Source organism: Sciurus vulgaris (genome assembly GCF_902686455.1).
Source record: "Sciurus vulgaris genome assembly, chromosome: 4".
Lineage (NCBI taxonomy): Eukaryota > Metazoa > Chordata > Mammalia > Rodentia > Sciuridae > Sciurus > Sciurus vulgaris.
The window spans coordinates 94,866,687-95,010,865 of NC_136464.1; the positions used below are offsets into that span (position 1 = coordinate 94,866,687).

The 144,179-nt window shown below is 36.8% G+C and overlaps 2 protein-coding genes and 1 pseudogene across 7 annotated transcripts; 1 reads left to right on the forward strand and 2 right to left on the reverse strand.

The window, feature by feature from the left end:
• Positions 1-16,292: 16,292 nt before the first annotated feature.
• LOC306659405 (jupiter microtubule associated homolog 2-like) lies at positions 16,293-17,844 on the forward strand (annotated as a pseudogene). The gene has a single exon. The product of its transcript is annotated as a jupiter microtubule associated homolog 2-like (transcript).
• An 8,118-nt stretch (positions 17,845-25,962) lies between these two features.
• Positions 25,963-66,326, reverse strand: ZNF248 (zinc finger protein 248). 5 transcript variants are annotated; one of them, XM_079136828.1, is made up of 6 exons: positions 65,500-66,321; positions 63,730-63,829; positions 63,592-63,633; positions 38,070-38,196; positions 37,682-37,777; positions 25,963-33,261 (listed from the first exon to the last, which is right to left on the reverse strand). In XM_079136828.1, exons 3-6 carry the CDS (start codon positions 63,604-63,606, stop codon positions 31,769-31,771), a joined length of 1,731 nt encoding a protein of 576 aa, XP_078992954.1. In that variant the 5' UTR covers positions 63,607-63,633; positions 63,730-63,829; positions 65,500-66,321; the 3' UTR covers positions 25,963-31,768. The 5 variants fall into 5 exon arrangements, with proteins under 5 accessions (XP_078992954.1, XP_078992955.1, XP_078992953.1 ...); XM_079136829.1 differs by lacking the exon at positions 63,730-63,829 and having other exon boundaries at positions 65,608-66,321; XM_079136827.1 differs by lacking the exon at positions 63,730-63,829 and having other exon boundaries at positions 65,334-66,321.
• A 37,486-nt stretch (positions 66,327-103,812) lies between these two features.
• Positions 103,813-106,096, reverse strand: LOC306658691 (BTB/POZ domain-containing protein 10-like). Its single transcript, XM_079135876.1, has one exon. It carries the CDS (start codon positions 105,913-105,915, stop codon positions 104,821-104,823), a length of 1,095 nt encoding a protein of 364 aa, XP_078992002.1. The 5' UTR covers positions 105,916-106,096; the 3' UTR covers positions 103,813-104,820.
• Between the last annotated feature and the right edge of the window lie 38,083 nt (positions 106,097-144,179).

The window sequence follows — 144,179 nt, forward strand, 5'->3', positions numbered from 1 at the left end:
GTAAGAAGATGAAGGTAGATTTGGAAATGGCCAACTCAGTCTGCAGAGGAGGCAACAAGCAGCCTTGAAACCCCAAATGAAACTCTCCATCTTCTGTCCTCCCTGGAGAAACTGTACATACTATGTATATAGTTTACTGTAGACTGTATACACTCCAGGGAATGTCCAGCTCCTTTTCCCAGTCTCCTCAAAGTCCCTACCTGACTGGGTCCTCAGTGCTTATAATCTCAAAGATGGGTGCAAGGAGACCATGTAAACTTCAGGACCTCCATAGGATTTACTCCTGAAAAGGAGTTTGTTTACTAAAGAAAATTTTAAAGTGGAGACTAGGCCTGAAAATTCCCTCAGAAAAGTCAGTTAATCCTTGAAAATAACCTTGCTTCAGTTGCAAACATAAGGGAAACTTAACTTGGCCCTCTTCTTTCAAATGTTTATATTAGATAAAAATAAAACTAAAACTCAATCAGAAGCAACCATCTAACTAATGTAACTAAGGACTTTCCACTGAGGTGGACAAAATAGTGCAGTTTTGTAACAGTAACCAATCAATTATTTTCTTTGTTTTACTTCTGCATTCATTCTATAAGAGCCAGTCCCTTGCCAGGCACAGAGGTGTATACCTGTAACACCAGCACTTGTTAGGCTGAGGCAAGAGGATTGAATTCATGGCCAGCCTTGGCAATTTAGCAGGACCAGGTCTCAAACAAACAAATAACACCCTCCCCCCCATCACACAATTCTCAGTAACACACACAAACACATAGCCAGTCCCTTATGCTTCTTTGATGGAGCCCCAAACCTCTTTCCATTGGGTGCTTCCCAATTCCTTAATAATTGCTCAAGCTCTAAAATTTTTAATTGAGTCTGGTTTTCCTTGTACTAGAAGTATATAAGGAGTAGTTGGGTCAATGTGCATGATGAAACCATTCTCTAGAATAGAATTATTGTAATGTTCTACATATGTGTTGTTTATATTTGTATTGTGTCATTATGAAAAAAAAAGTAGGTGATCAACTACACAATGTTAAGAATACTAATAGCACATATACATATGTTTCAGAAAGACCCAGAAAATGCTATTTCAGTCAAAGAAAATTTTCACTGAAGAAAAATCACACAACATTCAGACATTTGTATTCACATAATGAATTTGAATACACTCAGTACAAGCATGGACATAAAAACATTTGTGTACAAATATTTGAGTGTTTGCTTTCATTTCTCTTGTATATATTCCTACAAGCAGAATTGTTGAGTAACACAGTAACACTATGTTTAATATTTTGGGGCTGAATAACATTTTATTGTAAGTATATACCATATTTCTTTAACCATTCATCCATTATGGACACTTCGGTTTCTTCCACCTTTTGACTTTTTGAGAATAATGCCGCTATGAACATGGGCTTCCCTCATTTAATTTCTTTTAAGTATATACTCAGAAGTGGAATTAATGGGTAATATGGTAATTCTATTTTAAATTTTTTGAGTAACCACTATAACAGATGCAACATTTCACATAACTGCAGCAGCATTTTACATTCCCATATCAATGGTGCCCAAATGTTTCAGCTTCTCCACATACTCTGTAACACTTGGTATTTTCTTTTGCAAATGTGATTTGCAGGTACTGTCTCACATTTTGTGAGTTGCCTTATTACTTTGTTGATAGAGTCTTTTGATGCGCCAAGTTTTAAATTTTTATCAAACCAAATTTGTCTATATTTTCTTTTGTTGCCTATATCAAGAAATCATTCCTAAATTCAATGTTATCAAACTTTTCCCTTAGTTTTATTCTAGGAGTTTTAAAGTATCAACTCTTTCATTTAGGTCTTTTATCCATTTTTTTTAGTTAATTGGAGAATACTAATTAACTGAAGTGTAGGGTAAATGTACAGCTTGTTCTTTTGCATGTTGATATAGTTATGAAAACATCCTTTAAGACTGTCCTTTGTCATTAAATGGCCTTGGTACTGTATTAGTCAGCATTTTGTTACTACAATAAGACACCTGAGATTATCTACTAAAGAAATGAGGCTTATTTAGCTCAGAGTTTTGGAGTTTCAAAGGCATGGAAATGTCACTGGCTCAGTTACAATGAAGGCCTTCTTGATTGTACCACATTGCGGCAAGTGGCAATAGTGGGATGTGTGCAGGGTCAAGGAATCACATCTTAAACCAGGAAATAGAGGGAGAGGGAGCAGGTTGCTCTCTTTTATAACCACCCTCTTAGGAGAACTATCATGGGTTACATAAGAACTACATTAATCCTTTTCAAGAGTACAATCCCAATGACCCAAGGGTCTCCCATTATGTACCACCACTTAAAAATATTTCCACTACCTCCCAATAGTACCATAGTAGACCAATATTTTAATACATGTGCCTCTGGGTGAGGGGGGGGATACTCAAAACATACCCAAAGTATAGCAGTACCCTCATCTAAAATCATTTACCCATATGTGTGAGGAATTATTTCTTGTTTCCCTATTTCATTCCATTGTTCTATATGTCTGTCTTTTTGGCAACATCACATTGTTTTGATAATCAGGAAGTATAAGACTTCCAATGTTGCTCTTTTTAAAACATTGTTTTTACTAATGAACTGTTGCTTTTTTTTTTTTTTTTCTTTTTTGTGGTTCTGGGAATAATGTTAGCTAGTATGATGCTAACTATAGATGCTTCATATATGGCTTCAATTATATTGAGATAGTTTTCTTCTACTTCTGTTGATTTTTCATTTGTGATTTATCATTTTTTGTTATGAAAGAATATTAAAGTTTTGGCAAATGCTTTCTCTTCATCCATTAAATGATTTGTGTTTTTAACCTTTAATCTACTAATGTGGTGTATTATATATTAATTGATTATCATAAGTTGAGGCATCCTTGTATTCCAGAATAAATACTGCTTGGCCATGGCATATATATCCTTTTGATATGCTGTTGAATTCAGTTTGGGAGTATTTTGTTGAAGATATTTGCATTAATGTTCATAAGGGATGTTGGCATATAGTTTTCTTGTAGAAACTTTGTCCTTGATAATAAGGTAATGCTAACATACAGAATGACTTTGGAATTGTTCCTGTGTTCAATTTTTTGGACTACTGTTACATTTAGCATTCTAAGTCATGGCATTCTAATTTTAAATTATTCTAGTTTAATTTCAATAATAATAACCCTGTCCCTATCCCCTTTATAGTTATGTCACAAATTACTTTTCTACTCACTGTGTCCAAAAACGTAGACTAAAATTGTTTTTATGCATTCATCTCTTAAATCAACAACAAAAAAGTGAGATGATAAACCAATGTTAAGATATTTGTTTTTATAGTTGTTTCATGCATTTACCCTTACCAGAAATCTTTATTTCTTTCATAGCAACAAGTTTCTCTCCATTGTCCTTTCATTCAACCTAAAGGACCCTCTTAAGCATTTCTTGTAGAGTAGCTCCAGTGGTAACACTAGCCCAGTTTTTGTTTATCCATGAATGTTTTAATTTCTTCATTTTTATAGATATCAATTCTTATTTTTTTCCCCCTTAGCATTTGAATATATCGACCTACTGCCTCCAGCCTCCAAGTTCTCTGAGTAGACACTGACTGATAATCTGATTGAAGGTCCCTTCTATGTGATTAGTTGCCCCTCTCTTGCTGTTTTGTTTGAGGTGCTTGGGATCAAATCCAGGGCCTTAAAGCATAGTAAGCAAGCACTCTACCACTGAGTTATACCACCAGCCCTATTGCAGCATTTAAGATTCTCTTTCTGGTTTTGGTCTTTGACAGTTTGATTATGATGTATCTCAATGGGATTGCCTTTGATTTTATCATAATTGAAGTTTATTGAGCTTCTTTCATGTTTAGATTCATATATTTTATCAAACTTAGAAAATTTTCAGCCATTCTTTGTTTTCTGGATCCTTTCTCAGGCATTGTTTGTTCACTTAAAGGTGTCCAATGGGTCTCTTAGGTCTTGTTCACTTTTCCTTGATTTTTTTTTCTTTCTCTTCCTCAGATTTGATGACAATGATCCTATCTTCAAGTTCACTGATTTTTCTGCCTGCTCAAATATGCTTCTGAATTCCTCTATCAAATATATTTATTACTGTACTTTTCTGCCTCAGAACTTTTTCTACATCCTTGATATTTTGTATCAATACATTGTTTTCTTGACTTTGTCCAAATCAACTTTCAGTTCTTTGAGCATCTTTAAGACAGCATTTTGGAGTCTTAGTCTAATAAGTCCACCTCTGGTTTTTTTCAGATACATTTCTTCTGATTTATGCATTTTTCTCTTTGGGCCAAACTTCCCTGTTTTTTTTTTTTTATTTTTGTGTTTTGTTTTTTGTTTTTGTATACCTTGTGATTTTTGTTGTTGCTAAAAACTGGACTTTGAAATTTTTACTGTGGTATCTCCAGATATCAGATTCTTCTTCCATGGGGGCTTACTTAGTTTGTGTTCTTTTCTTTCATTATATTTATAAAATTATGTTAGTGGAATAAGTTGAACACAAATACCATAAGTTTTCACTCATATATGGAAGCTAAATATGTTGATCACAAAGAGGAATGCTGATTATTAGAGAGTAGGAAGGGAAGGAGAATCGAGGGAGTTTAGACAATGCATACCCCAAAACAGTTAGATAGGAGGAGTAAGTTCTGATGTTCTGCAGCTCATCTGGGTGACTAAAGTTAAGAACAACAAATTATGTATTCTATGAAGAACTAGAAGAGATGGGTTTTAGAAATGAGAGGGAAATGCTAATTATCCTGATTTGATAATCATATACTATATATGTGTATTATCACATTGTACCCCCAAAATATGTACAATTATTATATGTCAATAAAAAGAAAAAAGTGTCATATCTATAGCAGGATTTTCCAGGTTATAAAATATTAACTTGGAAAAGTTATATAAGTATTAAACTAAAACAGAAAAAAAATATCAAAACACTGTCCACTGTGCGCTCGGTAGGCTGAGGCAGAAGTATTACAAATTCAAAGCCATCCTCAGCAACTTTCTGAAGCCCTAAGTAACTCAGTGAGACCATGCCTTAAAACAAAAAATAAAAAGGGCTGGGGATGTAGCTCAGTGGTTAAGTGCCCCTGTTTAAAAACAAAATAAAACAAAAGAGCACTATCCAAAAGTAAAGAAATATATCAAACCCATTCTCTCAATGAATTTTAAGTACAACCTCTTACATTTTATAATTATCAAATTCCACAGAACTCTTATAACAAAACCAAGCCCAAAGTGCAAACACTCCAAATTCTTGGCATAGAACCAGGTCTCCAAAGGAGATAGTTTGATTATGATGTGTCTAGAGTTCTTTAACAATCTTCACTGAATAGCACAGAGTGAAGATCTTATTTGGAAAATATATTTTAATACAAATGCCTCTATTATATTTATAATATAGTCAAGACACATACAAGCTCAAAGAAAAAATATCCAGAAATAAATGGGCAGAGTCTATGTGAAAGAAACTATAAGACAAACATCATAACCTTATGTACATGTATGACTACAGAAATGCTATAAATTTACTTCGTGTACAACCAAAGAAACAACAGTTGTACTCCATTTGTGTAAAATGAATCAAAATAAATAAATAAATAAATAAATAAATAAATAAATAAATAAAATGTGTGAGGTAAACATCCTCACTATGTAGAAAGACAACCAGTTAACCCAACACCATTTATTTCTTTTCACTTCTTTAAAATGCCACTACGATGGTTAACCATGCATTAACTTGGCTGGGTTTTTGCATGTACAGATATTTGTTTAAACATTCTAGTTGTTTCTATGAGGAAGTTTGGTTATGAAACTAACATTTAGGTGCATAGACTAAGTGAAGCAAGTGAAGGTGGGGGGACCTCATCCAATTTGTTGAAGTTCTGAATAAGACAAAAAGGCCAACTCTCTGAAAAACAAATTCTTACTAATGACTTTCAAACTGGAACATCAACTTTTTCCTGCCTTTGAACTCAAAATGAAACATTGGCTCTTCCTGTATCTTCAGCCTGCTGCACAAAGTGGAACAACACCTGGGTTCCTGGGACTGTAGTTTGACAACTTGACCTGTAGATATCAGAATGTGTCAATCTCCATAATCATGTAAGCCTTCTCCTTATAATGAATTTATAAATATATAAAAATGTATAACATTTTTATAATATACAAATATATAAATGTATAAACATTGTGTGTATTGATATATAAACATTTAAATATAAATATGAACATAAATTTTATATTATAAATATATATTACAAATACATATTTATACAAATATATTATGAACATTTGCATATGTGACTATAATACATACTTGTGTATAATATATAAATATATAATTTATATAAATGTATAATCTAATTTATATGCATAAATTTATTATGTATAAATTATATATGCACATATATACATACATATACATATATACACATATACTGTTATACACCACAGATACATATATGCATGCATTGCTTTTTATTCTTCAGAGAACCTTGACTAACATAGTCACTATTATTACATACTAAATTCTTGGTCTTTGACTTACATGTTTTTCAGATTCAGAACTAAAATATTCTCTTAGTATTGCCAAATAACACATCTTTAGATAAACTTTAGTCTAAATTTGCACAAAATGCTTGGATTTTCTCATTATTGAACATGAAATTTATACCTGCTCTAGCAACAGAACCAAATCTTTGAAAATATAAAACTGTGTTGAGAATTTGGTTGTTGTGCCATAATATGCTTCATCTTTTTCATGATACATGATATGTATCTCTTAACATTTACATCTTATAAACTACCATTCTGTAAATTTTTATAGTTTCTTTCACATAGACTCTGCCCATTTATTTCTGGATATTTTTTCTTTGAGCTTGTATGTGTCTTGACTATATTATAAATATAATAGAGGCATTTGTATTAAAATATATTTTCCAAATAAGATCTTCACTCTGTGCTATTCAGTGAAGATTGTTAAAGAACTCTAGACACATCATTTCTGTCTACACAATTCATCCTTCTTCCAGTCTTCCCTTACCCACTCCCATAATGTATTATCAACCACTTAATCAGAGAAATCATTCAGCCTTTGTTTTTTTATTTGGATTGACTTATTTCACTTAGCCTGATATTCTCCAACTCCGTCCATTTACCTGCAAATGCCATAATTTTATTCTTTATGGCTGAGTAATATCCCATTGTGTATATATACCACAGTTTCTTTATCCATTCATCTACTGAAGGGCATCTAGGTTGGTTCCACAATCTAGCTATTGTGAATTGAGCTGCTATAACTATTGATGTGGCTGTGTCACTGTAGTATGCTGATTTTAAGTTCTTTGGGTATAGGCCAAGGAATGAGATAGCTGGGTTAAATGGTGGTTCCATTCCAAGTTCTCTAGGAATTCCCACACTGCTTTCCAGAGTGGCTGCACCAATTTGCAACCCCACCAACAATGCATGAGTGTACATTTTCCCTCACATCCTTGCAAATACCTCTTGTTGATTGTATTCTTGATAACAGGCTATCTAATTGGGGTGAGGTGAAATCTTAGGGCAGTTTTGATTTGCATTACTCTTATTATGAGAGATGTTGAACATTTTTTCATATAGCTGTTGATTGCTTGTAGATCCTCTTCTGTGAAGTGTCCACACAGTTCCTTAGCCCATTTATTGATTGGGTTATTTGTATTCTTGGTGTAAAGATTTTTGAGTTCTTTATCGATTCTGGAGATTAGTGCTCTATCTGAAGTGTGTGTGGCAAAGGTTTTCTTCCACTCTGTAGGCTCTTTTTTCACATTGCTGATTGTTTCCTTTGCTGAGAAAAAGCTTTTTAGTTTGACTCTATCCCAATTATTGATTCCTGCTTTTATTTCTCCTGCCTTGGGAGTCATGTTAAGGAAGTCTGGTCCTAAGCCAATATGATGAAGATTTGGACCTACGTTTTCTTCTATTAGGTGCAGGATCTCTGGTCTAATTCCTAAGTCCTTGATCCATTTTGAGTTGAGTTTTGTGCAGGGTGAGAGATAGGGTTAATTTCATTGTGCTGCATATGGATTTCCAGTTTTCCCAGCACCATTTGTTGAAGAGGCTATCTTTTCTACATTGTATGTTTTTGGCACCTTTGTCTAGTATGAGAAAATTGTATTTATGTGGGTTTGTCTCTGTGTCCTCTATTCTGTACCATTGGTTTACCTGCCTATTTTGATGCTAATAACATGCTACTATTGGTCTGTAGTATAGTTGAAGTTCTAGTATTGTGATGCCACCAGCTTCACTCTTTCTGCTAAGAATTGCCTTAGCTATTCTAGGTTTCTTATTCTTCCAAATGAATTTTATGATTGTTTTCTCTATTTCTATGAGGAATGTCATTGGGGTTTTAATTGGAATTGCACTGACTCTGAATAGTGCTTTTGGTAGTATGGCCATTTTGACAATATTAATTCTGCCTATCCAAGAACATGGGAGATCTTTCCACCTTCTAAAGTTTTCTCTAATTTCTTTCTCTTTAGTGTTCTGTAGTTCTCATTTTAGAGGTCTATTACCTCTTTTTTTTTTTTTTTTTTAGATTGATTCCCAAGTGTTTTATTTTTTTATTGAATTTATTGTGAATGGGGTAGTTTTCCTAATTTCTCTTTCAGAGGGTTCATCGCTTAAAAATAAAAATGCATTAGATTTATGAGTGTTGATTTTATATCCTGCTACTTTACTGAATTCATTTATGAGTTCTAGAAGTTTTCTGGTGGAATTTTTCAGCTCCTCTAAATGTAGAATCATGTCATTGGCATATAGTGGTAGTTTGAGTTCTTCTTTTCCTATTCGTAACACTTTAATTTCTTTGGTCTGTCTAATTGTGCTGGCTAGAGCTTCAAGGACGATGTTGAATAGAAGTGATGAAAGAGGGCATCCCTACCTTGTTCCAGTTTTTAGGGGGAATGCTTTTAGTTTTTCTCCAGTTAGAATGATGTTGGCCATGGGCTTAGCATAGATAGCCTTTACAATGTCGAGGTATGTTCCTACTATCCCTAGTTTTTTTAGTGTGTTGAGCATGAAGTGGTGCTGTATTTTATCAAATGTTTTTTCTGCATCTATTGAAATAATCATGTAATTTTTAATTTTAAGCCTGCTGATGTGGTGAATTAAATTTACAGATTTCCAGATATTGAACCAACCTTGTATCCCTGGGATGAAAACCACTTGATCATGGTGCACTATCTTTTTAATATGTTTTTGTATGCAATTTGCTAAAACTTTGTTAAGAATTTTTGCATCTATGTTCATTAGGGATATTGGTCTGAAGTTTTCTTTCCTTGATGTGTCTTTGTCTAGTTTTGGTATCAGGGTGATATAGCTGCATGGAATGAATTTGGAAGGGTTCCCTCCTCTTCTATTTCATGGTATACTTTGAGGAGTATTGGAATAAGTTCTTCTTTGAAGGTCTTGTAGAACTTGGCTGAGAATTCTTCTGGGCCTAGGCTTTTCTTGGTTGGTAGGCTTTTGATGGTTTCTTCTATTTCATTGCTTGAAATTGATCTATTTAAATGGTCCTCCAGATTCAGTTTGGGTGGACTGTATGTCTCTGGAAACCTGTCAATGTCTTTGAGATTTTCTATTTTGTTGGAATATAGATTTTCAAAGTAGCTTCTAATTATGTTTCATATTTCAATATTGTCTGTCATGATATTTCCTTTTTCATCACAAATTTTAGTAATTTGAGTTTCTCTCTTTGTTAATGTGACTAAGGGTTTATCAATTTTATTTTTTCAAAGAACCAACTTCTTGTGTTGTCAAGTTTTTGTATTGTTTCTTTTGTTTCAATTTCATTGATTTTAATTATTTCCTGACTTCTACTTTTGGTGTTGATCTGTTCTTCTTTTTCTAGGGCTTTGAGCTGTAATGTTGGGTCCTTTATTTGTTGACTTTTTCCTTGTTTTATTGAATGTGCTCCATGCAATGAATTTTCCTCTTAGTACTGCTTTCATAGCATCCCAGAGATTTTGATATGTTGTATCACTGTTCTTGTTTACCTCTAAGAATTTTTTTTATATCCCCCACTGATATCTTCTGTTATCCTTGCATCATTCAATAGTTATCATTTAGTATCCAGGTATTGGAATAGTTTGTTTTTTATTTTATCACTGATTTCTTATTTTATTCTATTATGATCTGATAGAATACAAGGTAGTATCTCTATTTTTTTTGTATTTGCTAAGAGTAGCTTTGTGGCATAACATATGGTTTGTTTTAGAGAAGGATCCATATGCTGCTGAGAAGAAAGTGTATTTGCTTGTTGATGAGTGGAATATTCAATATATGTCTGTTAAGTCTAAATTACTGATTGTGTATTTGAGTTTTATGGTTTCTGTGTTCAATTTTTGTTTGGAATATCTGTCCAATGGCGAGAGAGATGTGTTAAAGTCACCTAGTATTATTGTGGTCTGGTCTATTTGGTTCCTGGAATTGAGAAGGATTTGTTTAACATACATGGATGCACTATTGTTTGGGGAATAAATATTTATGATGATTTATGCTTCTCTTAAGCAGTATGAAATGCCCTTCTTTATTCCTTCTGACTAACTTTGGTTTGAAGTTAACTTTATCTGAAATGAGGATGAAAACCCCCACATTTTTTTTTACTGAGTCTGTGTGTGTCGTATTTTTTTTCCATTCTTTTGGGTTTTGTCTGTTGGTATCTTTTTCCGAGTGTCTTGAAGGCAGCATATTGCTGGGTATATTTTTAATCCAATCTGCCAGTCTGTGTCTTTTGATTGATGCATGTAGGCCATTAACATTCAGGCTTATTATTTTGATATGACTTGTATTTTCAGTCATTTTGGCTTATTTTTGGCTTAACTTGACTAGGTTTCTCCTTTAATTGGCTAGTCCCTTAGGGTAGTTCCTCCCTTTGCTGATTTACATTGTTGTTTTTCATTTCTTCCTCATAGAATATTTGCTGAGAATGTTCTGTAGTGCTGGCTTTCTGTTTGTAAATTATTTTAGCTTTTGTTTATCATGGAAGGATTTTATTTTGTCATCAAATCTAAAGGTAAGTTTTACTGGGTATAAGGTTCTTGGTTGGGATCCTTTTCTTTCAGAGCTTAAAATATGTTGTTCCAGGTCCTTCTTGCTTTTAGGATCTGGGCTGAAAAATCTGCTGATATCTGCCTTGGTTTCCCCCTGAATGTAATCTGATGCTTTTCTCTTGCAACCTTTAAAATTCTATCTTTATTTTTTGTGTTAGTCATTCTCATTACAATGTGCCTTGGTGTGGATCAGTTGTAGTTTTGTACATTTGATGTCCTGTAAGCCTCTTGTATTTGATTTTCCATTTCATTCATGAGATTTGGAAAATTTTCTGATATTATTTCATTGAATAGATTATTCATTCCTTTGGTTTATATCTCTATGCCTTCCTCAGTCCCCAAAATTCTTAAATTTGGTCTTTTCATGATAACCCATAATTCTTTGAGTTTCCATTCATGATTTCTTACTATCTTCTCTGGTCAACTTTGTTTTCAAGATTATATATTTTGTCTTCATTTTCTGAGGTTGTCTTCTAAGTAATCTATCCTGTTGGTTATACTTTCTATTGAGTTTTTAATTTGGTTTATTATTTCCTTCATTTCAAGGATTTTTGTCTTTTTTTTTTTCAGAATCTCTGTGTCATTATTGAAATGATCTTTTGCTTCCTGCATTTGCTCTTTTAACTGTTTATTGGTGCAATCATTCGTTGCCTGCATTTGCTTGCATCTCATTGTTTGCTTCTCAGATCATTTTAATTAAGCACATTCTGAACTCCTTTTCTCACATTTCTTCTGCCATGCTCTCATTGGGTTCTATTGATATAGCATCTATGTTTGTTTGGGACACTTTCTTCCCTTGTTTTCTCATGTTGTTTGTGTATCTTCCCCTCTAAAAGTGCAAATCCAAGGTATTGCAGTTTCCCCCATAGACTTATAACAACCCTGCAGATTTCTAATACCTCACCTTGTAGTGAGAGATCAATATTAGCAGCACACCATACCAACAATATGCATCCTTAAGCCAAATAGTCCCTATTAAGATATTAACCGTGTTGTCTTAATAAACAGAGATGATAAGTTCAATTATTATCTACAGCATAACCAATAGATTTGCAATAAGGACCACAATTTCTAATGGTTGAAAAAGAGGACGGGGAGGGGTGTAGGACATAACGTTAATAAGATAAGTAGTGAGTCTATACAGGTACTATGTTGTAGGAATAGTGAAAGCAGAATTAAAAGACATAAGGTGTTAGCATGAGAAAAGGGAGAGTCTCTAAGGAAACTGGTAGATAAGGGCAAAATAGAGTGAGAAAAATATTAATAAAAGAAAAAAGTAGGAATAATAGTAGGTAAAATAGGAATAATCATAATACAACTACTAATAAAAATAATTCTACAATAAAGCTATACAGTACTATTCAAATCTCCTAATCTTCAGTAGCCTGATGCCTGAAAGGAACTTGACAATGCAGTGTCCCAAGACGGGTGCTGTCCCACTATGGATGGTGGCCTCCAGGTCAGGAATAATCAATGCTAGTGGGCAAAGGCAACCCCATGTGTTGATAGACGGTCAGCTGCAGTGCGGGCGCTAGACCATGTGGTGCGTGAGCCCCGGAGACTGCGATGGGCTGGGGCACAGGCCTCTGTTCAGCAGGGGAGATTCGCTCTGTTGGCAGAACTGGTATCTGGGCCTCTGCTTGGTTCCTACCAGTCACATATTTTAATGAAGATACTTTATGTAATTCTTGATATACAAGATTTAAACTGTCAAAGTATTTAAAAATATAAAAAGCATTTTATATTTTTAATGTTGAGAATGCATAACAATTGAGGAGACACCACGAGGGCACAGTGACACATTCCTGTAACCTCAGCTACTCAGGGCAGAAGGATTACAAGTTTAAGACCACCCTTTAGTCAAAATGAAAAATTAAAAGGGTATGAGGTATAGCTCAGTTATAGAGCAACCCCCAATAGAGAGACAGAGAGAGAGAGAGAGAGAGAGAGAGAGAGAGAGAGGAAGAGAAAAAGAAGACACCACATCAAAAATCAAAGAATGAACATCACATATTGTTATGGAATAAAATAAAGTGAAAAAATAATTATGTACTGTCCCCACTGCTATTTTATAAAGGTAAAATATGTTCTTAGATCCTTATTAAAAAGAATACATAAACAATGAAAATATCTTAATGGTCTTTATGACTATTATAAAATGATTATATATCATTAAAATAGGTCAGTCACAGCAGTCAACATTAAGAAAATGGAGACAGTTTCCAAGATGGTGGGCTAGAGGATCCACATTCCTGGATGCTCTGCAAGCGAAACCATGAAAGAAGACAGGTGACTTCTCAGCAAGGTGGGTGAACAACAACAAAAAAGCAGGGGACTTTACTGGAATTTAAAACTGGATCTTCAAAGAAGATTGGGGACACAGGATGTTGGATATAAAATTAGGAAGAAATCTCTAGCAGCACAGCCCCTACCATGACCAGGCCACAGGCTCGGCCAGAAGCTCTAGCCAGAGCAGTCTGTCCACGAGCATAGTGTAGGGATAAAGGAATTAAAGGAAAACCCAGTTTTAGGAGGCCCGAGACATGTCTGGGAAAAGAGCATTTAGAGATTAAGAACATTGCCTGGCAAACCTGAAGATGTGCTGCACAATATCTTGGCAGTGGGAAAGAAGCTGCTATTTCTCTAGGCAGCAGAGGACAAAGGAAGGAACCATTTTGCAGCCACTGCGTGGGGGCCAGAAGCTGAGGGTGCCGATTCCTGGCAAATCCAGGTTTGCCCAAAATACAGGCCCAGTAAACAAACACTGTACAACATAGTGTGCTTAAATGTCAAGGAGTAAATCAAATGTGGAGAGAGGTTTATACAGGGCACAACTGATCATAGAAAACCACCCAGCTCTACCCCTACCCCTCCAATCTGATTGCTTCCAGGACCAGCTCAGAAAGACACCTTTGGCCAGGAACTCAGAAGTGTTGGGGAGGGAGAAATTGTTTGGAGACTTAAACTGAGACCAGGAAGCATGAGGCCTGAAGGTGACATAGGGGACTAAAAATTGGGTCCGCACCACATAAATGGAACCCAGGGGATATTCCTGGGATACTGTCTTCCAGCATGCACCAGCAAGTACTGGACCCATAAGTAGGTGCATGAAATTACCTGTCTCACTCCAGCAATCCAGAGGGTGGAGAATCATGCTAGATGAGCCCACCTAAAACTGCTGAGAAACAGAATCTTTTGAACTCCAGTGGAATGAATTTTTTAACTTTTCATCAAGACCTTTTATTAAAATTCTTTTTCTCTGTTTGTGACCTTGATGATACATGGACATTTATACATATTCACATTTTTTTTCTCACTTCTAGCATTTTTTTTGGGGGGGGGGGTACTAGGGATTGAACTGAGGGGCACTCAACCGCTAAGCCACATTCCCAGACCTACTTTGTATTTTATTTAGGGACAGGGTCTCACTGAGTTGCTTAGTACCTTGTCATTGCTGAGGCTGGCTTTGAACCCTTAATCTTCCTGCCTCAGCCTCCTGAGCTGCTAGGATTACTGGCATGCACCACTGCACCTGACTCATTTATAGTATTTTTGAAGCCAGTTATTTTTCATGCATTAGTTTTTTGTGAACTAGGATGTTTGATTAGTATATTTAAGTTTTGTTTTGTGTTCTTTTTATTTTTAATGTTTTTAAAATTTTTATATATAAATTTTTCTATTTCCTTTCCTTTTTCTGCTAATAGCCAATCTCTATTGCTCTCTTTCACTCTTCATTTGATTTTTTACTTGTTTTCTCATAATCATCACATCATTTCTGTTCTCTCCCTGTCCACATTTGAAATTACAAACCCTTTTGCAAACTTGCTGTTTTTATTGTAGGCAATAATTGATATCATTTCTGTTTATTGTGATAATAACACTGCAGATATCATTGTAGGAACTATTTGGTTTAATGATGTATATTGTTAGCATTGGTTGTTATTATTTGTCTCTCCCTAAAGAGCGAGGTACCGGCAAGAACACGATAAATCCACAGGGTAGAAACTCTGCTGCCTCAGATACATACTGTTAGATAGGTATACACACAAACAACATGAAAAACAAGTGAACAAAACACCCCAAACAAAGATACTCCAATAATGGAATCCATTGACACCACAGTGGAAGAAATGTCAAAGAAGGCATTTAGGATGTACATACTTAAACTGATCTATGAAGTAAAGGACAGGATAAGAAATGAAATCAGAAAATACAGGAAGTGAAAGATCACTTTAATAAAGAGGCAGAAATTCCAACAGGGTTGGGGTGGAGGTCGGAAACCAGCAGAAATCCTAAAAATGAACAAAACAATAAATCAAATTAAAAAGTCAATAGAAAGTATCACCAACAGACTAGACCACTTGGAAGAAAGAACCTCAGGCAATGAAGACAAAAAATATATAATGTTCAAAATAGAGGGAACATGAAAATAAGATGTTAAGAAACCATGAACAGAACTTCCAAGAATTATGGGATAACATGAAAAGATAAATATAAATATTTATGTATCAAACAATGTTTGATGCATTTACATACATCATACAAACCCTTCTTAAATTCAAGAATCAAATAGACCACAATCCAATAATACTGGGTAACTTTAACATGCCTCTGTCACTACTGAATAGATCCTCCAAACAAAAACTAAAAAAAAAATCTACAGAAATAAAAAATACAATTGATATTTTAGACTTAATAGACAAGTAGAATATTTCATCCATTAATTACTGAATACACTTTCTTCTCAGCAGCACACAGATCCTTCTCTAATATAGACCATGTTATGTAAGCTATTACATATGTTGGCATACAATTATATTACCTTAATATATTTTTAGCATCTGTAGGTTTATTTTCATACTTCCTTTCCATTGATATTAATTTTTGAAATTTTTATTAGACTTTCTTGATTTTTATTAAATTTCAGCTATATTATTTCTTATCTATTTCATATATTTCTGACTCTACTTATATTTTCCTTCCTACTACTTAATTTGAAAATAGTTATTCTAGTTTCTTTCTGATACAAGTACTTAAAGTTATAAATGTTCATCTGAGTACTGTTTTATCCCAGAGATCCTGATATTTTAGCTTTTATTATTATTAAGTTCAAAGCACTTTTTGTTTACTTGTGCTTTCTTCCTTGACCTCAGAGATATTTTTAAATGTGCTGTTTAATTTTTAAATAGTTGACATGTGGGGGCACAGTTCTATATATCTTAAGGTGATGGATTTCTAATGTAATAAATCATATAGGAAAATGTGCTGAGGAGGGGTAGAATGGCAGCAAACATGTTCCAGGGCCCAGACGTGGAAGCCTGTGGGCCTGCCTCTAGAGCCACAAAGCCCCCAGGAGTAGAATCCATCAATCTTTTTGTAAGACTGGAAGAAACTGCTCCTTCAAGCAGGACTAATAGGATGGCACTGAGTATTTTTGACCAACTTAAGAACCTCAGAATGTACCCAAGAGGACAAATCCCCCAGGGGTGAAAGGAAGTGGTAGCTTTGATGAATTGACTCCTGTGTAGACCCAACAACGTCTGAACCCACCTGGTGGGAAGACCAGTAACATTTTTGGGTTCCCAGTCACTGCCACTTCACCCCTGGCACACCCGAACAAACCCAAGGATCATGTGTTTTTGTGTGAAGACCCAAAGCTGAATCTTAAAGCTTCAGTGAGCACCTCAATCCAAGAAGAGTCGGGAGAGAAGTGCAGCTCGAGAGGAGCAGACCAGTCCAAGGCTCCTGAGCCCGCACTCATGGCTGACAGCTACAAGCCCTGGCAGGGGCTGAGACCTTACTCTCACAAGGTCCTGAACCCACCAGGAGGCAAATCCAGCATCTCCTTCTACTAAGAGACTACTGCTCTGCTGGTAACCAGACCAGAAACTCAAAATACAGAGTACTGAAAGTTTATCATTTTCTTTAGCCCAAATGAAAGGGGGTGGGAGAGGTTTGCCCTGTGTGTAAAGCTGACTGCTCAGAAGACCGGGGTCTGCTTTTCTCTCAAGGACTGGCCTTGGTCCTTGACATGCTGGATTTGCTTGTAGACTGTTCCTTCTTTTCCCCTCATCCCTTGAGTCTGGGCCTTTGTTCTTCACTGATGGTGTGAAGCTCACTTCCACGGCCACACTTCTCCTGCAGGTGAGGCTCATTGGCCTCTGCAGGTCTTAAAACCTGTTCACACATATCCCTGAACCTGAGTACAGAGCTTATTCAGATCCTTCCTGTGTCTTTGTTCCTGTAGTTGGTGGGAATGCTTGAGAATCCTGGGTCCTTAGATTGGTTTCTTTACTAATATTTAAAAAGCTGTTTTCAAGTTCCAGCTTCACATAAATGCCTATGGATTTGGTTTCTGAGATCTTCCAGAAAGATGTCCACTACTGCAGCCACCTTTGGAAACTTAGCAGAACCTCTGGCCCATACTATAAATAATAAATAGGTCAGGGTGACAAGTAGTCTGTCAGCCAAGTCACAACTCTCAACCACCAGCAGCTGCTGGGCTGGCTTGCGTTGTGTTGCTTCATCTGTCAGGCAGAGATCCCTCCTCATCCGCTACTTCCCTCGTGGTGGGCACATTAACAGGAAAGGACCTGATTGGCATGGCCATTGCTTTAAGTGCCTATGGGGCTAATGCCAGGTGCTAGGAACATCCTTCATGTCCTTCAGCTTTGGGTAAATGGCAGGTCTTGTGTGGTCTCACTGACTTAGCTGCTTGAATGCCTGCAGGAAATGTCCCCCCAGGTGACTTGTCAACCAAAGAATCTTAAACTCTTCAGCTGCCCTGTAAACCATGGAGCCAAAAAACATATGTTTTGTGTAACTCCCAAGAACTTGGACAGGTTTTTGTTCAAAATTTATTTATTTGTTTATTTATTTATTTATTTATTTATTGGTGCTGGGGATCGAACCCAGAGCCTTAGTGCTTACAAGGTAAGCACTCTACCGACTGAGCTATCTCCCCAGCCCCTCAAAATCATTTATGAGAACATGTTTGGAATTTGGGAGTGGGGAAAGTTCCCATGAAAAGAATATAAATGTAGCTTGGCTTTTTAAGCCAAAACCCACTAACTTGTTTAAGTTACATGGAAATAGTGTTAATGATAGAGATGAACTACCATCTGTAATGATGTTTTCTTATAGAAAATAAATTGTGAATTCTAAATCAGATTGCCAAGAGAAAATCTGACATTACTGTGCTGGTCCCTGCTATTGTCCCAGTGAGAAGGAAGGTCCTTGTTCTACCCACTGGCAGGGATTTCTGTGTAAGACTGGGGAAATTCAATCTACTGCAGTATTCCTGGGCAACAGTGCCCTGCCTTACTCCTGTCCTGGCCTCCCCTTTCTTGTCCTCTGAGTCTGTGCTGGGCAGTGTGCTCACTGTAAGAACAGAGGAGACACTGCCCAGGTGAGCCCAGCAGTGTGGGTGTGGTGGGCACCTGCATTAGGAAGATGCTGTCTGTATGTGGATACACCCTATTCTCAACCTTCAACCTGCATTGAGAAATTACTAGTCTATATTATTAGTAAGACTTAACTTTTTTTTTTTTTTTAAATAGCATCTGGTGCCAACAGGTTTCTAGAATTGTATCAAAACAAAACTGTCTTCACATCACAATGCAATTTTGATAGGAACATTTTGTTATTTTTACAAGGCAGAATTAGGAATAATGGTTGAATTAAACTTAGTAACCATGTTAAAAAAAATCATGCAGTAAACACAGTCTGCAGGATTTCAATCTAAGAAAAAGTAATGGATATGATTTTTATATATTTTTTTCTTTTTTTGAAAGCTCAGAGCCAAGCATGGCCCCTTCCTCCTTTATTTTTTTTAATTTTTTTTTTTTTTTTTTTTTTGGTTATAAAAATCGTATATTCTCATGTGGAACATTTGAGGACAGAATTTAAAAAAACAATAAGAAAAATATCCCCACCATACAGGGTAGTTTATATATTTTCAGTCCTTTTCTGCATTAAAAATTAAAAAATGTAAATGATTGGAAATATACTACATATACTGTTAGGGGGTCAGGGTTTTTTTTTGTGTAATCATAAATTTACATAGACTAATGTTGTTTGATTCATTCTGTTATTTTTTCCCTTCCCCCCACCCTTCCCACCTCTCTTTTCCCTCTATACAGTACTTCCTTCCTCCATATTTGCCCCCCTCCCTAAAACTAACTCTAACCCTAAAACTAACCCTTCCCTCCCCCCCATTAGGAGTCATCATCCACTTATTAGCGATATCATTCGTCCTTTGGCTTTTTGAGATTGGCTTATCTCACTTAGTATGATATTCTCCAATTTCATCCATTTGCCTGCAAATGCCATAATTTTATCACTCTTTATGGCTGAGTAATATTCCATTGTATATATATACCACAGTTTCTTTATCCACTCATCAATTGAAGGACATCTAGGTTGGCTCCACAGTCTGGCTATTGTGAACTTAGCAGCTATGAACATTGATGTGGCTGTATCTCTGTAGTATGCTGATTTTAAGTCCTTTGGGTATAGGCCAAGGAGTGGGATAGCTGGGTTAAATGATGATTCCATTCCAAATTTTCTAAGGAATCTCCACACAGCTTTCCAGAGTGGCTGCACTAATTTGCAGCCCCACCAGCAATGTATGAGTGTACCTTTCTCCCCACATCCTTGCCAACACCTGTTGTTGCTTGTGTTCTTGATAATCGCCATTCTAATTGGGGTGAGATGGAATCTTAGGGTACTTTTGATTTGCATTTCTCTTATTACTAGAGATGTTGAACATTTTTCCATATGTTTGTTGATTGCTTGTAGATTTCTTCTGTGAAGTGTCTATTCATTTCCTTAGCCCATTTGTCGACTGGATAATTTGTATTCTTGGAGTAGAGTTTTTTGAGTTTTTCATAGATTCTGGAAATTAGTGCTCTATCTGAAGTATGATTGGCAAAGATATTCTCCCACTCTGTAGGCTCTTCCTTCACACTGCTGATAGTTTCGTTTGCTGAGAGAAAGCTTTTTAATTTGAATCTATCCCAGTTATTGATTCTTGCTTTTATTTCTTGTGCTATAGGAGTCCTGTTAAGGAAGTCTGGTCCTAAGCCGACATGTTGAAGATCAGGACCTACTTTTTCTTCTATAATCTGCAGGGTCTCTGGTCTGATTCCGAGGTCCTTAATCCATTTTGAGTTTAGTTTCGTGTATGGTGAGAGATATGGGTTTAGTTTCATTCTGTTGCATATGGATTTCTAATTCTCCCAGCACCATTTGTTGAAGAGGCTATCTTTTCTCCATTGCATATTTTTGGCACCTTTGTCTAGTATGAGAAAATTGTATTTATTTGGGTTTGTGTCCATGTCCTCTATTCTGTACCATTAATCTACATTTCTATTTTGGTACCAATACCATGCCATTTTGTTACTATTGCTTTGTAGTAGAGTAGAAGATCTGGTATTGCAATACCCCGTTTCACTCTTCCTGCTAAGGATTGCTCTAGCTATTCTGGGTTTCTTATTCTTCCCGATGAATTTCATAATTGCTTGCTCTATTTCTGTAAGGTACGTCATTGGAATTTTAATTGGAATTGCATTGAATTTGTATAGCACTTTAGGTAGTATGGCCATTTTGACAATATTAATTCTTCCTATCCAAGAACATGGAAGATCTTTCCATCTTCTAAGGTGTTCTTTAATTTCTTTCTTTAGTGTTCTGTAGTTCTCATTGTAGAGGTCTTTCACCTCTTTTGTGAGATTGATTCCCAAGTATTTTATTTTTTTCGAGGATATTGTGAATGGGGTAGTTTTCCTAATTTCTCTTTCTGAAGATTCATCACTTATGTATAAAAATGCATTGGATTTATGAACATTGATCTTGTAACCTGCTACTTTACTGAATTCACTTATGAGTTCTAAGAGTTTTCTGGTGGAATTTCCAGGTTCCTCTAAATATACAATCATGTCATCAGCGAACAGGGATAGTTTGAGTTCTTCTTTTCCAATTCGTATCCCTTTAATTTCTTTGATTTGTCTAATTGCTCTGGCTAGAGTCTCAAGAACGATGTTGAATAGAAGTGGTGAAAGGGGGCATCCCTGCCTTGTTCCAGTTTTTAGGGGGAATGCTTTGTTTTTCACCATTTAGAATATTAGCCATGGGCTTAGCATAAATGGCCTTTACAATGTTAAGGAATGTTCCCACTATCCCTATTTTTTCTACTGTTTTGAGCATGAGGGAGTGCTGTATTTTATCAAATGCTTTTTCTGCATCTATTGAAATAATCATGTGATTCTTGACTTTAAGTCTATTGATATGGTGAATTACATTTATTGATCTCCTGATGTTGAACCAACCTTGCATCCCTGGGATGAAACCAACTTGATCATGGTGCATTATCTTTTTAATATGTTTTTGTATGCGATTTGCTAAAATTTTGTTGAGAATTTTTGTGTCGATGATCATTAAAGATATTGGTCTGAAATTTTCTTTCCTTGATGAGTCTCTGTCTGGTTTAGGTATCAGTGTGATACTGGCTTCATAGAATGAGTTTGGGAGGGTTCCCTCCTCTTCTATTTTATGGAATACTTTGAGAAGTATTGGAATGAGCTCTTCTTTAAAGGTTTTGTAGAACTCGGCTGAGAACCCATCTGGTCCCGGACTTTTCTTTGTTGGTAGGCTTTTGATGACTTCTTCTATTTCATTACTTGAAATTGGTCTATTTAAATTGTGTATGTCCTCCTCGTTCAGTTTAGGCAATTCATATGTCTCTAGAAACCTGTTGATGTCTTTGAAATTTTCTATTTTGTTATAGATTTTCAAAATAGCTTCTAATTATGTTTTGTATTTCCATCCTGTCTGTTGTGATATTTCCTTGTTCATTCCGAATTTTAGTGATTTGGGTTTTCTCTCGTCTTCTCTTTGTTAGTGTGGCTAAAGGTTTATCAATTTTGTTTATTTTTTCAAAGAACCAACTATTTATTTTGTCAATTTTTTGTATTGTTTCTTTTGTTTCAATTTCATTGATTTCAGCTCTGAGTTTAACTATTTCCTGTCTTCTACTACTTTTGGTGCTGGTCTGTTCGTCTTTTTCTAGGGCTTTGAGCTGTAGTGTTAGGTCGTTTATTTGTTGAGTTTTACTTCTTTTATTAAATGCGCTACATGAAATAAATTTCCCTCTAAGTACTGCTTTCATAGTGTCCCAGAGATTTTGATATGATGTTTCTTTGTTCTCATTTACCTCTAAGAATTTTTTAATTTCCTTCCTAATATCTTCTGTTATCCATTCATCATATAATAGCATATTGTTTAAGCTCCAGATGTTGGAATAGTTTCTGTGTTTTACTTTTTCATTTATTTCTAACTTCAATCCATTATGATCTGATAGAATACAAGGTAGTGTCTCTATCTTCTTGTATTTGCTAACATTAGCTTTGTGGCATAATATATGGTCTATTTTAGAGAAGGATCCATGTGCTGCTGAGAACAAAGTGTATTCGCTTTTGGTTGGATGGTATATTCTATAAATGTCCGTTAAGTCTAAATTATTGATTGTGTTATTGAGATCTATGGTTTCTTTGTTCAATTTTTGTCTGGAAGATCTGTCCAGTGGTGAGAGGGGCATGTTAAAATCAACTAGTATTATTGTGTTATGGTCTATTTGGTTTCTGAAATTGAGAAGGATTTGACACACATGGATGAGCCATTGTTTGGGGCATAGATGTTTGATTGTTATATCTTGCTGATTTATGCTTCCCTTAAGCAGTATGAAATGACCTTCTTTATCTCTTCTGACTAACTTTGGCTTGAAGTCCACATTATCGGAAATGAGGATGGATACTCCAGCTTTTTTTGCTGAGTCCATGTGCATGGTATGTTTTTCCCCATCCTTTCACTTTTAGTCTATGGGTATCTTTTTCTATGAGGTGAGTCTCTTGTAGGCAACATATTGTTGGATCTTTCTTTTTATTCCAATCTGCCAGTGTATGTGTTTTGATTGACTAATTCAGGCCATTAACATTCAGGGTTATTATTGAGATATGATTTGGTTTCCCAGTCATTTGGTTCATTTTTAAAATTTTATTTATTTATTTATTTGACACAGCTTGGTTCCTCCTTTATTTGACAATTCCTTTAGGATAATTCCTCCCTTTGCTGATTTGCTTCTTTGTTTTTCATCTCTTCCTCATGGAATATTTTGCTGAGAATGTTCTGTAATGCTGGCTTTCTTTTTGTAAATTCTTTTAGCTTTTGTTTATCATGGAAGGATTTTATTTCATCGTCAAATTTGAAGGTAAGTATTGCTGGGTATAAGATTCTTGGTTGGTATCCATTTTCTTTCAGGGCTAGAAAAATATTGTTCCAGGCCCTTCTAGCTTTTAGGGTCTGGATTGAAAAATCTGCTGATATCCGTATTGGTTTCCCCCTGAATGTAATTTGGTTCTTTTCTCTCACAGCCTTTAAAATTCTGTCTTTATTTTGTATGTTAGGTATTTTCATTATAATGTGCCTTGGTGTCGGTCTGTTGTAATTTTGTGTATTTGGAGTCCTATAAGCTTCTTGAACTTGATTTTCCATTTCATTCTTCAGATTTGGGAAATTTTCTGATATTATTTCATTGAATAGATTGTTCATTCCTTTGGTTTGTTTCTCTAAGCCTTCCTCAATCCCAATAATTCTTAAATTTGGCCTTTTCCTGATATCCTATAGTTCTTGTTGATTCTGTTCATGATTTCTTACCATCTTCTCTGTTTGTTCAACTTTGTTTTCAAGGTTAAATATTTTGTCTTCAATGTCTGAGGTTCTGTCTTCCAGATGTTCTATCCTACTGGATATGCTTTCTATGGAGTTCTTAATTTGGTTTATTGTTTCCTTCATATCAAGGATTTCTGTTTGGTTTTATTTCAATATCTCTAACTCTTTATTGAAATGATCTTTTGCTTCCTGTATTTGCTCTTTTAACTGTCGACTGGTGCGATCATTCAATGCCTGCATTTGCTCTTTCATCTCATCATTCAGTGCGTGCATTTGCTCTTTCATCTCATCATTTGCTTCCCTGATCATTTTAATTATGTACATTCTGAACTCCTTTTCTGTCATTTCTTCTGCCATGCTGTCATTGGGTTTTATTGATGTAACATCTAGATTTGTTTGCGGCATTTTCTTTCCTTGTTTTCTCATATTGTTCAGGTATCAGTGGACTGCATAGATATTGCAGATTTCCTCTATTGAGTTACAATGTCCCTGAAGATTTCTATATATATCCCCTCCTAGCCTTCAGTAGGCTGAAGTCTTGGAGGAAGTTGATAATGCGGTGCTCCACAATGAAGCTGCCTCTCTAGGAGTGGTGGCTTTCAGGTGGGGTATATTCCCTGCTAGTGGGCAGAGGTGCCTCCACTTGTTGACCAGTGGTCATCCAAAGGGGAACTAGGCTGCGGGCTGAGGCAAGGCCTGTTTGGGCCTGTGTCTCTGGTTTTACTGTCCTTGTGGGAGACCTCACCCGGCAGGGAATACTCACCCGGTGGGGAGGTCTCGCTGGTCAGTTCCCCTCCTAGAGTTTCCCCTCAATTTACAGCTACCGCCTGGGCTGGGCTGCCTTCCTCTGCAAAGTTCCCAGGGGCCCGGCCCTACCTCATGGGCCTTGGAGCCTCACCCTTCGCAGATGAATCTCCTTAGGTTGCCCCTCCTCAGATAATCTGCCCGCAGGCCCGGAACCTTCGCTCCTCCCTAAGCCTGTCTCTGAGCGGCTCTTCCACCAAGAAGCCTCCTAGATCCTGGGACCCTGCTCTACACCTAATCACCTGGCTATGCGGCTCCTCCTCTGAGCAGCTACCTGGGGCCCCGTGCAATCGCTCTGAGTCCCAGAGACCTGCCGCACACCTCTTCCTCCAGACAGCCGCCCCGTGTTCCGGTGCGGTCACTAGGAGTCCAAGCAACTCACTGCGTGCCTCCTCTTCCCACCAACTGCCCGTAGCCCTGGCCAATCACTCCAAGTCGAAGTGACCCGCCCCGTTCCTCCTCCTCCTCCAGGTAACCCCCAGGGTGTTCAGGAGCAGTCGCTCTGAGTGGCTCTGAATCCACGTGACCCGCTGCACGCGTCCTCTGGGCAACCGCCTGGAGCTCTGGTGCGGCCACTCAAGACCAAATGACCCACCACGCTTCTCCTCCAGGCAGCCCCCCGGTGTTGCGGAGCAGTCGCTTTAAGTCCAAACAACTCACCAATCGCCTCCTCCTCTGAGCAGCCACCTGGAGCTCTAATGCAGTCACTGCGAGTCCAAACCACCCGCCGCGCTCCTCCTCCTCCTCCTCCTCCTCATGGCAGGCCCCGGTGTTCAGAAGTGGTCTGAGTCCAAACAGCTCGCCACACAGCTCCTCTCTGGCTACCGCCTGTAGCTCTGGTGTAGTCACTCCGAATCCAAGCGGCCGTGCTCCTCCTCCTCCTCCTCAGGGCAGGCCCCGGTGTTCTGAGTCCACACAGCTCTCCTCGCCGCTCCTCCCCTGGGCAGCCACTGGAGCCCCAGTGGTTGCTCCGAGTCCCAGCGGTGTGCTGAGCGGCCTCCTCTACGACGCTCCCAGTTGTCCAAGTTCACTGCTCCAGCAGGGGGAGGGGCGTCTCGCCGGGCAGCTCTACTTCACAAAGTTCCCTGCGTTCCGGGACGACCGCCCCATCCGGGACGCCTCCCCAACGGGAGAGACTCACCCGGCTGCTTTGAGTTGGTTCCAAGTCTCTCAATATCTCCTCTTTTGAATCCTGAGTCCTGGAGCAACATGAAATGCAGCCACCCTCTAGTCCGCCATCTTGAAACCTCTGATTTTTATATTGATTGTATTGGTTACATACATGTCAAAACTGATCAAATTGCGTATTTCAAATCTGTGCCTTTTACTGTACTTCAATTTTATCTCACTAGATCTATGTGAAAAAAGAAAACAGATAATCAAATATTTTTAAATTTTTGAATATTTCTAGAAAATTAGGAAATTAAAAGGTTTAAGAGATATTATGTCACATGAATGTTGGAAAACAATTTTTTTAAAATCAAACAGCATCCATTATAGCAATGAGTTTCAAGATCCCACATTTCCAACCTTTGGATTGGAATGAAATTTCATACAGGATTCCTGGAATCAATTTCATCAGAACTAAAAATAAACTAGGCTTATAATCCAAAGATTACATTTTTAGAAATAAACTTTAAAAAGAAAATTTGGCTTAGCACAGAAAGATGCAAGTTCAAAGGTATTTTACAAATAGTAAAAATATGGGAAGGCAGCTAAACAAGCATTGACAGAATACAGGTAAATGAATGGTACAGATCCAGAAGATGGAATCCTAAGCAATCATGGAAAGCCTTCAGGTTAGGGCAGAGAAACTGACATGGGAAAACATTAGTCACATACTTCAAAATGAACAAAGGAGTTCACAAAATAAACCTTATCTTACCATTGTGTACATTTGTGTGTGCATCCTAAAAAAATATTGAAATAAAAGGTGACAAACCAACACAAAATCTCCAGACAAATCTACCACAACTCACTACAAATAACAAAAAGATTTTTTCCTACTAATTTTCTCACATAAATAGTATCAAACTAATGCTGCACAGTATTTCAAAGTTCTCAGAGCCTTCCATATAATCTCACTGCTCTTCTAAAGTTATCTGATGTTCAGATAAAAGTATTTTTATCACTACCACTAACACTGCCAGTTTGAATACTCTTGGATAACATTTTTATAGGAATCTTGAAATGTCTTCAGTAGTAATATAGAATATCTGCATAAATCACCAAATCACCTGAAAAAAACTTCTAAGAATCATAAATAATAGTAATAGCAATTATAAATACAGGTCAAAAATCCCAAGTCATATCTGCATTAAATGATCTAATTCTAGGCAAAAAAAGAAAAAAAATTGGGAAATGGCATCATCCATGATTTTGCATGTTCTACACGACTTTATCAAATGCCCATAAAAGACTTCAGTAGATTATAAATTCCCATAGGTAACATGTCTGTGGGTTACCATGCATGAAAAAAAAGGCCCAGGTTGAACTAAAAATAAGTTGTTAGGTGAGTAAACCAATTGGTGGGCTGGTTGAATGCTTGATTGTCAAGTTTCAAAGAATATTTATTCTCCCAGTATGGTCAGTTGATATGGTCATTGGCACTGGAACACCAACTCCTGCAAGGACAGGGAAGTACCATGACATCACTGGCACCTTGTCTGGAATGAAGTGATTTGTTTAGAGATCCACAAGAGTTGAGTGTACCTTCATTAGGGGTTTGTGTACAGGGAACTCTGAATTTACTCTCTAAGGACTTGGGCTTCCTTAGATGGGTGGGTAAAAAGCATTTTTAGCCTGGAAGCAAGCTTAGGTGATAAAGTCCTCTCCTGCAGACAGGATAACTACTTCTTCCTCATTATGTAGTTGAGGAAACCAAGCCCTGAGGGAACTGATCATCTGAAACACTGGGTTCCAAACATGGGAGAAAGATTAAACTTCAGTTCTCATCTCTTTAATTACTTTAAAAAGTGGTGTCTGATGGCTGGGGATATAGGTCAGTGGTGGATCACTTGCCTAGCATGAGCAAGACTTTAGGGATACAAGGTCTCAGGGTAGAGCAGGCTGGAAGAAGGAGGTGGAGGTGGGATTCACAGATAAGGAATGAGGCTGGGATATACAGTACCCAGGTACTGAGTGGTAGATGAAGAGTCAGAGGAAACACAAGAATTAGAGGTGCAGGGCAGTCATACCTGTAGTCTTCAGTTGGGAGCAGCAAGTAGGGGTAGTAGCTGAGGGTACCAAGGACACCCATGGGCTGAACCCTCCTAGAGGTGATGGCTCTAACTGTCAAGGCCAAGTTGGGTGTGAAGTGCTGCAGAACACCACACAAGGGGAGGACAAGTCAAGACAGAAAATAGGCCCACTTCAAAAAATAGACTCTTGTGAGTTTCCAAGCACAGAGAGTGATTTACTTAATCATCCCAGGAAACACAAATCAATGACCCAGCAATTCACATCTTGGTTTCACACACTAGTGCACTGGGTTATGAAATCAGTGCACTAGTGTGGTTGTTGGTTGTGAAATCAGTTTAGTGTATGGACACAAATATTTCTTTTAACAAAATGTATTACAACCCTAAAGAAAGTATCAAAAGTACATTATAGGTAATTAGGGCATGTGTTTCATGAAATAGAAAATTATATAAAATTGTTGACAACACATGCTTCTTTCTCTCACACACACATGCATACACACACACACACACACACACACACACACCTACAAATAACACATCCTTCCTCCAATGTAGACTTCTCAGTGAGGTCTTTTAATTTCCTATCTAAAATCACATCATCCCTCTGACAACTTTTCTTCTTCTAATTTTTCTTAATAGCATTTAACACCACCATCTCCTTTACAAATATATTTTCTTTGTGTGTTAAGGCTGACTTTGAATAGACTGCAGTACAAATGCATTTTCTTGATATGATTGCTAGCAGCAACAAGTATACAAATTGCCTGACCAATGGTGACCTCCCAATAATAGTACTCTAGGATGGGCTCTCACTGGCTTATTTTGGAACAAATGATCATTTGGGGATCAATACAAATGCAGGTCAGGAAGACAGAGTACCATCTAGAGTAAATACTTACTGTGTGACCACAATGACAGGTTCTACTACTAAAAAAAATGTTTAAAAGTTACATTGAGCAGACAAAAGTAATAGAGATAAAACATCATATATCTAAGTAAACAGTAATAATACCCTATCACATCCATAAAAGAGGTGAACAGTACAGTGATACCTGGTTGTTTATTTGGAAGACTATGGAACTATTTCCCTCACACCACATTTAACACCACAGAGAGATATATGAACAATGCAATTTAATGTAACATCTGCTTCATACATGTCAAAAGGCAGATGTGCATGCTACAGGACTCAGTTCCAAAGGAAATTTACTCATGCTGATATGAAAGCACAACAACTTACCTTTCAACTAATAACTTTATTTCTAATACTGAGCCTATTACATAGGAATTTACAGAAATTAAAAACAAACAACCACTGTGCTGCTTATTCCACATTTCCTCCACCCAAGCTCTCTATCCATCATTCTCTGTACACACCCGGGCTCACCAGCAAATGCATCTGAGTGAGTTCTTCAAAGGAAGGTACTAACAATTTGGTGCCACAATTCTGGTAGTGAAAATATATCCTCCATGATAGCAGCTCTCACTGGGCTCCAACCTTGTCCCCTGAAGACTCAAAATAGGAATGATTTCATGCAGATGATGGTCTCTAGGTGATTGTTTTTAAACATCACTTTTTTCATATTGTAATAAATCTGCCACTAAAATGTTTTTAGTTGAAAAATTCTATATTCCATCAGAAAAAATCATGGCTTATACAAACATCCATCCTAATATCAGAAATAATTCTTCCCCCAAATCAAGGTACAGAACTTGTAACACTTAGAAAAGTGTTCCTTTGTATTAGCTAAAATGCCTTTACCTCTAAATATCACAGTCCTAAGAATAACAAGAAAATGTATTACTTCATGTAATATGAAGTTCCAGAAGAGAGCAGTTGCAGAGAGAATTAAGTAGCTCAGTGATGTCAATTCTGGGCCAGACATTTCCCACACATGCACTGTTATCTTCAGGCTACTGCCCTTCAGGGCCACAAACTATAAGCCAGTATCATGTACAGACATGAAAAAGTCCAGCAGAAGAGGGGCAATCTCTTCTCATGTCCCTCATATCTTCTCAATCACGTCAATACCTTTATCACTAAGAACTTTTCCAGAAATTCTACAGACTGTTCCCCATACATCTCCTTGCTCACCTGTTCATCCAACAAAATTACCTGAATGGAATTTCCATGATTAGTTTAAACTAATTTGGATTTACCCCCTAAGCCACCTAGGTGATAAAAGCTCAGCTCAACAAGGAAGAAATCAGTAGTCACAGAATTGTTAATCAATGTGGTCCTAAGAAGCATAGCGAACAAAGAAACAAAGAAGGCAGAGATACTATATGACATTAACACTAAATACAAGTATATAGTTTTTGGGTTACATAGAACTAGGGTTACATATATCATGCCTAAAGAGATCCACAATAAAATACCAAGAGTATGGAAAGGGCATTTCATTACATACCACCATTTTTTATTTGTAGAGTACATTGAGTATTACCATTTACAACTGATGTTAACCTTTAATTTGTGTAAATATTATTCTTATTAACATAATTTACATGACTGAGAGGTAGCTCAAAAACCTCAGAAAAATATTGTTTTAATTTCTTCCTTGAAGGTATATCTTGATAATAATGACCACACTCATTTATATATGCCAGGACTCAGTCAAAAGTAGGTAGAATGCTTCTTTGTGAAAAAATATTTCACTTAAAACATACACTGGCCAAGCTATAGAGTGTCTCTAGTAGTATTTAGAATCAGATTGGTTCAGAGGCAGTTTAAAACCTCATAAAACATCTTTTGGCTTTTTTACTGAAGGGGTAGTTCAGTAATAATGGCCATGGCCATTTATTTGTTTCAGGAAATAGGAAAAGGGGTATGTGGTTTGTACTTTAAATCTGCCAAATATGTTTCCATATATACACAGAGGTGTGCTGGTAAACATTTGACAACAGGTTCTCTGAGAAAATAAATACCCTGCTATGTAGTTTGCCAGTTTCCGTGGTGTAAATATTTTGACTAAGGTCAAGTTGCCAATATGATGGCACTGAATGTGGAATTGAGAAGAGATGTATAACAGTGAAACATTACATAGTATTCTCACCATATGGATTCAATAATGTAAGTAACCTAAACAACAAAGAGAACAGTGAAATGCAGCAAAATTATTAGGATGTTATGAGTGATGAATATTTGTGTTACCTTTGCTTTTAATATAATTTAATTGTAAGTTTACAATAATTCTAAGTAATGACTTTTTAACAACTGGCTCACAAAATTCCTGAAAATTTAATCAGCAGTACTTTTAAATCAGTACATGGTGATGCTAACACATCACTGTATATGTGGAGTAGGTGTGTATGTACAAATGTATTTACATATGTATACATATATATATATACATATAGACATACAAACACATGTTCACATCTAAGTACATACACACATAAAATCACATTAACCTATAAAGCCACTGTGGCATTTAGTATGGAAAATATTTATGCCTTAAAAGTTACTAACCTAGGGGTTCATATTTTATCCTCACAATCATGTTGGGCTCCAATATACAAATTAAGCATACTCTAAGTTTGTTAATTACCATACTCATGTGAAGTCTACAAATAGGAGGAACTCTTAACACATGTTTAATGTTACTGCCATTTGATTGTTTTAAGCTTCAAATTCTACTGTGAATATGAGTAAAATGAATATTACTCATTCTATTTACAAATTTGGTATCGCATCTGGAAGACAATATTAAACAAAAATTCTAAAGAGTTTTATCACATTGATTAAATGAATAGATTTTCCCTCATGACCAATTTTTCAGTGAAAAGTTTCAATTTTTCTTGGAAGTGTTCACATATTTAAACGAGATGCCATTTTTGAGTACTCTGCGGCATTCTTTGGCTTTATCTAATTTCATTTTGAAAAATTTACAACAAATCTGATAGGTGTCTGAAAGCTCCTGAAAATTCAAGATGTTGAAAGAGCTTTCACCCTTGTGTGAATCCTCTGATGTTTAGTGAGTACTGATCTTTGACTAAAGGTCTTCCCACATGCAGTACATTCATAGGGCTTCTCCCCTGTGTGAGTTCTCTGATGTTTAGTGAGAGCTGATTTTTCACAGAAGGTTTTCCCACATTCGTTACATTTATAGGGTTTCTCCCCAGTGTGAGTTCTTTGATGTACAATGAGGTTTGACTTCACACAGAAGGACTTTCCACATTCATTACATATAAAAGGTTTCTCCCCTGTATGTGTTCTCTGATGGACAGTTAGGGCTGACCTGTGGCAGAAGGATTTTCCACATGCACTACATTCATAGGGCTTTTCCCCCGTGTGTGTTCTCTGATGTTCAGTAAGGTTTGACTTCACACAGAATGTTTTCCCACATTGCTTACATTCATAGGGTTTTTCTCCAGTATGTGTTCGCTGATGGTTGGTAAGATGTGGTTTCTGGCAAAAAGCTTTTCCACACTCAGTACATTCATAGGGCTTCTCTCCTGTGTGTGTTCTCTGATGCTGAGTGAGGTTTGACTTCTCCCAGAAAGTTTTGCCACATTCACCACATTCAAAGGTTTTTTCTCCAGAATGAGCTCTCCGAGACTGGGTGATATGTGACTTCTTGCTGAAATTATTCCCATTTTCATGGTACTCAAAGGATTTTTCCCCCATGTGTACTATCTGATGTTTAAAGAGGGTTGACTTTTCCCAAGTTTTGTTACTGACTTTGTATTCTTGGGGAATCTTTCGTGTGTATCCCTGATGGATAATGAATGCTGAATTGTCACAGAAGACTTCCCCATATTCATTATATTCATATGGAATGTTCCCTGTAAGAACTCTCTGATGTCCAAATCGTAAATCCATATAAAAGGACTTCCCACAGATACTGCATTCATGTGGCTCCATCTCCAAGTGAGTTCTCTGAGATACATTGAGCTTTAAACCATCAATAAAGGTTCTACATTCAGTGTATTTACAGAGTGTCTCCCCTATCTGAGACCTCTGATTTGTAAAAAAGGTTGCTTCCTCATTAAAGCCTTGTTCATTTTCATTGTACTCAAAAGGCTGATCAAAAATTGGCTGAGTAAGATCCTGGCGATGACTGAGAACATTCCTTTTTTGATCACATTTATAAGATTTCTCTCCAACAGGAATTTTCTCATGCCTATCAAGGAGTAATTTTTCACATACATTAAACTCATCAGGCTTCTTTCTAGAATAGCTTTTTTTACTAGTAATTAAACCTGAAATATTTTTCAAACTCATTTCACATGAGTCACATATTTTGAAATGAAAATTTCTTGAAGAAATGGGGTCTGTATCCACATTGAAAGTTTTTCTAACTTTACTGCCACTTTCTGCACTTTGTGTTTTGTTGTTGGTGAACACAAACTGCCAAAAATGTTCATCTTGATTTTCCTGGCTGTTCTCTAACAGTTCATCAACTTTCCATTTTCTTTCTAGAAGTGAAAAAAAAAAAAAAAAAAAAAAAGTCTTACAAATCTTAATATATTTCTGTTGGACTCAGACATTTACACAAATACTCTATCCTATAATCAATTCTTTAGTTTTAGACTCATATTCCTGGTTCGAACTAAATAAGATATTTCCTTTGCTCTCTTTGAGTAGAAAATACAAATGTGTTGCCAGGGAGTCAAAGAGAGAAACTGGCAAACACACTTAACACTTAATAAACACAAACTTCAAAACTGGACATAGATAGACAGGGGATGTGGCTCAGTGGTGGAGTGCTTGCCTGGTATACCTGAGGCCCTGTCTTCAATTCCCAGCACCACAATCAAAAAATGAAAAACAAGGAATAAGCAAACAACCTGGATATAAAAAGGAGAAAATTCATAGGACAGGGAATTAGAGTGGCTAATTGAGAAACAAGGAAATTTGAAAACAATCAGGTAAGCCTGAAAGAGACAATGAACCCTGAATAAAATGACATTGAAGATTACTAGCCAAGAGTTTCAGAGGATGAACTACATTGGTTGGAGACAGAATAATTAGTTCTCCCCCCTCACGCAATCACTGGTACAGACTTATTTCCACTAGAGTCTATTCTTTTCTATTCCATTCATCGCACTAAATTAAAGTCCTGTAAACACAAACTTGCCCATGTTCAAAAGAATGGTCTGATAGCACAACAACTAGCATTTTTCTTTAATTTTATTGAGAAGAAATTTTTTTTTTCTAAAATGCTGTGGAAAAGCATGTTAGAAGAAGTAAAATAAATGAGATATGATAGAGAAATGGAGATTATCTGAGATTGTTCATTTAAAGAACAGGACATTTACACAATAAATAGAATGTTTGAGAAACACAACAGAGGAAGAATTAGGTTTGGCAGAGGCAAGGAAAGTATATACCCTATTTGCTCACAGCTTATTACTGTAGTGAGAATCTCACTAACATGCATGTCTGCTTCTACATCTAGGTGGTGAGTCTGCCTTTTTTCTAGGATTGTCTTTTATATCTAGGTTTACTGGTTAACCTTTAACCTCATCTGTGTGGCTTTTATTTGCATGTGGGGCCTATTACAATTGTATTTCTGTATATGGTACTGAAACCTTCAGTACACTTTCTCATAAAAATTCTTGGCTATATACTTCATTTCTAATCACATGTTATAAAAATATCTATGAAGTCCACTGTCCCAAAGACAAACAGAGACAAATTATTATCCTGGCAAAAACAAAGTAAGCTAACAAAAATTTACATGAGCTGATTCACATTAAATATTCAAACCAACATTCCATAAGTTCACAAAAAATATCTGTGCATTCTACCTAGCTATCAGACTCTCATAAACTGCTCATTCCCAAAACCACATCTTTCTTACAATTAGAGGCAATCCAGCTGTGGCGCTTCTTGGAACCTAGATATCCTTCAATGAAATGCTATTTTTTTCATTAAAATAACAACAATAGTAATAATAAAAGAATGAAGCAAAAAATATCTATAACAGCCCTACCATTTTAAGACTATACCTTCTTTATTCTTAGAAGAAGCTATTGTTCATATAACTCACTGTGACATAAAATACCCTGCGAAATGCTAAGCCACTATTGTGACTGGGGTCTAATTCTTGGCAGGTATTACAAGTCTTGTTTCTGCTGAAATGATTCTTAAAAAAACAATGTGCATGTGAATTATTTCCAAACTCTACTTAATGAGTTATACACTGAATGAAATAAGGGAATATGTACTTAGAGTACTATAGAGTGCTTTATGAATGGATGGAAAAAAAAAAATGTTTCTCCTAAATCAACAAAAATTTTCAAAATATCAGAATTAGGAAAAGCAGAAAAGCCCTTGTTTTGGGGAGAACAAAATCTCAGTAGGGAAAGAAACCCTAAGCAATAGTCTGATGGGATAGTGTCACAAAATATGGTCTATTAACAGCAAAAATTTTTCTAACTTAAAACAAGTGAAATAATAACAATGACTTAAGTCATTCCATGTACTATGCAATGTCTAAACATTTTACACATATGGTAGTAATTATCTGAAAAAAGGACAAGTAAATAACAAAAAGTATTTAGATAAATGAGAGAACATTTATTAAACACAATTTCAGATACAGGATAGTATGAGGTTTAGTATAGAAAGAAAGAAATGTAAGCTAGGTAAAATATAACCACATTATAACAGTCAATGAAAAGAGGCTATAATTTCATTTATTTCTATAGAGTACTTTGTCAGGCTAGTGAAAGATAAATTGAATACTTTAGAGGAAGAAAGAAAAGAAGAGAAAGAAAGAAAGAAAGAAAGAAAGAAAGAAAGAAAGAAAGAAAGAAAGAAAGAAAGAAAGAAAGAAAGAAAGAAAGAAAGAAAGAAAGGGAAAAGAGAAGAGAAGAGAAGAGAAGAGAAGAGAAGAGAAGAGAAGAGAAGAGAAGAGAAGAGAAGAGAAGAGAAGAGAAGAGAAGAGAGAAGAGAGAATTAGGAATTGGACCAAGTCAGGAATGAGAACACTTAAAGACACTGAGAGACACTGTTCTGCTTTCAACTGTTATCAGTGAAAAATGAGAATGTGAAGAGATATAGGTAGTTTTGAAAGAAAAATGAGTATGAAAGACCAGTAAGAGATGACAAGGTATAGTATAGGGATCCCATGTTTGCCACTTAAGGCAGTAGTAGAAGGTAGAATGTACTGTATTTAACTCCTGGGAAACAGGCTCTGTGGTTTTTGTGAAGCTCAGGTTGTTCCTTCTCAATCTCTTCAAATGAATGGATTTAATGCCTTCAAAAAATAGTATTGTATCAGGATTCTCACCTACATGCAACTATGCTCAAGAAAAGGGGCTGACAAACAATGACCACAAGGAAATAGTCTTTAGAGGTTTTTAAAGGGCAAAAGGTAGAAGAAGCTGCAGAGAGGTGGGACAAGGAAGGAATGAGAGAGGAAGGGAGAGAGACAAAAGAGGAACATACAGAAGGAAAAGAATAGCAGCAACCAGGTCATGTGGCTTTTTAGGCTTAACACTTTTATTATCTGGTCTTTTACAAAAAGTAATTCTGTAAATCTCTGTTCTAGATTTAATCTTTGCTTTAACAGCATCTAAAATTGATGCTGTTCAAATGGGTACCTCAACCAGGTGCTCCACACTTAGCACCATATCCAACCTCAGATTCTAATAGTTATCTCCAACTTCTCCTTTCCAAAATTAAATCTGTAATAACTTCCCCATCATGTCTCCTCAATAATTTTCTCTATCTCAGTAAATGGCTCCCTAAATTATATAGTTGCTTGAAACACATCATTGGAGTCATGCTGGACTCCTCCCTCTCTCTCTTACTCTGAGAGCTAATACTATGACCCCATCTTCAAGATACCTACCAAGTCTCAGTACGACTAGCATAGTCTTAGCCGTTACCCACTCCCCTCTAGAGTATAAGATAGCCTCCTAACTAGTATCTCTTCTCTTGCTCATGCCCATCTACTAACACCCCACTCAGTACAGTCACCACACAGAAGTCAGAGATCCTTTTAAACTGTAAATCATATCTGATGATTTAATCTGATTGACATTTACTCAAGATAAACAGGGTTTCTCACATCCCTCAAAAATCAAATTATTATACCTACCATGGCACATACTACTACTCACCTCCTACTAGCCTCCTCCACACCCACCAGCTTCCACACACACACTGTCATTATTACCCAAAGAGTACAAGAACACACTTGTCTGAGAGATATGGCACTGTGATGTTCTCTCTGCCTGGAATACCATCAATCTATAGAGCTGGTACTCTTACTTAATATTAAGTCTCCTGTTTAATATGAACCTCATCAAAAAGTTTTCTCTGATCTCCTTGCTAAATAACATATACCACCATGATCTAGTCTGACCCTGGGTGAACTCTCTTCACGGTCCTTACCATCACCCAACATATTGTTTGTCCCTCACGTAATATAAGCTCTATGATACCAGGACATCATTCTTTTATTACCTAAAACGTAAGTGGATCAGAGGGAGTGTTCATCATTATGTTTTTGTCAAATGAGTATATGAAAGTAGTTTATGAATATACACCAGCTAACAAAAGATGTCCAAAGAAAACAGAGGTGAATGACTATAAAAGATAAACTAACAACAAAAACAACAAAAAACTAAGATGAAGCCAACTATTGATTATGAGTATAATAAATCATTCTAAAATGTTGAAGAAAAAAAGAAAAGCATTTATGAGTATGAGAGACATACAGAAGAGTGATTAAGATAATAGGATGTGGTCCTTGGTCATTTTCAAAGGTCTGGGGCTAAAAATAGAAATTTCTGAAAAATATTTCAATATTCCAAACCCTAAACCAATAACGTAAGATTAACTTCCTCTGACTTTTATCTGCCTATAAATTCACTAACTCACCTGGGTGGCACTGGCTTGGGAATCCCTTCTCTAATATCCAGGGCTCCTCTCCTTGCTCTATTTTGAAGATCACTTCTGGCTTAGTAATGCAATACCCTGTTAAGACAAAATAACACAGGGCTGGAACTAAATAGCTTAGCTCTGGGGACTCTGCAAAAAGGAAGGAAAAGAAAGACACAGCTTCAGGAGTGCTCAGAGAAGGTGCTCAGATGAACCAACCACCAAAGGATAAGAATACAATCTTTACATAAAAGCCTAAAAAGATCAGTCATCTCATAGCATTGAATCTCAAGCTTTAAAACAGAAAACTATAGGGCTTTCACTGTTCACTGTCTGCAATTAAGAAGTGCATGCAATTGGTAACCACATTAAAACAAAAAATTCTTACCAACTGAAACAAGGTTACTATAATTTTCTAGGATCACATCTCTGTATAGTATCTTCTGAGAAGGGTCCAGTAGACTCCATTCTTCCTTGGTAAAGTCCACACACACATCCTTGAATGATACTTGCTCCTGTAAGAGAATATTCCCTTTATATATGAAGTGGTCAGAATGAAATGGTATAGAAAAGATTCACATAAAAAGGATAGAATGCTTCCTTTTATGCTTTGCTACACAGAATAATATAAAATATTTTGCAAAAATTGAGGTTCCACTACGAGTTGAGAACTGTTTTAGTTGCTATAAATATTACTGATGCTAAAATAAAACATGATTCCTGTTCTCAAAGTGCTTATGACCTCATTAAGACACGTACATGTGAACACTTAAAAAGATGGGTATTGCAGGAACTGGCAGTGTAAAAAAGTCAACTGGCATTACAGAGAACATGTTTTTTCTTTACATTACCATATTAATTTTAATCAGGAAGTAACATCTGAAGTTGTTAAAATAAACAGTGAGATTACAATGAATATGGCATAGGCCCTGAGCAAGAGAAGTCCATGATTAGTTGAAAAGACTGCCCTGTAGTCTAACTGCCCACCAGAGAAAAGGATGAATCTTCTCTGCTTGAAAAAATCATCTTCTGGAGTCTCCAAGAATTTTTGTTCTTAAGCACTGTGTCTGACATTCAGTAAAAAATTTAGTTGTATGTGAAATAACAGGGACCAAGAGAAAAAGAGAATAAAAACAGAAACCCCAGTCAGATGTGATGGCATATACCTATAATCCCAGCCACTTAGGGGAGGTTCACAGGGGGACTGGCAAGTTTGAGGCCAGCCTAGACAACTTATTAACAAGATCCTGTCTCGAAACAAAATTTTTAAAAGGGCTACAGATGTAGTTGAGAGGAAAAGCTCTTGCCTAACATGCACGATACCCTGGGTTCAATCTGAAAAACAAACAAAACAAAACAAGAAAAGCAGATTAATGGGTGACCCAGATACTGGAATTAAGAAACAAGATTTTCAATATAAATTATGATGGATATGACCAATAAAAAGAGGAAAATATTAAAAAAATATGAGAACGGTAGAAGTTCAACAGAAAAATGAATTATGTTGTGTAGAAAAAGGGTTAAGAATGTAATCTGATACTAATGTCCTTTGAAAGATCTGCTACAGGGATCACCCTTTGATGTCATCTGGGAATTTAAATTTCAGGACAGTTTTCATTATCATTTCCTGAAAAGAACAACCCACTGAGCCTGAACTGCTTATGCAAACAATATAGTTTATTCTGCACATGTGCTTTCCTTCTGAGAGTCTAGAATTTTGGAACATACTGACTGTAACAGTGGTTCACTTTGTGCTTTGAATATAACCCTTGCTGCTGTGCTACTGCAACTTATTTTTTAAAAGGACATGTTTCTTTCTCTTCCCCTCTCCCTGCTCCCCACTAATCTCAGGGGAAACAGGATTACCTTTCTTCCCCATCCTGGGCAGAGTTATCTGTCCCTGAGTACACACCCACCATAGGAACAAAGTAATCCAGACTTTGGGAATGGACCGGAAGATCTCAGAAATGACTATCTCCCAAATTAACAAGTGAATTACAACTGAAGACAACATGTGGAATGTGGAACGTAGCCTATGAATCACCTCTTTAAAACTCCCTGTTCCTGCTGATTGGCAGAATCACAGCCTTTGGGACACAAGTCCCCTATGTTTCTCTTTTGCTAGCAAAGCAACAGATCTTTGTCTTTCTTCTCAAAATCGTGTCCTTGTTATTAGATTGGCATCAGGGACAAAGACCAAGCTTTTGACAACAATACTAAACAGACATTACCTATGTGACCAATCCCTGACAAAAACTCTGGGTCCCAAGTGTCTTTGGGTTTCCCTGGTATGCATTTCACGTGTCACTGCTAGAGAACTTAAGTGTGTTCTTTAAGAGTTTACTCTAGGTAGAAAGCTCTTAAAATCTTACTCATTGTGCTTTATATCCTTTTTATATGTACTAAATCCCAGCCATTAAGAATGACTATATGCTGAGTCATTTTAGGGACTCACTGCACCTAGGATGATCTGGGGACTTCTTACACACACACACACACACACACACACACACACACACATACAATGGGCACACCAGAGATAAAAAATATAGTGTCTGAAATTAAGAACTCATTAGATGGATTCAAAGTCATAAGAAAATGCAATCTAAAAGAGCATGCATCTAATAAGATGGTTGAAATGCATTAGGAAAACACAGAAAGAAATGAAAGGAGAAATTGATCAATCTACATCACAGTTGAAGACTTCAACCCACCTACCTGTGAGTACTGATAGATCAAGTAAGCAGAAAATCAGTAAGCAGATAAACGACGTGAATAGTGTATCAACTGATCTAACTGACATTCATACAGTACTCCATTCAAAACAGTACAGGACACATCCTATCATTTTCAAGCTCACACGGAACATTCACCAACCTAGACCATATTCTGAGCCATAGAACACACTTTAAAAAACATAAAGCAATAGCTATCACACAAAATGTATTCTCATTCTACAATGGAATTAAATAGAAATCAATAGGCAAGAGATAACTTAAAACACCCCCCAATGCTTGAAAACCTAACAACACACTTATAAATAACCTGGCGATTACAGAAGACTCAAAAGAAATCTTAAAGTATTAAAATGAAATAAAAATGAAACTATCCTCTATCAAAATTAATGAGGTATAGAAAAAGTAGTGCATTAAGGGAAATTTATAGCATCATATGCAAAATTTGCTCTGCAAAATGCACTTAAAAATGAAAAGACAAGTCACACTTCGGAAGAAAATACTTGAAAAGCACATCTAATAAATATGTTTCATCCAAATATAGCCAAGACCTCTTAAAGCTCAATAAGAAAACAAATGACTTACTTGAAAAATGGGTAAAAGATCTGAACAGACATGTCACCAAAGATGCAGAGACAGCAAATAAACATGAATAGTTGTTGGACATCATTTGTCATTAAAAAATAAAAGTTAGTTATTAGAATGGTTAAATCCAAAATGATGCAATATCAATTTCAAGTTCAGATGCAGAACAACAGGAATTCTTATTTACAGTTGGTAAGAGTGCAAAATGATACAGCACCTCTTGAAGACTGTTCAGTAGTTTCTTACAAAGTTAAACAGTCTTACCATATAACTCTTACCAGTGTAAAACTCATTTCAAAACTTAGGTCTTCCAAAAAACCTGCACATAAATGTTTCTATCTCCTTAATTTATAATCAAAAAATACTGGAAAGAATGAAAAGTTTGAAGGTTAACAACTAATGTGCTTACACATTTATGTTAGAAATGAACAAATGAGTAAATGGAAGATGCATGGCAGTAGCCAGATTTCTCATTATTGCAGTGGGAGGTTATAGACAAGCAAGGGAAAAAAGCTAGAATGCTCCAAATGGTTACAGAAGAAGACACCAGTGTGAACTAATACTCAGCTATATACCAAATAGTCACATTCCATTTGAGCTACTTAAAATATAGCTTCTTCCTTAAAAGTTTGCAATTCAACAATATTCAGCAAGAAATATAGAACAGTTATAAAAAGTTGCTTTATAAATGACTAGATTGAAATAAGATTATAAGTAATGCAAATTAAGGGAAAGAAAGGTATTTGCTAACAAAAACAGATGAGGTCATTAAGTAAATATTTTAAATATCCTTAAAACAAGTATCTTGATACTATTCTTGTAAAAACAGACATATAGAAGACACAGCAATTTTGAAAAAAAGACTAAAGTAAAAGGAATGTTTTATATAATATTAAGACTTACAGAAATCACCACTGTGCATTCATGGTAGAGGGATAGAAACAGATCAACGGAAGACAGAAAATAACCCAGAAATAGACCACACAAAATGTGCCCAAGTGATTTATGATGAAGGTACAAAAGTAGTTCAATGGATTTACTCTGAATTTCAATAGGAAAATTTGATGGAATTTTCATTACTTTGTTGAAAAAAAAATTTCGGCAAATGGTGCTATAGCAATGATACATCCATAGGTAAAAACTGAACCTCAATCCAAACCTCATATTTTATATAAAAGTTAACTTAAAATGGATAAAGTACTTTGAGTATAAAATTTTTTAGAAAAAAACCTAGAAAATCTGGGGAAAACACTGATAGGTAAAAGTTAAAGACTCAATAACAAAAGTAAGAAATATTGATAAATTGGACCTCATCAAAACTAAACACTTCCTACCATGCACAAGATCCTGGGTTTGATCCCTAACACTGCCAAAACAAGCAAACAAAAAATGAAACAAAATCAGAAACCAACTCTGACTTAGTTGGACACAGTGGCACCTACCTACAATTCCAGCAACTCAGCAGGCTGAGGAAGCAGAAGGATCACAAGTTTGAGGCTAGCTTGGGTAATTTAGCAAGACCCTTATTTCTACCTCAAAATAAAAAAACTAAAAGGGGTAGGCCTAGAGTATAGCTCAGTAATGAAGTGCCTCTGAATTCAATCCCAATACCAAAACAAAACAAAACAACAAACTACAAAAAAACTATAATGCAAAAAAACCTAAAAACTATACACCAGAAGGAAATATTTGTAAACCACATATCTGACAAAAGATTATTATCTAAAATATACAAAGAACTCTTAAAATTAATCAATTTAGGGTCCCCTCTTGCCCTGGGAGTACTGTCTCTTTTCTTCTCACTTGAATAAACCCTACTTTTAAACTAAAACAACAAGCTCAACGACCAAAATCCAATTCGAAAACGGTAATATGAGAGATCAGAAATATGTTACCCTCAAATAAAGAAGATTGTTAAATCCGAGGCAGTTAAGAAGCAGATACTAGAAAGCTCTCTGCCTTCCATTTGCTTAAAAGCAGGACACAGATTTCCCAAAGACATCCTATCTCCCCCTATCTCCCCTTCTTTCAGAGAAAATAAAGATTAACTACTGATGCAATTTTAGAACATTATCAACTGAGAGATGGTGCTAAAAGCATCAAAATTACCAAGTTTTAATAACCAGCCAGTTATTTGCCTTCCCACAAGTTGCTGCCCCTGTAGATTCAAAGCCCTTTTCCTTTGTCTTCTCACTTTTCTAAGAAATTACTGTTCTCTGTTGAAGATACTGTAAAAGGTAGAATTCAAAACCACCTTGACTCTTTGAGATACAACTTGGGTAGCTACATGTGTTATTGGGTGTGCCCCAAAAGCTTATGTGTGAGACAATACAAAAAAGTTTAGGGGTGAAATGTCTGGGTTATGAAAGCCTTATCCTAATCAGTGCATTAATTCACTGATATGGGTTAACTGGATGGTAACTGTAGGCAGGCAGAATGTGGCTGGATGAAATAGGTCACAGATTTTATATGCCTTTGGATTTTATATTTTGTCCCTAATGGGCAGAGTTCTTTCTGTTTCCTGGTGGTCATGTCCTGAGTTGCCTTCTCCCACCATGCCCTTCTGCCACAATGTTCTACCTCATAGGCCCAGAGCTATCAAGTCATCTATGGACTCTGAAACTACAAGCCAAAATACTTTCCTCCTCTATTGTTCTTGTCAGGTCTTTTGGTCAGAGGATAAAAATGCTGACTAAAACATCATGTATATATAAAATATACATGTTAATAAATTTTTGTTTTTCTTTGGTTAATCTGTGTCTAGTTAGAGGGACCCACTTCCAATTAAGAATCTATGGGGGTTGAAGGAAAATTTATTCTTCCTCTACAGTTCAAAGACGAACTACTCATTGAAGAGAATATGCAAACAGCAAATACATACATGAAAAGATTTTCATGAAAACTGAAACCACAAATGACGTATCACTACATACCTATTGAATGGCTAAGACAAAAAATGGTGGTAATCCCATGAAATAGAAAGAATGAAGAAAAAGTAGATTATACATGAACTGGCTAGTGGAAATATAAAGTGGTATGTTTACAGCAGCCTTATCTTTAACAGCCCAAAACTGGAAATAAACCAGAGGCCCTTCAGTAGAGGAATGGTTTAAATGTGGCACATCCATAATATGGAATACTATTTAACACAAAGGAATAAACTACTGATACAGAAACAACCTGGATGAATTCCCAGAGAATTATGGTGAGGGTGGGGGACATGGGGGAGGTCCAAAAATGAATCTCAAAAGATTAAATATTATATGAGTCCTTTTTTATAGTAACCTTGAAAGAAGATAAATAGACTAATCGTTGCCAGGGATTAAGGAGGTGGTTGCAAGTGTTGGGTCAGGGAAATGACAAGATCAGAATAGAGGCGACTATAGCTATAAATAGCCAACAGGGGTTCTGGAGATATGGTTCAGTGATGTAGCACTTGCCTAGTATGAGGCCATGAGTTAGAGCCCCCACCAAAAAGGCCAACAGGAAGGGTCCTTGAGGTGATGGAACTGACTTAAGCGTGGTGGTGGAATACATGAATTTACATATCTTAAGCGTGGTGGTGGAATGCATGGAATTTACACAATGTGATAAAAACCACACATGCCCAAATGATAGACAAATGAAAACATTTAAAACTGGTGAAATGTGAGTAACATTGGTGGATTTTGTAAGATGTTACCATTGGGGAAAACTATATAAAGGGTACATGGGATCTCTCTGTATTATTTCTTACAAATACATGCAAATTCATAATTATCTCAAAATAAAAGAAAGAAAAAAGTTGAAGGGTAAGCAAAGGATAGAAGGCAATTGACTAAAGAATAAATGAAAAAAGATGACTAATTTAAAAAGCTAAGTTAAGGATTATTAAAAGTCATGTTCATTAATTGTTTAGTCAGTTGCCTTCTATCCTTTGCTTACTCTTCAACTTTCTTTTTTATGGATTTTTTTATTTGTAGGCTTTTTCATATTGAAAATACTAAAAATTGTTTTACATAATTCTAATATTTCATCTATATCTTACATTTGTATCAAGGAATTTTGCATTAATCATGTATACACACACATGTGTACATAAATGTGAAGTAAAATAAAAAGTTCTTGCTATTAAGAAAAATCAGTACTATATATGTAAGAAAATTAAGGCAAGAAGCATGAGGAAGACTTTTAATTTCCCTGTGTCAAAACCAGTTATTTAACTCTGACTCTCTGGTTTGTATCTTACTAAATTTCATTCTGATTTGTTGGATTTGTTTAAGTTCCTTCTGCCAATGGGGCTTTCTTGTATGTTTGCTTTTTGGTTCTTATTTTTGCAATACTGGGGATTGAACCCCAGGGTGCTCTGCTACTGAACTACATTCCCAGTCTTTTATACTTTTTATTTTGAGGCAGGGTCTCACTTAATTGCCCAGGTTGGCCTGAAACGTGATTCTCCCCATTCAGCCTCCTGAGTCACTGGGATTACAAGCATATATCACCATTCCTGGAAGGTCAGTGCTTTCTTTGTAATTCTGCCCTTAGTGGTAGGGGGAAAGTCATTCATTCTGAAGAGAAAATTATATATTTTATAATAAGAGAATTGAATACAAAATGTGGGCAGTATTTCTGCTTGGAGTTTACATTTTTGGATGTTTTCAAATCATTTAAAAAATGTACTGGTAGTAAAGTACCCTGTCTACACTGCAGGCTAGAGATGGATGACCCAGAGGGAATGCTGGGAAAACAGACATAAGGATGACTAGATTGAGAGAAAGAAAGATGTAATACTGTGAAATTGGAATAATTTATATAAATTTGACTCAGGTATACTTTGCCATTTGTATTGATCTTTTCCAATATAGGATATAAGACAAATCTGAAGAAATGTCATCTCAGGGCATGGCCACCTTGGTCTGGGGACTCAGGCCAGGGTCTGGAGATATACTAGGGTACATGCAGGTCTGCTTGTACCTCAGGTCTTTCTGCTTGGTGTGGTAGTGGGTGCCTGGCTGCCTCTTTGCAGGGTCACTCCTTTGAGTAAGTGTATGGCTGGTGGTCTCTCTACAAATTGAAAGGACATTGAGATCTTGGAACTGTAGCAAGACAGGGCCTAAGGAAGCTGAAGCCCAGGTCCATCACAATACAGTTGGGTTTGCATGGGCCGGTCTGGGTCTGGCAAGCTTGTGTAAAGCTGGAGGCTAGGGGCAGTTACCCAGGGGCAGCACAGGATGAAGAAATGGGAGAAAACTGGGCTCTCGCCAGCTCAGTGAGTTCTGAAGTATGACCAGATAGAAGGGACCAGCTACAACGGGTGGGAAGACTGTAAGATGGTGTCAGGTCATCTTGCTATCAGCTTACCCACTAAACTGCTCCAGCACCCACTGCACTGGAGCTAACATCAAACTTCAGACAACCCCACCTATTGGTGGAGAAGGGAAGCTGAGAAAATTTCTGAAAGCCAATGGAAGCAATCATTTTAATTTTCCATTTGAGACTTTCCTCCTTTTCTTCACCCTCTGCCTTTCATTTAAGATGGTACATCATTTGCATTGGGTGCTGTTAATATTGGTCTCCCCTTTAAAGGTGAGATACTGGAAACCTTCAGGGACACAAATTCTACAGGGTAGAATCCGTACTGACTCATCGCTATACCACTAGATGAGAAGACAAACAACATGAAACAACAAGGGAACAAAGTGCCTCAAACAAACCAAGATGTTCCAACAATAGAAACCATAGAACACATAGTAGAAGAAATGTCAGAGATGGAGTTTAGAAAATACATAGATTGATCTTCAAAATAAAGGATGGTATTGGAGAGAAAATACAGGAAGTGAAAGATGACTTCAATAAAGAGGTAGAGATTATAAAAAGGAATCAAGCAGAAATCCTTGAAATGAAGGAAACAATAAACCAGATTAAAAATTCAATGGAAAGTATCACCAACAGACTAGACCACTTGAAAGACAGAACCTCAGTCAATGAAGACAAAATATATACTATTGAAAATAAAATTGGTTGCACAGAGAAGATGGTAAGAAACCATGAACAGAACTTCCAAGAAATATGGGATAACATGAAAAGACCAAATTTAAGATTTGTCAGAACAGACCAAGGCATGGAGATACAAACCTAAGGAATACACAATCTTTTCAATGACACATATCAGAAAACTTCCCGATCTAAAGAATGAAATGAAAAATCAACTACAAAAGGCTTACAGGACTCCAAATGTACAAAATTACAGCAGACCCTCATCAAGACACATTATAATGAGAATGACTAATATACAGAAAAAGGATAGAATTTTAAAGGCTGCGAGAGAAAAAAAAATCAAATTGCATATGGGGAGTAACCAGTTCAGCTCTCAGCTGATTTCTCAACCCAGACCCTCAATGCCAGGAGGTCCTGGAATAACATATATCAAGCTCTGAAAGAAAATGGGTGCCAACTGAGAATTTTATATCCAGGAACATTAAGCTTCAGATTCAAAGATTAAATAAAAACCTTCCATGAAAAAGAAAAGTTAAACAAATTCAAAGCCCGAACTAAAGAACATTCTAAACAAAATATACTATGAAGAGGAAATGAAAAAAAAAATAATAATGAAAACCAGTAAAGGAAGGAACTACACTAAAGGAAAGGTCAATCAAAGGAGAAACCAAGTCAAGTTAAAAACCAAAAATAATCCAAAATGACCAGGAATACAAATCATATCTCAATAATAACCATGAATGTTAATGGCCTAAACTCATCAATCAAAAGATATAGACTGGCAGATTGTATTAAAAAAAAAAAAAAAAGACCCAACAATATGCTGTCTTCAAGAAACTCACCTCCTAGGAAAAGACATCCACAGACTGAAGGTAAAAGGTTGGGAAAAAAAACCTATCATTCACATGGACTGCAGAAGCAAGCAGGGGTTTCCATCCTCATATAATAAGACAAAGTGTACTTCAAACCAAAGTTAGTCAGAAGGTATAAAGGAGGAAACTTCATACTGCTTAAGGGAATCATACACCTACGTGAAATAACAATCTTAAATATATATGCCCCAAACAATGAACATCTACATACATCAAACAAACCCTTCTCAATTTCAAGAATCAAATAGATCACAAACACAGTAATACTGGGCGACTTTAACATACCTCTCTCACCACTGGATAGATATTCCAAACAAAAACTAAAGAAAGAATCTATAGAATTAAATAATACAATCAATGATTTAGACTTAATACATATATATATATATATATATATATATATATATATACACACACACATAGTATTTCATATTTTATCCATCATGGAGTAAATACACTTTCTTCTCAGCAGCACATGGATCCTTCTCTAAAACAGACCAAATGTTATGCTGCAAAGGGGGCAATCTAAAGAATTTTCTATACAAAATATAGAAATATTAACCCTGCATTCTATGAGATCATAACAGAATGAAACTAGAATACAACAATATAATAAAAAATATAAGCTACTCAAACACCTGGAGACTAAGCAGTATGCTATTGAATGATGAATGAATAAATGAAGGAATCAAGGAGGAAATAAAAAATACTTCGAGGTAAATTAGAACACTGATACCACATATCAAAATCTCTGGGACCCTATGAAGGCAGTGCTAAGAGGAAAGTTCATTGTATTGAGCTCATACATTAAAAGAATAAAAAGTCAACAAATAAATGATGGAATATTACATCCCATGGCCTAGAAAAAAAAGAACAAATCAACACCAAAAGCAGTCGAAGACAGGAATTAATTAAAATTAGAGTAGAAATCACTGAAATTGAAATAAAAGAAACAATTGAAAAAATTGACAAAACAAAAAGTTGGTTCTTTGAAAAAAAAATGAAATCTTAGTTACACTACAAGAAGAAAGAGAGAAAAAACAATTTACTAAAATTCATGATGAAAAAGGAAATATCAGGATGGATAAAAATGAAATACAGAAGATAGAAACTAGTTTGAAAATTTACACTCAAATAAAATAGGAAAACTTGAAGACACTGACAAATTTCTAGAGACAAATGATGTACTCAAACTGATGCATATACAATTTAAACAGACCAATTTTAAGTTATAAATAGAAGATGCCATCAAAAGCCTACCAACCCAGGACCAGACAGATTTTCAGTCCAGTTCTATGTATCAAAAGAATTAACACTGATACTCCTCAAATTATTCCATGAAATAGAAAAGGAGAAAACCTTTCCAAACTCATTCTATGAGGCTAGTATCACCAGGTAAAGATATATCAAGGAAAGAAAACTTCAGACCAATATCCCTCATGAACATAAGATGCAAAAATCCTCAATACATTTCTGGCAAATTGCATGCAAAAATATATTAAAAAGATAGTGCATCATGATCAAGTGGGGTTCATCCCTGAAATGTAAGGTTTATTCAACATATGGAAATCAATATATGTAATACATCACATCAGTAGCCTTAAAGACAAGAATCATATGATTATCTCAAGAGACGAAGAGAGCATTTTACAAAATACAGCACCTCTTCATGTTCAAAACACTAGAAAAATAGGGATAGTAGGAGCATACCTCAACATTGTAAAAGCTATCTATGCTAAGCCCATGGTCAACATCATTCTAACTGGAGAAAAACTGAAAGCATTCCCCCTAAAACCTGGAACAAGTCAGGGATGCCCTCTTTCACCACTTCTATTCAATATCGTCCTTGAAACCGTAGCCAGAGTAATCAGACAGATGAAAGAAATTAAAGGGATACAAATAGGAAAAGAAGAACTCAAACTATCACCATTTGCTGACAACATGATTCTATATTTAGTAGATACAAAAAATTCCACCAGAAGACTTCTAGAACTCATAAATGAATTCAGCAAAGTAACAGGATATAAAATCAATACCCATAAATCGAATGCATTTATATACATAAGCGATGATCCACTGCAAGAGATACTAAGAAAACTACCCCATTCACCATACCCTCAAAAAACAAACAAACAAACAAACAAACAAACAAACAAAACCTTTGGAATCAATCTTCAGAAGAGGTGAAAGAATTCCACGATGAAAACTACAGTACATTAAAAACTTGAAGACGACCTTAGAAAATGGAAAAATCTTCCATGGTCTTGGATAGGCAGAATTAATATTGTCAAAATGGTCATACTACCAAAAGTGCTATACAGATTCAATGCAATTCCTATTAAAATCCCAATGATATTCTTCATAGAAATAGAAAGATCAATCATGAAATTCATTTGAAAAAATAAGAGACCCAGGAAAAGCCGAGGCAATCCTTAGCAAGAAGAGTGAAGCAGGAGGCATCATACTACTAGACCTTAAACTATACTACAGAGCAATAGTAACAAAAATGGCATGGTATTGGCACCAAAATAGACATGTAAACCAATGGTACAAAATAGAAGATGCAGAGACAAACCCATATAAATATGGTTATCTCATACCAGACAAAGGTGCCAAAAATATACATTGGAGAAAATGTGTGTTGGGAAAACACCATATGTAACAAAATGAAATTAAACCTCTATCTCTCACCCTGCACAAAACTCAACTCAAAGTGAATCAAAGACTCAGGCACTAGAATTGAGACCCTGCAACTAACAGAAGAAAAAGTAAGCCCAAATCTTTATTATGTTGGTTTAGGACCTGACTTCCTTAACAAGACTCCTAAAGCACAAGAAGTAAAATTAAGAATCAATAAATGGGATGGATTCAAACTAAAAAGCTTATTCTCAGCCAAAAAAACAATAATTTGAAGAGAGAGCCTATAGAATGGGAAAAAATCTTTACCCACCTCAGAGCACTAATCTCCCAAGATATATAAAGAACTTAAAAAACTTAACACCAAAAAAAAAAAAAAAAAAAAAAAAATTACCCAATCAGTAAGTGGGCTAAGGAACTGAACAGACACACTTCACAAAAGAAATACAGTTGATCAACAAATATATCAAAAAATGTTCATGTCTTGCAATTAGAGAAATGCACATTAAAACAACTCTAAGATTTCATCTCACTCTAGTCAGGATGGCAATTATCAATAATACAAGCAGCAATAAATGTTGGCAAAGATGTGGGGGAAAAGGTACACTCATAGATTGCTGATAGGACTGCAAATTGGTGCAACCATTTTGGAAAGCAGTATGGAGATTCCTAAGAAAACTTAGAATGGAACCATCATTTGACCAAGCTGTCTCACTCCTTGGTTTATAATCAAAGGACTTAAAATCAGCATACTACAGTGATGCAGCCACATCAATGTTTTCAGCAGCTCAATTCACGATAGCAAAACTATGGAGCCAACCTGAAAGTTCTTTGACAGATGAATGGATAAAGAAAATGTGGTACATATATACAATGGAATTTTACTCAGCCTTAAGGAAGAATGAAATTATGGCATTTTCAGGCAAATGGATGCAGTTGGAGAGTATCATGCTAAGCAAAAAAAGCCAATCCCCAGAAACCAAAGGCTGAATATTTTTTCTGATAAGTGGATGCTGATCCATAGTGGGGAGTGTGTAGGGAAAAAGGAAGGAACTTTGAATTGTACAGAAGGGAGTGAGGGGATGGGTGGGGTGAGTCCAATGAGAAGGATGTTAGAATGAGACAGATGTTATTACCCTACATACATGTATGAAAAAAAATTTTTTTAAGTATTTATCACTGTCAAAAAAAAGATAATGATAAAATAAATAAAGGTTAAAAAAAAAACAGTCAAGAAAACCTTAGAAAATAAGACAAATGGGGAATTTCATGGAAATAAACAAATAGATAAGTTATACAAAAAGGATGTAACTCAGAGATGCATCTAAATGTATATAATACATTGATATGTGGTAAAAATACAACTTCAATTTAATGAAAAAAGATGCTTCATAGTAATAAGTGGTTTGAATAGATCATTGGTTTCTGAAAGGAAACCCATCTGGAACATTATAAGGCAGTGAAAATGTATTTGAGAGTTCTGCTTCTAATAATGAGAAGGTGAGCATGGTGATGCTTGCCTGTAATCCCAGCTATTCAGGAGGTCGAGGCAGAAGAATCGTTAAGTTTGAGGTCAGCTGTGGCAACTTGGTGAGACTCTGTCTCAAAATAAAAATAAAAAGGGCTGAGGATATAGCTCAGTGACAGAGCACTCCTGGGTTCATCCCCCAAACTGCAAAATGGAACAAAACATAAAAATGAGAAATTTGGTCATTAAATTCAACTCTCCCCTGGCTGGTTCACCACCTAAACATACACTGAGAATAACCAGATGAAAATATTAAAATTAAAAAAATTTTTAAAAATCATTTTTTAATTTTTTAATTTTTATTTTTAAAGTTGTTTTGAAGGCATCAATATCTAATAAAACAATAAGAATTATAGTAACCAGATTTGGAAGACCTACAGAGGCAATTCTAACATTTGGGGCATCCTAATTTGAGAAGTGCTAAGAGGTTGAGAAGCTGAGAATGAGGTAGGACAGAAGAAATAAGGACAGAAAGAGGAAGTACACAAACAGGAAAGAAAGAGGAACTGTACCTTTAAATCCATGAACACCCTCACCTTCACTCCCCAGGTGTGTTTTTCTCCAGGCCTGAATTCTTAAAATGTCCAAAACATCTTAATCCAGCTAATTAGTGCCTATTTAGTTTGTTAATGTATTTTTAGACAAATTAAAAGAAGCCTAGAGAGAGAGTGTGTTAAAAAACACATGATACGGATATAGTCCAAGTACCATCTAATAACTAGATAACATCGCCCTAAAGATTCTGAAGAAAACCAGATCCCCGTGACCCACTCTGGGCTCCTTGATCAAAAGAACTGAGCTCATTAAGCTAATGCCACCACACTTATTCTTATGCTCACCATTCACAAAGTTTCCTTTAAAAAATAAACCTGAGAGCCCAAAAGTGTGTCTCACTCTCAGTCAACTGCACTTCTGCTCCCTATGAGTGTGCATCCTGCTCTATTGCTTACTTTACTAAATAAATCTTGCTTTCCTGAATAATATTTTTCCTTGTGCCTCTTCTGATATATCCTGAAATACCTTTCTCTGGCTTACGCCTCTGACAGGGCTGAGCTGAGGTCCCCTTTTCCTTTCTGGGAATCTCACTGTACCCTATCCAGTGATGGGAAGAACTATTGATAAATTCATATCATTAAGGAAACAAATACTGGAATTTAAAGTCTAATGAATTTAGTTTGAAACCCAAAAGTTGAATGTGACCGAGATATATTCCAGCCCTAGGCATTTATCATACAGAAACTACTTAAGATAACTACTTAAGATAAGTCACCTTAGGGGGTTGCAAGAAAAATATATAAATCCTGTCTTAAAGAAGAAACCCACATCCTGAGCCTCAAAGGCCTGACCTGAATCAAAACTAACCAAGCATCAAGTGAACAAGATGATATTGTTGAAAATAAGGAGGAATCACATATGATAAAAAGAGACCACAAGGGAGCTCATTAATGGAGCTATATAATATTAAATACAAAAAGACACATATTTGAGGACTGATTATTCAAAAACAAAGATTAAAAACTCCTCAACGGGGAGGTTCAAGATGATGACAAATTACAGGAAGGGTGCACTTCCCAGCAGTTCCTTAGCTTAAGACTTAAAAAGCAGGAAGACCGCTCCTCAGCAAGGTGGGTGACTAACAGAATTCACTGAAATTCAACACTGGAGGGCAAAATAATCATAAAGAAACAAAATTGGAAGTTTTGAACATAAAAAAATAATACTTTAGAGATGTGCCAGTTTGGCTGTTGATGGTGCTACCAGTCCACTGCAGAGGGCAGGGGAACATGGGCAGAGAGACAGAGAGGAAAAATCAGCAAATAAAACTGCATTGGGAGAAGCTGTGGAATAGAGTAGGTTGGTCTTAACTAACCCAGAGACAGTGGGGGAAGTTGATGAGTGAAAAGCAATTAAATCATCCACCAAAGGGTGGAGAGTCCAACCAGAATCAGCGCTTCAGTGGTGGGAAACATTTTTTAGTGGCCTCAGGCTAGAAAGAAGAGGCTAGAGATTGGGAATTCATAAAGGAAGTTGCTGGCCTGACCCTAGCAGATGCCTACTGTGAGATTCAGAGCATGGACCAACATGATTAAACACGTGTAGAAAGAACTGTGCCTAGGGTGATACAGGCTGGGGATACCAACTGGCAACCCATATGAGCATCAGGGAAGATGCCAGTAAATGCCTCAAGACAGGTACATCTGTACTCCAGGTCTGATCCTGGGTAATTCACAATTATGGAGATGGAATATTTGAAATCTATCAAGGTTTAGACTCCTTACCCTAAAAGTGGAAATTTCTGAAGGCCCCTGGGATCCAGACATTCAGCAGAGATCAGCATCTCCCCAGCAACAGAGGGATATAGCCAAAATCTCAAATATCCACCCACAGAGTTTTAAGGTTCAGTCAAGACCAAACTCTAGTTACTGGAACCTCCAATTTATAACTCTGCACCAGTTCCAGTACAGGAATACCCCAGCTCTCATCCTATACTGGAAGCTGAGAAGCTGAGAGTTACTACAGTTAGCTTTGGCTTCTGGACCCAAAAGGCTGACAGCTAAGGGAGGAACACAAAGATATGAGACCCCAGCCCTTGACCCCAATATATACAAAGAATAGCACATCAGCATAAGCAATGAACATCCATTCTTACCAACAGTTTTGATCACCTCACCAGAAATAAGCTCTTTTTTTCCTATCCCCTTTTTCCTTTTTTTAGTTATTATTATTTTAATTTTATTTCAAACACACATACATACACACACTTTTTTACATTCTGCGTTATTGTGTGTGTGTGTGTGTGTGTGTGTGTGTATGGGTATGTGAGTGTGTGTGTGGGGGGGGGTGTTAGTATTCTATGTGGACAGGTTCAAAAATTTATGATAGTAAATGTTCATATAATTTTTCAGTCAATTTAATTGCTCTCTTTTTCACTGTTTTTTTTTTTTTTTTCCCCCATTTTTTAGTATTAGGGATTGAACCCAGGGGCACTTAACCAATGAACCACATCTCCAGTCCTTTTTTTATATTTTATTTAGAGATGGGGTTTTGCTAAGTTGCTGGGGGTGGCTTTGAACTTGAAATCCTCCTGCCTCAGACTCCCAGGCCATTGGGAGTACAAGCCTGTGCTGCCATACCCAACTGGCGCAGTAAAATTTTATATGGGTTTGTTCTCTTGATCTTTTATTTGTTTTTTCATTTTTTAGTTTTTGTTCCTCTTATTATCCCTTCTTCTTTCTCTTCCACCACTAATAACCAACTTTTCCTGTACCCTCTTTCTTTCCCTTTATGTTTAGTTATTTTTTATTTCCCTCTCTTTACAGCCATCATCTGATTCCTCTCTCCTGCTTCTTCTTTGTTCACTTTAAAAATATTTTGAACTTTCTCTTGCCTTCCAACCATATTTTCTCTTCATTTAAGGAACTGTAATTCCATTATCTGGTAGCATTTTATAGTTTATGTAATTAGCACCTCATACATGGTGTGACTATTAATGCAGCTGACAACACAGTAGACACTTGCTGGTTTATGTCTGGTCTAGGTCATAGATGTTGACTACTAGCACTGATGTTAAAGACTGACCCCACTATTCCTCTACAGGTAGTAGAGATGTCCAAGTAGACACTGGACATTTATTTTAAGGATGTACATTGGTTGTTAACTTTATTGCTAGTCCTTGCCACATTTCTCTAAGAGGAGCTGTGAAATGATCAGGATACTTCAAGCTCACAGAGGAGGTGAGTTACACAAAATTCAGTAATACTGATTCTAACTCCACACACAAACTAACCCTACTTCAGCCTCAACAATACTTCAACATATAAAAGAGAAGGAAGAAAAAACTCAAAACCAACATCTATGCCTGAAGTTAGAACAACTAGAAGGGGACCTCAGGTCCACTCCTAGACATCTACTCATATAGCAAAAACAGAGAAGTCACTAGAACAAAAAAGATAACTACATACTGATGGACACATATAAGAAGAGGAAGGGGAATCCAAATGCAACTGATGCACAAGTAAAAGTCCTCTGAAAACATGAGGAAACAGGCAAACAAATCTCCCCACAAAATTCACAGTCCAACAAAGGAACCCATATATATAGAAGTGGATGAAATTTCAGAAGAACCCAAAACAATGAGTGAACTAAAAGAATATCTAAGGAATGAATTAGAGAGCAAATGAAGGAGGTGAAAAGCCATTTCAAAAAAGAAATAGAGATACTGAAAAGCAACTAATCAGAGCTCCCAAAAATGAAAGGCACAATGAATCAAATTAAAAATTCAATTGGAAGTATCACCAACAGTAGAGATTATAAAAAAAAAAAAAAAAAAAAGAACTCCAAACCTCAAAGACAGAACTCAGGCCTTGAAGACAGGGTATATGAACCCAAATACACAGTATGCAATAAAGGAAAAAAAAAAAGACCATGATCAGAATACACAAGGACACCAGCAAAAGATCAAACCTGAGAGTCATTGGGAAAGAAGAAAACATGGATATAGGGGCTAAAAGCATTATGAACCTCTTCAGTGCAAGAGAAGCCGAAAAATTTCACCACCTTAGAAACAAGATAGACAGTCACATATAGGAGGTACACAAGACACCAAAATGACCAAAACAGAACTTCTCCAAGATACATTATAATCAAAATGCCTAACATATAGAAAATAAGGAAAGAATATTAAAAGCTGGAAAAGAAAAACGTCAGGTCACATTTAGAGGCAAACCAGTAAGGCTTACTTCTAAGTCTCAAATGAAACCCTAAAATTGAGAAGAGTCTAGAATGAGCTCTAAAAACTCTGAAAGAAAACAATTGCTAGTTAAGATTGCTATATCCAGCAAAGTTATCTTTCAGAATCAATGGACAAATAAAAACTTTCTAGATAAAAATAAACTAAAAGTGCTGACCACTAAAACAACACTACATAGAGCTCTTAAAGATAAACTGTACAAGGAGGAACCCAAAATAAATCCCACAGATCCCAAACAGACGAAGCTCACTGGAAGAACAATTAACTAAATGAAAATCAACACAATTAAATACAGCAAATTAACCAAAATGGCAGTAAATAACGGTGATCTATCTATAATAACATTCAACAGAAATGTTCTCAACTCCCCAGTTAAAAGGCACAGATTGTCAGAATGGATTAAAAACAAGATCCAATTATACACTGTTTGAAGAGACACATCTCATAGGTAAGACATTCACAGGCTAAAAGTAAAGAATGGAAAAAATATTCCATTCAAATGGAGTCCAAAACCAAGGAGTAGATATTCTCATATCTGCTAAAGCAGATTTCAATCAAAAATTAATCAGAGGAGACAAAGAAAGCCATTATGTATTGGTGAAGGGAACAATTCAACAAGAAGATAGAATAATACAAATAATTATGCCATAAATCTAAGTGAACCTAATTATATAATACACCACTTCTTCACATTAAATCTTACTACAATAATACTGGGTGATTTCAAATACCCCTATCCCCAACAGCCTGGTCATCTAAACATAAAATCAATAAAGGTACTATAAATTAAATGGATCCACAAGATATATATATATATATATATATATCTGAATTCATTTTCTTCTCAGCAGTTCAATGAACTTTTAAAAAAGCAGACTATATTCTGGGTCAAAATCCAAGTCTTAGAAAATACCATAAAAATTGATATATTCATCCATCCTATCAGCTCATAACGAAATGAAACTACAAATCAATAGCAAGAAACATTATAGAAACCACATAAACACATGAAGATTGAATAATACTCTTAAACAAGGAATGGATCATAGAAGAAATGAGAGAATAAAAAAAACTTCTAGAAACAAATGAGAACGAATATACAACATATCAAATCTCCAGGATGGCATGAAGGAAGTTCTAAAAGGCTACTACTTTACAGCATTGAAAGTTTACATTAAAAAATTAGAAAGAGTCCACAAAAGCTAATGTTACACCTACAAGGCCTTAGAAAAGGAAGAAGAAATGTCAAAATTAATAGAAGACAGTAATAATTAAGATCAGAGCTGAAATTAATGAAATTGAGAATAATAAAACAATATACAGAATCAATGCAACAAAGAATAGTAGTTCTTTCAAAAGATAAACAAGATTGATAAACCCCAAGCCAAACTAACCAAAAAAACAAAAAACAAACCAAAAAACACATTAAAAAACTCTTCAGGGAAATAGTTGAAAATAGTACTCCATGTTCAAATGTGACTGATCCCTGGGATTCAAGTTTGGTTCAACCTACACAAGTCAATAAATAGAAGTAAGGACAAGAGTCATGATTATTTCAATAGATATAGACAAGGCCTTTGATAAAATCCAGCATTCATTCATGTTAAAAATGCTGGAGAAACTAGGAATAGAAAGAACTTACCTTAACATTACAAGGCTGTATACAACAAACTCAAAGCCAAAATCATACTGAATGAAGAAAAATTAAAAGTATTTCCTCTAAAATCATTAACAAGACAAGGACGTTCTTTCTTACCACTTTTCATTCAGTCCTTGAAACTCTAACCAGAGCAAACAGGCAAGAAAAGGAATTTAAAGGAATACCATGTTTGCTGATAACATGATCCAATGCCTGCAAGACCCAAAACATTCCACCAGAAGACTTCTAGAGTTTGTAAATAAATTCAGCAAGGTAATAGGATACAAGATCACTATTCACAAATCAAGAGCTTTCCTATTCTTCAATAGAAATTCTGCTGGGAAAGATATCAGGAAAACTACCCCACTCAGAATAACCTCAAAAAATAAAATAATAATTTAGACTAACTCCCAATTATTTTATTTTATTTTGTAGAGGAGGTGAAAGCCCTCTACAATGAAAACTAAATGAATACTGAAGAAACTGAAGAATATCTTAGGAGACAGAAAAACCTCCCAAGTTCTTGAGTAGGCAGAAATTATATTGTCAAAATGGCCTTACTAGAAACACATCACACAGATTCAATGCAATCCCTGTCAAAATATCAATGATGTTCTTCAGAGAACTAGAAAAAAAACAGTCCTAAAATTCATTTTGAAGAATAAAAGACCCAGAATAGCCAAAGCAATCCTGAACAAGAAGAGTGATGCTGGAGGCATCAAAATACTGGACCTCAATTTATAATACAGGGCTACAATAACAAAACCAGCATGATACTGGCACCAAAACAGACATGAAGACCAAAGGAAAAGATTAGAAGACACAGAGACAAACCCACAGTTAAAGTCATCTGATACTTGACAAAAGTACCAAAAACATATGACAGAGAAAAGATAGGCTTTTTAAAAAATTGGGCTGGAAAAACTGGATACCCTATCTATAAAAATGAAACAAAATCCTTATCTCTCACCCTACACAAGTCCACTCAAAGTGGATCAAAGACGGAGGAACTAGACTAGAAACTTTGCAACTGCTAGAAGAAAACATAGGGCTAACACTCCAACATATTGGCACAGGCACTGATTTCCTTAACAAGATCCCTGAAGCTCAAGAAATAAAACTAAGAATTAAGAAGTGGGTCAGCATCAAACAAAAAGTTTTGGCACAGTGAATAAACTATAAAGAGTGTGAAAAGAAAGCCTACAGAATGGAAGAAAATCTTTGTCAGTTATTCCTGAAAGGGTTTTAACATCCAGAACTTAAAAAGAACACTGAAACAAACCAAGAAACCAAATAACCAATTAATTAATGGGCAAAAGAACTAAAGAGACATTTCTCAAAAGAAGCACAAACAGTCAATAAAATAAGAAAAAAAGTTCAACATCCCTACCAATTAGAGAAACATGAACCAAAACTATATTGAGATTTCATCTCACCCCAGTCATAATGGCAATTATCAGGAATACAAATAATAAGTTGGGCATGGTGGTACATGCATGTTATCCCAGAGGCTTGAGAGGCTGAGAGAGGAGGATCGCAAGTTCAAAGATAGCCTCAGCAATTTAGCAAGATCCTAAGCAACTTAGCAAGACCCTGTCTCAAAATTAAAAAAAATAAATAAAAAGGGCTGGGGATGTGGCTCAGTGCTGAAGTGCCCCAGGTTCAATTCCCAGTACCAAATAAAATACACAAATAATGATAAATGCTGGTGAGGATTTGGGGAAAAGGGTATGTTCATTCATTGTTGGTAAATTAGTATAATCACTGCAAATTAGTATAATCACTTTGGAAAGCAGTATGGAGATTCCTCAAAATACTAGGAATGGAACCACTAGCTATCCCACTCAGTATTTATCCAAAGGAACTAAAATCAGCCAACTATAGTGAGTAGTCATATCTATGTTTATAGCAGCACAACTCACAATAGCCAAAATGGAGTAAATTAATTTCCATTCATGTATGATTATGTCAAAATGAACCCAACTATAATGTACAACTATGATGCACTAATAAAAGCCAAAAACAAAACAAAACAAAACAAAACTCAATGTAAACAATATCTTTAGGGGTACAGAATTTAGGACACTATAACAAAATAAACACAGAGAACCAACATCTTGAGAGGTCTAGATTTAGACAAGAAGAAATAAAGGAAGGAAAAGATGACTAGAAATGTTACATATTCCAAGAGACATGGGGAACTGAGAGATCCAATTAAGTGTGATTGGAATCCCAGAAGGGATGTAGTGAATATTTGAGGCGGGGGAAAACAGCTGAGAATTTTCCCAAACTGATAAAAAAGACATCACACCTCAGAATCAAAACTTTCCAGAATACAGGATAAGTACACAGAGAAAACCAAATAGTATCAGTAATAACTATGAGAAACGAGAGAAATTCTCATAAGCTGCTTTCAAGAGAGAATAATATTTAAAATGTTTCAGGGTGGGTTGTAGCTCAGTGGTAGAGTGGTTGCCTAGCAAACATGAGGCCCTAGGTTTGATCCCCAGCACAAGAAAAAAAATTTGAAATAAATAAGGCTGACTTCTTCAGATAAAAACAACAAAAACTCAAAAGACTAAAAAGATATTGGGATGGTATACTTTAATATACTAAAGGGGAAAGGGGAGTTCTTAATCCAGAATTCTGTACTCAGGGATGTACTCAGTGAAAATATCTTCCAGAAACAAAGAAACACAGCTTAAAAAAAAAAAAAAAGTTGAGAGAATTTCTTACTGTAAGACTTGCAGGAAATAATAAAAGTTCTTTGGGCTAAAGGCAAATGATCATAGATGAAGCAAAAACTGCTACTGAAAGGAAGAAAACACAGGAAAGATCAAGCATTTAAGTAAATAGAAAGCCTACCGCCTAAAGCCATAATGCTAAAGATGTCTTATGATTGAGAGGACAGGGAGAAGAAAACAAGATAACAATAGCACTCAGGGCAGGAAGTGGTAAATGGCATGATACTGCTATAACTGTCAAGTTCTTGCATACTACAATAAACTCCAAATGAATTAGAGATTGAAACATAAAATGCATAATGTGCTAAATTTCAGGAGCAGATTCTTTACAATCACGAAGTGAGAATTTTTTAATTATTCCCTTAAGAGCTACAAAGTTTAAACCTATAAAAGATTGATACAGCAGAAAATAGTAGTTTGCAACTCATAAAAAAGCAAAGCATTATTATCTCTAATATATAAAGAACTAACTAGACATGGGGTGGGAGCAAAATGTGCATAATATATTAACAGATAGCTTACAGAAAAATACAACGCACTCAAACATGTGAAAAGGTAATCAACTTCATCCAGAATGAAGAAAACCACAGATGCAAACTACATAAAATACCACTTTTTAATTATCTGGTGCCCAAAATCCAAAAGTTGAACCACACCTTTATGAGAGAAGCTGTGAAGAAACAAGCCCTCTCATAAACTGCCAACGAGGCTATACATGATAATACCTCTATGACGAGGCAGTCTCACAGTCTCACTAAGCTGATAAAGTGCTGGGACAAATCGACAAATCTATCCAATATATTTGTACTGTGTGTGTGTGTGTGTGTGTGTGTGCGTGTATGTATACATACACACATTTGCATACAAGGTTGCTTATTCTAACATGGTTGCAATAACAAAAGGTTGGAAGTAGTTTAATAAACTTGAATATTTACATTTAAATTACCATGTAATTGTGACAAAGAAAGAAGAAGCAATTCATGTTCTGTCACAGAAATCTCTAGTCCATGTTGTTAAGTGAAAAAAGAATGGAAAATAAGTATATAGTCTTGCTACTCAAAGAGTGTGCCCCTGAGCAGAACTCACTTTAGCTGGAAGTTTATTAGAAATTCAGAATCCAAGATGCCATCTATATGTACTAAATAAGAATCTGTACATAAACATGACACTAGAGATGCACAGGTCCATCTAAGTTGGAGAAGCCCTAAAGGACAATGGATTTCTTCTTATATAAAGGGAGGAGGGGGAGAATATGCACGCATATTTTCTTTTAACCAGAGAAAGAAACACTGGAAGGATAGAAAAGAAATTATTTTTAAAAGTAGGGATCTATAGTAGTGTGACGATACACTCCAGTTTGGGGCTGTCTCAATATACACCAGTTATCCCAGCACACTAATTGTACAGAATTTCTTTCAGTGAAATTGTCTCTGGAGGATAAATATCACCCTGCCTAGAGGAAGCAGCAGAAGCGGAGAAAAAGGGAATGCAAAATTTACATTATCTTTTTTCTGGCTGAAGTTTTAATTTTTTATTAGTACAGTCATTTAGTTTTTAAAACATATTAGTATATTACCAATTCAAAAGCATTTTATTAACAAAAAAAAAAAATCAAAACACATGAAACCAGTCAATAAAACTCATAGAAGAAGTGGGTCAAGGATGGAAATCTGGGCAAAAAAATAACTTGGGGCAAAAGGAAAAGATGCCTTCCTGAGGGCTAGAGAGGAAAACAAGAATTAGAAACAGGGAGAGCTTAAAGGATGGTGTCACAGACACCAACAGAGGAGACATTCAAAATAGAGACTGAAGTCAATACAATATTATCAAATGCTGTAGAACAGTCTAGTAAGGCAAAGACAAAAATATCCACTGGTTTTGACTATGATTTGGTGATTTTTTCTAGAACTAATTCAGGTGAGTGGTAGTAATGGGACAAGGCTGTATTTATCAGGTGGAAATGGAAATGAAAAATGCAAAACATAAGCCAGAACTACTTGCGACTCTACTGAGAATTAAACAAGCCAACACATTAAGGAATGTTGCTTTGAGGACATGTAGCCCCTCCATTCCTCCACATCTTTCAAGTTTTATTCTTGGATTAAGTAGGATCATCAGAGAGCAGTCTACTCAAACTTCTCAGTCTGGTCTTCAGAAAGTATGTGCACTGGGTTTTCCTCCTGCACTGCTTTGCTTCTAGCCATGAAATTATTATAGACAATATATCACATTTATTTCAGGGATGCTATTAGGAAGATCACAGAGAATTTTACACTAACTTGGATAATCTTATGAAATTAAAAGTTCATCTAATTTTGCTAATTGCCCTATGTTGAATTTGCTATTCTACATTTCCCTTAATTAAACTTTTTACTTTTTCTCCTTAAAAAAATGAATCCTTATAAACTTAAAACAAAGTGGGAGTAAATAAACAAAACACTCACCTGGGATTTGTTCATTTTCTGCTCTTATTGGAGGAGGGAAAGCTAAGAGAGAAGGAAGGAGGATGTCAGGAGAGACTTTGCCCGCCTTGCAGTTCCTAAATTCACTTTCCTATACAGCTTCACAAACAAGATACTTACCTGTCCATATGTGGCTGCCATATATGTTGAGTTTAGATATGATACTTTTCACTGAGTGCATGTAAACAAGTTTCTTATGAATTTATTACCAATTTAGGTTCTGTTACACAGAGAAATTAAAAACATGAAAAGATGAATTTAACAAATAACAGTAATCTAAAGAAGGAAATAGTATGGGTACCAGTGTTGTAATGGGAGAAAAACTACACCTCAAACCATATTATTTATTTACCTGTTACCACCATAAATCCCTTGAGGTCAGATAACCCAAGAAATCTCTAACCCTCACCCAGTAAGGGATGGAAGTGTTTAAGGCAAGATAAGATTTTAAAGAATGTTTGTTCTAACTGGCTTCCAGTTTTCCCAAAAGAATTCCTTTTTTTTTTTTTTTTTTGGTACTGGGGCAATTTACCAGTAAGACACATCTCCACGTCTCCCCAGCCCTCCTTGTTTTTAAATTTTGAGACAGGGTCTCACTAAGTTGCTTAGGATGTTGCTAAGTTGCTGAGGGTGGCCTTGAAATTGTGATTTTCCCACCTCAGTCCCTGGAGCCACTGAGCCCAGCTCAAAAGGATCTTTTAATAAGAAAAAACTTTGACCTAATAATGACAAAATGGACAACAATGGCCCAGGAATCTGAAGATCTTATGTTCTTGGTTCTGCCAATGACAAACTGCATGATCTGAATCACTTTCTCACCAACTATTTTTAATATTTCAAATGAGATGAAACAAAGAGGACCTGCCTGTACTACCATACTGTGAATCTATAAGGCCAGGAGAGCAGGAACCTCAGCATTTCTCTAAATTCCACCCTTAGATGGGACACTGAGAGCTGCTAGCCTCAGTAAAGAGTAAACAGAATAGGAAAGGTGAGAGAGGAATTTAGGGAGACAGATGACAACATTTTCTTAGTTGTGGCTGCTGAGCCTTTCATTCCAGCCCATGCTCCAAAGAGATGACATTTCCTGTACAGCCTGGGTGCACCCTCTCAGCTCCAGCTCACCTCTCTCTTCTTAAACTTGTCCCAGACCTTCCACCAGCACATAGCCTCCGATGGCTTCAGAATACTGTTATGATTATACATAATAAATAATAGACAAGTAACAAATAAGGGATAACTTGGAATCCAGGTGTTAGGGCCAGCAAAGGGCCTTGGTGGATAGATAGATCAGTCCTTTTCCTTTTCCACTTCACTAATACAAAAGCCTTAGGGACCAGTCCAAGCTCCAGAAGCAAGGGAGGTCTTTTGGGACCCTCCCAGAGGACTACATTATACATAAATCTATACAATAGCGATTGAAACACTGAAGGTGCCCAAAACAACCCAAACGGCAAATATTCTTAACATCCATAGTTAATAGAGAAGGAAGAGTTTTGCGTGGATTATTCTGTCAGAGTATTTCATTCACACCAGGCTGGCTCTCGCAGCCCCGCCCCTTCCCCATGGATCCTGCGAAAGGTACACGTCACAACGTCAAGCGCGCGTCGCGCACACGTCACACATGCTACGCACGCGCGGTCCCTTCCCTATAGCCCCGCCCGCCGCAGCCCCACTCCCTCCCCGCGGGCCCAGAGCACACGACACGCACACGCACTCCCCACCTGTGGCCACATGACGGCGCCGCCGGCTCAGCGCTGGGGCTGGACCGGAGCGGACCCCGCGAGCCCAAACAGTAGCGTTCCCACGCCACACCCGAGCCCCTTCCCCCGACAGGGATGCACCCGCCTGGATGCCCTTCTTAAAGTCTGCAGACGCCCGAGGTCTCACCGCGAGGTCCGCGGAGCTCCTCCTCTCCGCCTAGCATCGGCCGCCTCCTTCCGGTCTACGGAGCCTCCCCGGGCCCCCTAGGCCTTTGTCCAACCCTCCCGGGCTCACCCGCTGCTCCCTCGCCGTGTGGACCCGGAGGCTGGCAATTGTTTCCCACGAGGGACTGGAGGCCGGGGACGACGAACCGGGAGGGGTTGGGGGGAAAAGGCGGGGGTGCGCATGCGCAAAGGGAGAGGCGGTGCGGCGCGGTGGCTGGAAGCTAGAATTGGGGGTCCTGGCTGCTGGGGTCGGAAAAGTAGCTGTGCTGTGGAAAGGGATGCTGTTCGGAGTTACCGGCCCTCCAGTGCGTCGTCTTCTAGTGTAGAATGAAGCTATCAACAGTGTCTAGCTAGTAGAATTTCTATGAAAATCAAAGGCGGTTTGCATTGTAAAAGCAGTTAAAACGGTATCTGGCTCATGAATTGTTCAGTACTTTTCTCAAGTTTGTGCTTCCAGGTGTATACCATCCCCCTGTCTCTAGAGATCATCTGAAGTTTTTGCCTAGTTTAATGGGAGATTACTATTAGTCACTTCTGCATGAAGCCAGCATACTGTCAGTGCACCCTAGGTTGTGGACCAAAACAGCGTCTTTTATTCTCAAAGGAAAGGGTATGCTTAAGTGTGGTTTATGAATATACATTTATTGGAAACAGAAAATAGGTTCGTATACACATCTGCGGCCAGCATGACTATTCTATGGGATAAAGAAAAAAACTACCAATTTCGTGCTAGGAAAAACCCGCTGGATGGCTCAGGCATGTAATTCCAGCTCTTCAGGATGCTAAGGTAGGAGGATCCTGAAAGTGAGTCCAGGCGGGGCTATATAGGAAGACCCCCCACCCCCACCCCATCTCAAAAATTAAAGGAAAGTTGTTTATATGTAAGAAACTATTCACATATCAAACTTAAGAAAAAAGCCTTCTGATATCGGGGAAACCAAACATACTTTATAAACTAGAACAAAGCATTCCTTTAGCACACATCCTCCTATTTTTTTTTTTTTTTTTTAGGATGCTATTGTGTCAGCAGCAATGGCAATCATTGGTTTTATACCTCTCTTTTAAAAATTAGCTTTATTTTGCAAAGTCTCCCCTTGTAAAATCTTTTTTGTTCCTTTGTCCACGATTGTAAATTTTAAAATGACTGAGATAGTGTTGAGTCAACTATTCCAAGATTAGGAATTGGGTTTGTTGTTATAATTCTTTTTTTAAATGCCCTTGGGATATGGATATATCCTTCTAGTGAGTTGACTCATCTTTAGGCAATATCATTTTTGGGGGGTCTTTTTTGGCAGTTTTTTACTTAAAATTTATTTTTTCTGCTGTTAGAATAGCTTCCCTTTCTCTTTTGGTTACCATTTCATGAAATATCATTTTCCATCCCTTCACTTTTGTCCCATATGCCTCCTTAGATTTCATGTACGTCTCATAAACAATATATCATTGGATCTTTTTTCAAAAATCTATTCAGGACTTTAAAATTCTGCAGCAGTCTTAGCCTGGGAGTACATTGATCTTCTCTGTCCAGACAAAATTCCAATTAACAGTATTTTATACTCCTTCCGACATTATTATACTGGTGAGAAAGAAAACTGAGCTATTTCAACCAGCTGCAGCTGTAGGCCATTCCAGCTGACAGCTCAGTGAGCAAGGCAAAAAGAGGAAAGGTTTAAAACCTTCAGATCATGCTCTGTCTAAAAGGTACTATGAGAAAAAGAAAGCTGGATTGTCTGTCTTCAGAATATCATATTTAACTTTAGTTGATAATGTCCAATTGTAATCCTTCCCTTTGCCCTGATGGGAGTAGTTCTGGGTAACAATCAGGACAGGCAAAGTGGAGAGTGCTGTGTTAGGGATAAAAGCAGGTGGACTACCCACCCATGCACATATTGCTAACCAGGTTCTGTAGCCTGCCCTTCTGGCATAAGTAGTGTTACTTGCCCGCCCACTTCCAAGCACATATTTGATTTCTTTCAGCACTTCAATATTTCTAACAGTACATGGCACTAGGAGGAGGAGAAAGAAGGGCAGTCTGGTATAGCAATGGACATTCATTCTTGTTGACTGTTTCAACCACCTCAGCAGAGACAACTCTAATTTTTCATTAAGAATTTTTTGTTTTGGTGTTCTTGCTGTGTTGATCAGTTCATGAATATGCAGAACACACACACAGACACATTTGTTTTATTTTCCCTCATTTTAATCATTTTTTTGAAATTTTTGAATTTTTGAGTTATTTTTACTAGAGCTTTATAGTTGTACATGGTAATTTGATTCATCCCAACGAACTCATACATGCATGGAATTTGACTTCAGTAAAATTCCCCCCTTTCCCTCCGCCTTCTCTTCTGTCCTCCCTTCCCTCCCCCACTCTCCTTCCTCTACTAGACTTCCTTTTGCTCATCTATGTATATTTTCTTGGTTCTTATATATGCACAAATTATGGCTTTAAATAATTCATTCTGCATTGCCTCCCTTTTCCCATCCCTCTACTCTGCCTCTCCATCTCCTTCTACATTACTAATCACTTTATCTTTATCATATCCTATCCTTCCCTCCCCCTTTCCTTTATTTTACTGTAGCATCTGTATATGACAGAAAATGTTTGACCTTTGAGTTTCTGAGTTTGGCTTATTTCACATAGCATGATATTCTCCATTTTCATCCATTTATCAGCAAATGGCAAAATGTCTTTTTATGGCTGAGTAGAACTCCATTGTGTGTGTGTGTGTGTGTGTATCACAATTTCTTAATCTGTTTATCTACTGTTGGGTACCTGGGTTGATTCCATAATTTAGCTATTGTGCATTGTGCTGCTATGTGGATTTGTCTCTGTGTCTTCTAGTATATTCCATTGGTCTTCATGTCTATTTTGATGCCAATACCATGCTGTTTATGTTCCTATAGTATAATTTCAGATCAGGAATTGTGATGCCTCCTGCTTTGCTTTTCTTGATTAGATTGCTTTGGCTATTCTGGGTCTCTTATTCTTCCAAGTGAATTAAAGAATTATTCTGTCTAATTCTTTCAAGAATGTTATTGGTATTTTGATGGACATTGCATTGAATCTGTATTTTGCTATGTTTTATGACCATTTTGACAATATTAATTCTGCCCATCCAAGAACATGGCATGTCTTTCTTCTTCTAAGGTCTTCTTCAATTTCTTTCTTCAGTGTTCTATAATTTTAATTGTAGAACTCTTTTAACTCCTTGGTTAGATTAATTTTCAAGTATTTTTTGAGGTTATTGTAAATGAGATGGTTTTCCTCATTTTAATCATTTTTTTTAAAGTTTGGGTTTTTCTTGGTTTTATCTTTTGAGAGCTAGGTTTTCTTATTTTTGTTTTTGGTTCTCTTTCGTTTCTTCTCATTCTCTCTTTCTCTATTAAATTATTTTGTTTCTTTTATTTATTTTTCTTGTTTATATCCATAGTTTTACATCTCTCCTGCTCATATTTTGAACATCCTAAAGTTTCTTTTACCTTCTTATCACAGTTTGTTTTCTCTTAATGAACTGTAATTTTACCTTCTTTTAGAACTATTTGGTTTCTACTGATCCAACCATTGATGTTGTTGTGTTTATTAGCACTGTGGATGACATAATTAACACCTGCTGTTTACTTTCATGCCAGATCTAATTCACAGCTATTTATTGTTATTACCATTGGCAATTGCTGATCCTGCCACTCCACTTTTTGTGTTAACTAATGTTGTAGGTGTCATAGTAGATGTTTATTGTTCACTGCTGTTGTTGCTGTTGTTTGTTTCCCCTTTTCTGTGAGGTGTTGGGAATCTACTGGCAATAGTAGTAGTAGTAAGTTCACAGGATAGAGACTTCTCTGCTGAGCTGTACCCAAAACCCAGCCAATAAACAGCACACCTTGCTCAAACTAGCCAGGCTCAAACTTCAATAATATTTTAATGTGTGGAATACAAAAGACAAAAAATTCCAACCAATAACCAGGATCCAAATATGAATAGCTATGGGAGGCCTTCAGGTCCCACTCATGAGCATCCACTCCTACAGCAAAAACAAGAGAATTAGCAGATAGACATGAATACCATATCCACGAGGGATCTCAATCTAGATTGCTCCTATACTTCTTAAAATACATAGAATTGTTAAGTGAAGAAGCTCAATCACAGAGGGTGTACTGCAAAACCTACTGTATAGAACACAATTGTAAGATCTACAAGAAAAACCTTCAGGGAAAGTGGGATCCTCTAGCTCTGACAATAATACAAACTATCAAAACACATTAATTGCCACCAAAGCACTAGCAGGGAAACCATACTACAAAACTCACTTGAAAATATATTGAAAATTTCACAAAAACCTGAAATTCCAGAATTCTTTGCTAACAGAAGACTGTGCCATGAAAAATTTTATACACAATAGTGGAAGGGAAATTCATCCCAACAGATGCACAAAACAACAGAGGACTATAAGAAATATGAAAAACCAAGGCAACAAGACATGTCCTAAGGTTCATAATTCACTAGCAACTAACTTCAAAGATATTGAATTAGATGAAATACCAGATAAAGAATTCAAAAGAATGATTATTTTAAATGACCAATTAATTCAAAGAGAACATAGAAAAACAGGACATGAGTGAAAAATTCAAAGAGATAGAGATATTGAAAAAGAACCAAACAGAAATCTTGTAAATGAAAGGCATACTAAATCAAAATGTTTAGTGGAATGTCTCTGTTATAGAGGAGACTACGCTGAAAACAGAATGTCAGAGCTGGAAGACAAAGTGACTGACCTTGAATGTGAGGACAGTATTAAAGAAAACAAAATAAATAACCATGAGAATATGCAAGATCTCTGGAACAATATTAAGAGTTCAAATTTAACAATCATTGAGATTGGAGAGAGCAGTGAGATGCAGGTGAATGACATGGATAACCTCTCCATAATAACATGTTTTTTTCAAAACTTGGGAATAAGGTGGATATCCAGATACAAAAGGAATTCAGAACCCCAATAAGACAAGATAAAAAAAAGAACAACTCCATGACACATTAAAATGAAAATACCTAGCATACAGAACAAGAACAGCATTTTAAAAGCCTCTAGAGATAAATATTATGTTGCTTATTAGAGGCTAACCATTCAGAATTACTTCTGATATCTCAGCATACACACTAAAATCTAAAGGCCTTGGGATGATTTTTTTCTAAACCCTAAGTGAAAATAGATGTCAACCCAGATAGCAAAGCTACCCTACAGATTTGAAGAAAAAAATATATAAAAACCTTCCAAGGGAAGCAGAATCTAATAGAGCAGTAAACTGGCACTACAGAAAATACTTTTAAAATACTCGAAAGACATAAATACTGAAATAGAACAAACTCCAAAACTGACAAATGGACAATTCTCATTTGAAGAGTGGCTAAACAAATGAGAAGCATGACCAAATTAAACATCAGAAATCAATCAAAATGGTAGGAATTAGTAAATTTCTCTTTAACATAACACTGAGTGTAAGCGGTCCCAACTCTGCAATTAAAAGGCATAGACTGGCATAATGGACTGAGGGTGTACTGAGAGACTGAGCTTATAGGCAAAGATATCAACAGGCTGAAAGTGAAAGGATGAAAAATAATATACCCTACAAATGGACCCTGAAAACAAGCAGGAGTAGCTACTCTCACATCAACAAAGCATACTTCAAGTCAAAATTAATCAGAAGAAACGAAAAAGATAACTTTATCCTGGTAAGGGAAACAATTCAACAGTAAGATATAACAATAGCAAATATTTATGCCCCAAAGGTCAGTGTATATAATTACATAAAACAAATACTACTCAACAGAAGACTCAGCTAGACCTTAGAACAATAATACTGGGTTGTTTCAACATACTTCTCTCACCAATGATATGTCACCCAGACTTAAACTGAGTCAAGACTCTTTTTTTTAATTTGTTTTTATTGTAAACTAATGGGATACATCTTGTTTCTCTGTTTGTACATGAAGTAGAGGCATACCATTTGTGTAATCATACATTTACCTGGGGTAATAGTTTTTGATTCATTCTGTTATTTTTTTGAGTCAAGACTCTTTAGACCTAAAAATACATTAATCAAATTAACATAACAAACATCTATAGAATATTTCATTCAACAACAGCTGGATTCACTTTCTTCTCAGATGCTACTGGAAACTTCCTCAAAATAGACCATGTTTTAGGCCTCAAAGCAATTCTTATAATCACAAAAAATTGATATGATTCCTTGCATTTTATCTGGTCATAATGGAAAGGCATTGGAAATCAATACACACACACATAAACATACATCAAATATAGGAAAACATGGAGATTGAACAATGCATTTTTAAATGACTAATGTGTGATAGAGAAATCAGGGGAGAAAAGTTCTTAAATCAAATGAGAATAGTAGTAGAACATACCAGAACCTCTGAGACACTCTGAAGGCTGTTCTAAGAGGAAAATTTATAGCCATGAATTTCTATATAAGAAAATCAGAAAATCCCAAACAACCTAATGATTCATCTCAAACTCCTTTAATAAAGAAAAAACAAACCAATTACAAAACCAGTAGAAGTCAATAATTAAGATCATGAGCAGAATCAATGAAATAGATAATTAAAAAACAATACAAGAATCAATGAAATGAGTTGATTAAAAAATATTGACAAACTTTTTGCCTAAACAACCAAATTATTAAAATTAGAGATAAAAAGAGAAATTACCACAGACATTGCAGAAATCCAGAGGATCATTTGGGATTATTTTGAAAATTTATACTCCAATAAATTGGAAAACCTAGAAGAAAAGAATACATTTCTAGACATAGATGATCTGCCAAAATTGAATCAAGAGGTCGTAGAAAACCTAAACCATTGAGTAATAAGAAAAGACATAGAAGAATAAATGAAAAGTCTTCTAACAAAGAAAGACCCAGGATCAGATGTGTTCTCAGATGAATTATAAAAGACATTTAAAGAAAAACATAGTAATGCAGTCACGTCAATGTTTATAGCAGCTCAATTCACAATAGCTAGATTGTGGAACCAACATAGATGCCCTTCAATAGATGAATGGATAAAGAAACTGTGGTATATATACACAATGGAATATTATTTAGCCATAAGCAGGAATAAAATTATGGCATTTGCACGTAAATGGATAGAGTTGGAGAATATCATGCTAAGTAAAATAAGCCAAGCCAAGCCCAAAAAACTAAAGGCCAAATGTTTTCTCTGTTAAGTGGATGATGATACATGATGGGAAGGGTGGGGGAAGAGAAGAATGGAGGAACTTTGGATTATGTAGAGGAAAATGGGGGTGGGGGTGGGGGAAGGAAAGATAGTGGAATGTGACAGACATCATTACCCTATGGATCTGTATGGTTAAACGAATGGTGTGAATATACATTGTGTACAACCATAGAAACAAAAAGTTGTACCCCATTTGCATACAATGAATCAAAATGCAGTCTGTAAAAATAAAAATAAATAAAATTTTAAAAAAAGAAAAAAATGTCATTGCTCCTCAAATTATTCCAAGAAATAGAAAGTGACAGAATACTTCCAAATTCATTTTATGAAGCCAGTGTCACTCTGATGCCAAAACCAGATAAGGACATGTAAAGGGGGGAAAAAAACCCACCAACTACAGACCAATATCACAATACCCAAATCAACATTATACTACAAAAATGTGTGGTACTGGCATAAAAACAGACACATAAACCATGGAATAGAAGAGAGGACACAGAGACAAATTCACACAGATACAGTCATCTGACCTTTGACACAGGACCCAAAAAACACACATTGGAGAAAAGACAGCTTTTAAAACAAATAGTTCTGGGAAAACTGATTATCCATATGTAGAAGAATAAGCCTAGATCCTGATCTCTCACCCTGTACTAATGTCAACTCAAAATGGATTGGAGGCATAGGAAATGTACTAGAGACTTTGCAATGTCTAGAAGTAAATACAGGATTACCACTACAAAGGCTTCCTCAGTAGGACTCCTGAAACTCAGGTAATTATACAAACAATTAAGATGCCCTCAAATCAAAAACCTTACACACAAAAAAGAAAACAATTAAGAAGATGAAGTGAAAACCTACAAATGACATAAAATCTTTGCTAGGTACTCTTTAGACATAGAACTAACATCCAGAATATATAAAGAACTCAAAACAAAACACTTAACACTGCAAGAAAACAACCCAATAAATAAATGGGAAAATGAGCTAAACAGACACTTTTCAAAAGAAGAAATACAAATGGTCAACTAACATGAAAAAATGTTCATCTTTAGCATTTAGGGAACTGCAAATCAAAACTACAATGCGATTTCATCTCACTCTGATTAGAATCGCAGCCATCAAGAATAAAAATAATAATAAATGCGGGAGAGGAAGTGGGGGTAAAGTAACTCTTACACTGTTGGTTGTTATGTCCAGTGGAACCAGCGCGGAGAAAGGAGACACCACTAATCTTTTAGTTTGACGAGATTTATTGCATCCTCCCTGTTTCTCTGTCTCCTGCCTTCTTCTTTCTCTTTCTCTCTCCCTCCTCTCCTCTCCTCTCCCCCGCTCCTAGCTTATCAGCCAATTATAGCAAAGTTTTTTCTCATGCAGGAGAGCATGCATGGGAATGCCAGCGTAACACTACATAAATCACGAGCTGTCCATGTGCTGCATGATACTAGATAGCCAATTCCAAGCCTGGCATTAACACATCATAAGTCTCCAAGGAACTAGTAACAGCAAACAACCTTTTTAGGTACTTCCTTATTTTGCAGCCAGAGCCCTTTGGCTCACTGCCAGGTGCCGTCTTGTCCAAGACGGCCCTCAACAGTTGGTGGGATTATAAATTAGTACAACCACTATGGAAATCAGTATGGAGTTTCATCAAAAGTGTAGGCATGGAAGCACCATATGACCCAGCTATACCACTCCTTGTTATTTATCCTAAAGAATTAAAGTCAGCATACTATAGCAATACTTCATAACTATGTTTTTAGCAGCACAAGTCACAATGGCCAAATTATGGAACCAGCCCAAGTATCTGTCAATGGATGAATAGATAAAGAAAATGTGATATATATACACAATGGAGATTTATTCAGTGTTAAAGAAGAATGAAATCATGTCACTTGCCAGGAAATGGATAGAATTTGAAAGAATTATGTTAAGTGAAATAAGCCAAACTCAGGAAGTCAAGAGTTGTATATTTTCTCTCATATGCTGAAATTAGAAAGGAAAAAGATTCAAAAACAATGGGGGGATAGTAAGAAAATTGAAGGGAGACCAAGAAAGCAGATGAAAGGGACCAGGGGGAGTGAGGAGGAGAGGGAAAAGGCAAATACTAGGGAACAATATTGACCAAATTATATTATTATATCATGTGCACGTATCAATATGTAACAATGAATCCCATCATTATGTACAATTATAATGTACCAATAAAAATATGGAAAAAATACATTCAACCAATCTATACTTTTGGTTAGGGACTTTAATTCTTGTACATTTAATGTAATTATAGATAGGAAAAGCCTTATCATTGGCATTTCATTAATTTTTTTCTGAATATCTGTAGCTTTTTTGTCCATCATTTCCTCCTTGCTGCTCTAATGAACTTACCTGTGTTTTTAGCAGTCTCCAATTTGATACACACACTATGCTGCCATTCCATCAATGCCTGAGGACATGTGAGATAGAGATCAGTTCCTTGGGCGGTCTTCAGGATAGAATGGTGAATAAAATTTCTATGTTTCTTTCCATTCTGAGAGAGGAGCCAGGAATTGGGGGAAATTTTTCCCTAATTGTACTATACTACACTGTGAGGGGGTGGAGTGAGACTAAGCAAAATATGCCACATTCTCCTACCATTCTTGATGCAGTCCTTTTTCTTGGCTGTGTGTTAACCTGGGTGCTGCAGCATCTTCATTGGTTTCTAGAGATCTCACACATGTATTTTCATACCCATATTGCTGTCAACTCAGTTTCTCCTTGAGGGAATAAGGGCCTGAAGCTTCTTAGTTCATCACCTTGTTGACATCACTTCCCACAATCACCGCTTTTTTTGAAAGTGTTTTTAAGCATGAATTTTCCCATACTCTCTTGAAAATCAGTTTATTTGAGGAGAGACTTGGAGTTCTCTGTTCTATAACCCATTTCTTCCCCATGACAAATTCTCTGAACCATAATTTTGGAGCCATGATAACAGTGCCCTTCTCCCTGAATGGCAGCCCTGATCAGATAGATGAGTATTAGCTTTCTTAGCCTTCTTGGGCTTTCTTCTCTGTACATGAATCCATCCTCAGAGATTGGGGCCAGAGTATTTTCAATGTCACCATGCCAATGTAGAGGCTCTCATTCACTAGTGGTAGCTGGAAAGAAATAGGTAGCTCCTTCTCAGCTGTACTCACCAGGACCTTAGACTTGGCAGCAGATAGCTTGGAGCAAGAGAGAAATGTCCACTTATTGCCTCTTCTGGGAAGATGGCCTTCTAAGTGAAAATTGAGGGAGCTCTGTATTCTTGACTGTAACAGTTCAAATGGGAATGAAGGTGAGATCTTTGTTTAGGTACCACAGACTCTTGCTGTTCTTACTGAGTTTTAGTAGATTTTCTTGAACAAGTGTTTCATTTACTGAGTGCACCTAGGATGATTTTTACAGACTTTCAAAGGTTGCTTTTGAAGTTTTATCACTTTCCCTGGGGAGCAAGTCCTCAGAGTTTCTCACATTCTCAAGTTGAAAGTGGAATGCTTTGTATACATTTTAGATGTCACTATTATTGTGTTTCTATTTGAATACTTCCTTACTTTCTGGCACTTCAAGATGCTCCTTACTTCTCTTGTACATTTCCTACCCCAGTCCTGGAATCAACCATTTCTCCAAAGAGCTCTGGTTTCTTTTATTAGATAATGGTATTAAAAAGTAAGAATGGAGTGTTAGCTGTGCTTGTTGCTACTAATATGTTATTCCTTCAAGACACTGTCAGTTGACAAAGCCAGAAGGTATGTGTATGTACACTAACCCTTGTAAAGGAATATATCTTTAAATATTTATATACATAACAATCTTCTGTGATTTAATATGAAGCTAAGCATGAGTTAATATTGATGCCTTCTGCTATAATCAGTTATGCCATTGATCATTTTAGCCTATTCCTCTTGCATGTGTGTGAACTCCCACCCTAACTGTGAGAAATCTGGTTCTTTCTATCCACCACCCTTTTAGTTTGTTCAAATCCAATATGCATGTATAGTGGTTTCAGAACTGTTAACTAGAACTCCCTTGTTAAACCACTTTATCAAGAGTACAGGGGCTGGGAATGTAGGTCAGTGGTAGAGCCCTGGCTTATCTAGTGTGAGACCCTGAATTCAATCCCCAATACCATAAAAAAATCATCATCTCTATAGTGATTGAAGTCAGCACTTCTACCACTTCATCTAGTTATGTTGTTTCATACATTTACAATGTACTAAGATTATTTTAGTTCTGAATTCTATTCTTGGATCCCTGACTAACCAAATGTTTTTTTTAATGCTTACATTAAAGTTCACTCTGTGCTGTAAAGTTTTATGCCTTTTCACAAATGCAGTGTGTCCCAAATTCACCATTACTATATCATAAAGAATAGCTGTGCTGTCCTAAAAAAATTATCCTATGCTTCATATATTCAGTGTTCCCCCAGGATATCAGCAAACACTAATATGCTTACTGATTCTGAAATCAAGCATTGAGACAAATCTTGTGCCCAACTACCTACTTAACCTCTTCTGACTCTTATCTTCCACAATAATAAAGTGAAGTATGTTTTATTTCATTACCATGAGTTTGGTGATAGCAAGAAGGCCTCAGGGTAGTTACCCTCTCTAACCTGTCCATTGTATAATATGTCAGAATCTGTATGTGGGCAAACTGACAAAAATAGCCTGAGGAAATATGATCTTTGTTCTTGATATTTGCTGAACTGAAAAGCATCTAATTACTAGGCAATTAAGATCAGATATGCATCATCTGACCCACTCTCTGTGATAAGGCACCCACCAGTCTGTGATCACGTATCACAACTGTGAGAAAGTGCCCACAGTCTGGGAGTAGCCATCAACTGCCTAAATCAGCATCCTGGCAAGATGGATTTCAGACAGGAATACTCCACATTCTTGACCAACTGGTTTTTCAAATAAAATTTCCTTCCCTGCCTCAGTACTTTGTCTCTTGCTGTACATGGTCTACTGTATGATGAACAGTCAGACTTGTGTCTGGGAACATTTGCATACTTTTGCTTTCTTCCAGAGTGTTAGATAAATGGAATCTTAGCTGTTCATATTGGCTACTTACACTTAACTATGCATTTAAGATTCATTTTTGTCTTTGCATTACTTGATGTTTATTATTTTTTTAAAGTCATGGAATAGTGTTCCTGAGTTGCTGTTACTCACAACACTTCTGACACTGAGTAAGATAATTTTTTTCTTCTTTTTGAAAACTAAATACATAGACCTTTTCCATCCCCAGTTCTTCAATTCTCTAACATCAACTGAGGCCCCAACAATTTTGAAAGGTCCCATGTTCACAAGATTTCCTTCACTTTATACAGCAATCACAAGTCCCATGCCACTCATATTTCAGGTGTTCTCATGATCCCCCCTTCTCAGGTTTGATATTTAGCTAAAAATCCTTGTGAAAGCATTTTATGTCATTTTTTTTGAAATTGTGGAATTGCTAAGTCAGATGTTTAACTATATTAGAAATTACCCAATAATTTTTATAAAGATGTCATGCAACTAGTAATTTATGAGAGTTCTCTAACTGTGCCATATCTTCAACACTTGGTCTTTTCATTTCAGTCATTCTAGTGGGTATGTAGCAGTATCTTACTGTGTTTTAAATTTGCATTTCCTTGATGAATAGTAATGTTGAGTACCTCTTAATGTGATTATTTACTGTCTGTCCACATTGTTTTGTGAAATAAGCATTCGAATTCTGTCCATTTTTAATCGGGTCTTTTAATTATTTATTTGTAGAGCTTCTTTACAAATTATTGATGCCAAATTTTCATTGGATATATGTTTCTACAGACTGAATATTTGTGTGTCTCCAAAATTTAGATGTTGAAATCCTAATACCCCAAGGTGTTGTGTGGTTGGAGATATTATCTTTGAGAAGTGATTAGGTCATGAGAGCAGAATCCTCATAAGTGAGATTAGTGTTATTATGAAAGAGGCTCAAGAGGTATCCCTGCCCCTTCTTCCATGTGAGGCTGCAATGAAAAAACGGCCATCTATGAACCAGGAAGAGAGATTTCATTAGATACTGAATCTGCCCACTCCTTGTTCTCAGATTGCCCATCTGTCAGAACTGTAAAAAACAAATTTCAGTTGTTTATAAGTTACCCAGTCTATGACATTTTGTTATAGTAGTCTAAATGGAGACAGATAGCAAATATTTTCTCCCAGACCATTTGAGTTTTTACTTTCTTATTCATGTCTTTTTGACATCGTTTTTTATTGTTTGCATTTATTTTGTTTTTTAAAATTTTCTCATCAGTTCCTTCTGTGTTGCCTTTAAAAATATTTGCTCACTCCAGTATCATAAAGTAATTCTCCCATCTTTTCTTCTAAAAACCCCATAGATTTAGTTTTTATGTTTAAGTCTTATGATCCAACTTGAATTTTGTGTGTGGTATGATATATGAATAGATTATTTTTTTTCTAAGGTATCTAGTTTTTCCAGCATCAAAATGTTGATAGAACTTTTCTTTGTCCATTGAATTTTATCGGTATCACATTGAAAATCAATTGATCCTGCATGTGTGTTCTATAAATCAGTCTTTTTTTCTTACTGGTCTATAGTCAATTTTTGTGCCAATACCATGATGTCTCAAATAAGGTGGTTTTAGAGTAAATGCAGTAATATAAGTGTAGGGTAGTGTAAGTTTAACAATTTGATAGTGTCTTGATTGTTCTTAGTTCTCTGAACCTGTAAATGTTCTTTAAACTTGTAAAGGTTCACTTATAGAACTTCATCAGTCTTTGGTTTTAAATTACAATTTTTTTACACTTTAGAAGTCTATATGAATTACTTTTTATCATGTATTCTTTTCTAGTACATGCAATTATAACTACATATTTTCCTCTAAGTACTGCTTTAGCAACAACACACGCTTTGATGTGTTGTAGTTTTTTTAAATTTTTCGGTTTAAAACATTTTTTAAAAAATATACTGTGATTTCTTCTTTGCCTGTGTATTGACTAGATGGGATTGCTTAGTTTTCAAATATTGGGAAATATATTGATCTTTTTCTTATTAATTTATAATTTAATTCTATTGTGCTCAATAACATATTCTATATAATTTCAATCCTGACATTCATTAAAAAAACTAATGACCCAGAATATATGTTTTAGTAAGTATTTCATGTGTACTTGAGAAGAATGTGTATTCTGCTTTGTTTAGTATAGTGTACTTCAAATGTCAATTAGGGTATGCTGATTAGTGGTATAATACAAAGCTCTATACAGAAAAAGATTTTTAAAAATCCTTGTTCTATAAATTACTGAAAACGAAGTGTTAATATCTCCAACTATGATTTTGCATTAATCTATTTATCCCTTTACTTGTATAACATTTTGTTTCATGTATTTTGCGTCCCTGTTATTTGGTATATACACTTTCAGAATTGCTGCATCTTCCTGGTAGTTGATTTTTCAAATAATTTTGAAATGTTCTTATTAATATAATGTTCTCTGGTAATGTACCTTTTCTTGAGGTCTACCTTGTTTCATATTGATATGGCCACATCTGATTTCTTTTGATTACTGTTAATGTGGTATTTTCAGTCCTTTTAGTTTAAACCTTTTTGTGTCCTTTAATCAATGCCATTATTTATTTTAAATAGTTATCTACTTGGTTCTTGATTTTTATACCATCTAACAATCTCTATCTTTTTTTGTGGAGCATTAATTCTCTTTACAATTGGAGTAAATATGAATGGATTAGGTTTTTGTCTATTGTATTTCTAAGTGTTTGCTCTGTTCTTTACTATTTTCTTAATTTATTATACAGGAACTGAGTGTTTTTTTAGAATTCTATTTTATCTCCTTGGTTGTCTTTTAGTTTTTCCCTTTAGTTTTTAAGCATTGCTGTAGAGATTACAATATTTATCCTTAATTTATCACAACCCATGTTGGGTTAATATTTTTCCACTTTACATTTGCTGAAAGAATTTTACAACAGCATAATCAACCTATCTTTTTTCTTGCTTCATTAGCTATTTATTGTACATAGCAAATTACTCAGTGAATTTAGTGGCTTTAAACAACATTTATGATCTTCAATTTTCTGTGGGTCAAAAATTCAGGCAGGGTTAGCATATCCTCTGTTTTAGGATCTTTTACAAGGCTAATCAGGCTGTCACATGAGGCGATCTTGTCAAAGGATTTGCTTCCAAGCTCTTCACAAGTGTTGTTGATAGGACTCTCTTCTTGCAGGATTTTGAGCCCAGAACCTCATGTCCTTATTGATTCATGGCTGGAGTACGCCCTCAGTTCCTTGACATATTTGCTGTTTGCCTCTTTATGGGATAGCTCACAGCATGAGAACCAGTTCCATAGAAGTGAGCAATTGAGAGAGGGCAGGAGAGTTCCAGCAAGAAGGAGGTGACAGACTTTTTTAGCCTATTCACAGAAGGAACATGCCAGTACTTTTGTCATATTTTATTAGAGTTTATGAAAGGGGGAGGGGATTACACAGGGCATAAATATTGGAGTCATCTTAAAGGGCTGCCTATTACATGTGCCCACTGTAATATTGTATTTATTAATATTTTGATGCATATACTGTGATATATTTTTGAATATAATAATATGTATGTATATTTTTATATATTCTGTTATAACTTGATTTTGAATTAATTATAGCACTTATTTCCAGGTCAATAAATGTGTATCTGTGTAAGTATTTTAACTGATAAGCAACAACCCCTTATTTACACATATAACTTTTTAAAAAGTGTTACCCTAATATTTGTATTAACAATATTTTATTCCCCAGTTAAGCCTATGCATCTCAGATTTCTGATTATTTAGAGAATTTTCCTATGATGAAAGTTTCTAAGTTAAATGGTACTTAAAAATTTTAAAGCTTTTGAGAATATTCAGTGGGATTTTTTTTTCATTTTAAGGTTTAATTCTTTCATTTCTCCAGGCTTCATTAATTTTAGGTTGAACTCAAATCGTTTTGAAAAATGCACATACTCATGTAACCCACACTTCTATTAAGACACATTTCCACTGCCCAAGAAAGTTTCTGTGTGCTCCTTCCCATCAATCTCTCTCACTTCAGAAACAGCTATTGGTAGAGAGAAGAGATGGAACAGAATTGTGGGCTGTAATGGCATCACATCACTAAGTGACTTGAATCAACTTAAGTTGTCCAGTGCCTAGATTTGGATTTCTGTGGTGAAGGATAGGAAGTTTGTATTGATATTTTTTTTTTGGTGGTTGTTGTTATTTTGTTTTTTGTCACTTGCAGTTAAAGTCACCCTACTCTAGTAGGTTTCTTTTTTATTATTATTATTTTTTAATTCTTGAGCAAGAGTCTCACTATGTTGGTCAGGCTGGACTCAAACTTAACAATACTCCTGTCTTAGCTCCTAAGTACACCCAGTGCCCAACTTAGTAGTTGTTTTTTAATTACTGACAGCATAATTGCCTATATATTTGGTTTATAATAAAGTAAAATCTCCAATTCATATGCATGAACAAATACATTTTTGGAATTAAATATATAAATATATAAATATTAAAATTAAATCTATAAAATTATCAAAAACAATATTGAAGAATATGGGTATATTCTGACTAGAGTTAGTTACTAAGTGAAAGAATGAACAGATATCACATGATAAATCACAGTATTGAATAAAGAAAATATAGAAAATCAATACAATTGCAAAAAATCAATATATCAATCAATATATCTTTAAGAAATAAATGGCAAACATAACCATGCATCATAACCCTATAAAAGGAATCTGTTCATAATATGCATAAAGATCCACTACTAACACACACATATGCATTACCAAACAGAAAAAATGCTCAAAGTACAACATACATGGAATAGGAAGTCAAAATCTAAGAAGCATATGAGAAGATTCTTAACATTGGTAATGGTTAGGATAAGTATAAGTTAAACTACAGCACAATACAATTCTTTTTTCATTAGTTTGATGGTGATTAAAAATGTTTAAAAGGTTTGGGTGACTGAGGCACTCAGGTTTCTCAGTGATAGAGGGAATGGAGTCACCTGACCACCAGTCACAAATTTGATGTGCAGCAGTAGCTCCTGCATCAGCAACAGTCTTTTCCTTCCACTTCATCTAAGAAAGCAAACGTATTGCTCTGTCCTGTTGGGTGTTGAATCCATGCTGCAAATGGAGAAACTTGGGTGGTGCTCACTGATTCCAAATGGGCTTTAATTATGGGCATATCCATGAGGGATCTGGACAATTCAATCATCACTCACAATTTGTTTCCCCAATTTGTGGCCCCAAAGAGGGATTTCATTAATCTGCATAGTTAGAAAGAAGTCTGAGTTTTGTTCATGGAGTGAACTTCCATGTGCGCTTTTAATGGAGGAAGGAAAGCTGCCACTTTCTTGCATACAGCTGTAGGCTACTGAATTTTACAGTAGGTTATGTCTATTGGACAAGTGAGGCCATTGGGGCCTTTCTATTTCAACAATCATGCAGTTCAATGGTCTCATTTTCAAAATGGTCATACTAGGTTGGAGACTTGTCAGGTTTCCATGGGTCAGGCATTCAATTTTGGTGACAGCTCAAAAGCAACTAATAGCTCCTTTCCCAAATAGTTACATGTAAAATCTGTGGCAATATCCCAGGTCCCAAATCCTAAAGGGAACTTTCATTAGAGTCTCCAACAGGCAAAACTATCAGTTCCAGAGATTTGTTTTATCGCCAATTTCCAATGAAGCCAATAAGTGAGAAAGTTATGCTAAATATAAGCCAATAACTGGTGGCTATGGCAAGGAAGTTGGTCCTACTAACATTTTTCTCTACCTGCAACTCTTTACCTACCAATGGGATAAGGCATTTTGTTAAGTATGAGGCAGATATTTCCAAGCTTAAGACATCCTACAAAAACAGAAGAGCACATTGAAATGACCCAAAGGGCCTCACCCACATTACCACTTTAATACTTTTTTTCTTCACTATGATGACTGTTGAAACTAGGATAGTTGAATTTAGGCAGTTTCCCCCATCACCAGGAGTTTAACAGGTACTTGTTTGGAGTTACAACCCTTTCTAGAAGATCTTGCTACTTCCTGTTTGGAGAATTGACTCAGGAAAGAAGGATTAGAGTGTGCTGGATGCTAGATTTAGGAGATGCTTAATTAAGCACATGGGAAAGATTATTTTTTTCTCTTTGCTGCCTCAACCTGGGGCCTATCACCCCTTACCTGTATACCTCCCAGCATCTGGGGAGTACTGTATTTAGGGACTTTTTATTTATGCCTGCCACATGAGACTGCAGCTCTCCCCTGAATCGCTTGGCACCTGTGTCTAACAACTCTTGCTCACAAGGAACCAGGAAAGACAGTGATTTAGGTGGCTGCATCCATTGGAGCTATAAAAGTTTAAGACCCTTTCTTGCCCTAAATTCTCACAGCATATTCACACTTGTGTAGGACCTTTGATTCCTTTGAGGATGAGGATAACTTTTATGGTTTAGATATGAGGTGCCCCCCCAAAAAACTCGTGGAAAACAATACAAAAATTCTCAGAGGTGAAATGATTATTAGCTTCTGAGAGCTGTAACCTAATCAGTGAATTAATTCCTGATTTTATTTAGTCCCTGATAAGTGGCCCTCTCTCTCTGTGCTTCCTGTCTGTCCTGAGCTTTCCTTTACCACACCCTTCCATCATGATGTGCTGCCTCACCTTGGGTCCAGAGCTATGAAGTCAGCCAACAATGGACTGAACCTATGAAACCACGAGGCAAAAACCTTTTCCTCCTATAAGTTGTTCTTGTCAGGTCTTTTGGTCACAGTGACAAAAAGCTGATTAAAATAATGCCTAATTTCTAGCTGAAAGCCGTTTATGTTGGGGTTGATGGAGAGTGAAGGATTGGTAAAGTGAGGAGGGAATGACTCTATACCAGTGAGACACATTCACTTTCAGTTTGAACGATGTAATAAATGGCTTGGTCCAACCTAAAGCCCTATACCAATGTTAGGGACTCCTTAACTCTTCTTTCCTGTCAAGATGCTTGTTTCATTATTTCTTCTCTATACTCAGTCGGTACCCACCTTCCCTATGTTGAGGCTTCCAGTCTATGAATATAATATGCCTTTCTTTTTATTTAGGCTTTGAAAATTTGATTTTCCTCAGCATTTTATAATATTCAGGATAAGATGATGGGTTTATTATGTTTATACTTAAATATTCCATTTCCTATGGAACAGTTATAAATGTATTATGTTTTAAATTTGTGTCCATGTGTTTCTTGTTAGTATATAGAAATAAAATGAATTTTGTATCCTGATCTTTTTGTATTTGCTTATTAAGTCTCAACAATTTTTGTAGAGTTTTGGGATTTTCAACATAGATTATCTACAAGATACAATGTCATCTGCTAAGAGTAACAGTTTTATTTCTTCCTTTCCAATTTATTTGCCTTTCATTACTTTTTTGGAATGCCTTCTTGCATTGACCACAATTTTCAATGTTACATTGAATAAGAGTGGTAAATAATCATGTCTTGTTCCTAGTGTCAAGGGAAAGAATTTTATTTTTCAACATTGTGTATGATGTTAACTGTAAGATTTTTTGTAGAAAATTTAGTTAAGGAAGTTCGCCTATATTCCTAGTTTGCTTATAGTTTTTTTTTTAAATCATGAATGGTTATTAGATTTGATCAAAATGTTTTTCTGCGTCAACAGATGTGATCACATGATTTTTCTTCTCTAGCCTGTTGATATGGTGGATTACACTGAGAGATTTTTAATGTTCAATCAACTTGCATGCCTTACTCATTTTATGGAATAAATGATCTGTAGTTCTATTTTCTGTTTCTTTTATTGTATTGATGACTCATACTCTCTTCATTTTTATCTGTCTAGAGATTTGCCAGTTTTATTGTTGCTTTTTTAGAAGCCAGATCTTCTTTCAATGAATGATTTTCTCTATTTCCAAATATCATTGATTTTCTGTTCTGATCTTGTCTTAGATAGTTTCCTGTTCCTTTAACAAAACACCTGTGACTGAGTAATTTATAAAGGAAAGAGGTTTATTCTGGCTTACAATTCCATACCAATATCTTCTCAGCTTCTGTTGAGGACCACATTCTGGTTCATGAACAGAAAAGTAGAAGAGGAAGTGGGCATGTGCAGAAGAGAGAAAAATGGGACAAAGGAGCTGATCCAATTTGTAACAACCCACTCTCTCAAGAGCATCTATTCTTGCAAGAACTACATAAATCACTCATTAAGGTAGATCTATCATGATCCCCCAAACCTCTGAAAGTCCCCAGTATTTCTCAATGTTACATTGGGTACCATCGCCCAAATTGAGTATTGGTGGAGAAATATCATATTTGAACCATACAAATCTTTAGTATTTTCTTTGTGTAGTTGCTTTGAGTCTATTTTGTACTTCTTTTGCTAGTGTTTCTTGGGGTATTAAGTTAGATAATAGATTTGACAACTTTCTCTGTTGGGGGCTGTGCCATGTTGGTGGTGCCGGGATGGTGCCTGATCACATCGGCAGTGAGGAGGTTAATTGACATAAGCACACTCAGGTGATTTTATCTTTCACGCACACGATGTATGCCCATGTGTTCTCGAGCACTAATTGCCTGCTCAGAGCAACTCGCCTAATCTTTGTGTAAGAGGTGTGGCCCTGCTCTCCACCTCCTGGAGGTGATATAAGCGTAGGCGGAGCGAGACAGAGACAGCAGCAGCCAGAAGAAAGTAAGGAACACACGCAGCAGCAGCTAGTAGGGACACACACACAAATAGCAGCCAGAAGCTAGTAGGGACACAAAAAAGCAGCTAGACGCATGGCAGCAGCAAGAGGGAAACACACGCAGCAGCGAGTAGGGGCAGCGGCGGAAGGCAGATCACAGAGCGGAGAACTGAGACACATCACTAGGGCACCTTAGGTAGACACATCCTTAGTTCACAGGATGCAGGATGCACCAGTGGGAAGCAGCAGAACTTAAGTGAGGCGTAGCAAGTCTCTCTTCCTCTAAGCAAAGCCTGTCCTTCTCTCAAAGTTTCTCTCTCTTAAGCAAAGTCTCTTTCTCTCTGATGAGCAAAGTCTCTCTCTCTCTCCTCTCAAAGCAAGTAAACCTCATTTCCTCTATCCTCTATAAACAAACAAGCAAGAAAGCAGTGCACTAAAGAGAAAGATAGAAGTGCCTCAGTTTCCAGTCCACCACCCATAAGACCTGTGCAAGTTGTTGCTGCAAGCGGTGACAAATATCTACGGATTTTGGAACCGCAAAGAGCCAGCGATATTTCTCTATTTCTGATATAAGCATTTAGAGCTACACAATTTCTTTTCTCAACACTGTTTTACCTGCATCTCACATATTTTGATATGCTATATTTTCAATTTCATTCAGCTCTATATATTTTTAAAATTTCATCCGATACCTTATACACCCATAGATTATTTAGCCATGTGTTGTTAACTTTCCAAGTGTTTGGAGATTTCCTGTTGTTTTTCCAATATTAATTTCAAGTTTTATGGTCAAAAAAGATAATTGAAATGATTTCAATCATTTTAAATTTGATGAGGCTTATTTTATGATCTAACATGATCACTTGTAGTGTACATTTATTTAGCCTCTTAAAAATGTATATTTCATTGATTTGAGGTGGACTGTTCACATGTCAACAAGATTCTCTTGGCTGATTATATGTCCAATTCTATATTCTTGTGATTTATTGTTTAGTGGTCCTATCCGTTGCTGAAATTAGTGTATGGAAGTCCCTAACTATAATTTTGAATTTACCTATTTCTCCTTTTATCAGTGTTCATTTAATTTGTTTTGAGGAACTGCTGTTTGGTGTGTACACATTTAGGATTATTATTTCTTCTTGGTGGTAAAAGGACCTTTTTATCATTATGTAATGTCTCTCTTTGTCTATTCTCTAGTTGCCTTCCTAGCTCAGAAAAATTCTGTTTTATCTGCTATTAGATTACTCCTGATTTTGTTTAATATTTTTACAGTAATTAATATTTTGTTTAATATTAATATATTTTTCCTCTTTTAACTTTCAATCTATCTGTGATTTATTTTAGGAGACAGAATCTCATTGTGTTGCCTAAACTGACCTCAAACTCCTGGCCTCAAGCAATCCTGCCTGTTTCCCAAGTAGCTAGGACTGCAGGTTTGTATCACTGGGCCTGGTTGTAGTATTGATCTGAAGTTAACTTCCTTTCTTTTCTTTTTTTTGTACTGGGGATTGAAGCCAGGGGCACTTAACCATTGAGTCACATTCTCAGCTCTTTTTTTATATTTTTTATTTAGAGTCTGGGCCTTGGTAAGTTGCTGAAGCTGGCTTTGAACTTGCTATCCTCCTGCCTGAGCCTCCCTGAGTCACTGGGATTATAGGTGTGTGCCACCATGCCCAGCAGAAGTTTCTTATAAATAGTTTATGGTTGGACCATTTTAAAAAATTGGCTCTTCCAATTTCTTTTAATTGTTGCATTTAGACTATTTACATTTTTTAAAAAATTATTAACATGTTAGGCATAAATATGCCATTTTTATAAACTTGTTTTATTTTTAAAGAAATTCATTAGTAGGATAGTCACTTATTTATCTTTTAACCCTATGTTCTTCTGTCTTTTCTGTTTCAAAATTTTTGTCAGCATTTCTTTAAGTTTGTATTTATGATTAACTTTTTTATGATTAATTTGTCTTTCAGAATAAATTTGCTAGTGACAAATTATTTTGGTTATTCTTCATCTATGTTTCAATTGTTTCCCCCTTATAAAATGTGTGCACTTCTTTCTGGCCTCCATTGTTTTAGATGAGAAATTCACTGCTATTCAAATTGACATTCCCCTTAAGTCATGTGTCTTTGCTCCCTTTCAAGATTTTTTTCTTTATCTTTAACTCCCACAAGTTTGTGGTGTGTCTTAGTGTGAAAGTCTTTGGATTTATTTCCTCAGTTTCTTGAATCTGTATGCTTTGAGGCTTTTGTTTTCTGGTTCCCCCGCCCCCAAATTTGGGGAGTTTTTAGTCACTATTACTTCAAATACTTTTCCAGTTCCACTTTCTTTTCTCCTTTGGGGACCACAATACTCTATTTTTTGTTGTCATCTCAACAGGCTCCTGAATCTCTGTTAACTTTATTTATTTATTATCTTGTTTATTTTTATTTATTTATTTTTATTTTTTTATTGTTAACAAATGGGATACATGTTGCTTCTCTATTTGTACATGGAGTAAAGGCATACCATTTGTGTAATCATAAATTTACATAGGGTAATGTTGTTTGATTCATTCTGTTATTTTTCCCTCCCCCCACCCCTCCCACCCCTCTTTTCCCTTTATACAGTCCTTCCTTCCTCCATTCTTGCCCCCCTCCCTAACCCTCACCCTAAACCTAACCCTAATCCTAACACTAACCCCTCCCACCCCCCATTATGTGTCATCATCTGCTTATCAGCGAGATCATTCGTCCTTTGGTTCTGTTAACTTTATTTTCCCATCATTTTTCTCTCTATTGTTTAGATTGTGCAAATTCCACTGATCTGCCTTCCAGTTCATGGGTTCTATCCTCTGTCATTTCCGTTTTACTACTGATTCCATCCAGTCATATTAGATTTTGGTCCTTATGAAAGGAAATGGTGAAAATTGGGTTCACAGTTTCAGAGGTTTCAGTGCATGGTCACTTGATCCTCTTGCCTTTGGATATGTGGCAAGGCAGTACTCATGGTGGGGAATGTGTGTTCACCTCACCTCAAAGAGAGAGAAGGGCCAGAATCCCAATAGCCTCTTCAAGGACATGTTTCCTATGACCTAATTTCCTCTATTAGGCCCCATCTTCTAATAGTTCTATAGATTGGCAACCAGGCCTTTAACACATGGTCTTTGGGGGTAATTTAAGATGTAAACTATAAGAAGCTGTTGTACTTTTCAGTACCAGAACTTTTTATGAATTTCTTATTCTTTTTTTTTTTTAACTTTTTTTTTTTAATGTAAACAAATGGGATACATGTTGTTTCTCTGTTTGCACATGGCGTAAAGGTGAATTTCTTATTCTTAATGTCTATTTGACCATCCATCATTCTACTTCAACTCTTCAAGCATATGTAAGTTAGTTAATTTAAAATATTTGCCTAGTAAGTCCAACATCATGTTTCTCACAGATGGTTTTTGCTATTTTTTCTTTGAACCATATAGTTGTTTCTTTATATGCCATGAAATTTTTGTTGATGCTGGGTATTTTGAACATTACAATGTGATCACTTTGGAAATCAGGTTCTACTCTCCAGTGTTTTCTGTGTTGCTTATTTTTTTTTTTCTGTTATAAATGAGATTCCATTCTCTATTGTATTATTATTGGCCTATAATGAAGACAATGCTATAAAACAATACTAAGTGATAATGTTCACTCTGAATTGTTTGGTACAAAGAGATAAATTAATCTTTTTTTGGATCTAATGATCCTATTATTGCAAAAATATCAGAAGGATTGTATTTCTGTTGGTTGTGGGAGGTGAGTATGTGGGGCACTTGTTTTCATATTGTTCCTTCATTTGTATTTCTGACTTATCCAAAATTTGCATATATTATTGCTATGATTTGTGGCCAAATGTTCACAATTGTTCATTACTTACCCACTGAGATTGACCAAATTTCAAGTTTCTCTCCTTCTGACAGGCCTCTGAACTTTGGGCCTGTCCCAAATTCTAAGTAAGCACTCAAATGCAGAATGGCTGACCTTAGAGGGAATCATTTCCTGTCAGACTAATTCTATCAGTCTGTTTTCTCACTTTCCCATTTGCTTGCCCATTTGGCTCTCAAAAGTTCTTAACTATTCTTATCCCTGAATATAAAAGAAAATCCTTTGATTCTGAGATGCCTGCAGATCCTGAAGTCAGTGTATTTTTTTTTATCACAAAAAAACTTTTTGAATAAACTTTCTTTTTGCCCGAGTCAGGATTTATTTTTATTCCTCATTTGAAGAGTCAATTTTCTTATTTTTTTCCCTGCTAATTTTTTTACTGTTCATATTTTAAGTGTTACTTTTTATTTTTTGCTAGTATTTTAATTTCCAAGTATAATTTAAGTTCTTTATATATACATGCAATTATATATATTTCTACATACACATGTGTTGTATGTGCGTTGTATACTGGGGACCAAACCCAGGGTCTCCGGCATGCTAGGCAACCTTCCTCCCATTGAACTACACCCCCCCACCCCCCAGTCCCTCGTTTATATTCTTAATTCACACTGATTTATATCTTTACTTCCTTTGGTAGTCTGGTGTCCAAATAACAGACTGCTTGTATACAGGGTCCGTTTTTCTGGGACACTGAAAAAAATTCAAGGCTTCTGAGAGTAGAAGTTATAACCCTGGCCCACACCCCCTGAACCGCTAATGAGGGAATATTCCAATAAGAGTGGCAAGCGCGCTTATGGGAAACGTGTCTGAACATTGGTGGCTCACTGCGCATGGCCCTGCACTGGTCTTCGACTCCTGTGGCGCTTGTGCAATTTAGTGTAGGCTTTTGCTTCTCGGATTCTTGGGTGCGATATGGAAAACAGCCCAGTATCCTGCGGGTTGATAGGTTCCCCAGTGGGAGTGGCGGGCAAGCCCGGGAGGGCGAGGCGAGGGCGGGGGCGGGGGCGGGAGGGGGGCGAGGGACCCCTCGCCGTTCTAGGAGGGAAGGCGGGCCTAAGGCGGGCAGTGCGGAGTGGGGAGGAACCCTGCGGATCCCCGCACCAGATTTGAAGCCTAAGGGGGCTGGCAGGAGCGGCTTCGACCAGGATGACCAGTGGGCACTCGGGAGCCTGCGGCTCTCTTAGAAGAAGACCGGCGGCGGCCTGACCCCTGCCCGGTGCAGCTGGTAGCTTGCGCGACCGCCGACTGGCGTCGCGGGTTCTGGCGGTGCTGGAGCGGCTGCTGCGGTTCCACACCGCACCGGATGCGGAGGAATTGTTTCAGAAAGACAGTCGACCTACCCGGGACTTGGTTTCCTCGCCTGTAAAACAAGGATATTAATAATATGCCTCGAGGTTGCCCAGAGGATTTAATACATAGCAGTAGATATTTTTTCTTATTAGTTAATGCTCAGATCTCCGCACTTTTCTCGGTGTAAGTCTCCTCGCTCCAACACATAAGGAAATGAGATGGAGAAGAAAGTTACACACCCAGAGTCACAAAATTATCAAGCAAACCACGAACTGGAAGAAAAGTTCAGGCGTTTTCCGCCCTAAGTTTCTAATTTACCAGCCTGCTTAGGGTATACAACGTTGTATCTTCCACCACAGTCATCAGAAATAAAGTGCGAAGAAATTGCTACCCGAGTACTTACCACCACGCTCACTGAGCCAGACTGGAAGGGAAAAAGGCCCATTAGTTAGCAAGCCAGGCGGGCGATTGGAGTAGGCTAGCGCCTCCAAGAGCTCCAGGTGCTCCAATGTTGGAAGCACAGAATTTATAAAGGCAAAACCCACATGGTCAGTTGAGTCAGATGTAGGTCAGAAAAGACCTCCTTAAGTCATACATTTTGATTATAAGAGAGAATTGATTGATTATGCGTTTCAGAGTCATTTTTGTTACACATCTGTACATTAGTCTGGGCCGCCAGAAGATCCCACTGTACAGTCAACATAGATACAGTTGTCAAGAGGCCGAAAAGAAAACATTTTCAGCAAGCATAAAATGGAGTCAGGTCAGAACAAAATGGCATTACTTTGGTTCTTTTACTTTCAAAATAATTGGAATGATTGAATATTACCACAGCAGTTCTGTGTTGGGGGCTGTGCCATGCAGATGGCGCCAGGATGGCGCCTGGCAGTCAGCCAGAGGTTGTCTGGCAGCAGGAGGTTAATTGACATAAGCAAACTCAGGTGATTTATCACGCACACATGTGCATGTGTTCTCCAGCACTCCTAATGTGCCTGCTCAGACATCTAACTTCTTGCCTAATCTTTGCGTAAGAGGCGTGGCCCTATCCTCCGCCTCCTGGAGGGAATGTAAGCCCGCAGTAGGCGGTCAGCAGAGAGCAGCAGCTAGCAGAAAGAAGCGCAGAGAAGCCATTAGCAGAAAGGAAGAAGCCGCAAGCAGATGGAAGCAGTGAGTAGGGGCAGTGGCAGAAGGCAGATCACAGAGCAGAGAACTGAGAACACATCTTTAGGTTGCAGATCAAGATAGGGCGATGGCAGTACTCTGGACACATCACTAAAGCACCTTAGGTAGAATGCACCCTTAGTTCACAGGATGCAGAACGCACCTTTAAGAAGCGCAGAATTAAGAAGATATAGATGTCTGAAATTGTAGCCTCTCTCTCTCCTCTCAAAGCAAGTAAGCCTCATTTGCTCTATCCTCTATAAACAAGCAAGCAAGGAAGCCGCCCAGAGATAGAAGTAGCTCAGTTTCCAGTCCACCACCCATAAAGACCGGTGCAAATTGTTGCTGCAGGCAGTGACAATTACCCGCGGATTTGGTACTACAAAGAGCCAGCGACAGTTCTGGTTCTAGGAGTTTTGGACGTGTCCTCTTTTTTTTTTTTTTTTTTTTTTTTTTAAATCTGGCCAGCATTTCATTTAGTCATCACACCAAGGGAACCATGACAGCCGAGCTCGTGTGACCATAGCATGTGCCATGGGTAGACAGTATCACCTGGAGGCATTCACTCTTCTCTGGAGAAACTTGTACATCTGCACTTCCTGCAATGTTAGACTCGAGTGCCAGTGACAGAAATTATGTACACTAAGAAACCTGAAACATTTCTATCTGACCCTTTACTGCCTTTTTTTTTCTTTACTGAGCACTGGTCTTAAATTGGGTTTCAAAGGTTGACTAGGAGTTTGCTGACTGGATTAGGAGAGTAACAACAGCCTAGGTAGAAGGAGCCCTTGCTTACGGGCAAAGGTCACTATCTTGAGATTGTGAGGCTTGTTGGGGAACATGGAGGTGTAACAGGGTCCACTTCACCTTTCCAATATAGCTCTGGGACTTATTATTATTTTTTTAACTTACATGGAGTAATGATGTTTGATTCATTCCGTTATTTTTTTCCTTCCCCCCCATCCCTCCCACATCTCTTTTCCCTTTATACAGTCCCCCCTTCCTCCATTCTTGCCCCCCTCCCACCCCCCATTAAGTGTCATCATCCACTTATCAGTGAGATCATTCCTATTTTGGATTTTTGAGATTGGCTTTTCTCACTTAACATGATATTCTCCAATTTCATCCATTTGCCTGCAAATGCCATAATTTTATTATTCTTTATAGCTGAGTAATATTCCATTGTATATATATACCACAGTTTCTTTATCTATTCATCAATTGAAGGGCATCTAGGTTGGTTCCATAGTCTGGCTATTGTGAATTGAGCCGCTATGAACATTGATGTGGGTGTATCTCTGTAGTGTGCTGATTTTAAGTCCTTTGGGTATAGGCCAAGGAGTGGGATAGCTGAGTCAAATGGTAGGTCCATTCCAAGTTTTCTAAGGAATCTCCACACTGCTTTCCAGAGTGGCTGCACTAATTTGCAGCCCCACCAGCAATGTATGAGTGTACCTTTTTCCCCACATCCTCGCCAACACCTATGAGTTTTGGACTTGTCTTCTAGGAGTTTTGGACGCGTCTTCTGAGCCTTTGGGACATCATAATTACTTCAGAGTTAGGTCAGAACAATGCAAAAAGACCTGTGTTCTCAGCAGCCTTGATTAGCATTTATAGTTTCAGTGGAACAGGTACTATTATCTCTTGAAACAGGGACTATTACATATCTCTTGTAAGAAGGAGACATCTCAGGGTGCAGGACCCTGTGTGAAAGAGAAGCTCTCCTTAACTGAGTGAGGGAGCAGAGACAATAGTTACTAGAAAGGATTTGCAAAGGCAGATCTATCTGGAGAGAAACAATAAAAAAGTGACTTATGTGTCCTTTTTTTCATAGATTTACATGAGTTCTCTAACTCAGAGGGTAAACCATGAAAAATTCATGAGTGGTACAACTTTTAATGAAGACCTAGAGTCATTGTATTTAGTATGTATAATTTGTTTAATCAGATTTCTGGTAATTTAAAAAAATTCCTTTGAGAACACAGAGAGATACATAGGTTGTTTTTAAATAATCAATAGATCCAGGTGCATGGGCCAGGCCTGTAATTCTAGGTGCTCATAAGGCTGAGGCCAGCCTCAGCAACTTAGCAAAACCCTGTCTCAAAAAAGGGGGCCTGATGTGGTGGTGTATGCCTGTAATACCTGCGACTCCTAGGGGCAGGTTTGAGATCAGCCTCAGTAACTTAGAAGGCCCTAAGCAACTTAGACTCTGTCTATAAATAAATAAATATGACTGGGAATGTGTCTCAGTTGTAGAGTACCCCTTGGTTAAATCCACACTACCACCAAAAAAAAAAATCAGTGGAAAGTTACAGTAACCAAGTAAAAAAATTGCACATCCAAGTTCCACATGTTATATAAGAGTCACAGATGGAAATCTGGGTCCTTCGCATGTCCCTTCCTCTTCCTTCTCCAGGATGAAAGGATGTTCTCCCACAGGGAGACATTTTACCTACATATTATGGTTTGCCTCCTAAAATGTCCCTCAGAAAGCTTGGTTGAAGCTTGGTTGAAAGATGTGTTGAAGGCTTGGTTCCTATGCAGCAGTGTTTGGAGGGATTGGATCATGAGAGCTGTGGCTTCATCAGTGGATTAATCCATTGATGGATTCATAATTTAATGGACTATTGGGAGGTGGCAGACACATTAGAAAGTGAGACCTGGTTAGAGAAAGTAGGTCATTGGGTGCATGCTCCTGAAGGGTATATTTATCATAAGTCCCTTACTACCTCTCTGCTTCCTGCCAATCTTGAGGTGACCACATTTGCTCCATCATGTGCTCCCCACCATTTTTTTTTTTTTTTTTTTTGCCTTACCACAAGGTTGAGGGCAACAGGGTTTTGACCATAGACTGAAACCTCTGAAATTATGATCCAAAATCAACCTTTTCTCAAGTAAGTTGATTTCTCCCAGGTATTTTGTCAAGGGACACTATTTAGTCAACTTTTTTCCTGCTGTGACTTAAAGACCCAACCAGCACGACCATAGAGGAGGAAAAGTTTATTTTGGGGTCATGGTTTCAGAGGTATTAGTCCATAGAAGGCCAGCTCCGTTCCCTAGGGCCTGGGGTAAGGCAGAGAGTGTGGCAGAGGGAAGCAGCTTACATGGTGATCAGGAAGCAGAGGGAAAGGTCTCCATAACACTGACTTAACATTCCAGGTGATATTTGCAGCTTTTTAAGTAGGCAAATCTAGAAGGCAGTTCATATCTCTAGTGACTTCATTCCAACTTTTTTTAATTCTAGCTATACCTTCAGAGATTTCTACATTTTTCCAAGATCAGCAGAAAATGAGGTGATCCCATGTGAGTTGCTGAAGTCATTCTATATTTTATATGAATCTTATGAAGATAATGACTCCTATTCTTAAAATGGAAATGTAGAGTTAGATATAATAAACTTCAAGAAAGCAGTATAACAGTGGTTCTTAAACTTTAGTGTACATAAGAACTACCTGGAAAGTTGTTGAGAATAGAGCCTGAAATTTACATTTTTAACAAGATTGCAGGTGATGTTAGTATTAAGACCTATCAGTGATGCCATTGGAATAGCAGATCAATAGGGCCAAGTTGGCAAGGAGGAAGATCAAGCATATGAAGTTATCAAATTTGAGTTGCAAATACTTTTGATCTTTCTGGTAGTCATGGGAAAATAAGATTATCTGTTACATGATTTTCATTGACTATAAGAATGAAGCTACCTGATTTCTTCTGGTACATAAAATCTTTCTGAAACTGAAACCTGAACAAAGAAATCTTTTGTTATATTCATTACTTTTTATATCAGTAATGAATAACCTTCTGGTAGCAACCCTGAGATGATTGCTTGTAATTATTCTTCAGTGGAAAGCAAAAGGCAAGATACCAAACAATTCTCAATTAATGAAGTTTCCAGGGAAACTTATTACCAGAGACCATGTAGATAACTTTCCAGTGGTGGTGGTTTTGTTTTCTCTGGATAAAACTTATATAGAATAGATTAATTGAATGCCCTTAAAATAACTTTTTAAAATTTTTAATTTTGTTCAGTCTGTGGAGCATTCAGTTAAAATGTCATCTTCTGGCAAATGTTTTTGCACTTAATCAAATTTCAACCCATGCTTTATGCAGAATGGATTTTTATCCACTGTTTTCTGGAATTTGATCTGCAAAAATAAACAATTTGTTTATTGTGATAAATACATGTGACATAACATTAACAATATAAAGTATATGATTCAGTAGCATTTAATATATATGTAATGTTGTGCATCATCACTAGTACCAGAGCATTTTTATTATTCTCAAAGGAAATTTCATATACTTTAAAGTCACCATTCACTCCTGACACTCTGGCAAGAATGGATCTACTTTTCTGACTCTGTGAACTTGCTTACTGGATATTTAATGTAAATATAACCATACAATATATGTTTTTTTGTGTCTGTCCTCTTTCACTTAGTATAATGTTCCCAGGGTTCATCCATGTTGTAGCATGCATGTAACAGACTTCATTCCTTTTTACAACTGAATAATATCCCATCATATGAATGAAACTTTGTCATTTCACTTAGTCAATGGTTGATGGACTTTTGGGTTGTTTACAACTGTATGGCTATTATGAATAGTGCTTCTCTGAACATTTGTATAAAGTTTTTGGTTGGACACCAATTTTCAATTCTTGTTATACTTAGAAATGGAATTGCTGAGTCATAAATTTATTCTGTTTTTAGGAACTGCCATATTATTTTTCACAGTACTACACTGTAGTGGGGAGTCTGCCATGCCCAGCTTGGGTGAGGGAAAGGATTTCTGTTGGAGGACAGTGCGTGCTATTGATTAATTACTAAGAAACTTATTAAACACGGGAGCCAACAATCTTTTTAAATGGAAGGGGGTGTGATGGATTGAGCCATGCCAACATCTGGCCTCTAACAAGATGGAGAAGGCCACCTTCCCTTCATTTATAGACATACAGGAAAAGGGGAACCAGGAGGAGCTTCTTTTGTGAGCAACAGGATAGGGTGGAGTTAGGGAAGCCATTTGCTCTAGAATAAGCCTCTCCTCGAGCCACTCTGTACAGAGTCACATGCCCCAGGCTGTCTGAAACAGTCTCCCATGACCACCAGTTCCTGGGAGTCAGACCTCTGTGTCCCATGGCTCAGCTAAGCCTGATTCTGCTAACCATGGATGGCTTCCCACACTATGTGTAGGTTCTAGTTTCTCCATACCCTGACTATACTTGCTGTTTATCATTATAATTATAGCCATTTTATGCTGCATAAAATATCTTATGATTTTGATTTGCTTTTCTCTATCAACTCATGACATTGAGCATCTTTTCATGTTCTTCCTGGCCACTTTTGTGTGTGTGTGTGTGTGTGTGTGTGTGTGTGTGTATTTAGCAATGACTATTTAAGTTCTTTGTCCATTTTTAATTAGGTTGTTTATTGTAAGAGTATTTTCTGTGTACTAGACCCTTATCAGATATCTGATTGTCAAATATTTCCTCCCATTCTGTGAGTTATGTTTTCTATCTCAATAGTATCTTTTCACTCTCAAAAGGTTTTGATTTTGATTAATGTGGGTTATCTATATTTTCTTTTGTTGCATTTACTTTGGATGTCAAATCTAAAAATCTGTTGCCAGATCTAAGGTCAAGAAGCTTTACTCTTTTATTTTCACCTGAGTATTATAGTTTTTGCTTTTACATTTGGATCATTGATATATTTTGAGTTAATATAGCATGAGAAGGCATTCCAGCTTTACTTGTTTGCATGTGGTTATCCATGTATCCCAGCACCAATTTCAAAGAGACTGTTCTTTTGCTTATTGAATTGAACTGTTCTTTTGCCTTGGCACCCTTGTTGAGAATCAGTTGACCATAGATATACAGGTCTCAATTCTATTTAGTTCATTTATACATTTATCTTTAAGCCAGTTCTGTACTACTGTGATTACTGTTCCTTTGTGCTAGGTTTTTGGGGTTAGTGGGCATTGAACCCAGGGGTGCTTTACCACTGAGACACATCCCCAGTCTTTATTTTTACTTTTAATTTTAAGACAGGGTTTTACCAAGTTGCTTAGGGCCTTGCTATTGCTGAAGGGGGCCTCAAACTTGTAATCCTCTTGCCTCAGCCTCCCAAGTTGCTGGGGATTACAGGTGTGTGCCACTGTGCCCAGCTGTAGCTAGTTTTGAAGCCAGGAAATAAAACTCATCCAGTTTGATCATCTTTCTCAGGACTGCTTTGGCTATTGAGGTCATGTTATCTACTTTGGCAGAAAAGGCTATTAGATTTTGGTGGAACACTTTGGGAAGTATCGCCTTCTTAACCATATTAAAAGTTCCACTCATTAACAAAGAGTATCTTTTCATTTATCTAGTCTTCTTTAATTTCTTTCAGCAGAGTTTTGTAGTTTTCAGTATTCAAGTCTAGAACCTTCTGGGTTAGATCTATTTCTAAATATTTTATTGTTTTTGACACTGTTGTAAATATAATTGTTTTTCCTTAATCCTTTTTGGTTTATCCTTAGTGTATAGAAAAATAATCAATTTTGAATCTTGAAACTTTATTGGACTTGTTTATTAACTGTTATTTTGTGTTTTCTTTAGGATTTCCTGCATATATTATCAACAAATAGAGGTAGCTTTTTTGCTTAGATGAGCTTAGGACTTTCTCAGTTCTTTTCTGAACATGTGTCTTCTCCTAAATATTTGTGTCATCATCTAGATTCCCAGGAATATATGGAAGCTTTTAAAACCACAAAATGTCTCACTCACCAGCTTTTCCACCCAGGCTCACTTTTGCTTATCTGTAGTTTGTACCAATTGATATTCTTTTTCCCCCAGTGGCAGTAGCTGATTCATTTGCCTTTTTAAATGTTTTCAGCAGGTACCCTCTACATACTCATTTCTTTCTGGTAAAAGCGTTCTGAATTTTCTGAGTTAATATTTCAGTCAGTGTTTTGGGTAGAATTGAATTGTGTCCCTGCCTCCCCTTTCCAAATTTATTTGTTGGAATGCTAACTCACTATCTCAGAATGTGGTCTTATTTGGAGATAGGATCTTAACATAGGTAATTAAGTTAAAGCCAGGTCATTAGGGTATGACTGGAGTCCTTATAAAAGGGGAATTTGGACACTGATATAAGCAGAGGGAAGACTATGTGAAGACACAGGGAGAAACTACAGTCAGGAGAGAGGCTTGGGATAGATCCTTTTCTCACAGCTCTCTGGAAGAACCAGTATTCCAGAGCACCATGATTTTGGACTTCCGTAGACTCCAGAACTGTGAAAAGATAACGTTCTGCTGTTTAAGCCATCAGTCTGTGGTATTTTACCTTGATAGCCCTAGCAAACTGTGAGTTTGAGCTGGGGGAAAAGAAGAGTTAAAACAACACATCTCTCCTGGGAGGTTTCAGTTGCCTTTTCCTTGATCAAAGATTTTTCTGATTGCTGTAAAGTTGGTCTGTTTTTCAGAATTCTGAAGATGTTTTTCTGACAGTCTGCCAGTTTTCTTGGCGTTTTTTGTGGAGGTGTTAACATGTAAGAGGTCTCTGATTTGTTGTCTCAGCTCACGAAATAATTGAACTGCACACAAAGGTAGCAAGCAAGCAGTGAATGTATTGCAAGAACAAAAGTAACAAAGTAACGGACTTCTCAAAAGAAAAGGGGCTCATGAAGCTATAAGAAAGTACTGACTTGTTCTTATCATAGGGTTTGCGCCTTGGACATGTCTTTTTTTAAAATTTTCTTTTAGATGTCGATAGACCTTTATTTTATTCATTTATTTATGTGTGGTGCTGAGAATCAAACCCAGTGCCTCACATAAGCTAGGGAAGCACTCTATCAGTGAACCACAACCCCATAGTCTATTTTAGTCTTTCTGTTACATTCTCCACTTATGTCCAGGAGTACAGAAATGAACTTCAATGGATCCCCTGCTCTTGTCCATGAGCAATTTCCCCAGGAAGTTGTTCTTATTGGGGAACCCTTTTTATATTCTTTTTTTTTTTAATTTTTTTATTTTTATTTTTTTTTAATTTTTAATTTTAATTAAAAATCATAAATTTACATAGGGCAATGTTGTTTGATTCATTTTGTTATTTTTTCCCCTTCCCCCCTCCCCTCCCACCCCTCTTTTCCCTCTATACATTCCTTTCTTCCTCATTCTTACCACCCTCCTTATCCCTAACCTAAACCTAACCCTAACCCTAACACTAACCCCTCCTACCCCCCACCCCCGTATGTCCTCATCTGCTTATCAGCGAGATCATTCGTCCTTTGTTGGGGGCTGTGTTATGTTGGCAGCGCCGGGATGGCGCCTGATTACATCGGCAGCGAGGAGGTTAATTGACATAAGCACACTCAGGTGATTTTCTCGTCCATGCATACAATGTATGTGCATGTGTTCTCGAGCACTAATTGCCTGCTTGGAGCGACTCGCCTAATCTTTGCGTAAGAGGAGTGGCCCTGCTCTCCACCTCCTGGAGGTGATATAAACGTAGGCCGAGCGAGACAGAGACACAGCAGCCATTAGCAGGAAAACAGCAGAAGAAGACACAGCGACAGCAGCGAGTAGGGGCAGCGGCGGAAAGCAGATTGCAGAACGGAGAACTGAGACGCATCACTAGGGCACCTTGGGTGGACGTACCCTTAGTTCACAGGATGCAGGACTTTAAGACGTGGCAGGCCTCTCTCCTTCTAAGCTCTAAGAAAAGCTTGTCTTTCTCTCAAAGTTTCTCTCTTAAGCAAAGTCTCTTCCTCTCTGATAAGCGGGCTCTCTCTCTCTCCTCTCAAAGCAAGTAAACCTCGTTTCCTCTATCCTCTATAAACAAGCAAGAAAGCAGTGCACTAAAGAGAAAGATAGAAGTGCCTCAGTTTCCACTCCACCACCCATAAGACCCGTGCAAGTTGTTGCTGCAAGCGGTCACAAATATCCATGGATTTTGGAACCGCAAAGAGCCAGCGACAGTCCTTTAGTTTTTTGAGATTGGCTTATCTCACTTAGCATGATACCCTCCAATTTCATCCATTTGCCTGCGAATGCCATAATTTTGTCATTCCTCACGGCGGAGTAATATTCCATTGTATATATATGCCACAGTTTCTTTATCCATTCATCAACTGAAGGGCATCTGGGTTGGTTCCACAATCTGGCTATAGTGAATTGAGCAGCTATGAACATTGATGTGGCTTATCTCTGTAGTATGCTGATTTTAAGTCCTTGGGTATAGGCCAAGGAGTGGGATAGCTGGGTCAAATGGTGGGTCCATTCCAAGCTTTTTGAGGAATCTCCATACTGCTTTCCAGAGTGGCTGCACTAGTTTGCAACCCCACCAGCAATGTATGAGTGTACCTTTTTCCCTACATCCTCCCCAACACCTATTGTTGCTTATGTTCTTGATAATCGCCATTCTAATTGCGGTGAGATGAAATCTTAGGGTAGTTTTGATTTGCATTTCTCTTATTACTAGAGATGTTGAACATTTTTTCATATATCTGTTGATTGCTTGTACATCTTCTTCTGTGAAGTGTCTGTTCATTTCCTTAGCCTGTTTGTTGATTGGATTATTTGTATTCTTGGTGTAGAGTTTTTTGAGTTCTTTATAGATTCGGGATATTAGCGCTCTATCTGAAGTATGATTGGCAAAGATATTCTTCCACTCTGTAGGCTCTCTCTTCACATTACTGATTGTTTCCTTTGCTGAAAGCCTTTTAGTTTGAATCTATCCCAGTTGTTGATTCTTGCTTTTATTTCTTGGGCTATGGGAGTCCTGTTAAGGAAGTCTGCTCCTAAGCCAACAAGTTGAACGTTTGGGCCTACTTTTTCTTCTATAAGATGCAGGGTCTCTGGTCTGATTCCGAGTTCCTTGATCCATTGTGAGTTGAGTTTTGTGCAGGGTGAGAGATAAGGGTTTAATTTCATTCTGTTGCATATGGTTTTCCAGTTTTCCCAGCACCATTTGTTGAAGAGGCTATCTTTTCTCCATTGCATATTTTTAGCCCCTTTGTCTAGTATGAGAAAATTGTATTTATTTGGGTTTGTGTTCGTGTCCTCTATTCTGTACCATTGATCTACCTGTCTATTTTGGTACCAATACCATGCCGTTTTTGTTACTATTGCTTTGTAATAGAGTTGAAGATCTGGAATTGCGATACCACCTGCTTCGCTCTTTCTACTGAGGATTGCTTTAGCTATTCTGGGTTTCTTATTCTTCCAGATGAATTTCATAATTGCTTGCTCTATTTCTGTAAGGTACATCATTGGGATTTTAATTGGAATTGCATTGAATCTATATAGCACTTTTGGTAATATGGCCGTTTTGACAATATTAATTCTTCCTATCCATGAACATGGGAGATCTTTCCATCTTCTAAGGTGTTCTTTAATTTCTTTCTTTAGTGTTCTGTAGTTCTCATTGTAGAGGTCTTTCACCTCTTTTGTGAGATTGATTCCCAAGTATTTTATTTTTTTTGATGCTATTGTGAATGGGGTAGTTTTCCTAATTTCTCTTTCTGAAGATTCATCACTTATGTATAAAAATGCATTGGATTTATGAACATTGATCTTGTAACCTGCTACTTTACTGAATTCACTTATGAGTTCTAAGAGTTTTCTGGTGGAATTTCCAGGTTCCTCTAAATATATAATCATGTCATCAGCGAACAGGGATAGTTTGAGTTCCTCTTTTCCAATTTGTATCCCTTTAATTTCTTTGGTTTGTCTAATTGCTCTGGCTAGAATCTCAAGAACAATGTTGAATAGAAGTGGTGAAAGAGGGCATCCCTGCCTTGTTCCAGTTTTTAGGGGAAATGCTTTCAGTTTTTCACCATTTAGAATGATATTGGCCATGGGCTTAGCATAGATGGCCTTCACAATGTTAAGGAATGATCCCACTACCCCAATTTTTTCTAGTGTTTTGAGCATGAAGGGATGCTGTATTTTTTTTTTAAACAATGGAATTTTATTTTGATGAAAAACTTTTGAGTTTACAATCATTTAGTAAATGAAGAGCAAACACTTCATTTTCCTATCCCATAACTCTTAAGAAAAGAAAGCATTAGTAAATAAATATCTGTGAACAATTAAGGGTAAGGCAGACCGGATAATAAACCCCCTCTGATGTTCACACTCCTTGCATGTGACTCACTCTAAAAGGGTGAAATGGCACTGGAGGTAAGTGAACCGATAAGATATGAGCATTGAATCTCATCCTAATCATTCAAATAAGCCCAAGATAAACACTTTTTTGCTCATCAAGGGCAGCAAACTATACACATTTTACTGAAGGAATACTCTGATAGAAGCACTTATTTAAGTTATACTGTGCATCATAACTATAAAATGGCTTGAACAGTTCCATTTAACCACCATTTATAAAGTGCAACTATATAATATTCTGCATTTTATCTGGGGTATAAGGAATATCAATCTAGACTGAAAGTATCCCAGCTGCCAATTTCCACCACTTCTGAAAAACTCTAGATGTGTGAAAAAGGACTGTCCCCCATACAAAGAACCAATTTCACAAACCTACTGGTAAACAAATACATTTATATAACTGGAACCTCAGGATGCTAGAGTTGTACTCGTTTAAAACACCATTCAGCTACCTTTGGTGTTTAAAAAAACCTACACTGCAATGTCCTAAAATGTTATGTGCATCTCACAATGAAGAAGAGTAGCCTTGCAGTGCAGAATGAGGAGAGTACAACGTCACTGTGAAGAGTAGCATGCTATGGTTTTAAGGAATATCAGCATCACAGCATTGGATTCTGTGCGTCAGGATCGAGGTCATTGTTGCCAGAAGCGGGGTGAATGGGAAGGATATCCAGCTCATCCACTTGTGGAGTTGGGTGCATGACAACCAGCTGGTCCTGGGGAATGTCTGCGGCAGCTGCTGCCAGGTTGGTGATAGATTTACTCTTTACACACTGAAAGTCTACATATCAGCTCTTTCCTTCTTCCTTCTCCCAGGACATTCGGATAAAGGGTCTTTGGACATAGTTGTAAATAACTTCTGGGCGGCCCCCAGGTCTTTTCTTTACTTTTTCTTTGTAGGTAGGATAACCTTCTATTCCCAATCTAATCTTCTTAAGACCCCTCTCCTTTAAAACTGATTTGGCCACATCTCTGTTTTCAATGTACTTGAAAAATCTATATAATTTTGTGCTATAAATAATTTGTGAATATTCTTCTCCCATCTGTGGTGGATACTCCTCATCCCAATCAACTACATCATCATCTGTAAGCACCACTATATGGCATTCTCGTTCCCCACTCTGAGCACTAGCTACCATGAGAGGGAGGATCATTTCTTCCAAATAAAATTCAAATTGTCTACGAGCACCATCATTTGATAACTCATGCATCAGGGCACTGAGATCTCTACATTTAATAGTACTATATTCAAAAGAAATACAAAGATAATCGCAAGCTTCTCTCAGCTCAGGAATAGATATGCCATCAGGACAATGGATTATTCCTGTCTTATAGTAATCCAGAATAGCTCGAAACACAGTGGAACCAATTCCTTCTGCCACTTCATACTCTCCCTTCTCATTGGGACGTGTAAAGTTATGTTCTTGGCCAGATCCAAACATCCTGCCCAACATTGTATTTGGCTGTGCGGTAAAAATGGATGGGTCTACAACAAATCTAGTGTTATCCACTATTAGTGTCACTCGTTCCGATGTCCTTACATTCCGAGCTCCTTCATTTGCATTTTCATATACAAACACCATCTCCCCAGATGTCTTACAGCTACCATCTGAACTTGACTGGCTACTGTTTCTGCTGCTATTCCCAGTACTGCTAATGGAACCATTTGGGGATCCTTTTTGAGGACGAGGACTGCTTGGACGAGCAGAACTATGATCTTTTTCTCGCTCAACATGATGCTGCCGTGTTGGAGAAGTAACATTTCTAATACAAGGAGTGAGCTGAGACTCTGTTCTTTCATGAGATGAATCTCGTGATCTGTCACTTGACCTTCGTCTATCTCTTGATCTCTCATGTCCACCACTAGCACCATGCAGACTCATTTTGGTGTGGTCCACTCCTCCTTTAGCCACACGTGAGGGAGTACTTAGTCCCCGTCAAGTGTCCACTGAGGATCAAGGCAAAGGCCAAAGTCAGCGTCGCCTCCACTTCCTCCTCAACCGGATCCCTCCAGAAGTGGCTGTGAAGCGGCCACTCCGGCGGCTGCGCCTACCAGAACCACCCGGCAGGGATGCTGTATTTTATCGAATGCTTTTTCTGCATCTATTGAAATAATCATGTGATTCTTAACTTTTAGTCTGTTGATATGGTGAATGACATTTATTGATTTCCACATGTGTGAATTTTGTTTACAACTGACATCTGGAGTTTTATTAGGGTGTGTGTGCTCTGGGGATCAAACTTGGGCCTGGCACATGCTAGGCAATTACTTATCACTGAACTAAAAATATGGATTCTATCTCTTATATTTCTCTTGAACTCAGTCCCAAGCTGCCATCAACCAACCTTGCATCCCTGGGATGAAACCCACTTGATCGTGATGCACTATCTTTTTAATATATTTTTGTATGCGATTTGCTAAAATTTTGTTGAGAATTTTTGCGTCGATGTTCATTAAGGATATTGGTCTGAAATTTTCTTTCCTTGATGTATCTCTGTCTGGTTTAGGTATCAGGGTGATATTGGCTTCATAGAATGAGTTTGGGAGGGTTCCCTCCTCTTCTATTTTATGGAATACTTTGAGAAGTATTGGAATGAGCTCTTCTTTAAAGGTTTTGTAGAACTCGGCTGAGAACCCATCTGGTCCCGGACTTTTCTTTGTTGGTAGGCTTTTGATGACCTCTTCTATTTCATTGCTTGAAATTGATTTATTTAAGTTGTGTGTATCTTCCTCGTTCAGTTTAGGCAATTCATATGTCTCTAGAAACTTGTTGATGTCTTCGAGGTTTTCTGTTTTGTTGGAGTATAGATTTTCAAAATAGCTTCTAATTATGTTTTGTATTTCACTCGTGTCTGTTGTGATATTTCCTTGTTCATTCCGAATTTTAGTAATTTGAGTTTTCTCCCTTTTTCTCTTTGTTAGCATGGCTAAGGGTTTATCAATTTTGTTTATTTTTTCAAAGAACCAACTATTTATTTTGTTAATTTTTCCGATTGTTTCTTTTGTTTCAATTTTGTTGATTTCGGCTCTGATTTTAACTATTTCCTGTCTTCTACTACTTTTGGTGTTGGTCTGCTCTTCTTTTTCTAGGGCTTTGAGCTGTAGTGTTAAGTCGTTTATTTGTTGATTTGTACTTCTTTTGTTGAATGTGCCCCATGAAATAAATCTTCCTCTCAGTACTGCTTTCATAGTGTCCCAGAGATTTTGATATGATGTGTCTTTGTTCTCATTTACTTCTAAGAATTTTTAATTTCCCTCCTGATGTCTTCTGTTATCCATTCATCGTATAATAGTGTATTATTTAATCTCCAAGTATTGGAGAAGTTTCTGTTTTTTATTCTGTCATTTATTTCTAATTTCAGTCCATTATGATCTGATAGAGTACAAGGTAGTATCTCTATCTTCTTGTATTTGCTAACAGTAGCTTTGTGGCATAAAACATGGTCTATTTTAGAGAAGGATCCATGTGCTGCTGAGAAGAAAGTGTATTCGTTCTTTGTTGGATGGTATATTCTATATAAGTTGGTTAAGTCTAAATTGTTGATTGTGTTATTGAGATCTATGGTTTCTTTATTCAATTTTTGTTTGGACGATCTATCCAGCGGTGAGAGAGGTGTGTTAAAATCGCCTAGTATTATTGTGTTGTGGTCTATTTGATTTCTGGATTTGAGAAGGATTTGTTTGACGTACATGGATGAGCCAATGTTCGGGGCATAGATATTTATGATTGTTATGTCTTGCTGATTTATGGTTCCCTTAAGCAGTATGTAATGTCCTTCTTTATCCCTTCTGACTAGTTTTGGCTTAAAGTCCACATTATCTGAAATGAGGATGGATACTCCAGCTTTTTTGCTGTGTCCGTGTGCATGGTATGTTTTTTCCCATCCTTTCACCTTCAGTCTATGGGTATCTCTTTGTATGAGATGGGTCTCTTGCAGGCAGCATATTGTTGGATTTTTCTTTTTAATCCAATCTGCCAGTCTATGTCTTTTGATTGATGAGTTCAGGCCATTAACATTCACAGTTATTATTGTGATATGATTTGTATTCCTATTCATTGGACTCATTTCTGTTTTTTTGACATGATTTGGTTTCTCCTTTATTTGGCTATTCCTTTAGGCTAGTTCCTCCCGTTGCTGATTTACATCGTTGTTTTTCATCTCTTCCTCATGGAATATTTTGCTGAGAATGTTCTGTAATGCCAGCTTTCTTTTAGTAAATTCCTTTAGCTTTTCTTTATCGTGGAAGGATTTTATCTCATCGTCAAATCTGAAAGTAAGTTTTGCTGGGTATAAAATTCTTGGTTGGCATCCATTTTCTTTCAGGGCTTGGTAAATGTTGTTCCAGGCCCTTCTAGCTTTTCGGGTCTGGACTGAAAAATCTGCTGATATTCTTATTGGTTTTCCCCTGAATATAATCTGATTCTTTTCTCTCGCGGCCTTTAAAATTCTGTCTTTATTTTGAATGTTAGGTATTTTCATAATAATGTGCCTTGGTGTAGGTCTGTTGTAATTTTGCATATTTGGAGTCCTATAAGCCTCTTGTACTTGGTTTTCCATTTCATTCTTGAGATTTGGGAAATTTTCTGATATTATTTCATTGAATAGATTGTTCATTCCTTTGGTTTGTTTCTCTAAGCCTTCCTCAATCCCAATTATTCTTAAATTTGGCCTCTTCATGATATCCCATAATTCTTGTAGATTCTGTTCATGATTTCTTACCATCTTCTCTGTTTGGTCAACCTTGTTTTCAAGATTAAATATTTTGTCTTCAATATCTGAAGTTCTGTGTTCCATGTGATCTATCCTATTGTTTATGCTTTCTATGGCGTTTTTAACTTGGTTTATTGTTTCCTTCATTTCAAGGATTTCCGTTTGGTTTTTTTTCAGTATCTCTAACTCTTTATTGAAATGCTCTTTTGCTTCTGTTATTTGCTCTTTTAACTGTTGATTAGTGCGTTCATTTAATGCCTGCATTTGTTCTTTCATCTCCTCGTTTGCTTCCCTGATTGTTTTAATTATGTACATTTTGAACTCCCTTTCGGACATTTCTTCTGCTGTGCTGTCATTGGGTTTTATTGATATAGTATCTAGGTTTGTTTCGGACATTTTCTTCCCTTGTTTTCTCGTATTGGTCTGATGTCAATGGGACTCTGTGATATTGTAGATTTCCTCTATTGGCTTATAGTGACCTTGTAGATTTCTAGTGTATCACCTACCAGCCTTCAGTAGCCAGAAGTCTTGGATTAATTTGATAATGCAGTGCTTCCGAAGAATGCTGCCCCTAGCCCGCTACCGGTTCCAGGGAGAGAGACCTGGAGAGGTCTCTTGTTGCACAGCCCTGGTTCCAGAGGCTGGTTGTAGGTTGGAGGTCTCCACTGGCTTGGGGACTTGTGGCTGGCTCTGTGTAGACAGGCTCTCACTGGGTGATTTGCCCCGAGAAGCTAGCCTAGAGAGGCGCTTCCAGCTGGAGGGGGGCTGGGCTGCTTGGGGAAGTCCATGGCACCCTGTGCTGGTCACTGAAGCAACCTGTGGGCAGGCTGTAGCTGGCAGTGGGGCGGGCTGGAGCTGGCTGGGGCAGGCCAGAGCTGGCCGCGCTTCTTCTGTGCAGAAGGGCTCTCACTGGGGGGCCTGTTCCGAGAGGCTGGAGGATCTGTCCCTATGGGCGGAGCCCACCGCCAGACTGCACCGAGCTGCCTGGGGGAGACGCTATCTGCCCTGTCCCACTCTACTAAGCCACTCGAATCCGGGCCTGCCACCCAGCTGAGCTTTGCTGGGTGGGGGAGACTCACCCCGTGGTTCTATCTTAGTCCGAGTCTCTCAATGCCTCCCCTTCTTGAATCCTGAGTTCTGGGGCGACTGGAGATGCAGTCACCCTCTAGTCTGCCATCTTGGATCGCCCCGTGGAAAAAGCCTGCAGCTGGAAGGGGACAATGCTGCCTGGAGAGGTCTCTGGCTGCCCAGCCCTGGTCCCAGAAGCCGCTTGCGTGTCGAATATCTCCACTGGCTTGGGGACTTGTGGCTGGCTCTGTGTCGAGAGGCTCTCACTGGGCGGTCTGCCCCGGGAAGCTAGCCTAGATAGGTGCTTCCCGCCGGAGGGGGCTGGGCTGCTTGGGGGAGTCCCTGGCGCCCTGTGCTGATCACTGAAGCAACCTGGGGGTGGGCCAGAGCCGGCAGCGGGGCGGGCCGGAGCTGGCATCGGGGCCCCTTTTTATATTCTTACTGTGTGGGCCTGCCCCAACTTCCTCCTTTGCCATCTTGCATTGACTGCCTATGCAGTTCTAAATCTCCCTCAGAGGAATGGGCCCTGGGAGTTCCCTACTATTCCATTTTCCCTGACTGAGTTCTGTCACCAATGATATTTTTCAACTTTTGAATTATTTGACCTTTTTCGTAGCATATAATGCTACCACATGTTCTCTTCTGCAAAGCCTTCACTGGTGCTTCATGACACAACACTTTGCCCTCTTCCTACCCCTCTAATGTTGTCTCATTCATGGAATCTTTTCAACTTCTTGGAATATAACTTATCCTGTGTATTAGTTTTAGATTACAGATCATTTTGGATTTGGGATTTTGAGATCAATGATGCTCAACCAATAAGGAATGTGGAAATATTCTAAAATCCAAGAATTCTGAAATCTGAACTACTTCTGGGCCAAGTTTTTCTTTTTCTTGTGAGTGTGTCTCTCTGTTTGTTTTGCAGTACTGGGGATTGAACCCAGGGCCTTGCACATGGTAGGCCTTGTACATGTAACTTAGCTCTGAGCTGCACCCCTAGCCTTGGTCCAAGCATTTTTTGGATTGAGGATACTCAACCTGTACTGCATGTAGCAAAATAGCACAAAATTGGTAGCTTAAAACAATAAAAAATTAGCATCTAATATTCTAGAAATCAGAAGTCTGAAATAAATCTTAAGGTGGTAAAATAAAAGGGGGTGGCAGGACTGGCATTTCCTGGAGGTTCAGAGGGGAGAATGCATCTTGCTTCTTTTTTTCTGTTTGTTCTGGCCCCTTCCTCTGTTTTCAAAGCACACAACTTTAGTGTCTGCCTGTCTTTTTGTTGTCTTCCCTTCTGTAGTCAGACATTTAGAATTTACCTGTATAATCAGGATAATCCTCCCCTTTAAAGATTCTTAACCTAGTCACTTAGGCAGAGTCCTTTTGCCATATATATAATAGCCACAGGTTCCAGGGAATGGGAGTCTTTGGGGCCATTACTCAGCCCACCACACCTCAGTTTTCATCCTTGACTCACTGTTTTACTCTGTATATGTTCATAGACTTCTTATTTTTCTTAGAACACAGAAATGTATATAACCCTAGAATAGTATATATTTCCATTTATATGCTTTTTAGAATTATGTAGGCTGTTTCATTTGGTATGTATGTTGCTGCAGCTTTTTAAAAAGGCTTATATTGCAGCTTTAAAAAAACATTTAATATTGCACTGAAGGTGTATCCAAGTTGAGTAATAGTTTTATTATTTTTTAATGTCTTACAATGTGCTATTATGAGACCATACTACATTTTAGTTATCCATTTGATTATTATAAGGCATTTAGTCATTTCCATTTTTTATTGTGTATGATACCTCAGTAAACATCCTTTACATAGTCTCTGCATAATAGCAAGCATTTCTCTAGGGTATTCACAGTTGATTAGTTTCATCATAAAGAATAAGGAGTTCTTTGGTACTGCTGAATTGTCTACCAAGTGATAATACTGTTTGTACCAGCTGTTATTCAATAATATAACTTCCTTTACCTCTGCTAGCAACTGATATTGTTTGCTTTTCAAATTTGAGCCAATCTGGTAAATAAGAAAACCTCATTATTTTGATTTATATTTCTCTGATTGTAGGGCTGGGCCTTTCAGTTTTCTTCAATGAAAATGTTTGTTCATATACTTTTCATACTTTTCTATTCACTTTGTCCTTTTTTGCTAATTTATAAATATCCATTATGAGTTTTGTATAGTAAGTAATTCTTTGTGTTATTTTTGTTGGTGATCTCTTTCTAGGTCTGTCTTGATTTGTAACTTTGTGGTATCATTGTCATATATATAAAAGTTTTATATTTTGATGTAGTCAGGTTTGTGAATCAGTTTTTTCATGCTTTTTGCTCATCATCTCTCTCAAACACTACTATTTATTATGGGTAAGTTTAACAAGTTAAATCATTGATTAGCTTTTAGAATCATAAATTAGTTCCTCATCATTTTCCATAAGTGATCTCTTTTGGGGGAGTATGACAATGAATGCATTTTTCAATCCATTACAGTTCTTATATTGCTCAAAATATTCCTTCTTTAGATGTTGGGGTAATTTCAGGTAAAGTTTTATGTCCTTTTACCTGACCACGGGGACACTCAAACATGGGGCCACATCCATTATATTTTATTAAATACAATCATTTTATTAAAATCCATTGTATTTTTTTTAGAGACAGGGTCTCACTGAGTCGCTTAGTGGCCTCAATTTTACTGAGGCTGGCTCTGAAGTCACAATCCTCCTGCCTCAGCCTCCAGAGCTGTTGGATTTATAAGCATGTGCCACCTGCTCTGCAGCTTCTTTGTTTTCAGATATGACATAATATCCCAGACTCATTTTGTATATTTCCTGCTCCTTGAGCTAGAATCAGCCCTTTGTCCCAGAATCCTTGGTTTCTTTTAGTCAGGAATGACACCAAAATCTAGCTTCCGGAGGTGCTCAGTGTTATAGAGGTTGTCATAATATATGGAACTTGTAGTGCAGGACATACATATAGTTTGTTTTAATGGAAAAAATTTATCATGAATGCATAGTAAATTTCTAATTTTAACTTGCTACTATAGAATTTTGCTTTACTTTGAATTTATGTTTTTCTTACTTTGAAAATTCACATTCCAAAGAGCATTAACGTGATTATATTTTTATCCTACAAAATTTAATATACCAAAATAATCAATATTATTGTTAACAATATAGTATTTTTGAAACGAGATTAAGACCTCTTTTTGCAGTTCTTTTGTCTTTAGGATTATTCCCATTGGCACATGTAGTCTGATTCCTGTGTTTTAAACATAGCAAAAATAATTCTTCCCTGAATGATATGACATCAACACATTAGATTTATTTCTTTCATTGGCTATTTGTTTTTAAAGTTTCATTTTCATTTTGATAATTGTATTTTATAGTATGAAAAATATTTAAAGGTTTCTGAAGATGAATCTGTAAAGTATATCCAGAGGTCATTGTAGCTTCAGTCCTTTCCCCTCCAGCCTATTCCCTTACCTTTGAGGAACCATTTTTTAAAATAATTTCTTTTATCATTTTTAATATAAACAATTACATAGATGTATGTATTTCCTTTTTTATATGAAAACCACTATATAATACCTAATTTTCTCAGATTTTCTATTGCTACTTAGTAATATAATCTGGAGCTTACCCTTTAGCAGTAAGTAGAGCAATTTCTCTGTTTTTTCTTCAGATTCTAAGCATTCTGTGTGTGTATACGGCAATACATTCAACCAGTTTATTAAATTAACATTCGATTTGTGTCTAGTCTTTTGCAAATATGTAAAGTAATGTAGAATTGTGCCTATATCTTTTCATTTTTTGACCAATGTGTCCTTGTGGTAGATGAATTCCTAAAAGTGAGATTTTCTGAGTCAAAAGGTAAATTCATATGTAATTTTACTGAATAGTGGTTGATTATTTAGATTCTCACAAGCAGGATGTAAAAATGCTTTTTTGACAAAGCAAAATCAAACTAATTATATATGTTATCATACTTTTGGATATTTGTAGTCTGATAATGAAATGATTTGATGTTGTTTATATTTTTTCTTTTTATTTTAAAGGATGCTCTTTATTGCATAAATTTTAGTGTCATTTGGATTTCTCTTCTTTGCATTTTCTGTATATAATTCTTACCCATAGTTCTGCAGGGTTGTTAGTCTTTTATGTCCAATGGATTCTTCATCCATCAATTCAAACAAGTGTGGATTGAAAATATTTGGAATGAATTGTACCTGTACATGCTTTTTTTTCTTTTCATCATTCCCTAAATAATATAGTATAAAAATATTTATGTAATATTTACATTGCATTAAATTATAGGCAATCCAGGGGTGATTTTAAATAAACAAGAGGATATGCATAGGTTTTATGCAAATACATTGCATATAAGGTAGTTGACATGTATGTTTCTGGCCTGTATGAGGGATCCTGGAACCAATCTCCCATGGATGTTGAGTGGTGACAATATTTGTAAGAACTCTTCAATATGACTTTGCTACTTACTTTGTTGATTACTTTGCTTAGTAAGTAGCAAATACTTATTCCCAGTTTGATCTTTTAATTTTGATTGTGAATTTATTTTAATTTACTTAACGATGCAGAGTTGTTTTTGTTTTTAGTTTTTAAATTTTATTTAGACAGAATTGTCAATATTTTCTGCAGATTATTATTATTTATTGCAGATTTCCCCCTATAGGCTTATAGTAGCCCTATAGGTGTCCAAAACCCTTTCTTTAAGGGGAAATCAATATTAGCAGTATCCAAATCAGACACTATGCAACCCTAGACCAAATAGCCCCTATGGGGACAATAACAAAATTGTCATAAAAAACAAAATGTGTTCAAATGTTATCTTTGGTAAAACAAACAGGTTTACAATAATGTCTGCAGTTTCTAATGGAGGACAAAGAGGATGCAGAGGGATGAAGAATATGGCTGTTAATGGGATAATAAAAGAATATACAGAAGTTCTAGAAAATAGAAAGTGTGAGAGTGTAATCAAAAGAAATCGGATGTTAGCATGTAAATAAGGGAGAAAGCGACTCTGAGGGAACAGGTAAACAGAAGGAAAAGAAAGCAAGAAAAGTAAAGAAATAAAAACTTAAATATTTTTTTTTAAAAAAGAGAAAAAAGAAAATCTACTGTATAACAGTCATATACTAATGAAACCTCCCAGTGTTCAGTAGCCTGATGTATGAGAGGTACCTGACAATGAGCTTCAAGCCTCCAGCAGGCGTCTCAGGATGGGATTTGCCCCACCTGAAGATCAGAGCTACGGCTTCCAGGATTATCCAAGATGGCTGCTCTGGCTTCCGAATGTGTTGGCAAATGGGGAGCTGCAGCTCAGTGGACGTGGTCAGCTGGAGGTCCTGGAGACAGGATGCAGTTGGTCCGGCAGTGGTCCTGGAGTTCGGGTGTGTTTGGTGTGGTTGTGGGATCCAGGAGGCCAGGTGCAATCAGTTGGTCTGGGTTCCCGGTGATAGGGCACAGTCAGTTGGTCTGGGGGTCCTGGCGGCAGGGAGTAGTCAGTTGATGTGAGGGCCCCAGAGGCAGGGTGTTCGGTTGGGCTGAGGGATCCTGGAGACGGGACCCAGTCAGTCCAGCCAGGGGTCCTATGGGGCCTGGCTGTTGTCTGAAAATGGCAGCAGCCACGTGTAATCAAACCTGCAGGTACTGTAACAGTGAACTTCCAGGCAGCAGACGGCAGCTCGTTCTTCACTGGTGGTCTGCGGTCAATCTGCTGGCAGCTGTCGGTCGATCGGGAGGTGAACCTCGAGCGTTGGATGATGGATAGGGGCAAGGCAGGCGATAGACAGGCGAGAGGCAGGCAAATGGCCAATATTTTCTTTTAGAGCATCTGATGTTTTAGTTATGGTTAGGAATGTTTCTTAAGTTATGGGAAAATTCACATTTTTTTTTCTAGTACTTGTAGAATCTTTGTATATTTGACATTGACTAATCCATTGGATTTTTTTTTTTGATGTATAAATGGGAATGGATTCTGTTTTGTTTCACTTATCTATTCAGTTTTCTTATCTCTTAATGAAAATTTCTTTCCCCTACTGCATAATACTACCTTTCTCACTTTTTAAATTCCAGGTACATTTGAGGCTATTTCTGGAATTTCCATTCATATTTCTATTTGTGTACCTATATCCCACTATTTTAATGACAGGAGCTTGATAATGTGTTCAGTTTTTGATAGGTTAGCACTTCTCATTGCTCTTTATTCAGGTTTTTCTTGAATTTTCTAGCTTGTTTATTCTTCCAGTTAAAATATATATTGTTATGTTTAGTTGAGAATTGCATTAGTTGAGACAATGCAAGAACATTTGGAGGTGAAATGATTAGATTATGACTGTCTTAACCCAATCAGTGAATTGATCCCCTGACAGGGATTAACTAAATGATAACTAAAGGCAGGTAGGTTGTGGCTGGAGGAGGTACTGGGGGAGGGGGCCTTTAGGGTATTTATATTGAATCTGGCCAGTGAAGTCTATCCTTCTTGGTGTGATGTCTTGAACTGCTTCCTACTACAGCACTCTTCCACCATGACGTTCAGCCTCATCTTAAGCTCCAAGGAGTGAAGTTGGTCATCTATGGACTGAGACCTTTGAAACTGTGAGTCCCAAATAAACCTTTCCTCCTTTAATTGTTTCTGTCAGGTCTTTTTGGTTACAGCAGCGAAAAATCTGACTAAAACATATATCACTCCAGGATGAAAGCTTCATGATACTTTTATTGAGACTGCATTAAATTGCTAGATTATAAAACTGACATCTTTCCAAACTGGAGTTTTCCTGTCTAAAAACATGAGGTAGCTTTCAGTTTGTACAAATGTAATTTTTAGACGTAAATTGATATTTCCTTTTATATATAGGTTTTGTTCCTTTCTTGTTATAACTTCATGCCTCAGTATTTTTACTTTGGCTCTATATTTTGCCAAGTCAAAAAAAAATAATAAAAATCCATTCAACAATTCTAAGCATTTAACAATTCTAAGCATTTCCCATGTATTCTCTATCTATATCCCAATACAACTCCCCACTTCCCCCCAAATGTCTTTTATAGCTTTGTTTGGTCCAAGATCCAGTCAGGCTTGCCTTTCTATTTTATCATGGTGTACATTAAAAAAAAAAATCCTGGTTAGGGGTTTTATTAAACACATTTTTGCTTATTTCACTGCACTTTAGTGGAGGTATCTGAAAATCTTTAAATATTCCCCATATGCTTGATGTACTCCAAATCAGTTATCAGAAACTCCAAGAATAAGATCTAGGCAATGTGCAACAGTGCACATTGTTTCCAGATCCATTTTTGACTGCTTTGTTTTCCTTCACCTTACAACTCAAATTATGCATTCATATTATGCCACCTTATTATAAGCATCTTATAAAGTCCATTTGTACCATTATTGATAATGGTATTAGATGTCCGCAATTGAAAAGTAGACTTTTAACCCCCTTGGATGGAATCATTTTTTTGCAGTTGTTGTTTTTTGTGGTGCTAGGGATTGAACCCAGGGCCTTGTGAAGGCTAGGCAAGTATTCTACCAATTGAGCTATATCCCCAGCCCCTTCTAACCCCTTTTTGTAATCTAGTATTCTTTGGGATGATACTTTCAGACTGTGTGAACATTCTCTTTTCCATTAGCCATACCCAGTGGTTTATGGTTTAGGTTGAGTACATTTTAACATGTTTATTGGCCTTGTTGACATCTTTGTGAAGTGACTTTTCAAATTCTTTCCCCATTTATTTATTAGGTTGTTTTTTTCTTACTGAATTTAGAACTATTTTGTAATAGTTTAAAATTATTTCTTTTAAATGTATTCCCAGTTTTTTCTACTCTCTGATTTACTTTTTTGTATTAATAGTGTTTTTTGATTAATAAATTTTTTTAAGTATGGTCCAGTTTATTTCATAACTTCATGGGTAGTGTTTTAATATATTGCTTTAAAAATCTTTACTTGTCTGAAGATCATGAAGATAGTTTCCTGTGTTATCTTCTAGAAGTTCTGTTGTTTTAGTGATCACATTTGAACCTGCAGTCCATTTGGTATCAATTTTCACATATTGCATGAGATTGAAGTATTTTCCCCCATATTACGTTCCATTTAATATCTAGAACAATTAACAAAAAGAATGTCCTTTTTTCATTGCCTTGCTATGAAATTCACACATATATATGTATCTATACACATGCATACACACACACACACACATACATATATTTAACTTTTTTATTTTTACTGACTGCATTTTGATTCATTATACATAAATGGGGTACAACTTTTCACTTCTGTGGTTGCACATGATGTAGATTCATACCATTCATGTAATCATACATGTACATAGGGTAATGATGTCTGTCTCAGTCTCCTCTCCCACCCCCCATTTCCCCCTACACAATCCAAAGTTCCTCCATTCTTCTTTTATACCCCTGCCTCCGTAACCCCCTTATGTATCATCATCCACTTATCAGAGAAAACATTTGGCCTTTGGTTTTTGGGGATTGGCTTATATATGTAATAAATCAGGTGTCCATTGTCTGTAGTTCTGTTTCTAGACTGTAAATTTTGTTCCACTGGACTCTAGACTCAGAGATCTGGTTCTGTGACTACCAGCACAGCAAGTGTTTGCTAAGACTCTTCCGGTCAGTAAGGAAGGCAGATCTAAATTGATGAATAAGCTAAATCTGTTACATATGCAAAACACTATTTGTAAGGAAGTTTCCTGTGAGCCTAAAACAACATGTGTAGTGAGCTCTTCCTTCAAAAGTTTCTTTATCCATCAAAAAGGAATGGAATCAAAAAGGAACCAGCACGAAATACACACAAAACTATTGCAAGAAAAAAAAGACAAAAATTATTAGAAAAAAGTAGTAGATGATAAATCATCACCTGACAAAAGTAGTCACTAAGCTGATAAATAATGGGACCAAATATTAAATAATAAATTTCAAAAAGCAGAATTAAAGGAATTGATTGCCTCTGTGATGCAAGAGTTTGAGGAAGATGTTCATAAGGCAGTAGTAGAAAATCAGTTTGGGATGTCAAACTCAGTGAAAAAGGGGGAAAAATAAATTATAGTAAAGAGAACAAGTTGGAAGAATTCAAAGGTATAGGTATCACTGAAATAATAAATAGGTACTATAATAGGTATAATAGGTATTACTGAAATTATATTAATGAAGAAATGAGAAAAGAGCAAGGAACTGAAGTAAATAAAACTTGAAGATATCATGAAAGAAGATAGTATAAAAAGTATTTCACATAAATGCTTATACAGACAATTCATTCCCTGAAGTAGAAAATCAAATAAATAACAGGGTTGGGTGTAAAGGTCAGTGGTAGAATGCTTGCCTCGTATGCACAAGGTCTTGGATTTTCGCCCCAGCATGATTGATTGTTGAGAGGAGAAGGGAAGATAGAAAGGAAACAAGCATTCTCCCTCTTTAGCAATTTTTGTTCATTTTCTATTTCAATCCCAAGAGTTTCTTCTGATATTTTTGGCATTTCTGATATAGTTCTTTAGAATTCCTGTATGCAAGTTGGTCACTTCTATATATTCTGAAACTTACTTATTTTATTATTTTTATTACTATTTTGGTGCCAAGGGATTGAACCAGGGCACTTAACCACTGAGTCACAGCCCCAGGCCTGGTTTGTTTTGTTTACTTTTTATTTATTTATTTATTTTGTGGTGCTGGGGATTGAACCCCAGGCCTTGTGCTTGAGAAGCAAACCCTCTACCAACTGAGCCATATCCCCAGCCCTGTTTTGTTTAATTTTGATACAGGATCTCACTAAGTTTCTCAGGGCCTTGCTAAGTTGCTGAAGCTAGCTTTGAACTTGCAATCCTCCTGCTTCAGCCTCTGGAGCTGCTGGGATTATAGGTGTGTGCCATCATGTTTGACTGAAACTTAAAAATTTAATGAAATTATTGCTGAAAATCTCATCGAATTCTTTGTAAATATGTAAAATTATGTAAATAATTTCTCAGAAACACCTCTTTTTACATGTATTCACTGAGTAAATGCAAAATAGTTGACTTTATTTCACTTTACATGTTTGTGAAGTTTCTGTGCAAATATTAAAAATACTAAGTAAACAAATGTTTATATATTCTTATAATTCCTAACAAACAAACACTGCAATCAGCTATCTGTTCAGTGCCCAAATCTGTAAATAATATAGTTTTCACCTCAGCACTGAATGTTGGGATTTTTGTGTGGAAAATGAACTCTGCCCTGGGAAATGTGAGCTCTATCTCACATTGTGTGTGTGTGTGTGTGTGTGTGTGTGTGTGTGTATGTATACACATGCATACACACATATATGTATGTATATATAATGTATATATATGATAGATTAGTGTGAGTATAATGGAAAACAAAATGCAGGGAATTATGGGAATAAAAAGGAGACCTAATACTTTAAATAGTAAAAACTGTTTAATCCTAATCTGTTAAGTGTATTGATAAAATATCAAAAGTTAATAAAAGCTTTTTAAAATAATTTTTTATTTTATATATAAATGTATTATACATAATATATAATAATATATATATATTAATGTTTTTATTGGGGCAGTCCCTAGTACTTCCTCTTTCCCTCCCTGCCTTCCTCCTCCTGATCCCCTAACTCTACTTGTCTTCCTTCTATTGATTTCTTGTTGTCTTTAACTGATGACTTACAGATATAAATAGAGGTGGAATGCACTGTGGCATATTCATTTATGTACATAGAATAATTTGTTCAATTTCATTCCAGGGCTCCTCCCTTTTCCTGCTCCTCCTCCTTATCAATTCCCTTCCTCTACTCCACTGATCTCCCTTCTGTTTTCATGGTACATGCCCCTCCACTTTTTTTTTCTTTTCTTATTTTGTTCTGACTTCTGTGCTGGGAGCTGTGAATGAATTGTTAGCTTGTCTGAGCCATCTCTAAGTTGAGGTGTTCCCTTTGGAGAACTCTCCATATTATCTAACCAATCTGAGATGGCTCCATTCGGTTCCCCAAAACGTCCTGCTCAAAGAGAATTCTGTGGTACTGCAAAGTTTATTGATTCAGACAGCCCTAGGTTCAAACCCATCTCCCCAGAGTTGAAAAAAAGAGATACCAGTGCACTCAAGTAGCCTTAAGGCTCCAGCTGCCTGGAGGAGGAAGAATTGCTGTGCAACTGATAAGTATCCAATCAGGCCAACTCCCCACGGCCTCTTACTTCTTGTTTACCTTGAAGAACCCTTCCTCACAATTATTCCCTTTGCTGTGTTTCACTATAAATAAAGAATTTACAGGCTTTTTTGCTTCATTAGGATCAGACTCATCAGATCTTTTCCACCTGTCAAGACCTCACTTACAGTTACATTTCTTGTATCCTTTCTCTTTCTTTTCTTTTCTTTTCCCTTCCTTCCTTCCTTCCTTCCTTCCTTCCTTCCTTCCTTCCTTCCTTCCTTCCTTCCTTCCTTCCTTCCTTCCTTCCTTCCTTCCTTCCTTCCTTCCTTCCTTCCTTCTCTCTCTCTCTCTCTCTCTCTCTCTCTCTCTCTCTCTCTCTCTCTCTCTCTCTCTCTCTCACTAGTAATGATGTTTATTTAGCAGATGAAAATAGAGTTTCAGACCTGTGAATATAAGAGTTCAGAATTCTAGAACATTAGAGCTTAAAGAGAACTTGGGATAATTTAACCATCCTGAAGCCCTGGGAAGTCAACTGACATTCAAGTTCACAGAGCTAATAGATAAACAATGTGGACTCATTTAATGATGTGATTAGAACCCATTATTCAAAATATTAATTAGCAAATCTTTTTCTTCTTATTATTTTTCACTGGTTGCATCTAACTTTAAAGGAGTAATCAGGAAACATTAAGACAAAATAAGTAATGTGAAAAATTCTGCACTTTGCTAGATCTATTACTGGCATCTATGTGTGGTTTATTTCTTAATACTACCTTTTCAGTCTTTTATTTACAGCCTGTTCACACCTTCTTATAGGCCCTGTGCAGGTCTTGGTGAGACTTCTGCATATGAGAAAAAAAACATTTGGCCTTTGACTTTCTGAGTCTGGTTTTAGCATGATTCCCCAGTTCCATCCATTTACCAGCAAATGCCATAATTTTATTATTCTTTATTGGTAAGTAAAATGCCACTGTGTATATGTACCACATTTTCTTTATCCATTTATCTGTTGATGGGCACCTGGGCTGTTGTGAATTGCAGTGCTATAAACATTGATATGCCTATATTACTCCAGTATATTAATTTTAGTTTATTTGTGTAAATACCAAGGATTGGGATAGCTGGGTCAGATGGTGGTTCCATTCCTTGTGTTTTCAGGAATCTCCATACTGCTTTCCAAAGTGGGTGTACTTATAGCCAAAATGGCAGTTCTACCGACAATGTACTTTTCCCCAAACATCCTCTATAGCATTTATTATTATTTGTATTCTTGATGATTGTCATTCTATATGAAGTGAGATGATTCTACTAAGAAATCAGGATAGCTGTTCCATCTACAACCTCAAAAACAAACAAACAGAAAACAAAAAACAACAATGTGGGAAAAAATTTAGCTAAGGAGGTAAAAGTTCCCTTAAGTTCATTTTCCTGTTTCAAAATTATTTTGACTTTTCTAAAGGTACTTTGCATTTCCACATAATTTTTATAATGAGCTTGTTGATTTCTAGAAAGACAAAGGCTTAGTTAGTATCAACTCTTCTTTCAGCTTTTTAGATAATATTTTTCAGAAGAAAGGACTTTTGGTTTTATTGATTTCTCTCATTTGTCCTATTGTGTTTCTTTGACTTCTTTTTGTTGTTATTTTTATCCTTTACTTCCTTTGGACTTTGTTCTTTTTATAACTTCTTACAATGGAAGCCTAGGTCTTTGGTTTTAGTTATTTTCTTTCTGATACAAACTTTTAAAGCTCTGGATTTCTTTCCAACATTCAGAAATTTTGGTAAATTATGTGTTTATTTTCATTTATTTAAAAATATTTTTCGATTTGCTTTGAAATATCTTCTTTTTTTCCATGAGTTATTTGTAAAGAGGCTTGAGTAATTTCCAAATATTTGGAGCTTTCTGAGATATCTTTCTGTAGTTCATTTCTAATCGTGTTTCTACAGATATATAGGAATGTGATTGGATTTTTGTGTTGATCTTATATCCTACACCTGTCTGAATTTACTTATTAGTTCTGTGAGGATTTTTTGTTGTTGTTGTTGCTGTTTGTTTTTAATAGATTCCTGGGACCTTCTATAGAGAGAATTGTGTCATCTACAAATGGGACATTTTTATTTCTTCCTTTCAAATATATACCTCATTTCTTTTTCTTGCCTTATTGTGCTACATAGAACTTTGACTGCTATGTTGAATAAGAGCGTTTAGAGTAGATTTCCTTGAATTTTCCCCCCACATCATGGGGAAGACTTTCTCTCTTACCTGTGGATTGATTGATTGATTAATGTTATTCTCTATAAAGTTGAGGAATTCCTTTCTATTCATAATTGACTGAGTATTTGTATCACAAATGGGCATTGAATTTTGTCAAGCGCTTTTTCTGTATCAATTGGTATAACTCATATGGTTTCTCTTATATAACTGGGTTGATTGCATTGATTTACTTTGAATATTGAAACAGACTTGCATCCTTGGAATAAATATTACTTAGCTTTCCATTGTTGTGACAAAATACCTGAAAAATTAACTCTTCAGGAGGGATGGCTTATTTTAGTTTATTATTTCGGAGATTTCAGATCCTGTTGGCTGGCTCCATTTGTTTTGGGCCTATTGTGAAGCAGAACATCATGGTAGGGAATGCATGGTAGAACAAAGACTTTTTTTCCTTATAGGCAAGATGTTTCCCTACAGGCAATGTACCAGTTCTACCTGATGGTTTTTAATAATTTTTTTCCTCTAGGTTTCAGAAATTTAATTATGACATTTTGGGCTTGAGCTTCTATGGGTTTATTTTACTTAGGATTTGCATAAATGATTGAATCTGTAGGTTTGTTCCTGTTGCCACATTTGGAAATAGTCATTTAAAAAATATTCTTTTGTATTCACCCTATTTACTCTGCTATGACTCTAGACATTTATAAATGCTTCACCTTTTGTTCTTGCCCAGTAGGTTTTTGCCCCTATTCAAATTGAATGAATTCTGTTAATTTGTTCTTAGGTTAGTGGATTGATCCTATTTTCTGAGTTCTTGATTTACTTTTGAGCCCATCCAATATTTTTCTTTTTTAGTTGTAATTTTTAGTTCTGACATTTCCATTTGATGATGATTTTTCATTTTCTTTTTTAACAATCTCTTTTCTGGGAGTTTTTAATTTTTCATTCTAGAGAATTTATAATTGACTTTTTTGGGGGGGTGTTAGTACCCTTGCTTTTGTGAACAGTCTCTTTCTCAGTCACCCAGTATTGGAACCTTACCTTAAGATAGAATTCCCACTCTTTGCCTCAAGAATATATAGATTCATCCTCTGAGACAAGCAAATACCTAGAGTAACTGCTAACCCTTCAGAAACTTTAAAATATATAGCAGCAGTTAATAGTACGTACCACTTTGTAAAAGGGCTTTACCACTGCATAGAAAGAAACAATGTAAATTTTTAAATAAAAAGTCTCCCATCATTTATTGTCATCTGGTAATAACATAAGGTTGTTCCAAACAACACGAACTAATGTTTTAGAATTATACTTGGAAAAAAGGACACCTAAAAACAATTGCAGCTTTCTCTGTAATTTCTCACTTCTTTGATCATTTCTAGTTGGACACACTTTGTAGCAGAGTAATATTATTTCCTTTTAGCATGATTCAACCCTATTGTTTTCTTGACTTTGTTTTAGAATGAATCGCTTATGTATCATCTAATTCAAAGTTCATGTATTCATCAAAACCATAATATAGCCCTCTATTCACGTATTCACTTGCTCACAGAACTACATCTGAATTCAGGATCTGTTCTGCAAGTGTCTGAAGATGAGGTTGATAGGCTGCACCATCACCTTCTGTATTTTCTGGCCACAGTATTCTGGTGGAATCTCTCAAAGACCACACTAACCAGCACATTACCTCAGATAACAACTTCTGGAATTTTATAATTGACTTTAAAAAAATAAATTTTGTTGTGTATATTTAAGGCAAATAACATGATGTGATATACATATAGATAGTAAATAGTATAGTAAAGCCATTAATATCTATCTTCTTGAATAATAACCTTTGTGTGCAGCAAGAGCAGCTAACACCTACTCATTTACCAAAAATCAAGAATGCAATTCAGTGTTGTATATCAGATTCTAGATTTGGTCATCCTACTTATTATCTGTTATTTTGTGTCCTGACCTACATTCCCCCCCATTTACCACTTCTCCACTCAGGCTCCTGGATTGTTTTCATGATGTCATTGAATTATCTCTCTGTATTCTTTTGTATCTTGCTGAGTTTTGTTAAGATTATTGCTTTGAATTCATTTTCAAAATGATTTGATTCATAAGTTTCTATTTCTTGGAGTCCATTACTGGAGAACTATATTGTTCTTTTGGTGATGTCATGTTTCTTGTTTCTCAGGGTTTATGTCTTTACATCAGGTGGTACAGTCACCTTTCCCAAACTGTATACAGTGGCATTCATAGGACAATGTTAATCTGTAGATGGATCTTCTTTTTTATTTTTAAAATTTGTTCTAATTAGTTATACATAAAATTTGTTCTAATTAGTTATACATGACATCATATATAAATGGAGTATAACTTCTCATTTGTCAGGTTGTACATGATGTAGAGTTACACAGGTAATATAATCACATATGTACATAGGGTAATAATGTCCGATTCATTCTACTGTCATTCTTACATGCATGTCCCCTTCCTCCCTTCACTCCCCTGTTTAGTCCAAATTACCACTATTTTCCCTCCCACCCTTATTGTGAATTAGCACCCACATATCAGAGAAAATATCTGGCCTTTGATTCTTTGGAATTGGCTAATTTCACTTAGTATGATATTCTCCAGTTCCATCAAGTCAGCCAGATGACAAAATTTCATTCTTCTATAAGATTAAGTAATATTCCATTGTGCATATGTACCTTTTATTTACCCATTCATCTTTTGAAGGACATCTAAATTGGTTCCAACTTAAGCTATTGTGAATGTACCTGCTATAAACATTGATGTGGCTGTGTCACTGGACTATGGTGATTTTAAGGCCTTGGGGTACAAACTGAGGGTTGGGATAGCTGGGTCAAAGGGTGGTTCCATTCCAAGTGTTCTTAGGAATATCTGTACTGCTTTCCAGAGTGGTTGCACCAATTTGCAGTCCCACCAGCAATATGTGAGTGCCTCTTTCTCCCCACATCCTTGCCAACATTTATTGTTGCTTGTATTCTTGATTATTATCATTCTGTCTGCAGTAAGACGAAATCTTAAAATAGTTTTGACATTCATTTCTCTAATTGCTAGAGACGTTGAATATTTTAATATATTTGTTGATTGATTGTATTTCTGTGAAGTGTCTGTTCAGTTCCTTAAACCATGTATTGATTGGGTTGCTTTTTTGGTGTTAAGTCTTTCGAGTTCTTTATATATCATGAAACACCAGAGATTTTGATATGCTGCTTTAGTGTTCTCTTTTACCTCTAAATATTTTTTTTATTTCATCCTTGGTTTCTTCTGCTATCCATTTGTCAGTCAACAGTGTCTTATTTCTTCTCCAAGTATAGGAGATGCTTCTACTCTTTATTTTATTGTTGATTCCTAATTTCATTCCATTATGATATGATAGAATGTACAGTGGTAGCTCTATTTTTTTGTACTTTTGAGAGTTGCTTTGTGACATAATATATGGTCTACATTAGAAGGATCCATACGCTGCTGAGAAGAAACTGAATTCACTCATTGATGGATGAAATATATATGTCTGATAAGTATAAATTATCGATTGTATTATTGAGTTCTGTACTTTGCTTAAGTTTTTGATTGGAAGATCTACCTGTTAGAGAGAGAGATGTGTAAAATCACTTAGTATTATTGTGTTGTGGTGTATTTAATTCTTGAAGTTGAGAAGGGTTAATCTGATGTATGTAGATGTTCCATTGACTGAGGTATAAATACTTATGAAATTTATATCTGCTTGATGTGTGATTTCCTTAAATAGTATGAAATGTCCTTCTTTATCCCTTAGGAATAACTTTGATTTGAAGTCCACTTTATCTGCCATAAAGATAAAAATCCCTGCTGGCTTACACAGTCCATGTGAGTGATATGTTTTTTCTCATCCTTTCCCCTTCAGTCTGTGAATGTCTGCCTATGAGGTGAGTCTCCGAGACAGCATATTGTTGGGTCTTGTTTTTTGACTGATTTATTTTAATTGATGAAGTTAGGGCATTAACATTCAGGATTATTATTGAGATATAATTTGTAGTCCCAGTCAGTTTGGTTAATTTCTGGTTTTTAATGTGACTTAGTTTCTCCTTTGATTGACTTCCTTTAGTGTCATTCCTCCTTTTGCTGGTGTTTACTATTATTTTTTTCATTTCCTTCTCATGGGCTATTTTGCTCAGGATATTCTGTAGTGCATGGCTTTCTAGTTGCACATTCTTTTAACTTTTGTTTATCATGGAAGGTTTTTATTTCATCTTCAAATCTGAGCCTTAATTTGGTTGGCATCCATTTTCTTTCTGAGCTGGAGATATGTTATTTCAGGACCTCCTACCTTTGAGGGTCTGGGTTAGGAAATCAGTTGAGATCTGTGTGGGATTCCCCCTATATGTAATCTGATACATTTCTCTCACAGTCTTTAATATTCTATACTTATTCTGTAGGCTAGGCATTTTCATTATAATGTGCCTTGATATGGGTCTCTTTTTAATTTTGCAGATTTTATGTCCTATAAGCCTCTTGTAGTTGATTTTCCATTTTATTCTTTAGATTTGGGGAATGTTCATTGAAAAGACTGTGCGTTCCTTTGGTTTATATCTTTGCACTTTCCTCTATGCTGATAAATATTAAATACATTTTTTCATGTTATTCCACAATTCTTGGAAGTACTGTTCATGGTTTCTCAACATCTTCTCTCTGTGGTCAACTCTATTTTCAAGATTATATATTTTGTCTTGTTGCCTGGGGTTCTGTCTTTCAAGTGGTCAAGTGTGTTGATGAATAATTTCCATTATATTTTTAATTTGGTTTTTTGATTCTTTTATTTTGAGGGTTTCTGCTTGATTTCTTTTCATAATCACTATCTTTTTATTGAAGTGATCTTTTAACTCCTGAAAATTTTTCTCTGGTTTGACTCCTTACATCATCCTTTGTGTCACAGATGAAATTAACTATGCACGTTCTGAACTCCTTCTCTGACATTTCTTCTACTGTGATGTCAATGGATTCTACTATTGGAGCATCGTGGTTTGTTTGGGAACTTTGTTCCCTCGTTTTTTCATGTTGTTCATGTGTCTTCCCATCTACAACTGTGGATTTGAGGTACTAAAGTTTCTTCCCTGTGAAACATAGTGTGCCTGCAGATTTCCAGTATGTTGTCTTTAAGGGGGAGATTAATATTAATAGCGCCCAATGTAAACGATATACACCTTAAAACAAATAGCTCCTATTAAGTTGTTTACAGTTTTCTGTTGTGATAAAACAGAAAAGATGTGTTCAATTAATGTCCTCAAAAAAAACAGTAGGTTTGCAAATGGCTTTACAATTTCTAATGGTGGACAGTGAGAGAACAGGAGTTGTGTAGGATGTAATGTTTATGAGGAAGGAGGGGCAAAGACGGAAGTATAAGATTATAAGAAGAGTGAGAGAGAAATCAATAGAAGTTGGGTGTTAGCAGGAGAAAGGGGAGAAAGAGAATCCAGGGAAACAGATACATGACAGGAAAATGTATGTATATACTTTTCATTAAAAATTAGAATTTCAATTAAATCAATAAATATTACAATGAAATAAAATAATATTTTAATGAAATTAAAAATAAGTAAAAGAAAAAGTAGTAATAAAAGAATACACAACAATACTGAAATGTACTATTCAGACATCCCTGTCCTCCATAACATAATGCTTGAAAAATTCCTGGTTTCAAAAATGGTGGGGATGTGAGAGTGGGAAAAGAAGAAAAGAAAACAAGAATCTCAAGGGAAAATTGAACAATTGTTTCCAGTAGAGTTCAAAAGCTTCTCAACTTCCCTTCTCAGTTGATAGGTGGGGTTGTCTGGAGCTTGCTGGTAGCTCCACCCTCAGGATGGTGAGGTTTACTATGGTGGGAGGGTTAGTCCTGGAGGCAGAACTCCTGGAGGTGGGGTATAGCAATTGCTGGTCCACGTTGGAACACTGCATGCCAAGAATCTCCTTTGCATTCCACTCACGTGATGTAGGAGCCTAATCTTAGCCCCTATGTGGCTTGGGGACCCCACAATTCCTGGTCTCTGATTCAGTGTCCAAACTCAATCTTTCCCACCCTTGCCCTTTCACATTCCCAGCCAGGCACCTCTCTCCCTGGTGGTCCTGAAGACTGACCACTGGGACCTGCGCACCTGTTGTGGACTGCTGTTCTGTACTGGGTGGGTCAGGACCAGGTGATGAAATCTGCAGGAAGATCACAAAGCTGTGGTTGCTGGGCTAGGCTGTTGGCTAGGGAGGGGTTGGGAGATTGGGGATTGGAGAGCTAGAGGGCTCTGTTGATTCCTGAACTGACAGGGCCAGGGGAATCAGTGGATGCTGAACTCGGAAGGGAGCCGGGGACCAGGCCGGTGATGGGTCCCAGTGAGTGCCGGCCCAAGTGGACCCCAGTAACACAGTGGGTGCCAGACCAGTTGGCTGGGTGAAACAAGAGCAAGAAGAGCTCACACCTCTTGCAACCTGCCAACCCACTGAAGGCAGTCGTATATTCCCCGTACACTTCAGGACTGGTGGAGCTGGGGAGAGTCTGGCAAGCTCCTCCCTCTGCAGCAAGATGGTGGCTATTAGCACACCTAGCAGGAAGACCTCAGGTGTAACGAAACCTGCAGGCACCTTGATGGTGGACTTCCAGGCCCTGACTGGTGTGCCTAGATGGAAGGAACTGCATGCCAAGATGGTGGCAGTGGCAGGGAACTTGCAGTTACCTTGATATTGGACTTCAAAGTCATGGCCAGTGTCCCAAAGGAGGTGGCCACGGTAGGAAATGAGGCAGCAGTGGTGAGCTACCCAGTGATGGTGCACGACCATGTTAGGAGATGGGGAGCTGTGCTGTGTGGTGGGGTGGCCCTGAATGGCCAGAGTATGTTCTTTATATATGTGGTTTGATTTGGTTTGCTGGTCTTAGGATTTTGCATGTGTATTCATAATAGACCCTGGTCTATAAGTTATGTTCTTATGATGTCTTTAGTTTTGGCATCAAGGTAATTAATACTGGCCACATAAAATAAGTTGGAAAGTGTTCCTTCTCTTGTTTAGTGGAAGTTTTGTGATGAAATGTTATTAACTCTCTTGGAATTTTTGGTAAAATTTAGTTCCTGATATTTTGGTAGAATTTGGTGGCGAGGGTATCTGGTCCTGGGCTTTTGTGAGTAGCTTTACAAATTACTAATTCAATCTCTCCCTAATTACAGTGTAAATTTTATTTACATTGCCTATTTCTTCTTGAGTCTGATTAAATGATTGGTGTTTCTAGAAATTTCTCCATTTCATCTAGTTCATATAATTTGTATACAATTGTTCACAGTATTCCTTTAAAAATGTTTTTCCTTTAGTAGTTTGAATGTCATCATGGTTGGTAGTACTGTCATTCATAATTTTTTGTACCAATACTCTTCCTTTTTGTCTTGCACAATATAAATAAAGGATTGCTATATTCACTGGGCTATTGAGTTTCGAAAAAAAACAGTTTCGTTGATTGTCACAAATTTGTATTTTCTCAATAATTTCAGTCTTGAGTTTGAGAGTCTATTGAATGATTTTTAGGCGTACATAAATGTAAATTTCTTTATAATCCTGAAGTGAACCACTTCAGTGACTGTTTGTTGCATTGTGTATTTTAGCTGATATTTATTAGTATAATTATACCAATATTTATTGCTGTTTGCAAAAAACTTTCCATTCTTTAGCTTTTTCTCATTTTACTTATGCTTATATGTCTGATATGGTTTGAAGATGGTTTGGGTGTCCCCAAAGTGTCTATTGTGGTTGAAGTCTTGGCCCACAGACAGGGTGGCATTACTGAGAGGTGCTGGAAACATTAAAAGGTGGGATATAGTGGGTGGTCCTTAGGTTACTAGGGGTGTGAGGTATTTTTCAGGCAACCAATGGTAGTGCGTGTGCAGCCATTTTGATAGTTCTCCCAAAAGGGTTGCTATAAAAGGAGCAAGGCTTGTCCCTCCTTCATAATGGTAATCCTTGCTCCAACACTTACTCCCACCATTGCTATCTGTCATCTGCTGTGAAACCCTCACCAGAACTGAGCTGGTGCAAATACTATGCCCTTGAGCCTCCAAAACCATGATTTTTTTTTAATTTAAAAAGTTTATTTGTTGTTTTTCGATGTACATCACAGTAGGGTGTATTTTGACATATTATACATACACGGGGTACAACCCATTACAATTTTGACCCATTTTTGAGGTTGAACATGGTGTGGAGTTACACTGGTTGTGTATTCATATATGAGCATAGGAAAGTTATATCCAATGCATTCTACTGTCTTTTCCTGTTCCCATCCCCACTCCCTTCCATTCATTCCCATTTGCCTAATCCAATGAACTAGTATACTTTCCCTCCCTATCCCTCCCTTATTATGGTTAGCATCCAAGAGCTTTTTCACATCAGAGGAAACAATCAAGGACATGAGAAAATCTCTACCACCTGCACCTCAGATAGAGCATTAATTTCCAGGATAAACAAAGAACACAAAAAACTTAATACCAAAACCCCAAAATAACCCAATCTGCAAATAGGCAAAGGAAGTGAACAGGCACTTCACAGGAGGTCAAAACCTATATGAAAAATGTTCAACATCTCTAGTAATTAGAGAAATGCAAATGAAAATTGCCCTGAAATTCCAACTCACTCCTGTCACAAAGGCTATTATCAAGAATACAAGCAACAATAAATGTTGGCGGGGATGTGGGTAAAAGATTCACCCACACATTGTTGTTGGGACTGTAGACTGGTGCAAGCACTCTGGAAAGCAGTATGGAGATTATTAGAAAACCATGTTCTAAATAAACCTCTTTTTCATTATAAGTAACCAGTTACATGTAAATGTTAGGTGACCCCAGAAAGCACTTTGTATAAGACAATGCAGGAAAGTTTAAGGTAAAATAATTGGGTTATGCAAGCCTTAAACCAATCAGTGTACCAATCCCCAACTGAGTAGTAAGTAACTGAACAAGTAGAGTGTGGCTGGAGAAGGTGGGTCCTTCAGGGTGTACCTTTGGGATTTATATTTTGTCATGGTAAGGACAGCTCTCTTTCTCTGCTTCCTGGTGTGATGTCTTGAGCAGCTTCCCTCCTCCACACTCTTCCACCCTGATGCTCGCCCTTACATCAAGCCCTGAGAATGGAGTCTGTTGTCTGTGGACGGAGACCTCCGAAACCATGAGGTCCCAAGTAAACTTTTTCTCCTCTAAAATTGTTCTTGTGAGGTCTTTTAGTCACAGCAGTGAAAAACTGACTAAAACATAGCCCATGTCAGATATTTCACTATAGTAATGAAAAGCTGACTAACACTATGTCTATTGTAAATGAACGGGAGACTATCGAATATGGTCAAACGAACTAACTCTGTACTTAGTCAATTTGCATTTAATATAATTATTCATATTTTTAAAGTTTAGACTACTCTATCTCAGTGTCTTCTATTAATTTACCTGCTATAAATATTATAGGATCCTTTTTTCTTTCTCTACCTTGTTTTATTTCACCTTTTATCAATTTTATTATTATCTTACTTTAGAAGTTACATATTTTTAAGAGAGGCACCCTGCACTCCTGATATATAAAAATTTAATTTCCACAGACATTTCTGCTTTCTATGCACATCACAACAAAAACTTGAAAATTCTTTAACTCAGCTTATTCCTTTAAAAATACGCTAGGCAAGTTATCTGCCACTGACCCACACTCCTAGTTCTGAGTTGTTCTAAACTCCTTCTTGAAGCTCCAAGCTTGGTATCAATTCATTTTCCTCTATGCCAAAGAACATTTGATTTTAGTGTGGGTCTGCTATCTTTTTAATTTTGTGATTTTAGTTGGGCACATATCTCCTTCTCTACAATTTACTATGTCTTTCCATTATTTCCTGTCCTGTTGTTTATGATGAAAATAACAATTGTTGGCATAACCACTGCTACTTGGAAAATGATATCTTATTTCCTCCTGTACCTTTTAGAATGCATATTTATCTGTTTTTTCCATCTCAGCACATTTCTTATGGTTTGTAAGTACATATATATTTTTTTTTCTTCTTTGAGGCTCACAGAATTCCTAAGTTATTGTATCAGAATATTCTCTCAACTTGTTTCCACTCCCGTATTCATCTAAAATTTCAATTTAGGATAAAATAAACTTCTAAACCATATATTTTATTTTGGCCCCTTTTCAACTTTTTATGACATTATTTCTGCAAACTTTATTCTAAATATTGTCTTCAAGTCTAATTTTCAGTTATGTCTAATTTATTTTTACATTTCATTTTTAGTTGTCAATGAACTTGATTTCTTTATTTATATGTGGTGCTGAGAATTGAACCCAGGGCCTCACACATGCTAGGCAAGTGCTCTACCTCTGACCCAGGACCTCAGGTCTAGTTTACTTTTAAACTTGGCACTGAATTACTTGTGAAAGACTTTACATAAATTCCTCTGCAATGACATCTGTGTCACCCTGACTGTGGGAAAGGGAGCCAGGGTTTTATTAGAGAAGCGAACATGTTTAACATAGCACCCAAGAGAGAAGGGCAGTAACACTTCTTTTCTCTAACAAGCCCAGGATAGGTTAATCAAAATGTACATGAGGAGAGACAGACACACTGAGAAAGAGCCATGTTCAGCATGAAAAATTCTTGGTTGGAACATGGGGTGAGAGGTGTTTGGGATCTTCTATTAATACAGTCTTCTATGTGTGTATGTGTAGTGCTAGGGATAGAACACAGAGCCTTGTGCATGTGCTAGGCAGGTACTCTACCACTGAGCCACATATTCACACCCAAACTAATCCTTGCCACATACAGAGTATAAATGGAAGAATCATATTCAAAGGCAACAACATAATGATGCTATAATCCTGATACTAGGTTTACAAACTATAAATCTGGTTAAAGACTACATGATATGATCTATTATGGTTCAGATGTGAAATCAAATTAGTGAATTATGTGATGATTAATTTTTTATGTGACAACTTGACTTGGCCTTGGGGTGCCCAGTTATTTAGTCAACCTTTATTGTGAATGTTTCTGGATGAGAGTAACATTTAAATTGATAAAACCAGACCAAGTACAGCAGACTGCCCTTCCTAAAGTAGGTGAGCCTAATCCAAACAATGGAAGGACTGAATAGAATGAAAAGGATGACCCTCCCAGAGTAAAAATTCTCCTATTTGATGGGCTTCAAATTGCAACACTGCTTCCCTCCCCCCTTCCCCACTTTGGACTTGATCTGAAACATTGCTTCTTCCTAGGTCTTGATTCTGCTGGCCCTATACGACTAAAATCATAGCACTGTTTCTCTCGGGTGTCCAGCAGAGGCTGGAACTTGTCAACCTCCATAATGTTGTGAGCCAGGTCCTGGTAATAACAGACTCCCGCTGTTCCCCTAAATTGCTCTCTCACTACCCATGCATGGGTGGGCACAAACATGCACACACACACACACACACACACACACACACACACACGTGCACACCACATTATTGGCTGTTTCTAAGAAGAACTCTTTCTAATACAAGCTGATATTTTCTTAACTGAAATAGGTTAGAATATAATAAGCAGAAGCAGAGTTTATGAAAAGTAGAGTACTGATCCATGATTCTTTTATTTAGGAGATGCATACACAAATTCGATATATGCAAAAAGCATACACATATAAATATACTCAGCTATGGGTGCAATCTATGGAATTTTTTCATCATCCTTTCTGCCTGTGATTTTCTAATGCAGATATCAACATGACTTACTCTTATCTTCCACAAATGTAATCTCATTAATACCTTCACTTCCCACTATAGTACATTTACTGTTGTTTTTTTACTGTTTAATTTTGCTTCCTAGCACATACACCCTTCTCAGACATGGTGCATATGTATGAAGGCAAATAAAAGTATATATTCCTCCCTCTGCAATAACAACTCTGGGAGAACAAGGAACTGTGTAATTTGTATGCTCATGTAAACCAAGTACCTGGAAAAAAGTCCCAAACACTTAACATGAATATCTGTGCAAAGTCATATTGGGTGAGATGTAAAACACTTGGACTGATGTTCAAAAGGTTTAATAGGGTGTGGTGGCACATGCCTGTAATCCCAGTGACTGGGGAGGCTGAAGCAGAAGGATCATGAGTTCAAAGTCAGCCTCAGCAACTTAGCGAGGTTCTAAAGCAACACAGCAAGACTCTGTCCCTAAATAAACTATAATGGAGTGTGGGGATGTTGCTCAGTGGTTAAGCGCCACTGGGTTCAACCCCTGGTACCAACTAATCAAACAAATAAAAAATATAGAAAGGTGTAATGGTGTTCTAGATTTATTCTTATGGTCTTACCAATCTACCATTACTCTTCTAATTAGTATGAAATAGAGTAAAACAGTACTATGCAGAATGCATGAAGGACATACTTCATAACAGTTTACATATAAATTATACATAAATCTTCCCTGCCTCCAGAGCATTTCCCATAGTTGCTACATGGTTAACTCTCTCCTCTGAGGCAATGCTCAAAAACCCTTTCTTTCAGCAAGGTCTTCTCTGGGTTATTTATAACTAAATCTCTGTCTATCTTTTCTTGACAACACTGATCACTATCTAACATCACATAGTTGCCTCCACAAGAATCAAAACAGTATGAAAACAGTTTTTCTTTTGTTTCATTCACAACTGCATCCTCTGGTCCCAGAACTCTTCCAGGTAAAATGTAGGTACTTAAAAATTATACTGAATGAATAAAAGCCCATGTGTATTTATATGGTCAAGAAGTATAAAGTATTTCCTAGAGTGTATTTAAGGATAAACAAAGATCTGAAAAACTGGGCTCAATTTACTGATCTGTTCATAGATCTGCATGAACAAAAATGTCCAAAAATGTTGGGGAAGGGAAAATTAGCACTTCTAGTCATGATGAAATTAAAGATACCAAACTTAGCATACTTTGGTAATCAACTGGACAACTAGATAAAATAGACAAAACAACTGACATCAGACTCTGGACAGAGAAAAGGGGGGAAGTGAAGACACATCTGATGATTCTGGCTTTCAGCCCAGAAGCATATTTCAGAACAAGATGTAGGTAAGGATATCTCAAGCAGAACAGGAGGACACAGAGGACTTGTTCTCAAAGTCAAGTACATAAGGATTCAGCCAATAGGAATCTGTGCAGCAGAGTTCCAAAGAAGTGAGAGCTATAAAACACGGAAACTCCAGATTCCACATGTCTCTACTTAAGTCTAAACCACACAGAAATAGAATGTAACTTCACAAAGCCAGGCAAAGAACAATAGGAGAGCTGAAGCAAAACTCAGTACCCTCATGGGACACAGAGATTTCAAACTGCACTGTATGGACAGTGAAAGTCTTATCAGACACCCAGGACATTCAACAGAAACCCAAGAAAGAGTACACCTGAACAGTAGGGTTAGGCTATCCTTATCTCCCCTGAGGAGAAAGAGATACTGTGAAGAGCTTTGATTAAGAAAATTAAATCAATACTTAGTAATGCTCCCATTAAGGAAGTATCAGCATGAATGGTTTCACTGGTGAATTCTACCAAAGATATAAGGTGGAAATGATATCATTAATGCAGAATCTCTTCCAGAAAACAGAAGCAGACACAACATTCCTAACACATTCTATAAGGCAGAATAAACCTGACACCACATTATTGGCTATTTCTCTGAAGAACTACCCACAAATATCTATCATGAACATAAAGGCATACATCCTCAAAAATCCAATTCCTTAGCAAATCAAATCCAATGATGTATAAAAATAATTGTACTCCATGACCAGAGGAATTTATTCCAGGTATGTAAGTGTGATCCAGATATCAATGGAGCAAAAGATAAATATTTTATGTTCAAATCAACTGATACAGAAAAAAAGCATTTGACAGAATCCAATAGCTATTCATCACAAATCTCAGCAAGTCAGAAATAGAGAAAAAATCCACAATTTGATAAAGTGGACATAAAAAAATGCAAGTGGCATATAATAGTGAGAAATTGGAAGCTCTTCACTTAAGTTGAGAAATTAGAAAAAGATGTATTCTCTCACCATTTATTTAACATTGTACTGAAAATGCCAATAAGTACAGTAAGGTAAGAAAGGTACAGAGATGTGGAAGAAACGAAACCATCTTTGTTTGCAGATAACAGGATATTTACGTACAAAAGCTGAAAGAACCAACAAAAATTCTCCTGAAACCATAAGCTAGTAGTGGCAAGGTAACAAAATATGCAGTTTATATAAAATCAAAGTACATAACTATACACCAGCAATATGAACTGGAATTTCAAAATAAAAATACAATTTGCAAAAGCACAAAACTGAAATCTTTAATCTATAAAAAATCCGTAGGATCTATATAGAAAATTGAAAACAATTAGAGGATTTAAATAAATGTTCATGAACTGGAAGACTGCTAGTGTGATGAAAGTTTTTCCTAACATGATTGTGGATTTGATCTGATCCCCATTAAAATACCAGAAAGTCATTTCATGTATATTGATGAAATTATTATAAATGCAAGAAAATACTTTTAAAAAATCAACACTATGTTGAATAAAAGCAAATTAAAATCAACCAACTCCAAGACTTACTGTAAAACTCCATTAATCAAGACAGTACAGAGTTGGTGAAAGAATTGACAAAAAGAACAACAGAACAGAATAGAGAATAGTGCCTTGTGCAAATGGGATTGAGACAACCATATATTGACCTATAAATGACTAAAGTTGGTCCTTTACCTTCGATTATATGCAAAAATAAACTCGAAATACATCAAAGGTCTAAATGTGAGATCAATAATGTGTGACTTAAAAGGAATCGTGAAAATTATTGTAATTTTGGATTAGGCAGCAATTTTTAATTTATTTACTTTTTAAATTAATTCGTATTTGTTCTAATTAGTTACACATGACAGTAGAATACATTTATGCATTTTAATAAATCATACATAAATGGAGTATAATTTCTCATTTTTCTGATTGTACATGTTGTAGCATCACCTCTTCTTGTGTAGAAAACCAAACACACAAAGGAAAATAGATAAATTGGATTTTAAAATTATTTTAAAAACTTGGGAATCAAAGGACATTACCAAGAGAATTAAAAAAAAAAACCCACAGAACAACATAAAATATTGCAAATCATATATAAGTATACAATTGAGCATGCAAAAAGATCTACTACAACTCAACACAAACAAGATTAATTTAAAAATGGATAAATTATCTAAAGAATATATTAATGCCCCACAAATGCATGAAAATTAGTTATAAGAAAAATACAAATCAAAATGACAATATGATATCATTTATACTAAGATGGTTAAAACACAATAACAAGTACTGGCAAGGTCTGGATAATTGGAATCTTCATACATTTCTGGTGGTAATGTATCATTATACCACTGATTTGGGAAACAGTTTCTTAAGCATTTAACCATAGAAATACCCAAAAATTCTATTCCAAGTTAAAACATGTATTCACACAAAAACTTTAATACAAATGTTTACAGCAGCATTATTCATAATAGTGAAAAAGTATAAACATCCCAGGGGTGAGGACATGGCTCAGTAGGGTGCTTGCCTAGTATTCATGAAGCCCTGGATCCAATCCTCAGTACAGGGAAAAAAAAAATAGAAACATCCCAAATATCCATAACATGAGGAATATTTTTTAAATGTGACAATGTGGCATATCCATACAATGAAATGTTATTCAGCCACAGAGGAAAAAAGTACTCTTACATGGTAAAAGGATGATCACGCTAAGTGAAAGAATTGAAAGAAAAGGCCACGAAATATATGATTCTATTTAAATATCTACAAAGGGCAACTCCACAGAGACAAAAAGTAATTTAATGGTAGTCAGGAATGAGGGTGAGGAAATAACTGAGACTAATTGCTAATAGATATGAGATCCTATAACAAAAAAAGAACACACAATTTTTTACAAATCTAAATTAGAGGTTATTGGAATTTTTAAAAATTTATCATTACTAAACAAATGGTAAGAATAAAAATGGCAGAGAAATCAACAAAGAGAAGGGAAAAAGGGGTAGAGAAAGGAAGGGGAAGGAAAGGTACTGGGGTCTTAATTAGAATAAGATATATTCCATGCTTGTATGATTATATAAAAATGGATTCAACTGTCATGTATAACTAAAAAAAACAAAATTAAAAAAACTAGAAGTTCCACTAATAAAAAAATGTGACCCATAATCAGTATAAAAAGCAGAGAAAGAAATATAACAAAATGTGAAAAAAGACAGAGCTTTAAAAAAATATTAAATCATTTATTACAAATATGTTGCATATTTTCAAGGGCTAGAAGGAAAAATGACAGAAAAGAAATATACAAACTCATAACCAGAGGTATCTTTTAAACATTAAGGAAAATCACTGACAATTGCTAATGTAATATAAAAAGTCTTGTGAACTTGATAATGGCACCTAAAAAATTTTAAGTATAGAAAAATCTTTTTAGAAATAAAACATAAAACAAGGCTTCCGTGTTTATGGCACAATGCCTTGTACCCTAAAATACATATAATTAAGGTTCCAGAAGACAGAAAAGGATAAACAGAAATATTTTTAATTGACAGCAAATATTTTCCCAAATTGATTAAAAGGTAAGACTCAAAGTTCAAAATACCTTAAACATGAAATATGCAAAGAAAAAACAGCAAGACATATCATAATCAAATGCCTAAAAAGGAAACCTTATCAATAACAATAACATGTTAAAAGGAACCAGGGGAAAATCACACAATATGTACAAAGGAACAAAGACTAAAAAATTTTCTCAGAGGGATTCAAGGTGGAAGGTATTGGATATGGAAAATGACAAGCCCCAAAATAGTGTGTCCTGGGAAGAGGGAATAAGAGGGAAGACCATACATTGATCCTTTCCCAATACATTCTTTCCCAGTGACAAGACAGACCCCAGGGAGGAGATGTCCATCAAGACTAGAAAGACAGTCTCTGGGAAGAAACCTAAGCATTGATCTTTCCCAAAATAAATTCTGTCCAGATGCTGGTCACTGACCCCAGACCCTCCATCTTGCCCAGTAAAAACAAATCTCTGAAATTCCTGAGTGACCCACTCTGTCATTAAGTCACCTCTCATTGAAACCTGTATAAGCACAGACTTTCCCTTTGGCTGGTGGCTCATTTTCCGTCAGCAAAGTGGGCCCATCAGAAGCATGACTCCATTCCTGAATCAAGGCCTTGCTAATCTGTGAAGTTTGCGTCCAGCCTGGTCCTTTTGTGCTAACATTTTCGTTCCCCGACCAGGAAACAGGAGTAAGGTAATATTTTTTTCTTCCCTAAAACCCAAAAGCCCATTCCCTTTCCCCACAGTCAGTTAAAAAAATGATGAGGACTGCAAAGTGACTGTTGAATGTCCAGCACTTCTGTGGCTTTCTGAAAGTTGGGAGTTGCCCCAGCTACCTCTCATAGGAGCTACGGCTGAATCCACAAACTTACGGTGCCTCCGCCACCAATGTAGAACGTAGGCCCTTCACACCCTCTGCAGTCCACTGTAGCTGTGCAACTGCCAGAAATTTGGTGCATGAAACAGAGGAGGGCTTAGGCAACTGAAGGCAACTGGACAGGTCCACTCCCTGGTGTTCCACGAAGGCTTTGAGTTCAAATCTGACCCCAACAGCCTTCAGGGGTACCAAATATCAACCACCTGCTAAATTCTTGTGACCTTATGCCACGTGGACAGCAAAAGGATTTGTGTCAAACATTTGTTATTGAAAGTGTCCTATTTCTACTTTCCTCCCCTCTCCAAACTTCCCTTCCCTTACACAACCAGCAAAACTTCACAGATCAGGGACTTAGTTGCCACTTTGTTTCTGTACCCACCACCAGTCTTCTCATTTCTCTGGAGAGGTGAGATCCATCTGTTCTCTAGCATATAGGTACCCACCTTTTGGCTAGCTGATACCCCAGGGATCCCCTACCACCGAGATTGGGATAAAGATGTTTCCTTAGTCCCCAGTGGAAAAAGTCCAATCCAGTGACTGGTACACCAGTGACTTAAGAGTGCAGAGGATACTCTGCCTTCAGCTGTCACTTCCATCGAGACTCTCGAAATATGGGAGTTACCCAGTCAGTTCCCAGAGACACCTTGAACTTTCTCTTTACTGATTTTAATACCCTCTATTCCCAAACTGACCTAAAAATTAAATGCTTTATTAAGCTTTGCACTCAAATTTGGCCACAATACAAATCAGAGAGCCAGCACATGTGGTCCAAATAGGGAACTCTGATAAAGAAATTCTCCAGGCTTTAGAAAAATATCTAACACAGAATAGAAAGTGGTCAGAACTTCCATACATTCAGGCCTTCTTTTTCCTCTGCTCAAACCCTTCCCTATGTCAACCTTGTTCTACTTTGCAGTTACTAATTACAGACTCACAGCTTTCTTCTTCATTCATAGCCCCAGAGATAGCCCATGAACCCCCTCCTTACAGATCCCAAAGTCCCATGGCCTCCCCTGAGGCTTTCCCTTCTCTTCAGGTTCCCCTCCCCAAAGCCCCATTACTCCCCCATCAGATCTTCCTTCACAAACCCCACACTCTCCTTTCCCTTTACCATCCCCTCCCCATACATGGTCAAAAACACTCCCAGTAAAATATATGTTCCCTCTCCAAGAGATGGTGGGGCTGAAGGGAGTGTCCTAGTCCATATCCCCTTCTCCATATCAGACATGTCTCAAATAGAGGACAGATTAGGCTCATTTTCTTAAAATTCTGCCAAATATAGGAAGGAGTTTACCTGTCTGACTCAGGCATATCACCTCACATGGGCAGATGAGTATTATATATAAATTTTCACTCTGACCAATGATGAATGTGCCCACATCTGGTAGCCCACTAGAGATCATGCAGACCTCCTACACATCCAAAACCCCATCTATCCAGCAACAGATGCTGCTACCCCCACAGGTGAACCTGATTGAACATATCAGACTCAAGACCCCCGGGTCATCAGTCTACAACACATGATCACTTGCCTCTTTGAGGAATTGACAAAAAATTCTCACACCAAATGAATTGGGAAAAGGTAAAGAAAATTAACCAGAGACTTGATGAAAATCCTGCCCGATTTTTGGCCCAACTTACTGAGGCCATCACCAAACATACAAGTCTGGATACCAACAGTCCTGGTGGCAATCTTTCTCCATTTTAACTTCATCAGTGGGTCTTCACCTGACATCTGAAGAAACTCAGACAGCTAGAGAAGGATCCTGACTCTCCTCAGTAGTTATTTTTGATACAACTTTCAAAGGTTTTAACAACCAGGAAGATGAGGCCAAAATGGAGAGAGAAAAGCATCTTAAAGCTAAATAACAGCTCCTGGCCTCTGCCATCCAGAGCCCAAGGAAAATCCCTCCGGCTCATGGTCCCACCCAACTCTCTAATATCCCCATGGCTCATGGTCCCACCAGACCTTCTAATGTACCTCCTGGAATCTGCTTCCAATGTGGGCAAAATGGACACTGCAAAAGCCTGCCGTAACTTGAGGCCCCTCTCTGTCCCAACTGTGGACAATGGGGGTACTGGAAGGTGGATTGTCCACAGGGAAGGACACCTCTCCCCCTAGTACAGTCACCCAATTCCCAAGTTCCATTCACTGAGATATTGAAATGAGGGGGCTGGGGATCCATTGCCTCTGCCACCTCGGGTAGCACATCTGAGGAACCCTGGGTTACAGGGATGGTGAAGGACCAAGCAGTTTCATTTGTGGTCCACAGTGGGGCAACACTTTTTCTTTTGACAAAATGGCATGGATATACTTCTAAATCAAATACCCAAATTATGGGGGTCTTGGGGACCCCTACATATCCACTGCAGACACTCCCCCATTTTTTTGCACATTTAGATTCTTTTCATTATCCTATTCCTTTATAGTTGTGCCAAGTGACCCAGTCCCCCTATTGGACTGACATCTCCTTTACAGATTAAAAGCCTCCATTATCATTCCCCCAGACCAGGTCCCTATGCCCCCTAAGCCTCCTAATTGTCTTTTACTTGCTGGAATTAACCCCATAGTCTTGGATACTTCTCAACCTGAAATAGCAAGACATCATCCACAAGTTCATATCCAGCTAACAGGCACTCCACCCATTATGTAACTTTTCCCCAATATCCTTTAACCCCCTTAACCCTCAAAGGTTTAAAGTCCATCATCTCCCATTTGTTATAGGCCGAACTGTTCATATCAGCTCACTCGCCTCATAACTCCCCCATTCTCAGAGTAAAGAAATGCAATGACCAATTCTGTCTAGTACAGGACCTCAAAAAAAAAAAAAAATCAATGAGGCAGTTAGTCCCACCTACCCTTTAGTGCCTAACACCTATACCCTTTTATCTCATATCCCAGCCTCCACCACATTTCTCACTATTAGATCTGAAAGATGCCTTCTTTACTATTCCCCTCCATCTGCCTCGCGTTCACTTTTCACCTTTACCTGGATAGAGACAGACACTAACTACTCACAACAGCTCACCTGGACTGTTCTCCTCCAAGTCTTCTGAGATAGCCCCCAACACTTTGGCCAGGCTTTCCAAAATGACCTGGCCACCCTAAATTTATCCCTTAGCCACCTTATACAGTATGTAGATAACCTCCTGCTCTGAATATTCCACATGTCACATTACCAGCCTGCTTAACTCCCTGGCCTCCTGGGGGTATCAGGTTTCTCAATCTAAGACCCAACTTTGCTCCCCTCAGGTTCAATATTTAGGCATGCTATTAACCCCCATCTCCCACACCATCCCCCCAGAGAGAGTCCAAACTTTAAAGGACATTCCCCTACTACTCACCAAAAGGGACATGCTGTCCCTCTTAGGTCTTTTTAACTATTTTCTTATCTGGATACCAAAATTCTCCCTCATAGCTAAACCTTTTTTATGAGGCCTCCAAGGGGAAACCTTTCAGACT

Excerpts from the sequence above, each read along its gene's own strand:
- ZNF248 (XM_079136829.1), bottom strand. Across the intron at positions 37,778-38,069 it reads TAGTAACCTTGTTTCAGTTG|GGTATTGCATTACTAAGCCA; the intron begins GTAAGAATTTTT and ends TTGTCTTAACAG. Across the intron at positions 33,262-37,681 it reads CCCAAGCCAGTGCCACCCAG|AAAGAAAATGGAAAGTTGAT; the intron begins GTGAGTTAGTGA and ends TTTCACTTCTAG.
- LOC306658691 (XM_079135876.1), bottom strand. The coding sequence starts at position 105,915 with ATGAGTCTGCATGGTGCTAGTGGTGGACATGAGAGATCAAGAGATAGA.